Here is a 144179-nt window from a genome sequence, read left to right on the forward strand (position 1 = left end):
GCATATTAAAAATCTCAAACGTGTCTAAAATCGTCACGCCAAATTAATACATTTTACAATTTCTCCAACGCTAGAAATTCGCCGAGGTCAAAAGTCAAGTAGGTACTCCGATTAGTCTGTAGGCACTCAGAATCTAGAACACATAAAGGCCATTTGGCGTGACCAGGATGGGAACCAATTAATTAATTAATTGAAGTTTTGTGGTCAGAGGACGGTGCTAATGGAGAAAACGTACTTGCAACGAATTAAAGTGAAAAAAACTTACAAGTCTAGACAAAGATTAATTAAATGTTTAGCTACAATAAATTGATTGTAGTCTACAGCATTAATTTGAAACAATTTTTCAATAAGCCGATTTTAAGATTGAAAATTAAGTAACATATATTCTTCCTTCCCAGAATGTCCTTTCCTTTTTATCCCTTAAAAATATCCTCGACACAGCTCCCTAAAGATGAAATAGGCCTTGAGGGAAATTATTTTAATCAGGGCCTCCTATGTGGGTTAATGTTTTAAAAAAATAGCTTTAGGAAATATTTTAGAAATTTATTTTAGGGGTATTATGCCATTTACGCTTCGTTCTTCTTTAACCAACGTTTCAGACAGCATCACAGTCAGTGTCCATCATCAGGGCAGATGTGTAACATCATCAACGCTTTGTAATTTTATGAAAAAATAATTTTAATTTTTTTATACATATATAAAACGAAAAAAATTGACAAAAACTTTTTATAATATTTTTTTCTAAATAAATATGTATTTTGTAAAGTGATAATTACAGTTTGCACAATAACAAAACCGTCGATAAGAGACTTTATCTTTATCTATAAAATTTCTATTATTTTCAATTGAATTTATCGATTTATTATAGTAAAATCTCAAAGAGTATTCCATCCGTTTTGAAAAACAGTATTTTATTTTTAAATAAGTTCATAAACGGCGAAACTATTATAAAATGAATGATAATTCAAACATGATTACTGACAAGAAGTTCTACAAACTAAGCACAAAAACTACAGATAAATTAAATTCTGTGTTTCATATACAAAGTCTCATCATTGTATTAATTTCTCCATCAATGCAAACCATTATAAATTTTAGTCTATTAACGTTGAGTTTCTTTTAAATTCACTTTTTATACAAAACAAAAAATACACACTGGCTGCTGTTCTTAATACGTTCACGGATTGCAGATTCCGGTTAAATAGTTTCTCTAAAAACATATCGTAATTAGTTCGTAATAGTAATAAAGAACTAACTCTAATTTTGATATCATAAAAATAAATGGCTAATGGATCCATATCTAGTTTTATAAATGACTAGAAGCTAAAATTAATACAAGCAAATTAAAATTGTTATCTCACGGTAATAAAATTTAGTTAACAGCTATGGGATTATTACTTTTTAAAAATAAATGCATGCTTTCATATGATGTTAGCGTTCATGGTTGCTTTATGATTGGGTGTGGCACAAATTAATAACATATACCATTGCTTTCTATACAGCTCTATTGGAAGTTACCGGGACTAATTAATTTGTGAAATATGAATGCTCTGTTTTAATCTCACCTTTTGAGATGAAGAAAGTCATGATTTTAATGTGTATTTGATAATCAATTTATCTAACAACCTTTCTACAAGAAGTAATAACTACTGTTTGAGGAACGAATAAGGGTTGGGATAACCGTATTTTAAAGGGCTATTCCACACAGATAAAGCGTGGATAAAGCCTATGGCTTATGACAGGCAAATGCGATAACACAATTTGTAAGGTTAATTCACAGTCAGCTTACCGGGTGGTGAACGAAATCTGCATCTCGAGAATTATCTGTCAGCACTGGAACGGTGATCGTTGTACGGTAGCACTCGTTGTATTGAATTGGATTGCGATAGTTGCGATAAAATACGTTTAAGGGATTATTCCGATAAATAACCGGCGATAGTACACACATTGGTTTTGACAAGACGAACGTTTTGATGCGATAGTACGGCTCACGGCACTCCGTGATTATAGTTGACGTGTGTGAATTCAAACTGTACAGTTCAAAATATGACCATACTATTGGTCAGTACACGGCCTGTCAAAAGCAAATCGGCGCGACGGAACAACTACTTACCTATTATTTTATTTTATTTCCTATGTTCTGTAAAACACCAAATCCGGTGTAATAAATGTTTGTTAGTTACAAACGTGCAAGATTAACAAGCTGTTCATGTTGATTTTTATTGTTATGTTAACAAACTTACTTTTACTACGCTATTATATTACTATAGTTAACTTATGAAACTCCATTGTACAACTTTCGGTATATCGATGTATCTTTCATACTTATTCATATGCACATTTTATCGCTGTATTATCTCTAATCTCTAAATAGTGTAAAATAAAGTCGCTATCCGCGTCTGTCTGTTTATGCGCTTAGTTTTTCCAAACTACGCAACGGATTTTGATACGATTTTCACAATCATTTAGAAATTTTCTTCCGAAAGCTTAACATATATAATAGATGCATATTATATTTATAAAAAGTAGAGAAAAGTCGATGTTTTATAATCAAGTAGTAAAAATATTTTTTCGAGCACTACATTGCTAACGCTGTCTAAACCTTATGAGATACGTCAAAATAATGTATAACAGAATTGTATATCTTAAAAAGGCCCACAGAAAAGTCCGCAGTATGTATGTCTATCTCTTAAGGATAACCCTAAGCAACGCCGGGTACACGTCAGCTAGTTTAACTATGTTCTGCTCTTATTTATTTTTATCGGATAATATATTTACACTATCCATAGTACCTTAAGTATCTCCTTATTTCGTACTCTTGTTGTAGTGTTGGTAAAACTGAAGAAACGCTTGGGACTGCTCGGGATCGCCGAGCATTGCCGATCGGTTTTACATGAGGCAGCGAGCGCGGCTCGGGTCCGCGCTCGCCAGACGAGAAATCACCCTACTAGAGATCTGACGTTATCATATCCTCTATTGTACAAGCTTTGCTGTAGTTGTCACTATCGTAAATAAATACTGTAACGAACCAAGAGAGTTATCAATATTAATAAGTCCTAGCAGAATATCAAAGTGCCAATCAATAGAATATTACAGTGGCAAATAACAGTACATCACACTTGTTAATATGTACAATTATTGAACTCCTTTCTACAACAGAACTTAAATTGTACCTGCTTATATCGTTCATACTCAGTATATTATTTCATCTACTAATACACTTATTATTGCACTCCCAAACAACTTACCTTTTACATTGTATACATGTAAAAGCCTTCAAGGCGTGAATAAATAAATGAATTTAGAATGTGAAAAATGGATAATCCTTCTAACAGACTTCTTCATTTTATGAAAACTTTTATTATTTTTAATATGAAACTTATTCGTGATTTTCAATTTGAATTTTACGAGAGACTATACAAGTTATTCTGTCTTGATTTATGAAGCTTTAAAATCTGCGTTTAAGCATCAAAATGAAAAAAGAAGTCACATTGCTTATTTCATATTCCAAACCCCATGTAAAGACACTTATTAAAGCAATTTCATTCTGTGATGCATACCTGTTTTTATTTGATATGTTTATGTACGAGTATTTACGGCATAAGTTATCCAATTATTAGTGTTATTATTATACGTCTACTGGAAAGCATGTTTCCTGACCCAAGTTATTAGTTGGAATAGATCAGCTGCAGTATTTTTAGCCAACTCTTGTTTGTTGTAACACAAAATAAATTAAAAACCTCGTTTGCAAACTCAGTCATGTGTGAGATGGAAGTAGATAACTCGGTTCGATCATTAACACGCCTTTCCACGAAGAAACACACGACTCGAACCCGTGACCCCTTATTAAGTACCACAGAACACACGAGCTTTTTCTGCCAAAACATTATAAAAAATACATGATTTTATGTAACGTGTCTATATGTGAAAATAACGCATTCAATTTTTTTTCGAGCGGAAACATTGTATGCAGTGTTCGGTAGAATTAAAAGGCGAGAATAGCACGAATATTGGTTAAGATATCTCTTGATAGATTTTTTTTCGAACAGCAAATAAGTGCAAAAAAACATTTTTTTAATGTAGACGTATACTTTGCGTAAATAAATATAGTAAATCATTTAATATAATTGATTTTCATCTACCTGCTCCAAGTATTCATTATCCACAACTATTTTGCTTCCTAAAATAAACACACAAACTCGTCCACCTGATCCAAGTATTCATCATTCACAATTACATTGCTTCCGAAACACACAGACTCGTCCACCAGATCCAAGAATTCATCATTCACAACTATATTGATTTCCAAATACACAAACACGTCCACCAGATCCAAGAATTCATCATTCACAACTATATTGCTTCCTAAACACACAGACTCGTCCACCTGATCCAAGTATTCATCATTCACAACTATTTTGCTTCCTAAACACACCTGATCGAAGTATTCATCATTTACAGCTATATTTCTTTTCAAATACGCAAACTCGTCCACCTGATCTAAGTATTCATCATTCACAACTATATTGCTTTCTAAACACACAAACTCGTCCACCTGATCCAAGAATTCATCATTCACAACTATATTGCTTTTCAAATACACAAACTCGTTCACTTGATCCAAGTATTCATCATTCACAACCAGAGATGTGCAAAATGGGTATCCAAAACCATTTGAAATGCAAAATGGAAATGGGTCAAAACTTTTCCATTTGAAAATGCAAAATGCAAAATGGTTTTTAGAAAAGCATTTCAAATGCAAAATGCAAAATACCTATTTTCAAAATGCATTGAAAATGCAAAATGGTTTCTCAGGTCAAACAATTAAAATAATTATAGAATTTTTAAACAGTTTTGTCATTTAATAATGGACATCAATGTAGAACAAACATATTACATGATGGTAAATCAAAAAATGACACGACTACGGATTATGAACCACAAAAAATTTGCGCGGGACAAATATTGCCAACGTAAAAACATAGAAACTGCTATCTAACATTTAATATTACAGCGTCATGGCCCCATGTTCAGTATTTTTTGTAATGGTATCACTCAATTGCCAGGGCTCCTACTAGGGAGCAACATGACAAATGTAAATTATCTCTCATAGCGAGGTCGAGGACCAACTGATATTTGGGGCTTATGAAAAAAAGATGAGTTGAGATAGTAGGAAGAGTGTTGCAAAAAAGCATTTAAAATGGAAAATGCATTGAGAAAAGCATTTAAAATGCAAAATGGTTTTTAGAAAAGCATTTAAAATGCAAAATGGTTTTTAGAAAAGCATTTAAAATGCAAAATGGTTTTTAGAAAAGCATTTAAAATGCAAAATGGAGAATACCCATTTTGCATTTTGCATTTCCATTTGAAATGGATTTATTTGAAATAAAGTACATCTCTGTTCACAACTATATTGCTTTTCAAATACACAAACTTGTCCAGCTGATCCAAGTATTCATCATTCACAACTATATTGCTTTTCAAATACACAAACTCGTCCACCTGATCTAAGTATTCATCATTCACAACTATATTGCTTTCTAAACACACAAACTCGTCCACCTGATCTAAGTATTCATCATTCACAACTATATTGCTTTCTAAACACACAAACTCGTCCACCTGATCCAAGAATTCATCATTCACAACTATATTGCTTTTCAAATACACAAACTTGTCCAGCTGATCCAAGTATTCATCATTCACAATGTAACTTCAATATTGGCTAATATTACTTTATGACTCGTTGGTCGCCAGTGTAATGCAATTAACTCATGTACAACTCAACCACTCTAGGGCCACTGTAACATGATTAGTTTGAGACAAGGGGGATTGCTTTGTTATTGAATAAAAGAGGTTCGATGATTAATTTACATTTATTCAAAACAAATAGAACTAGAGACTCTCAAATTGACAAGTTAAGCATAATCTCAAGGGGTGAGCGACAATTCGAAGAATTGTTCGCACGGAAGGAATTTTAATGGTAGCAATAAATAGTTATAAATGTGACATTGTGTACAAGATTAATACCTGACCTGATTCACAGAAATGGGCGCCATACAGCTCTTAGGAAAGAACTGTAAAAATTATGACATTGACATGATGACCAGCGATTACACACAACTAGCTATGTCCGCCATCAGCGTCTCCCGTTAATTATGTCGACTGGAGCAGTTGCCCGAATTCCTTCTGTTGGCGTGACCTCACTCCAAGGCTGTCCGATTGGTACTCCCCTTTGGAAATCATAAGCTGCACTTCCTTCTTGACAACCCATAGAGTAAGAGTACCATAGATGAAGGCGGCCTTTGGATAGAGTTTGTTAAAACGGTAGCGGGGCAAAAGTAAACTGCTACAACAACTGTATTGCTTTTCAATACACAAACTCCACAAATTCGTCACTTACAAGTATTTTGTACCTGTTGTTTGTAATATTAATATATACCGAAAACTCGTCACGCACAGAATAAGGTATTTAAATTCTTCTGAAAAACATTGAAAAATGCCGAATTAAATTGCACGTTTCGAACCTAGCAGAATAGTTTCCTGATTGAAAAAAATACTACCTACTATTACAACGCGCAAAATAACGTTTTTTTCTCAGATGAATAACTTTAAAATACACTGAAAAAAATGTAATGGAGGACATTTTTGTACCATGATTCACAATGCCATTATAATACACCCAATAATATTGTTGTTATTTTTATAAATGTTTTATGACTAGAATATATTTTGTGCAACGGATATTTGGATAGTTGTATAATTTATTATTAAAACTAGCGCAGGCCCATGATAAATCACGGGATATTATAATTTTAGAAATCGTGAAGCTTACCTACTTTATTGCTTGTCTGATATAACAATTAGTTCCAATTTTGAAACTTACAAGTTCAACGAAATTTAATAGTTTTACCCATTTTTGATTCCCAACTGTCTGAAACCAGTGATACTATAGCATCTCCAATCGGAGTATGTTGCCGCTAATATTCTATGTATTATTTTAAAAGAGTAATTCGTGAAATAGCAAAAAATAACCAAAAAAAAAATGACTTGCGCACGCCAGGATTTAAACCCGCGACCTCCAGCTTGCTAGTCGAGAGCCTTATTACTCGACCACGGAGGCAGTCAACTACTCAGGAATATGCAAGAATTTATATCACTTCACGCATGCACTCATGCACAGACAGCAAAATTCATTATGTTTTATGAAATATATATTTATGTAGCACTTTTGTCTCCATGATTATTTATTAGATCGTAGATGCTCAAAGAGCGTGGTATTATATTGATTTAATTCACCGGTAGATGTATGTCTATTTTTATTGCAGTAAATTTAATAATTGATTTCCTGACTCGATCAATAATATGATCAGAAAAAACGAGTGACTCAAACGAAAAAACCAAAAACGTAAAAAAATTGGTACGAATAATAATTATTATTTATCGGTGGGACCAAAAAATCCCCAATATTGGAATGTGTTCCGTGAGTGGAATCTTGACATGGGACGGAGAACGGCTGGTAGAGGAAGGTTTTCGGAACCTGTCTTTTCAGATCTGGTCGCAAGATTAAGGTTTAATTACAGAAATGTGTGAAATTTTTAATTGCATTTAGTTGCAATCAGTTAAAACCAGCGGACACTTGTGAGAAATCGCAGGAAAACAATTATTAATTTTGTAAAATTGCAATCCGGTAGGAAAGTACCAACCCTTTGCACTTTTTATTTTTTTTAAATTTTTTAAAAATGTTCGAAATTAAAATTTATATTTTGATTACAGCATAGACCAGTTAAAAATCACGGGATAATCTTAATTCTTTACAAAACAGTTCCAATTCAGAAAATTGTAATTAAAAAATTATTTTGTTGAATAACTGTAATATAATAAGGTAGGTACTTTATTTTTTTATTGAATTCAAAACATATACATTAAGTTTAACTAGTAACAATATATTTTAGTTCAACATCGTACATTTGTGCAAAGTAACAGGAAAACCATTTTAAAGAGATCCTTGCTTACTTAGTGGTGTACTTGATTGAAAAAAAATCTTACCTTTTTAACGCTTGACGTTTGGATGCAAAATTGAATTAAAAAATCTTTGTTGTGCAAATAAAATATAAAGCATAAGGGTATTGCTTATAAAAATCTTAATACATAAAAATCACGTGCCACTGTATTCGTACACGCTAATTTCCGAATCCACCCAACCGATTTCAATTAAATTTTGTGAATGTGTATGGTTGGTTTCAGCTTAAAATATAGGACAGTGGATCCAAAACAATATATATAATATATATATATATATATATATATATTTCAATGATTTTTAGTAGTAGCTAGTTCCGAAAACGAATCCCGGTATGATCAAGGGAGTTTTATGGTATGGTAGCTCTCTATCCTCCATCCAAAAAGAAGGTTCCCATTTTTACCTGAATGGCGTGCTTTTAAAGATATAAGGGCTCTAAATTTCGCCCTCTAGATAATTCTAGAACATTCGAGAGTATTCAAGAGCATTCCACAACATTCCAGAACATCCCAGAACATTCTGGGGTGTTGTGGGACGTTCGGAAACATCCCGGATCATTTCACATCATAATGAACTAAAAACGGGATAACCAGCCGTTTCCTGATAAACTTTTAGTTAATTCGTAATCGTAATAAAACGTTGGTATTTCTAATCTCTAAATAGTATAAAACAAAGTCACTACCCGCGACTGTCTGTTTTTGTGCTTAGTTCTTCTAAACCAGAGGTTCCCAAACTTTTTTGCCCCGTAGACCACTTGCCAAATTATTTTTTTCCGTACACCCCCTGCCTGCCGAATATTGAATTTTCCTAAAACTATTAACGTCCCATGTGATAGTCATTTATTTTTTTAGTAAAAATATTCCCTTCCCTTGCCTGCCCAACAACCGGTGGCGGTATACAGGGGCACCCTTATGAGGTATTGTCACATGATATCCGATTCTTCAACGTTCCATTTCCATAGTCAAAATGTCCTCAAACTTAGTTTTGAAGTCTGTGTGAAGTGCATTTAAATGTTGAACGTCATTATTACCCTGGACATTTTTCAAAAACAAGTTGGAGAAGTAGGAAAATTCGCGGTTTCCAATGTGCAATGTTTTGCTTGAATATATTAATTCTGACTAGAAAAGGAACGTAGACTCTATTTATATACCTCAATTAACAACTTTACGAAACATAAAAATACAAATATCAAATAAGTAATTTATCAGTCTATTATATTTGTGTTGTTGTGTTAGGTCTATTGTGTCATTTACGGAACTCCTAAATGTTGACTTGAGGTAAATGGGGGTCCGCTCGTATGTACCCCCATTTGAATCGCGTGGACCCCCAAATATTTTTCTCGCTGACATAGACCCCCAGCACGCCTATATCGACCCCTGGGGGTCCATATAGACCACTTTGGGAACCTCTGTTCTAAACTATGCAACGGAGTTTGATAGGGTTTTCACTCTCATTTAGTGAATTTCTTCCGGAAGGTTTATATATATGGATATATATAATATAATATTTATATGGATATTATATTTATTAAAAGCAGAGAAAAGTCGAGCAACACCGGGAACACGTCAGTATTTCAATATGAGCCGATTTATCTGCACTGAAACAATTTCTGAAGAAGTAACTTAGATTAAAGCACGTACGTAAAATAAAAGCGTAAAGATCAAAACGTTTTACTTTACGCTATCTTTTAAGTGGACCCTAATGAAAAATATTTTTTTAATAAAGGGCTTTTCTCATTTAGGACGTGAATATTACAGTGCCGTTATAAAGTATGTAAGTAGGTACTGCATTTCTCTATTGCTGACTAAGTGAGGAATTACAATATCTAAGTACTGCGTGGGTTCATAATTATTGTGCATTCAATAGAGGAATTTGCCTATACATTGTATTAGTAAGGAGAAAGAATCGCAACTTGGATATCTTCACAAGCAACATTATCATCATGCTAAGGCACTACTTCATCACTGCTGGTTGAAGGCCCGCCCAAGAAGTTTAAATTTTTCTTATCTGAATACCGCACAACAGTCTAGAATCAGTGAGGTTGAATGGCTTATGGCATGTGAGATGAATGGCTTATGTTTTGCTTTTGTTATGTATTTATTCATATTAGGAAAATCGACAGCTTATATTTTATCAGTTTGTACATATATAGCTAAAATCTTACCAATTATGGTTTTCCTCCTTGTGACTTTACCTCTAATAAGACTTAAGAATTTGTAAGAAAATTACATAAATCGAAAAATCGCTCATGACAAGTAGTAAGAAACACATTTATTTTATTAAACTTTTTCTGGTGGTAATTAAAGATGCCATATTAAGATAAGATATAATATTATAAAATTAATTAATTTTATACAGAAATGTATAAAAAAGCAACAAAAAAATCCCTCAATAATAATTCAGATTTTTATTTTTACAACCGTACTAAAGTAAAACCACTTCACATTCGTTAAACGGTGTTTGTGTTACACATTTTTTAAAGACCAAAAGTTTATATTCATGTTGGTACTATTAACAAATATCTTTAACTGGGCTCTGAAAGAACTGGCAACATTGGATTTTCCGCAGACTGACACGTGAAATACCGTTCTTGAAAAAGTTAGTTCTTCGGACATATTATTCTTTAATTGACTGTTACCGCGTTAATTTAATAATGTTTTTATAACAGCATTTTTAATGTATGTGTAAGTAAATAAAAAATCAATTTATTGCGCCAAAAATGAATTCAAAATCCAATTTTTGTTGTTGTTATTCTCTGGGAATTGTTATATTTTATTTTATTTTATTTACTTAACAAAAACACTCTTGGACTTTTTATATTTCTTTACCTCGCAATTAAACATGTCCACTTTTGATAGACTTATTTTAATTATTACATGATCTGATCAATCACGAAATTTGTTTACGCTTTTCTTACATTGATCCACTTTGAACAGGACAGAAGAGCATGTTGAACGCGCAGGTACATTAAATTGAAACTTATTTAGCATCCCGGGCATTGAGTATAAAACTCGATTTTGTGCATAGATAAAAAAATATAAGTCGTTGAAGAAGAAGATGGTAGTAATAAATCTATACGGAACAAGACACAGAAAATAAAAAAGGTGACGATCGCAACTAGGAACCGAACCCAGGATCTATACAAATAAAAATCAGATATATAAATGAGAGACACTATCTAGGTTACAGATAAATTCGTTGGAACTTTGTATTCATTCAAAAATATAGCAGCCAAACGAATGTGAAAATTAGTTGAAGATATTTTAATGTTAACTCTGAATTTGAAATATGAAATCAACAAAAAAATATATTAATTAATCAAGTAAATAAAATATTGGATTGAGTCGTAGTCCCGGTTTTTTCCCGAAGACGGAGATTCTGGGTTCGATTCCCAGTTTCAACCGTTATTTTTTTTCCAGTGTCTTTTTCTGTTTCATATATCGTTTATTTTTTTTTAATTTTTTTTTTATTAAAAGTATGCAATACAGAATATAGTATATTATATAAAGCATTGTACTCCCAGGAGTTAATAAACTCATTGCGGGAATGATATGCATTACATGAAACATATAGTTGTATGTATTAAATGGACATATGATGGGACATACACAACATTATTATTTCAGATAGTCATTAATAAGTTGAAGTTTGAGCATGTTAGTTTGGGTCTTTTTACATTGACTTGCACATTTGATCTCGTTGGGTAGTTGATTATATTTTGTGTGAGCTTTGTATTCTAGGGATCTTAGTCCATATTTTGTTGATTTGATTTTTGGTATATGAAGTTTGTTGTGATTTCTTGTGTTGTGTTGGTGTACGTCGCAATTGTAATAGAGTGAAGTGTTGGATTAGATTAGGGTTAGATTTATTAATATTCAATAAATAAATAAATACATTATTTTTAATGATAATTTTAACAGACAAGGTTTTTATGCATAGGACAAAGGGTAAAAAAATATTATATACAATAATTATTAGTCTGAAACACCCGACAAAAAAAAAACAAATTTTAAAAAATGCCGCCGACCGGAATTAAACCCGCAAAAAAGCCAAAAATGGTAATTCTTTTATTAAAATACCTGTGCATGTTGAATTATTTGCTGACGTAGCGTAATGGTTATCGCAGCTGACTTGCAATCAGAAGGCTGCGCGTTCAATTCCCGTCATCGGCTTTATTTTTTTTCTGAAGATTTTTTCAACTTGTACGGGTTTTCCCGTTACTAATAATTATGATTATGATAATAAATAAATATAATGTGGTGACTAACTCCAGTTGGATATCGTCACACCTCTGTCACGACATTAAAAATATATATACGTAGGTTAAAAACATCCTCTAATTCTTACAAGCAGTCTGCATTATGGGGTCAGAGATCGATAGATCGTGTGATGTGTGATACGTGAATGCATCAAAGAAATCAATAGGTCAAAAGAAGAAAAAAACCACAACAGTCGCATGAAATCTATTATTAGAGTAGCGAAGTCCTGTTTCAACTCGACCGTTTAGCATTTCGCCATTTGTACGTTCTGTTTCCGGTTCAAGATGGTGGTCATTTTACTGGTTCAGTAAAGATTATTTTTTATTTTTTATTAAATCCTCGTAATTATTAGAAATTTCTTATTCGCTTTTTGTTTCAATATTTATAGAAAAATGAAAATTGCTAATTTATTAAGAACGTCTTCAGATTTTTAATAATCCGGTTAAAAAGGTATTGCAGGCCGTTGCCTGATAAACTTTTTGTGTTTCTAAATTTCGTGTTCATGAACCTTCTTGATAATATATAAAAACGAAATACGAAAATATTAGCATTTTTATGAATACATGGTCTGATATTGTGATAACATATTCGTATTTTACTAAAAGTTTGTAAGGAAACGAATTAATTAATTATAATATAATTTGAAGAGATTCTTAATAGGGTAAAGAAGTAAAGTTTTGTTTTAAATTCACGTAGCTTCATAAGCCAATTTATGCTATTCGACCATCAATTATTTTACAAAGATAGTTTGTTCCGGCTATTTTTTTAAATTTACCGTCAAATAATAATGTTTTCGATTCTCCGTTAGAATTTGCTCAACTCTTCAACCTATACAGAAATAATTGCTTGCGTTTCCACAAAAGGCCTTTATTATATTTAGCGGCACACACGTACAGAGAGAGTATCTACTTTCTAACATACATCCGTCGAAATAACGTGCTCAAGATTGGCCCACCGCAAGTTTACAGTTTTAAAAAATTAAACACTTTATTTTACATAAAGACAAACATTGCTGGACTATTAACAACTCGATAATATTTTAATAACACCTACTACCTTCATTATAAGTAGAAATTGCTTGTGAAATGATAGAGGTCTGCTCCTAACCAGACATTGATGTTACATCCTTAATTCCCCTATACAAAAACTGACTTAGGAATGGGCAATTTTCCATACGCTCTTCAGAGACCAAAGAGATAAACTAACAGGAGTGTGTTTTGTGCGTGAATTTATGCTCGAAATTAGGTCAATTTTACCTCACTTCATATGAAATTGGTGGAACATTTCATAATGTATCGAAATTTTCTGCACGAAGAAAACTAAGTATTGCTAATTTATTGCGAACCTCTTCAAATTATTTGTAATCTGGTTAAAAACAGGATTGCAGGCCCCCAACGAATGAATTAACAGGTTTTCTGATAAAATTTTTGTAAATTACGAATATGTTATGTTCATGAAAATCTAAACATTTTCTCATTTCTTATTAGTTCCACACATCTTTCGGTAGCTATGTAGAGGGTTTTTTTAAAGAAAGAAAGGAGAGGAAAATCTGGGAAAGAAAAAGGTACAAGAGATTGGTAGGAATCTGAGGGTTGGTGTGTTCAGGAGTGACAGACGTTTAATTCATCCTACCCACTGCGGTGGAAGGCGATGGGTCAGATGTGACAGAGTCCTACAGGAGATGTAAATGATCTCTCTCAACCAGTCTCTCCAAACTCTGCCCGCCGCACAATATGTGGACAGACGCATAGGGTGACCTATGGCAAAGATGTTGGGTATCTAATGAATGCTTCCTGGGGCGGCGGTACCCATAAACCCCTCCCAAAGATCCGTTGCCAGTACTCTGAGTCTCTTCAAGACCATGGTCCTCAAAAACATACACCTCACAGTATCCTCATATATGATATAGGTCGTTCTGGAAATGAATTCCCCTATGACTTCCTAAACAGAGTTTTTATTTTAATCATTAGGTATTTATAATGTGAATATCATTTTTATGCGTCTAGGGCCATTCTAATGTATTGATTATCACAGTATCCAATTCTCATTGCAGTATATTATTACTTACGACTCTATTCAATAAATGCCATACAATGTCAATTCAACTTACGAGTATGCAGTTAAATAAATTTATAGGGCACCCAAAATATATATCATTATTGCACGCCGTTGAATCGTTGATTGTTAAATTGCCTCGCATTCAACTCACGAGTCATAAGTTTCAAATGGCAACTGTTTAACGATGAGAATTCGATTTATGCTCAATTTAACTTAAATATAAATAATATTTGCTTATTTTATTACAACCATGAAAATGCAATAAAATATATTATGTTGAATACGTTAGGCTTAACCTTTTAGGGTTAGGTTTTATTATTTTATTTATTTTGATTTGGTGAGAGTTGTACCCGGAGAAAACTTACTAATATTAATAATAATATTTAGATGATTTGCATAGTGCCGTTTTTGTGCAAAATCACCTCAAGGGCGCTTCACAAATATATAATACATTTTCACAATGATCTATGTTATTACTTACTATATGGAGCTAATATACAGTACAATACTTACCTAGTAGGTCACTTGACATTAACACTTAATTAACATTAACACTTAATTAACATTAACTGATTGTTAATTCATATGAATATACTGTTAATTTATTAAAAATCTGTTCAAATATTTGTTTTCCTGTTAAAAATGGGACTACGGGCCTACAACGAATGAATTGAAAGAGTTCCTAACAAAGTGTCAGTCAAAAGCAAATAAGAGGAGAGCGGAACACGTGTTCATACAAATACTGATATTAATACTGACGTAAATATATTGTAGCATTCCGTCATAGTACATTAATACTACACAAGACAACAAAATAAACTATACACACATTCAGCAAAGACTAAAAGTGGGAAAAGAAACATAGGCCACGAGAGTGTACACATATACAATCTCCTTCCCAATAGCTTGACATCAGTAAATAGAATGAATATATTGAAGAAACAACTGTTTGCTCTTAAGATCAGCGAGAAAAATTAAAATGAGCTAAGGAAAGTTATGTAGTAAACAATAATGTTTAGATTTTTATGAGTTATTTATTTATTTATTCATTTTTGGAAATCGACAGCTTACATTTAATCAGTTTGTACATAAGTATTATATATTAAATAAAACCATTTATGGATTTCCTCCTTGTTACTTTAACTGAGACAGCATAATATGGAATAAGTTTTTTTAAATTTGTGAGGAAGGAATATGAATTAAAAAAATTATACAAAACAAAAGATTATATAAAACGAAAAATTTACAAAACAATACGTTTATAGTCATGGAGAGAGGTTGTAGATAAAAATGAAATCATAATAAAGATATAAACAATAGAGACATAAACATTATTCACAAACCATCAGAGAAATATTCTTTTATGGACCTCTTGTATTTGGTAAGTTTGCAACTGAAAATATCAACCTTGGATAATACACTATTGTAATTATTGCATAGTCTGTTCAGGTAAGAATTCTGCTTATTCTAACAACAGGTTTGATGTCACTTAGTGATTATATGTTTTTAGTGAGTAGTCAATTTAAAGTGACTGATAGAAGTGTCGTTTGAGCGGGATGAGGGCGTTGCTCAAATATATATATACCTTATTTGGAAAACGAATAACGGCAAATAATACAACTATATCTTGTTAAAAGTTTTATATATTTCTAAATCTTATAATAATTAATAACCACGTTAAATGAATATCGCAGACAACTAACACGAGTGTTTATTTACGTTTCATAAACAATTAATAGTAAATTTAAAAATTCTGAATGTAATAAACTAAAATAATGCTACTTGCAATTCAGCAAATTGAATTGTGTGCAGTAGATTTTTTCATACTGTGAGATAATGATTGTGTTTTTTTTAGTAACATAACTTAATGCCAGGAGGCGAGTTATGTTTTATTATTAATGTAACCTTTATTTGAAATACGTTCTTATATCACTACCGTGTCTTTTTTATTTGATTTTCTAGAGCAAAAAGTACAATGAGTGACTTTTTGAACATGAAAAAAGACATTGATACATACATAATAATTGAATTTGACGTCTAACGGATACCAGGAAAATTCAATGATAATAGTAACGTTTCAATTTAGTGTTTTTTTTAAATGATATCATTGATAAAAAATAATATTTCGTGATCTCTGATTATGATAAGAATGTATGTTTGTATATGACGCGAAAGCTAGTGGAAGAAGAAGTTAGGGACTCCCGAGTAAGACGTTCGTAAATGGAGAAAAATTAGTACAGCTTTTTTATCTCGATACTTTTACTGCATAACCATTTCCTAATAAAATATTAGTCTTTTTTTTATAATGATAAACTAACGTTTATACGACAAAGTTTTATGCATAGCATAAAGGATAATAAATAATTAGTCATCCGAAATATTAATACAAATTGAAAATATCTCCAGAGTAAAAATAAATGCCGCCAACGGGAATTGAACCCGTGCCTTCTGATGTCAGGTCAGGTGCTCTGTATCCACTGAGCTATGTCGGCTTATGCCAACCCGCCAAATGATTCAATATGTACTAGTACCTCAATCAACAATTACTGCTTATTATATTTTTTTACCTGTTAACAACCAACTTTATTTTTGTTAGAAAGGCTTTGTTAGTGCTAAATTTCTCACTAGATGGCGTCGAGACATATGATATCTTCATTTATTGGTGAAATATTTTCGACTTGTCAAATATTATTAATTTTTTTTTATAATGATAAACTAAAGTTTATAAGACAAGGTTTTATGCATAGCATAAAGCATAACAAATAATGATAAGCAATAATTAGTCATCCGAAATACTAATTCAAATTGAAAATACCTCCAATTCCCAAGGGTTCAATTCCCGTTGGCGGCATTTATTTTTACTCGGGAGAAATTTTCAATTTGTATTAGTATTTCGGATGACTAATTATTGCTTATAATTATTTGAATATTAGTCATTCGGAATAAATGTGAATAAGTGTTCACGCAGGTCCTTGACCGAATAAGTATAGTGGACGAGATGCGACAATATTATTATTCTTAAGAACACGTGTTCCTTCTTCCTCATAACATATTCTTGCTTTACTGATAGTTTGTTATGAAATTAGTCAAATCATTATTTTTATGCATCCAGTCCCAATTTTAACAGGAATACCTAAAATTAGACCAGATTTGTAATAAATTAACAATATATCAAATAAGTAAGTGTTCACTCTTCTGTTATTCTAATTCTTGACAAGATCCGACTCAAGTATTTGATTCTCTTGATCGTGCCATGTATCCCTCGAGCGTGCACGACTGTTATTGACTGTCAACTGATTAACATAAATGGAATCTGATTTCGCACCACTGACCTTTGTGGTCTATTTTAAACTATAAGGAAATTATTTTCGTACTTGGAAATAAATAACTAATTATTATGAGTTGTTTTTCTTTAAAAACCCAGTTGTGGTTTTAGCACGAAGTACAAAGCTAATTTTAAACTGTAAATGAAACATGTTTTACAAAAAAAATGGTATAATAAACAATACTAATTTCACCTTCTTTTTATTATTAATAAACTCTTTTTATAATAAGTAATCTTTCAGATTATATTAACTCTTCTAGTAATAAGTAATCCTTCACTCAATTTTTTATTATTAATAAACTCTTCTAGTAATTTTTATTTTTTATTTATTCAATAATATTGTTATTGGGTTTATAAAAACAGTTTATTTTAAAAAAAGTTTTGCTGTGTAATTATTATTACGCGTGACAGCTGTTTCGCCCTCTGAAGGCATTATCAAACTGTTCAGAGGGCGAAACAGCTGTCACGCGTAATAATAATTACACAGCAGAACTGTTTTAAAAAATAAACTGTTTTTATAAACCCAATAACAATATTATTGAATATATAAAAAAATAAAATTAAAATGGAGTTCTACAAATTAAACTTAATAACAATAAGTATCTTCTAGTAATAAGTAATATTTCAGTTTATTTTTTATTATTAATAAACTCTTATAGTTATAAGTAATCTTTCAGTTAATTTTTTATTATGAATAAACTCTTCTAGTAATAAGTAATCTTTCAATTCATTTTTTATTATTATTAAACTCTTCTAGTAATAAGTAATCGTTCAGTTAATTTTTTATTATTAATAAACTCTTCTAGTAATAAGTAATCTTTCAGTTCATTTTTTATTATTAATAAACTCTTCTAGTAATAAGTAATCTTTCAGTTCATTTTTTATTATTAATAAACTCTTCTAGTAATAAGTAATCTTTCAGTTCATTTTTTTTTTATTTATAATAAACTCTTCTATTAATAAGTAATCTTTCAGTTCATTTTTTATTATTAATAAACTCTTCTAGTAATAAGTAATCTTTCAGTTCATTTTTTATTATTATTAAACTCTTCTAGTAATAAGTAATCGTTCAGTTAATTTTTTATTATTAATAAACTCTTCTAGTAATAAGTAATCTTTCAGTTCATTTTTTATTATTATTAAACTCTTCTAGTAATAAGTAATCGTTCAGTTAATTTTTTATTATTAATAAACTCTTCTAGTAATAAGTAATCTTTCAGTTCATTTTTTATTATTAATAAACTCTTCTAGTAATAAGTAATTTTTCAGTTCATTTTTTATTATTATTAAACTCTTCTAGTAATAAGTAATCGTTCAGTTAATTTTTTATTATCTATAAACACTTCTAGTAATAAGTAATCTTTCAGTTCATTTTTTATTATTATTAAACTCTTCTAGTAATAAGTAATAGTTCAGTTCATTTTTTATTATTAATAAACTCTTCTAGTAATAAGTAATCTTTCAGTTCATTTTTCGTGTTAATCGCACAACAGTCCCAATTGATCTCAACTGTCTGGAGCCAGTGGATTTATGGAGCTGTAAGAAAAAGGAAATAGGAGAGAAAGAACGGTTGAGAAGTACCTGGCTATTCAGATCTGGTTACCAAATAACTTTTTGTTGTGTTCGTACAAAAAGCTCTCTAACTCGTCTTGGAAGGAGCTTTATAAATAATTGGTTCTTTTAGATTAATCAGGGATTTATTGTTACTCCGCGTATTATAATGGTGACTCGATAGTCGACCTAACTAGAAGCTGGCTGATTGGAATCTGAAACAGTAAGTTTCTATGAGAGCCTTACCACTGGCCCTGGCGACTACTAGTCACTGGCTCCATCGTGCGGACTTCCACGCAAGCTCTATGCACTGCCATCTGTGCGTCCATCTATGAAGCTCTTACTTCCCAACACGTTCAAATTGAAATTATATTTTAATACTACTGTGATATACAAGCATTTTCAATTTGCTTGTTCTCGATGCTTCATGGCTACTATCATAAGCTTTTCTAACTCATTTCCAATCATTCCTATTTCGGCTGTCTACAGGGATAAGTATATCATGTCGTGCGATTGTCAGTGGCTTAAATTTTGATCAGAGATTATTTCATAAATTTAAGAGGCGCTTGATTTTAAATGTGTAAAAAATAAGTAACCTAGTAACACGCAAAACACAGTTAGTCATATATCAGGTTACTTAACGCAACAGACTTACAGACTTCAAAATATTTTTACCTACAAGTCCCACTGTAAAATTTCATGAAATTTGTTAAATAAGGTTTTTTTAAATATGTTACATATTTCTTACTATGAAAGTTGTCGTAAAAAGAAATACTCGTTTAAAAACTAGATAAATTATATTTGCAATGTTTATATTCGAAATAATTATTGATTATTCAAATTAATATTATTTTACGAGTACCGCCATCTTTGCGTTGAGGTTGGAAACTTTTCAGACCACCCTCGTATAATCAAGCTTGCCGAAACATTTTGACTCGAAATTTTGAAAGAACTCTATATTCTATATTTGAAAACACTTTCCTTTTGTGAAGAGAATTAGTAATAAAACTGTCACTTAACTTTTTATGCCATTCATACAATTAAAAATAATATAAATGTTTTCTTAACTTTCAACTGTTAATGTGAGAATTCTATCAATTTTTAATCTTACACTTTGACGTTTTTTTTATTTTATCCATGAAGTTAAGAATAAAAATTTTAGACAAACTGAGAAGAATAATTATTTTTCTTTCTAACGACGAACAAATCACCTATCTCCGATTTATATAGAAAAAAACTTTAATAATGCATGGACGCCCCGGTCAAATCTGTCCTTCAGAGGTTCTATTTAAATATGATGTTTGTGGCTAGTAATGTCCTTTCCATGCTTGAGGGGTTAAAATTTCTCAATTTATGTGGTAAAAAAGGCACAAAAAACGCTTGTTTTGTATCAAATATCGAGTATAAGGTATCGGCTTGTTCTTCATATAAACCGCATTCTCTCAAGGGCAACAAATTCCTCATCGCCATCATAAACTGTACTTATCGCATTCTGTTTTAATGCTAAAAAACTGGTTGGAAATAGTATTTGGGTCAGCAAAAATAAAGCTTGAGAGTACGAGAGACGTATGTCCAAAAGTGACTTTTTCGAGAAATGCAATTTAATGTCAATACCTATTGAGTGCAATTATTTTAATAAAAGCATTATTCTAGCAACACACCAACTAGCAATGTTCAGATGAATCAGTGATTAGAGTTTTAAATTATTTATTTTATTCTTTGTAACTTATGATTTGTCAATTTATTGTTATACACTGAGATTGTGAGTTTTTAGATTCTCACGGACAAAAGCATTTTTGTTGTTTGTTTTTGGGGTGTTATGCCGTGTTGCGCTAACTCCTTCTTTAGCCGACGTTTCGGACAGCGTTGCAGTGTCCATCATCAGGGCAGATCCGGTAGATCACATCTTCGGATGCGCAACACGGCATAACACCCCAAAAACAAACAACAAAAATACACTGAGATTTGTTATTTTGTTTACCTTTATAATTTAAGCACTGTGAAGATGTAAGTGAGTTAAATAATTATTTTTATACTGATTGACTTGAATGAAACTTTGCTTTGAATGGCTTTAGCCGTATTTGGTGACTAGATCTGAATAGTCTTCCTTCCTTTTCTCCATCCAATTTCCTCCCACTACTTTCAGCCATACAACATACCCCGAATGGGGATGCCATAGTCTCACTGGCTCCAGATAATCAGCACCAATTAGGACTCTTGTGTGGTACTTGCACAACAAAAAATAATAATGTTACCTTGAATTCACAATAAATAATATCAACTAGTTCAATGTAAAATAGTGTATCAAGTTTAACATACAAATTAAGTATAATACATTGCTGAATAACGTCCATAGTTGTAAAAACGAAACAGAGGTCGCTCACATGAGATTGGCTGACGATATGATGAGAACAGTTACTGCTGGCGTATTTCAGCATGTTGTAAGTTTTGGTTTCAGTTACAAAAAAATGTTAAACCTTAGCGCCGATGCCTTTTTGCAGCGTCTTTCTCTAAAATACCATCAGAATATGAAACATTCCCTCCTCATGTTGTTGATTGTTTGGATTGTACATAGTGGAAACAAGGGAGATAGGCCTTAAACCATTATTTGTTTGAAGTGTCAACCTACTAGGGTAAATCGCATCTATGCATATATCTTTCTACCTACGCAAAAAAGCATAACTTTCACTTCATAGCCGCTTTGGTATTCAGTATTTTGTCGTTGTTTTGCGACAGCCGCCACACTTCTATACTACATATAACTAAATTTGTTTCTATTATCTATGGTTTTACGAGGAGACGGGGAAAGCAAATCATGAATGCAACTGCAAGATCGTAAAGTAAAGTGGTCCCCCTTAGCACGAATATAAAATGTTGATTAAAATATTCATATGATTTGTCAAAGGCTAATATGCACAGCTATGCATCTCATCTGAGATTGAGTCTTGAAAAGTAATCTCACTGGGCACTTTCCCGGTGTCAGGTTGCAATTATTCTCGTCGATCGCGCGTTGGTGTCACCTGACACCAGTCGATACTGACTTCACCATGCTACGTTCATTTAATATAATTATTATATCTTCCTACTTGACTTATTTTTTAACCGAGCACGTATTTACGAATTTTGAGTAATCTTTAAGTATGTTGCGTATTGTGTGCTGATGATGCGGTGCTGATTGCTAACAGGATGGAAGATCTACAGTCTATCGTGTCTAGGATGAACGAACTATGTATGAAGAATGAGTTAATGATGAATGTAAGTAAGTCTGAAGGCATGGTGTTTGAAAGAGAGAGTACTAAAACAGCGTGTAATATAGTTGTGAATGAGGAATATTTGGAGCAGGTGGATGAGTTTGTGTATTTAGGAAGTATGTTTACGAGAAATGGGAAGGTTGACAGAGATATTGAAAGAAGGGCAAATGCAGGTAACTCCATTAATGGAGGACTGAACGCAGTTGGCGCTAACAAAATATTGTCATAAGAAGCGAAGTTAGCAGTCCACAATGGAATGCCTGAACCCACCCTGATGTATGGAAGAGAGGCATGAAACTGGCAGAGAAAGGATGAAAGTAGACGGAATGCTGTAGAAATGTGATATCTGAGGCGTATGTGTGGTAAAACCATGTATTACCGTGTGAGAAATGTGGAGATCCACAAAGCGTGCAAGGCTGATGTAAGCGTAATGAGTAAGATCAGCAAAGGGACGCTTAGACGGTTTGGGCATGTAGAGCGAATGAGCGAAGTAAAAAATGTAAGGAGAATATATGATGCAAATTTGAATAGTAGCAGAAGTCGGGGACGCCCGAGGAAGACATGGCACGACCAAGTAAATAAGGTACTTGAGTCGGGCCATGTCAAGAGTCAGTGCAATGTGAATGAGGCAAGGAGTGTGTGCCGAAACCGAGTTGTTTGGCAGTCCGTCCTCTCTGCTTACCCCTTCGGGGAAACGGCGTGGTGTTTAGTTAGTTAGTTAAGTCTTGTATTTTTAAATCGTATGTAATTAATTTAACGATGAATGTAAATGTTGAATGTCTTAAAACTGTGTGTATTTTTTTCTTGAATGCATCTCATATATGTTGTCCTATTATTTATGTAATTTAACTTTTAGTATCAATCACACTTAGTGTATCTGTACAGAACTTTCGTAAGAGATTGTAAAATAAATCCTTTTTTTGTAATGTATCATTTATCTTTGTAACACATAGCAAATTGGTTTCAAATATTTCATTAAATTCGTTCCATTAAAACATGCACGGTTCAAACCTTGCAAATCGTGGGTTTAACTTTTAAAACTCAGTCTGTAATAGATGTATAAATATAATATATGAACATCACATTAAAAAGGCAGTTCAAATCTTAAAAATCCCGGGTTCAACTTGTAAAACTCAGACTGCTATACAAATACAATCATTGCATTCAAAAAGCAGTTTGTTTTACCTTTACGAACTTTTTAAATACAATCTGTTATTGAATGAATGAAATAGAATCTTAGGAGTGGAAATTAACGCACTTTCCAACATCAGATCAAGCTGAAATTTGACAAATGGACTCGTTATCGAAAACAATGCATTCCATCGACTTTTGATGGCACTCATGCACACACACGCGCGCGTGCACAAGATTTTATTCTGAAATCGGATAACATTATATTTAATAAATAAAAACTTACAGCAGTTAATGTACGAAATAAATGTCGGTACTTTCCAATTTGAATTTGGTTTAGGTGTTCAGCGTCGTTGACTCTAGTGTCTGGGAAGGAAGGTTCGATGCTCAGTCAAACCAAATACATAAACAAAAATAATAAGACATTTTAAAAGTTCACAGCAGTTAAGAACCAGTCTCTGGGGAGGATGGTTAAATCCTCATCCAAACCAAAAAAATAATTACATATTTTTAAATACATCTATTAAAAAAATAATGCAATATAGTAAAAAAACTTTCTTACTAGTTGATTCTTCTAAATTCATTAAATAGCTACTATACAATATGCAATCTGTCGATATCGATACTTGGTAGCAATATGTAAATGGTTAACTGTTAAAATTTCTATCTAACAATCTGTCAATTAGGCAAATTAATGTACTGTGATGTAATTTTACGTTCAGATTATTCATTTTATGTAAATTAAAAAATCCAAATAATCATTTTATGTTCATATTTGACAGCTAAAAAAGTGTTTATTTCAACAAACATAATATGCCAAATACTTGTTTTTAGTAAATGTGACCGGTGTTCACGATATTGAACTCTTTAATTAATTATCGTTTTATGTCAACACAAGAAAGATACATTTGTTAATAAAATTTTCATCAATTTTGTCACGATATTCTAATTATGAAGATTTATATTACAGAGGTTAGAATTACAAATAATTTATTTTATCACGAATTTTGTCAAAAATCAATCATTTTTGTTAGGAAGTTAAGTATTTTAAGAATGTATACAGCGTGTCCGGGAGTAAAGTGCAAATACTTCACTAGGTGATTCTACATACATGACGGTAGAAGTAAAAAAAAAATCGAAATTCTTTTAAAAAACTTTTTTTCCCATTCTCAAATATTTTTTCCATTTAAGAATAATTTTTTTCTCAAAAAAAACAATTTAACTTTTTTACCTAAAAATTTGCATAAAACATTGGAATTTAGAAAAGTTATTTTTTTTACTTTCTACTTCTGAAATCATGTAGACCCTCCGAAGTTAGTGAACTTTACCGTCTGAAATCTCGTCTGTATGTTTGTGTACTGTTTTTTATTGTAATGTTTTTAAATGAGTTTTTTTCTTTGATTCAACCGTGGCTTAGAAAAATATTAATTTTAAGAAGAAATCTGAAGTTTATAACATGGTCAAGATCACTTTCAAATGCGAGAAAGCCAAATTTATAATTATGAATGGTTTTTGTTTTTAATTCGTAGAACTGCTTTTAATTTTTATAAAAAAATTATGTAAATCAAATTTAAGAATGTTATTGTTTTCTGCAATTATATTAGTTATTTTTATTGTGAAAACTGTTTTGGCATTCAAGGCCATTTTCATAAACTAAGGTTAGATCACGTTGGGACGACTTATTTTTATATGATTCTATTTCAATTTCAATTTTTATGATGTCGAAAATATTTATTACCGGTTAAACCGATTTATTGAGAGAGTATTTGTGACAGTAAATGTTTCTATTCTGAATTATTGAAAATGGCTTTAACCGCTGAAACAGCTATCACAATTTTAAAAACTAAAATACTTGCAGAACTAAATAACAATAATGTATTTTTATAAAAACCAAATTGATAACTTTAAAAATTCACAATATTTTTAATCTTACTAATTTTAATATCAAGGGTTATGTCACGATGTCAGTCACAATTTTTTATCACAAATGAATTTTTTTTTAACTGAAATAATATTTTTACTGAAACATTGTGAACTTGAAAGAGTACACAAGGAACAATGTGTACAATTTTTATTTTATAAAAATCTTACACAGATTTTGTCCCAGGAAATTTGGGAAAACATCAATCAAAAGCGGATATGATTCAGTGAAGTCGAATTTCAATTACTTATTCAAATTAATCACTCGGTTTATCTTTATTTTTTACAGAATCGACTTTAAAATTTGAGTTTTTAAAAGAAACACAATAAGAATGGACCAGAGTTTTCACATGAGGCACACCTTTAGAAGAATCAAAAAGAAAAACATATGATACAGGTAAGAGATTTCAATTAAATTGTTGGAAGTTTGCAAGAAAATTATTTATAATAATATTCCTCTGTGTAGGTTGTTATGGAAATTTAAAATATCTCCATAAATGATTCAACATGCCGCAGATACGATTACACGGAGAAAACTTACCGATATAAAATATTGCTAATTTATTAAAAATCGGTTGAAGTATTCCAGTTAAAAATGGAACTCCAGGCCTTTAACATATGATTCGACAGATTTCTTAACAAACTGTCGGCAAAATACAAATATGTTGTGGGGATTTCAAACACGTTTTCAAAAAAAAATCAGATATTTTCGTATTTATATTTATTAAGATAAACGCGTTCTTAATAAATCAGCCATTTTTCTCCGTGTGGAAATGTAACTCGTTATCTAAAATTTAAAAAAAAACCAACGCATCGTTATTATTAACGATTTCCAACGATTAATCCAACAAGTTTGTATTCATTTTAATGTACATACGTTTTTAGTTAATATTGATTGAACGTCTTCAATAACTTCTATCTACTAACAGATTGACTACCCATAATAGGTCATAAAAACAGGCTCATTGCATTTAATTGGTATTTTACTTTAATTAAATAACTAAGTACGTGATATTTTGCAGTTATATCGAAGATTTAAGTAAAAATAAATATATTATTTCGACTTGGAATTGATGAATACAACATTAGTTACTAGTTCCTTCTTTATTCCGAATATTATTAGAATATTATCAACTTTTTGATTGAAAACCGCATGATATCTCAAAAGTTGCATCTTACAAAGAAAATGAAAACTGTATTTAAATTTATTTAAAGTAAGTATTTAAATGTTGCTCGCTAAAAATCTAAAAATAAACCAAAACAGGCATTTATAAATTATGATGATTAATATTTTCTTTGCAATAATTTTACATTTTAACGTTTGTTTACCAATCAAAGTGAAACTAGTTGTCAAAAACAAACCTTTTTTTCAAGTTTATGAATATAAGTTAGTCTGTTAGGATTTTGAAATTTACAAAAATAGGTAAGAACGGTTATAGTGATTTGTTTTTGGGGTATTATGCCGTGTTGCTCTACCTCCGTTTTTAGCCAACGTTTCGGACAGCATTGCAGTGTCCATCATTGACACTGCAATGCTGTCCGAAACGTTGGCTAAAGAAGGAGGTAGCGCAACACGGTATAATACCCCAAAAATAATAGCTAGTTCGGTTTATATGTAGCTAGAGTTACTAGCTTGCTAATTTATTAGTGATCTCCTTGCTTGAAATAATAGCCCCGTGTGCCTCGGGTATAACGGGTCTAAAACAAAATCACTTATCAGTCAAAATTAATATATATTAAAAAAAGTAAGTGTACAATGTGCGTTCTGCTAAAATTCAGAAACTCAGAGTCCCGGTACAATCAAGGGAGTTATATGGTGTGGCAGCCTTTGAGCCCCCATCCATGAAGAAAGCTCCTGTTTTTTACCTGAAGGGCGTGCTTTTGAAGATATAAGTTTCGCTCTCTAGAAATTTCTAGAACAGTCGAGAGTATCCCACAACATTCCTGCACATTCCGGAATATTCTGGAATGTTCGGGAATAATCTAGAACGTTCTGGAATATCCCGTACCATCCCAGATCATATTGAACTAAAAACGTGATTACATGCCGTTTCCTAATTTGCCGTTTTCCGTTTAAGTAAATTCGTAATTGTGACAATACATTGGTATCTATAAATAGTATAAAACAAAGTCACTATCCGCGTCAGTCTATTTGTGCGTTTAGTTCTTCTAAACTATGCAACGGAGTTATATCATATTTATTGAAAGGAGAGAAAAGTCGACAACACCGGGTACACGTCAGTTAGTTATTATTATAAGTTTGCAATATTTTTTGTCAGTTTGAAATAGTAAATAATGAATGGGATGTCAATAGAAAGCAAAGGTTGGGTTAGTCGTAGGTATTGTATTGTTATTGCCTGATGTCCGAGAAGTAAAAGTTTCCAAGTGGTACTTAAATAGATTGATGAGGAGAATGGGGACGATAAACCAAGTGTTAGTTGTTGTCTCAGAGAGAGGTCGCTCGTATGTCATTCACTATGGTCCTCTTCCGTCTCACACGTCTTGTATGAAAACGAGAAAGACAAAAGATACTAGAACGATGACGCCACGCACGACCTTTCTCTGAGACTGTTATGGGCGTCGATAGAACCAACAAAAAGTTTTAAGTCGTAGAAAATAATATACACCATTTTATCGCAACATAAATCTTTCAAAAATATATTAACATGCTTTCTAATCTTCTTCTTCTATTTTATATTGCAGCTGTATATCTTTTTTTTATTTTAGCTCTTTTTATTCAAATACTGCACTAACTAAAATACCGACCGTATATTGACATCTCAATTTGTGTGTGTTGTATTGGGGAAAGAATATGGGAAGGGGTGGGAAAGTACCTATGTGGTTTTTCAAATCTGGTCACCAAATACGGTAAAGTCATTTCAATGCAACGGTTTGTTCATTATTAGTGGTGGTCTTTCACCAAGGTGATACTGAGAGTATTTACCAATCGTAAACGTGCCGCAAATATATCTAGTATAATTTTTTTTTTTATTATGAACATCTATTTGAAGTTCACTTTTGTTTTCGTGAATGAACGAATGCAAATCTTGGAAATGACAATTAACCATTTTCCTGAAATCCGATGAAGCTGAAACTCAGCAGATATACTCGTTGTCGATGTATTCTATCAACAATTGTGTAAATCACGCATTGTACTGGATGATGTTTAAATCCATTAATGAAATGGCCCCAACCTACATCTCTCAACTATGTATGCGTCCCGAAAAACACTAGTCTGAGGCAGTCAACTCTTAGATCAGGAATATCATCAGCTACTGTTGGCAGACTGATGGAACCTAAGCGCAAGCCGAATACTTAGTTTGGTGATCGCGCTTTCGGAGCATCTGGGCCGAAGGCTTGGAATAAACTTCCGCTGGAACTAAGATCTATAACAAGTCCAACAGAATTCAGGTTTAAACTAAAAACTTACCTTTTTAAGCTGTCATACCCTTAAATTAAATTTACCATCCCCAAGTCCAATTATATACAATTTTCCAATTATGTCCCGAATCCTGTATCTAAATTTCGCTAATAAACAATTAGTTAATATTAATTATGTACGTATTAATCTCAAGTGACTTACCAGGTAAATTTGGTACTGTATTTTATCTCCATATATAGTTAGTAATAACATAGATCATTGTAGAAATGTATTATATATTTGTACATCGCTCTTGGGGTGATTTTGCACAAAAACGGCGCTACATAAATCATTGAACTCTTATTATTACCATACGCATGAAGTCAAATACACATTTCTCTGAAATTGGAAATTGGAGGCCATTACAGCAGTTAATACGAAATAAATGTCGGTCCTACCCAATCAGGATTTGACTCCATTTTATTTATTTAAGGAGAAAACACAGATACAGACAGTAATTAAAAGAAAATTTAAAAAAAAAACTTGAGAATTCGCCTGCATCCTAACTATTTCTCACAGATTGACTGGTAGATAATAATTTTAAATATTTTAATAAGGAAAAAGTATAAAAGAAAATTATTTTGTGTGTAGATAATGCTCAATGTCAAATAAAAATGTACAAATATTTTTTATACAAGTTTAGAGATAAATCATTAAAAAGTACTTAAGGCGATGCACTACGTCATGTAATATTTTAAATTGTGCCGCTATCAATAATAACCCTTACGTAGATGGCGATAAGGTTTAAATTCCCGCTTAACACCATCCGCCTGTTTTGATTTATGCAAGAATTTATTTTATTTTGTGGATGTTCAGCCATAAATTTTTTTTTTTCGATCATTTTATAAATAACTTAATTTGCCACATTATACAATAAAATCATAACCAAAAATGGGTTCGTAAGTAGGAGATTTTGAACTTTAAAGCAGTTTTCATAGGCCTTATACATTATTTTTTCTAGGCTTATAAAAAGATTTATCTAAAAAATACTCGATTATTTCAAAGGCCAAGAAGTATTCTATTCGCAGTATTTAATTGAAGCATCTGAAACATTTCTAGGTGACGAAATTTTCGAACCAAAAACACATGATTTTGCATTACTACGTATGGCATCGCCTTAAAGAGTATAGTGAATGAAGTCAGTACACATTTTTTTTTTATAGGAAAACAGACTTCAATTTTCTACCAAAAGTACTATATGTATCAAAAAATATGTCGGAATCCTTCAGGTTTTTGTTTTTATCGTCCAATTCGCACATTCTTCTGATTGGATCCCTGACACCAGCATTTGTACGCGTCCGGTTAATATGGAATAAGTCGTTAAGCCTCGTCATTCTGGGTAACATTTTAAAATATCACAAATTAATCAAATAAAATTTACTTGCGTATGATTCGAACCTCCAGTTTCGTAGCCAAAAAACCATTAATTAACAGTTTTTTTGATTTAAATAAAGAATTATTGTTAATTTCATCTGATCTAATGAGTGCTTTACACGTAGCCACTTGTGCATTACTAGTAGTTCTGTGAACAGTAAACCTTACATCAAAATGGCGACCAAACAGTTCTGTGTCACAACTTTTGTGACGGAACTGTGTCCAGTAAGAGATCTGATAGCTAACAGCACGCTCTACGCACGTGTTCCATGGACATGTAGCTGGTAACTTGAGCGACCTTGGTTGGCGACAATGTCGCGCGACCCTGGGACGTGAAAAAAGGTCGTAAATTAAACTGGAAAGATTTTATCAGTCTGCGGTCATTCAGGGCTGCCACTAATTAACTTACAACACAAAAATACGTGACTTTTTTGTGTGCAATAAATGTGTTTTATTGCGTATAAGATTTGGGGGACTTTAAAACAAATTTAGCTTACACAATTAAAACAAACCTTTATTTTGCAAGCGATAGCTTCAAAATCACTTTGCGCTTGAGCGCGCATCGCTTAAAACTCTACCAATCGGACAGAATACGTACAAACTTATATCGTTAGTAAATTGAAATTGTCGCAGAATAATTCAACAATCAAACCTAACTTATTTCTTCCAATACGAAACTCATTTAGCGGATAACTAAACTTGTAAAAAAATATTCCAAGTGAAATTATATCTATTATTTATTTAGGTAGTGTATTTTTTGGAAGTGTAATTATTTCATAATGTAACCTTCATACTCATGTTCGCCAAAAATTGGGGACAGATACAAATTAATTATTGGCTTTAAACAATCCACGGAGAAAAATTACTATTAATAATTTATTAAGAATCAGTTAAAATTATTGGTTACTCCTGTTAAAAACGGGATTGTAGAAAAATTAAGACAGAGTAAATTACGATTTTATTATCATGATTTCATGATGCCAGTCAATTTTCCTTGATAATATAAGTTTATAAAGAAACGTGTTAATTCATTTGTAAGGCCTGCGATCCAATTTTTAACTGAAATTTTATCATGTTTAAATAAACTATTTCAATATGAATCGAATTCAGTCGATGTTTAAAAAAATATCGATCGTAAAATCGGCTTATTTCCTGACACCACAATGATTTTTTTATTCCATGTCATCCTGTAAAATAGCTAATTCTCTTCGAATTGCCGTTACGGTTAGTCAAAAAACAGCAGGAGGCTAAAAACATCCTTCCCCGGATATATTTTCTAAACCACTAAACAATTCGAGGTCCTTTGTGGCAACCACAAATACACCATAATTCTAGGTTCGAACATGTTATTATTTCTTCTGTAAATTTCACGTTTGCAAAACACGTTTGCCAATATTATTATCCTGAACCATAAATTTGGCATTAAACCAAAATCAAGGTCGTGCGGATATTTTTCAAAATTTTACACACAAAGGAGGTATCAGTTTTATGAATTATAAATTATTTATACCATATAAACCCGATTTTATGGTAATTGCGATGCGTAGATTGAAGTCCAAAATTTTCGCAATGAAAAAGAAGCCTTGAGAATATAACATGTACCTCAACATGCCATAGATCAACATCATCCATATTCTCGAGAAGGCTAAACAAATATTTTAGAACCTACAGGTCGATTACAATATACCTATTATATTTAATTCGGCTATCAACTTTTAAAACGATTCAATGATGAAATTACAAAAGGAGTTAATTTCAAGTATCGTTATTATGCTACCTTTATAATGCACGGAAAGAATTACACCTTATATGAATTACGCGTTACACAAATTTCACGTAGGTATTTACCGTAGTTATACTACCTAAATAACAAACTGTTACATTTACATACATAAAATGTCAATTTTCCTTGTAAAAGCCCGATAGGGCTTTAAAGAATAATAAATAAAAATTAAATTAAAGGAATTGCACGTGGACTAATTTTCACGTACCGTAATAATATCACGCTGCCTAAATAACTGCCATATACGTAGAGAATTTCACAAGGACGAAATTTCACTATCGTTATAATCGCATTAGCTAAATAACACATCAAAGGAATTCTTCCGTCTATAAAATTTCACTTCATTAAATTACATAAGATTGAATTACACAGGGGAGGAATTTCATGTGAACGAGTTTTCACGTACCGTAATAATTACACTAGCAAAATAACACATGTAATGAACTTCATGTCCATTAAATTTCACTTACTTGAAGTTCATTAGATTGAATTACAAAGGTTGACTGTTGGGATTTTTAAGCTAGTTAGGTTAGTATTTTGCGTAAATTTTAAATTGAAAATATTAGTGTATTATTTTTTTGATTGAAAACAGACGTTTCTTACTGTCTGTGCATATTCTGCTGGATGCATATTCTTGTACTAACTTGATGAATTATTCTTGTTTCTTGTATTTTCATGCATTATCGTCGCAACTTCGCGGCCATGGAAGGTCAAATATTAGAGAAAGTGGCTTCCGGTAATTCAGATCTAGTCACGAAACAAGTCATGCTAATATTGTGATTACAGACCGAAGAAAATGATACGGCGAAGGTATTGGATTGACGTTTATTATGGAAAAGCTGTGGACATCACCAAACAATTGATTAACAAAACAACACATATTATGTTATTTTACCTTTTGAGATACTTTACCTTATTATGTGTAAATCTTTCATAACTCGCAAAGAAAATTGCAAGTTTTAAATTTATTTTTAAATACAACTATTTGAATCTTACTTTTGTTGTCGTGAATAAATGCAAAACTTGGAAGTAGAAATTGACCCACTTCCTAATATTCGATCGAGTTGAAACTTGGATATAGACTTGTTGTCAATGAGAATGCATTCTATTAAAATTGGTAGCAATCACGCATACACACGTAGACATATACGCATAAGCATTTCTCTGAATTTCGATGACATTATAGCAGTTAATATATGCAATAAATGTCGGTCTTATTCAATCGGGATTTGTCTCGATTGGTAGAGTTGTCGATTCCAGTTCCTAGGGAGGAAGGATCAATCCCCAGTCAAACGTTTAAAATTCAATATATTTCAAAATAGTTGGTTTGTAGTAAAAAAATATTTTTTTAAGTCAGTTAATTGATTTGAGCTAGAAATCCTAGGCAGATAAAACGTTGGAAATTTCATTGTGCTATATCTAACCAAATGCTTTTTGATACTTCAAAGCTTATCAAAAACAAAACCGTTTTTATTAACATTTTCAGGCATATACAGTAGTTGACAAAGAGTATACATTTATGGTTAACTATCTAAGATCTTTAAGATTTTCATAAATCGCTTTCTCAAAAGATTTTTACAAAATGTCTCATTTTTTAGTTATCTTTTTCTATGAAAAAAACTAAATTTTGAAAATCTGTATTACTTGTATTATCTACAAAACGATTCTATGAACTTTTCCACATTGCAACAGATAGTTATGCCTAGTTTACAATATTACGGGTGCTATTAAAGTTGACCTACTTGGATCGATTGAAGAACCCCAGCTCTGTTGGCAGTGGAATGTAAAAATTAAATTTTTGATTCTCAGCTTGATAAGTCTATAGAAACCAAGTATATCATTTTACTGCCGAATAATGAGAAGGTATATTTGGTATTTATGCTAAGTGGAAATAAACTGTCGTGGATTTTGCCATCAATCAAAATGTTGTTGCTTGAAATAGTAACCGGATCGCAAAAGCCAGGTACTCCCATATTCTGCACCTCCTCGCTTCCTTCAACCTCACATCTCTCAATATATAATAATATATAAATGACTGCGGCCAGTTTGACTCTGAGTGAGGTTACCAACAAAACAGAAATATTTTCCCTCATGCCCTATGTCATCTTTTGGGATGCTGTATGGAGGGTCTTTTTAGAGAAATAAAGTTGGGAAGAAAAAAATTTGTGTGGTAGGAATCTGGTGGTCGGTGTGTCAGGAGCAAAGGACGTATCCATTTCTTCCATTGCAGTGCAAGGCGATTGGTCGATAGAGTCCTGTTCGAGAGTTCAATGGTCTACTCAACCTGTATCTCCCGATCTGGCCGCGTAGTGAGTGGACAGACGCATCCCTTACCTTGATATGGACAAACCTAAACCCATGAACCCTTTGCACCCTGCTAAGTCACCAAACGTAGCGAACCACTTGGAGTGACCATGGCAGATGTGTTGGTTGTCCAACAAATGGTTATCGGGGCTGCGGTACCCGTGTCCGCCTCCCCAACTGTAATTTTATAGCATTTGGATTTAATTTGGAAGTCTTTATCAAATCAACAGCATTTATCAAACGGCAGAACTTTATACTGACATTATTACATTTGAATAATGTTTCTAATTTGGAGTTCCATGAACTAAATGCAAATACGATAAATAAAATATTAAAATTGATAACGTCAATTTTTTTGACAATTATAATAATTTGATAAGCGTTTGGCACGATAGCTACTTTACATCCGGTATCCGACAAGCAACACAAGCAACAAACATGTCTTAAGCAACGGTCAATAAATTACAACCTTTAATTGAGTTCTCAACGATTTATGATGGTCAACGTGTACGCAGTTAGAATATCCTGAGCAACATGTAATCTTGATTTTTTAAATGAAAAGTTACCAATATATTGTGACCTTTTCTATTCAAACATATTCCCAAAACATTTTAATCCCACACGGAAAAAAATAGGTAACGCTAATTTATTAAAAAACCCGCTTCAAATAATTGATAATCCGATTAAAAATGGGATTGCAGGCCGTTTTCTGATAAGCTTTTAGTCAATTTCGAATATATCTCCGAAATGCGAAAATATTAGGATGTTTATGAATACGTGTTCCGATATCGCGACAGTACATTCGTATTTTATTAAAGGTTTATTAGGAAGCCTATTAATTCATTCGTTATGAATAATTTGAAAAGATTCTTAATAAATTAGCAACATTCAACATTAGTAATTATTCTTCGTGCAACACTAACATTGCAGTTCACTGTCTGCATGGCTTCATTTCCCTAAACTGCTATTTTAGTGGGCTGCGGTTTAAGGGTTAAATATAAGCCATTTACTCAACTTATATTTATTTATTTTTTTACACATTTTTTTTAAATAGCGAAAAAATTAGAGGGAAAATAACTGTGCAGTTCTGACAAAGTTCGATGTTTAAAGCAATATAACATAGTAAAAGTTATATTGCTTTAAACATCGTTCAAAATAATTATGGTTTTTCTTCAGGGAAACCTCAGGGCCCAGAGTCGGTAATCTTAACGCTATGCTATGGAGGAATTATAATTAAAAAACAAAATTCGCACTCAAGCAATTTTATTCGTGGACTTGCAGTGACATTGTTCAATAATCGTAGCAATAATGTGGTATTTTTTCCATATTTTGTAAAAAATAAACAGTTAATTAAAACATATTTTATTGATCCTGTGGAAAATTTTCCCGATATTATAAATTAGCAACGGTTTTTTTGTAATAAGTGCGGTTAGCTGTTTGTTGGCAACAGGAAAAATAATATGATATATTTTAGAACTTTTTCTATGCTTTTATTTTCATATTTATTAGTATACCACGGCCAGGATCACGAATTAATAATATAAACCCGTATTTATGGCTAATAATTCCTGGGTAACTGGTAACTTCTAACTGTGGTAATGGTACAAAAAATTGTGCCAGTCAAGAATTTATAACGTTTGAGGCATTTCCTGGAGAATTGCCTTAACAATGTACTTAAAATTAATGCGTATTTTATCGGGTTATGTATGTAGCGATGTAAATATAAAAAACGTCAAACAAGGGTTTAAAACGAATTGTGAAATAACCTAAATAAATAAAATAAAATGGAGTTTAAACACTTAGCTGTTCCGAATGCTGTGAGGTTTATGTAGGCCAGACAGAACAGATGATTCAATTCAATACAATTTTATTTATTCATTTCAAAAAAATTACAAAATTGTTAATTTCAATGCGTTTTTAAAATATTTATGTAATAAAAATTCTTAGATTAATATTAACAGTGTGTATATCAATTATACCAGTAATAATAGAGCTTGCCTTTTAAAGGAAGCTTCATTGATGCTAAAAATGTCGATATCCGAATTGATTCTGTTCAACATCAAGATTGCTCTCCCCACCGGCATAACCATTGGTAAGTTAGTTCTGCAGGCCAGGAGATAAAATAGTCTATGTTGTCGGTGACGTAGATAACCATCGGGAACATAGAAATGAATGCTCTCCATGATGACCGAGTTTTCAAACCATCCACGAATCAGTCTAAAGAAATGTGTAGCAATGCGCACATCCCTCCTGATCCGTAGATAGTTCACGATTTCCAAAAGAATATCAGAACACTTTTGAGCATGTAAACTCGGCCATCCCGACAAATCGGCATTCGTGGAGCATTTAATTGAAACCGGTCATTACATTGGATTTTTCGCTTAAGTCCTGGGAAGACCCAAAACGCATAGAGCACGCATAATTACGGAGGCTATTGAACTTCATAAAATCTTTATTAATATTAATAAAGACGAATTGACGACTACACCAAAACTAAACCCAGAAAATCATTCTGTAATACCGGCTCTTAGAATCACTGTATCATTTACATATATTTTTTAAGAAAGACAAACATTCCCGGGTTACGAATAACCTGACAATATTTGAAAATTTCCAACTACCACCACAGTAAGCTGAAAATGTTGCTTGTGTTGTGATGGAGGACTTAGCTAGCCGAGGAATTGAACACACCACGCCCGAGTGGGACCCAAGCGCGATGTCAACTCGGCCACCGACCGGTCTATATACACACATAAGCCCACACTACACCACAATCTTCGATTACACATCTGACATGATGATGGAAGGAGGTAGCGCAACGCGGCATAATATCCCAAAAATAAATCACCGTAATACTCTCGGCTGTGAAAATCTCAAATCATATCTGTATTATACCTGTTTATGTCGTTCATCCTCACTTTATTATGTAATTTACTATACACTTATTATTGTACTCCTCTTACAACTTACCTTTAATAATGCAAACACGTAAAAAGCCTTCAAGGCGTGAATACATCTATAAATTTTTCACAAAATTGAATAAACTTATTCAATTAAACAGATTCTACAATTTTTTTACATTTCATGGGATCACAATCTCTACTTCATTATTATGTATTTCAGACGATTTATGTTATTATTTTTTATACCCGCAACAACCTTCATAGGAGTGCCACCATCGCTGAGTGCAGAAATAATTTCTCTCGAGTTTTTTGCGTCTCGAGTAATCGAACAAGTCCCAGAGCGTATTGGCCAATATTCGTTCCAAACAATGGCTAGGCGGTACTTTGCACGACTTATAGAGACGAGATCCGGTTAATCCACTGCACGGGTGACTCGAATTACTGTTTGTAATAGGGCTTCCAAAACGGTTTAATCGAAACGGTTAACCGATTAAATAAATAACTTTGTTAAGTAATAAGCAAAATGTAATAATAAGCCGTGGAAGAAGGTAATTAATTTGTTTAAAAAATAATAACATGATATTCTAAAAATGGTTCTATGATATCTCATCAACGTGACAATTAAACACACCTTTAAATAGTTTTTTTTGTTTTTTATTTCTTTCAATTATTTAAATTGTTACTTTTGTAACCTATTTAACCTAGTTTTTGTTTCATCACTTTTCATGGCTTTATATAACTTTTTGTAGGTGTGTTGAACTGACATTTTGATAAGATACCAGGTCACCGTAAATACAATAGCCAAAATATATATTTAAATTGAAGCAATAAAATGTCCGTGTTTGTACACTTGTGTACTAATCGGTAATATTACGAAGAACAAAAAATGTTCTGTTGATTGGCCCAATCGACAGACCAGAGGAATATTTATATAAGTTGCCACAATTCATGACTTTTTAATCTCCGTGACTGGTATGCGTGTAGTTTCAATGAGTTTTTTTTTCAACAGTTAAAACCTTTTAAACGGTTTCTTGTGAAACCGTAAAGTTAAATAAAGCGGTTATTTTGTGTAAACCCTAGTTGTGGAGTTAGAAGTTAGTTTGATGATTCGATGACTCGGGGCGGTAGAATCGTATTCGATTTTCTCCGCTCGACAAAAACCGATAAAACAAATCAGTGCGGTGAAACTCGTGTAATGATTTCGATTGTTTTTTTAAATGGTATTATTTTTTCGTGTTTAATTATTTTCGATGTTAATTTTGATGAAAGCGAAGGTGTGGCCATTATCATAACAAAAATCTAAATCTAAAATAATATAATATCTTCACAATTCTGACAATCATTTCATTGCCCGAGGAATGCATGGCATGATCAAGTGAATACATTTTGCTGACTTATGTATATTTTCTAACAATTTAATAAAACAATAAAAAAGAGTGACCTACGCATATATTATTATATTAAAAATTCATGGTCGTTTTAACTCAAATTATCTTTTGATCTATTCTTAGGAAAAAAAACAATACGGCAAGTTTTGCAGCATTGCAAAATTTACAAATATTAAAGATCAACAATTGCTAACCCTTTCACTGCCGCTATTATCATGGAAAATATTAAGTACATGTATTTAATAATAACTTAACATGCTAACAACAACAGTACTTGAATGTTTATTAGAAATGATCAATAAAATTTCAATAAATTATTTTATAACTATTTTTTTATTATTTTAGTATGGAATTTTGGAAGATTGGTGGGGACACACATCTCATTAAGTAAATTTGTACATTCAGATAAGAAAGTATAAACAAAACTGAAACTAAACAAGAAAATATATGAATATATATGTAACAAAAAAGACGTTAATAGTCTGCATTGTCGAGATTGATGGGGCCAATAACTTTCTCCAGTGTTCATCGATGCTTAAATCGTAAAGAGGACTTTAACGGAACTGTATATCTGTCCCTTGAGACACTGAATGCCCAATTTCTACCGATTTATAACAAGTTTCTTGTTATAAATCTCTATCATGGAAGTTTTTATGTTCCAAAAAAAATTATCTTATTATGTAAGATAATATCTATTCATTTGTTATGCCGAAACGTTAATTATTAATTTAATTTTATTTTATTTTATTAATACAAGGCTTAGAGGGTACATATGGTTTTTGTGATATTTCACCCTCCATGCTAGGAATGACTCTGTGTTGTGGCGGGTGAATTTTACAATTTGTACAGAATACTATAATATGAAAAAGAAAAATGATGTAAAGCTAGTTTGGATTGCAAGAACAGAATGGAGAAGTAAGAGAATTATAAGAAAATGAAAAATTTTAGAAATTATTATTAAATAGATCACACTAATTAATTATGTACACACTATACCGCTAAGTTAAGAAATAAGGATATATTATGTTTTGTCTGAAAGGTGATTAAATTGATAGAGTGTAGAATGAAGGCGTATTGTAGTTGTAATGTATTCCGTGTGTAAGGATCCATTTCGTAATTTGTTTTTTAAAGGAATGGGGTTGACTCACGGTTTTTAGGTTTTCTGGGATTTTCAGGAGCGTTAATGTTTATTAATTAATGTTAAATTACCTTGGTAGAAAAAAATCGCAAAATAAGATCCGAAAATTATTAAAAACACGTTTTGTTCTGTCATTTAATATGTTGTAGGCATGAAAAAAGTCACACTTTAAATACAACTAAAGCATTTGTCGAGAGATTTTTGCTCTATTTCATATGAATTTTATTAAATATTTTCACTGTTTTCGCTTATTTATTTTCGTTTTTTGATATAAACGTGCTCCCTCTAACATTCGTATTTACATATCTCCCTTTCAAAAAATCTTTGAACGCTTACTACGGGGCCTTAATCCTCTATCCGGGATCTTATGAGGGCTAATATCAATAGTAATAATAATAAACATAATATGAACGAAAGTAAAAATGACTTCTAATAAATAATGTGTTTTACAAGTGCCTACAAACTTTTGAAATCTTTTTGTCTAGAAAATAAAAATATTAATAATAATGTGATTCGTTACTTAATGATTATGAGAAATTGATTTATTTGTTTATCCGCTTATGGAACGAGACTCAGTCACTGAAAGGGTTTAAACATCCATTGGATCATTCTGTCGTCATCGATTATTACCCTTTAGAGTAGACGCCATAGACAAAAAACATTAATCAATAATACCGTAGACATTCAAAAAAATATTAGCTAGTACTGAAGTCTAGGTAACACCTATTTTTAGCACTTGTGATATTTTCACCCAAAGTTCATAGGTCAGAAAATTCGTGTTAATGTGATGGTATCGCAGTTTTTTTTTATTATTCCTATGTTTAATAGGTTGGGTTTTAGCATATTTTTACTATAATTTTATTTGCTGTTGTGAGATAATAATTGCCTCACTATGTCTATTTTACTATGCAATGAATTTTTGAAATTTAGAGAATCGGATGACATTATTTAATGCCAATTGAATTTCGCAATGTTTTTTTTCTATACGAGTACTTTACAGATAAATAGATGATAAGTGAAAGTATAAAAAAATGCCCATAATTTAAAATATGGCAGAGAATGTAAAATAATCAGTAGCTGTATGTAAATGGTTAAGTAGTAAAGTTTTTGGACACTTGGAGAACCTGTGCTATTCGTATGTTTCGTTAGATTTTTATATTAGGTTAGTGCCATTTGTATATTAGGTTAGTAGCCGTTAAAGTTGAGTATGTATGCATAGTGGCAAAGTAGTCACAAAAGTAACAATGTAATTACATTTGGGAGGCGGGTTTGGGTACCATTGCCCCGGTAACCATTTATTGGAAATATTTTACCTCTGTCATAGGTCACCAGAAGTGGTTCGCTACGTTTGTTGATTTAGCAGGGGTGCCCGGGTTCATCGGGTGAGGTGTGTTCAAGTTGCGCCTACTCACCCGCAGCGTGGCGTGCCAGATTGGGAGAGGCTGGTTTGGGGAGATCCTTTGACTTCTCCAATTGGTTTCTCTTGACTCGTCGCCTTACGCCGCAACGGGAGGGATATATCATTCGTCCGTCACTCCTGGACACACTGATCCTTAGATTCCTACCCAACCCTCATAACTTTTATCTTCCCAGAATATTCTATCCTTCCCCTCCTTAAAAAAGACTCTCCACACAGTATCCCGAAAAGATATCTCCCGTGCAGGGTTAATGTTAAAAAAAACACCCTACTGCAAAGAAAATGACTAATTTAAAGTGAACTTAAGACCAAAACACAACAAAACAAAAAATTGTTGAACATATTTTATGTAAATATTCGAAAAATATTATTAATTTATGTATACAATAATATTCTCTTTTTAAAATAGATCTAATTACATTGTGTTTCGGGTAAAGAGGTTTTTGAAAAAGTGTGTACCTAACTATATTTTTAATCTGTTAATAGTCTAAGATATGTTTGTTTTACTTCACAGTTTTATTTGTAAAATTGTTCACTAAATCATCATCTATCTAACACTTATTTTTTGGTTGGTCTTGGTACCACGATAACTCAACACACCTTTAAAAAGTGATTTAAAATAAACCTAACCTATTTAACCTAGTTTTTATTTCATCACTTTGCATGACTTTATATCACTTTTTAAAGGTGTTTTGAATTGTCATTTTGATAAGTTATCCGGTCACCTTTTTGAATTAGAAAATAAGTACAGATTTTATTTTTACAATATTTATAAAAGTTTGAGTGGTAAGTTCCAGAAAAATCAAAAACATGTTTTTTTTTTATGTTCTTGCTTGCGTTTTGAACACACAATACTTGAGCCCAGATAAAAAAACCATATTTTAAAATTATACCGTTTTATGAATACATTATTACTCAGTGATCTCAGAATAATAAAACAAACGTAATAATATTTCGACTGTGGCCGATTTATTCAAAACTCCCACGCATTGAAAATACCTATATAATATGCATAAGCAAATTAAAAGTTTCCCGTGACAAATAAAATTTCTCAAAATTTAAAGGGCGTTTATAATTTTCATGGAAAATAGCATCATCGTTTAAACATACACGAAACAAGCTGTACGAAATATGATACTTTAATAATTGGTCAATCCATTGTGCAACAAGACAAGCAAAATATTATTTTGTTCAACATAACCTAAAAAGTATTAGTTTGTGATCGCTGTTTTAGTGATCTCTGCTTCTTTTCCGTATGAGTATTGTAAAGTATGGGTGTACGTATATAAGAAACAAAGGAGGGGCGCCGCTGTGCGTTGGTGAGATTTGCATTAGTATTGATGGACGATTTACGTGCCTGTAAACTTGCCATATATACGGCAGAACAGATATTCTAGCACAACATAGCATGACGAGGAATGATGCTAATTAATGAAATTTCTTAAACAGAATATTGATTTAATCACTGTTTAAATAACCGTTTTTTGTGTACCGATCTTATACAAAAATCAATGTTTGCAACACGCGTTGTGCGCGCTTTCATACTTAAGTTTATGGCCCGTCTCTATTGCCTCTATTTTCTTCTGTTATTATAATGGCATTTTAAGACCAAATCATCGTTCTATAAAAAAGTCTTTATCGATGTCTGCCATTTTAACTTCGTAAAAATCTTTCATATTGTTTATCTCAAGGCATTCCTTGCGTTTGTTTTTTTTTAAACAAAAGCGAGTGAAGTGGCATAACGTAATTAGGCTTTCGCGTACATAATGAGGCCTTAAAGCTGTTTAATTTAGTGTTTTTGATTATCAAAAAGCTGCAGAACTGGTTTCAAGTATGACTAATCCTACAGCTCTTGGGTTAATGCGAAATATTCAACCTTGATGACTTAAACGCATTTATATTCTGTTGGTAGGTCGGTAATTAAAAAGAAACAGTTCCACGTGAAGGATACGAAAACTAAGATCACTTCCCCGGCAAGGAAGATGTCCTGGGTTCAATTCCTAGATGCTATTCAATCCTTTATGTTTCACATCTATCATTTGAGAGTCGTTAATATTGTTTACAGTGATTGAATATTACAGTTTGATCATGTTCTACTCATTTACTAATTCCACTACAATAATATCTTTTGCACGTGTTGTCGTCTATTTTCTCATTAAATTTGACTAATAATGAAACGAATTTAATGCAGCGTTCCTGTCGGCGAGGCTACACTCGCTCAACGAAGGTGATATCTTTACGACTCTGTTATTAGTCAGATTCGATATGCTCCAAAAATTACCTATCACAAGTCGAGAAAACGTGAAAATATTCATGCTCTAGAGTACTGAGCCAAATTAAATACGTGCACATACAAACGAGTATGTTAGGTGCAAATTTAAATGCCAAATTATTTTGTGTATCTAAAATCTAAGCATTTGGCGGTCTTGAAAAATTACTGAGACGGCAACAGCGTATTTAAAAAAAAATATATATATATTTTATTATTGCAATAACTTAATGACTAAAACCTCAAATTGGAATATTTAATCATCAAAGAGATATTAATAACGAAATTTGTAACAGAAAATCAGAAAAATATACGGTTGTAGAAATTGAATTGATCTTAGCCTTGCCGGGGCTCTGCTTTAACACTGAGCTAATTCGACCCTATTTCCTTCGGTCGTATTTCTGCATCGAACTTCGACTAAAAATTGTAAACATTTTCTTAACGGATATTTTTATTGGCTGCTATCTTATGGTTGGTCGAATTGATCAATTTGATCGTCGATCGAATTGTTCGTTGATCGAATTTATCGTTGATCGAATTGATTGTTGATTTAATTGATCGTTGATCGAATTGATCGTTGGTCGAATTGATCGTTGATCGAAATGATCGTTGATATAATTAATCGTTGATAGAATTGATCGTTGTTCGAATTGACCATTGATAGAATTGATCGTTGATCGTAAAGATCCTTATCCGAATTGATCATTGATTGAATTGATCGTTGTTCGAATTTATCGTTAATATAATTGAACGTTGATCGAATTAATTGTTGTTCGAATTGATCGTTGATCGAATTGATTGTTGATCGAATTGATCGATTTTCTGTTTCAAATTTCGTTTGAGAGTCGTTAATATTGTCTTCAATGATTATTTATTTAATCATTACTATTCTCTTACATAAAGCTTACATAATTAGTACCATAGTAGGGAATGCAATCCCGGTATACCGGGATCCCGAAATACCGAGATCCCGCAGACATTTCGCGGGACTAATCTCGGTCGAAAATTTTGCGGGATCCCGCTGGACTGGAGGGATTACAGAGAAGCGCAGCTCATACGTGTTACGTGTTACTCTCCAGCGTGGAAACTGAAAGAGCTTTTTCAGCCGCTGGCTACCTTGTGTCCAATATCAGAAGCCGTTTATCAGATGACACAATTAATACTTTAACTTTTTTACGAAGCTATTTCCAAAATAATTTTTAATTAAACTTATGATGCTCATTGTACAACAATATTGTTTATCGTGTGAGCGTTATAATTTAAATTTAAGTTTCAGTTCAGTTTCAGTTTCAGTGCCGGCAATCCTGGCATTTATTTTATTTTCATTTGTGTACATAGATTTCTTTTACCCACCTCACTAGACAAAGTCTGTTCCGAGGCGGGTATGTAATGTAAATGTATGTCTTATCTTATTCTTTGCCAATTTATGACTTAAACTTTACCTATGTCTAACTAAAGGTATACCTATTAATAAATCATTTAAAATGTCCCAAAGAACTCGTTTTATTATAAGTATAAATTTAAAACTCTAAAAACAAGGTTGGTAGATCGAGGTATTAGGTCTTTATTATACGATTGATTAGATATCTAAGTCCACTCTGCTGGATCCCGCAAATACCTGGATCCAGCGGGACTAAGATTGTTCAGTCCCGCAAATACCTGGATTGACATTTTCTTGCGGGATTGCATTCCCTAGTACCATAGTATACAAAATATTTATTTTGAAAGTGTTTTGTGAACATCTCATAAGGAAAACCTGTGCTGATCGCATGTTTTAGGAAAAATACTTCTTAGTTTTAGACTCTTGGGCCCAAGATGAGTTAGTGCAAGTTTATTTCATTGCTAGATAAAGTACTTATTTTCTGTTTTATATAAATATTACCGCACAAGAGTATTAAGTGCCTAGAGCAAGTGATACTATTGTGTTCTCAAATTGTAAGGAACTTGTACATCTATTTGAAATTTAGTAATGAATTAATGCTAATTTTTGAAGTGGAAATTAACCCATTTCCCGACATCCAATCGAGGTGAAACTTTTCAGATAGACTCGTTGTCGATGACAATGCATTCTCTTTACTTTTGGTGGCAATCACCAACACACACGTGGACATATACATTCATTTACTTGAAATCGTATAACATTACAGTTAATATTCGAAATAAATGTCAGTTCTACGCGATCGGCATTTTGGCAAAGTTGATAGGAAGGTTCAATTTTCAGTCAAGAGTGGTTGGGAAGTATGACGTTAAGACGCATGTAAATAACCCAAATTACATGAATTGCCCTTTGTAAATTTAATTTGAAGGCCGCTTGAATGACTACGGCCATGGCACTCGGTCCTCTAAGCCTACGTAATGTTATTAAAATCATATTTAACAATAATTAGTATCAAAATGATGAAAAATATTTTGCGGCCGATGAGTAATGAGAATTTCATCAATGTTTAATGTATCATTGAACGGCTTGGCATTTATCTCAAAAAACACAAATCACCTTAAATGGGTATCTTTAAATTATCTCATTAAGTTTATTGCTTCAGATAAAAGCAATAAATTGGCGCCCAATTACTTAAAAAACACTTTTTACAGTTTTTATTTCACCTACTTAGATAATTGCTTAATTTGTGACCTGCAGCTGGGGATATTCACTTTAAAATCATAAATAATGATCATTCATTTAGTGTTCTGAAGGATTTAAATTAAACCAAACCAAACATTTAAAAAAAGCAATTTTATTTTACTTTTTATTGGTAGACCGCTAACCCTAAACGAATCACAAGTACTCCCAACTGCCCTCTTGGCTGGAGACCCACATTACTTGATAAACCTACTTGATTCTATTGCGAAGGAGGGTGGTTTGTTTGATTGACAGTCCGTTGTTAACAGACCGATTACCATCTCTGAAGCACTGACACTATATAGGCATGCTGAGTCTGTTCTACACATAATTTAATGGAACCAGCTCTAAGGAGGTAGCAGCATTGATTCCGGTGCAATAGGTGATCCACGATCGGAACACCCGTTCACAGTTGCTATTGGCGTCATGAGAACGGGTTGTTTCTTCGACTGGATTTTGTGTTAGTTGACTCATATATGGAATAATCTGTTGGCATCAAGACCTGCATTATTAAATTCTTTTTTACAACCTCTATCTTAACCTGTCTCACAACGCTGCCCAAGCGGGTGGCAAAATGATTCCACTGTCTTTATACTGTACAGACAGGGGCGCTCTTGTGAGATGTCACATAAAAAAACATTTTTGTTAGTTTCAACTTATTACGGTCATCTTCAAGCTGGTACGTATAAACAGGGTTTTTATGAAAATAAACTTGGATATTTAGTAACTAACTACTTAAACTGCATTACAATAAAGTCTTCCACACACATACCATACAAGACAGAAAGAAAATATTGAACAAATCAAAAACACAAAATTGTTTACTGTGTAAATATATCCAAATGCATCACTTACTTCTCAGTGAAATCAAAAATGTACCTAATAAGCAAATTTAAAGAAAAATGTAATAATTTGCGTGTAATAAGGATTAAAAATAAGTGTCAAATCAAATTTTAAAATGTGTGTTTATATTAGACCACGCGCAAAATTTATTTTTAGTTAAATTAACTTACTAGCATATTTAAAACATCGTTGTAGAATTTTATGGAAAACCTCAACCAAAACATGAAGTCGAACGGAAACTGCCAAAACCTACTCCCCCTCAACACAGGATCTCCTAGTGAGGAGGACTACGAATATAACCAATATTTGTTGTACATATATAAATAAATATACATATTCTTGTAAAAATTAAAAAAATATAGATATATTTATTGAATAAAAAAAATTAAAATACTAACCATGTTAATCAGGTGCAAAATCAGTAAATTCTGACATTAAATGAACATTTTTTTTTATTTATGTTTGATATTATATTCGTATCTAAGTAATCAGACCACGACTAGACATAATTCAGGTGTTGAATGATAGCTGATATTAAAAACCAGGCATACTTTTTTTTATTTCTGGGAGATGGAAAGATTTAAATATTACTAAAACGTGTCATCATAAATAAAATTTGAGATTGGACTAAGAAGTGTTGAACACGATTTGTTAAGGTATTATGCATGTTTAAATAGAGCTGTATACGTCTCGGATCTGACATTTAATGTGCTGTAAAAATGTTAAATGGTTATATTGATGCATTGAGGTTGTATTTCAGATTCTTAATTGGTTATCTAAATGGTATAAATAATCCTAAAGGCATCATGGTTTGCTGTTGAACTTCTCAGGCAGAAACTCATTGATCGTGTATCTCTATGCAGAAACCTCACTTAATAAAATCATTTGTAAAGCTTAAAACAAAAAATTAAAAGATTGTATGGATGTGGGAAGATTTTTCAGGACATCAACACTGTATAGCCGTTAGTCAGGTGTACTTATCAATTTATATCATATATATTATCCACATTTGTTTGTGGACACTCATAAAAACTCCGTCTTAGATGGATTCAGCTTCAGCTTGTTTGAAGACATCCATCGAGTTACTGCTTCTAGTCATTCAGCTATTTTCAGGATCTTTTGTGCAGTAAAAATAAACTTTCTGATAGTTAGCGTAGCAGGGAGACAAGAGACCAAATGATGCGATTATTTTGGCGACATCATTTGTAAAAAGGATGAACAGAAGTGGACCCAAAACGGATCCCTGGGGCAGCTGACTAAATAATGAATTTTATTCAGGCTTCAACCTACCCCAAAATCTTTATGATCTACTGTTTCCCGTATCCCAAGATCTCAATAATATTGTGCAATAAACGGCATGCTGTCAATAAAAAAATGATATTCCCATGTTCGTTCATGGATTAAGACAAGCGCAGCACCGGGATTACGGTGCCGAAAAAATCCGGGATTCTCGGGGTCCTCGAGTTCTTCCTCTCCCAGTTCTCGAGATCCTGGAATTGAAAGCTGTTGTAAGTGATTAATGTGAAATATTCCTGCGTAATGCGTAACATTAATCAAGTTCAGTGAACTTGTAGTTTTCAAAATTATAACTACTTATCGTATAAGACAACCTATAAAGCAGGTACCAATGTTATTTTATGTTTTAATATTTTTTTATTAAATGTTCATCCATTTTGTTCAAATGCTTGACAGATGCTAAGATGAATTAATAGAGTGAAGATACGTTACTGAGACAACGCGCGTAGACTTTTGCAAAATATTTTTAGTACGTTAATTACAAGGTAAACTAACAAGAAACCATTCTCAGTGGCCTCAATTATGGACTAACATTAGAAAAGCGTTGCGAAACATGACTAGATCTGAAAAATCATTTAAATAGGAAACATCAGCGTGATTGTCGAACATCATGATCTTAACTTATCTAATCTCATCGTTCACAATTATTACGGGCTATTCATTATATTATTGGTAAATATAATGGTAATTGGTAAGCAACGGTAATTGGTGTACTTATGGAAATAATTTGAACATTCATAGGTCAACAGTGATTTTTTATTAAGGTGATTACTCAATGAAAAATAAAGTTTTATTTTATTTATTTGTTCATCTTTAGTTGGCTCACATGTTCGTGCGTGCTAATAAATGCACAATCCAAATATATAATAATTAATGTTTCTTTGTTTGTCCCATACGCGTTACTATACCGTTCATCTAATTGCGCTGAAAATTTCAAAGTTTGTTCTTATTAATGCCAAAAGTGTTTAGAAAGTGGTTTAAATGGTATTAGAAGAATTAGGGGACGCTCGAGAAAGACTCAACGCATTATGTCTGCATTAGAATGAGAAACGGAGTCTGCATAATGTATTTTTTTAACAGTAACGATGTGGATTTCATCATATTACATGAAGTGAACAGTATAACTAGTCGAGAATTCTCGAGGAAAACATTAATCAATTCATTATTTGCGGTAAAATGAGACGAAGTGGAAGGGTGTAAGGAGGATGTGTGACTTTAAAGTTGAAGGGTGTAAGGAGAATGTGTGACTTCGAAGTGGAAGGGTGTAAGGAGAATGTGTGACTTCGAAGTGGAAGGGTGTAAGGAGAATGTGTGACTTCGAAGTGGAAGGGTGTAAGGAGAATGTGTGACTTCGAAGTGGAAGGGTGTAAGGAGAATGTGTGACTTCGAAGTGGAAGGGTGTAAGGAGAATGTGTGACTTCGAAGTGGAAGGGTGTAAGGAGAATGTGTGACTTCGAAGTGGAAGGGTGTAAGGAGAATGTGTGACTTCGAAGTGGAAGGGTGTAAGGAGAATGTGTGACTTCGAAGTGGAAGGGTGTAAGGAGAATGTGTGACTTCGAAGTGGAAGGGTGTAAGGAGAATGTGTGACTTCAAATTGGAAGGGTTTAAGGAGAATGTGTGACTTCAAATTGGAAGGGTTTAAGGAGAATGTGTGACTTTAAAGTTGAAGGGTGTAAGGAGAATGTGTGACTTCGAAGTGGAAGGGTGTAAGGAGAATGTGTGACTTCGAAGTGGAAGGGTGTAAGGAGAATGTGTGACTTCGAAGTGGAAGGGTGTAAGGAGAATGTGTGACTTCGAAGTGGAAGGGTGTAAGGAGAATGTGTGACTTCAAATTGGAAGGGTTTAAGGAGAATGTGTGACTTCAAATTGGAAGGGTTTAAGGAGAATGTGTGACTTTAAAGTTGAAGGGTGTAAGGAGAATGTGTGACTTCGAAGTAGAAGGGTGTAAGGAGAATGTGTGACTTCGAAGTGGAAGGGTGTAAGGAGAATGTGTGACTTCGAAGTGGAAGGGTGTAAGGAGAATGTGTGACTTCGAAGTGGAAGGGTGTAAGGAGAATGTGTGACTTCGAAGTGGAAGGGTGTAAGGAGAATGTGTGACTTTGAAGTGGAAGGGTGTAAGGAGAATGTGTGACTTCAAATTGGAAGGGTTTAAGGAGAATGTGTGACTTCAAATTGGAAGGGTTTAAGGAGAATGTGTGACTTCAAAGTGGAAGGGTGTAAGGAGAATGTGTGACTACGAAGTGGAAGGGTGTAAGGAGAATGTGTGACTTCAAATTGGAAGGGTTTAAGGAGAATGTGTGACTTCAAAGTGGAAGGGTGTAAGGAGAATGTGTGACTTCAAATTGGAAGGGTTTAAGGAGAATGTGTGACTTCAAAGTGGAAGGGTGTAAGGAGAATGTGTGTCTTTGAAGTGGAAGGGTGTAAGGAGAATGTGTGACTACAAAGTGGAAAGGTGTAAGGAGAATGTGTGACTTCAAAGTGGAAGGGTGTAAGGAGAATGTGTGACTTCAAAGTAGAAGGGTGTAAGGAGAATGTGTGTCTTTGAAGTGGAAGGGTGTAAGGAGAATGTGTGACTACAAAGTGGAAAGGTGTAAGGAGAATGTGTGACTTCAAAGTGGAAGGGTGTAAGGAGAATGTGTGACTTCAAAGTGGAAGGGTGTAAGGAGAATGTGTGACTTCAAATTGGAAGGGTTTAAGGAGAATGTGTGATCAAATTGGAAGGGTTTAAGGAGAATGTGTGACTTTAAAGTTGAAGGGTGTAAGGAGAATGTGTGACTTCGAAGTGGAAGGGTGTAAGGAGAATGTGTGACTTCGAAGTGGAAGGGTGTAAGGAGAATGTGTGACTTCGAAGTGGAAGGGTGTAAGGAGAATGTGTGACTTCGAAGTGGAAGGGTGTAAGGAGAATGTGTGACTTCAAATTGGAAGGGTTTAAGGAGAATGTGTGACTTCAAATTGGAAGGGTTTAAGGAGAATGTGTGACTTTAAAGTTGAAGGGTGTAAGGAGAATGTGTGACTTCGAAGTAGAAGGGTGTAAGGAGAATGTGTGACTTCGAAGTGGAAGGGTGTAAGGAGAATGTGTGACTTCGAAGTGGAAGGGTGTAAGGAGAATGTGTGACTTCGAAGTGGAAGGGTGTAAGGAGAATGTGTGACTACGAAGTGGAAGGGTGTAAGGAGAATGTGTGACTTCAAATTGGAAGGGTTTAAGGAGAATGTGTGACTTCAAAGTGGAAGGGTGTAAGGAGAATGTGTGACTTCAAATTGGAAGGGTTTAAGGAGAATGTGTGACTTCAAAGTGGAAGGGTGTAAGGAGAATGTGTGTCTTTGAAGTGGAAGGGTGTAAGGAGAATGTGTGACTACAAAGTGGAAAGGTGTAAGGAGAATGTGTGACTTCAAAGTGGAAGGGTGTAAGGAGAATGTGTGACTTCAAAGTGGAAGGGTGTAAGGAGAATGTGTGACTTCGAAGTGGAAGGGTGTAAGGAGAATGTGTGACTTCAAAGTGGAAGGGTGTAAGGAGAATGTGTGACTTCAAAGTAGAAGGGTGTAAGGAGAATGTGTGTCTTTGAAGTGGAAGGGTGTAAGGAGAATGTGTGACTACAAAGTGGAAAGGTGTAAGGAGAATGTGTGACTTCAAAGTGGAAGGGTGTAAGGAGAATGTGTGACTTCAAAGTGGAAGGGTGTAAGGAGAATGTGTGACTTCAAAGTAGAAGGGTGTAAGGAGAATGTGAGACTTCGAAGTGGAAGGGTGTAAGGAGAATGCGTCACTTCGAAGTGGAAGGGTGTAGGGAGAATGTGTGACTTCGAAGTGGAAGGGTGTACGAACTCCTTTTAGGTTATGGTTTTATTGTTTAGTGTGGATTTTTTTTTTGTTTTAAGCCAATTTTTATTAGACAAGGTTTTTTATGCATGGCACAAAGGATAACAAATAAATACAAGCAATGAAAAATCCATACAAATTAAAAATATCACCCGAGTGAAAATAAATGCCGCCGTCGAGAATTAAAGTTGGCTGTTTACAGGTGAAAAGAATAATAAGCAATAATTGTTTATTGAAATACTAGTACATATTGAATTATTTGGCGGGTTGGGAATAAGCCGAAGTAGCTCAGTGGTTCAAAGCACCTGACCGGTTATTCAGAAGGTGTGGATTCAATTCCCGTGGTGATATAATTATTTTGTATTTTATCTGAAACGTTTCTTTATTTCTAATTCTATCTGCCAAGAAAATATGCATAGTCTGCATTTCAATGTATATATTTATACATACTTATAATGTACTTATTAACTGTAGTGATTTATTTTTGGGGTATTATGCCATGTTACCCCCTTTTTTAGCCAACGTTTCGGACAGCATCACTGTATCCATCATCAGGGCAGGTGTGTAAAAATTATGAACACTGATGTCGATGGACCCTGATTATAATAGAGACTGTAATGCTGTCCGAAACTTTGCCTAAAGAAGGCAGCGCAACACGGCATAATACCCCAAAAATAAATTTATAGAATTCTTTAGAAATCATATCGTCTTATCTTTTGATTCGAATATATTGGTATGAAATAAATTTTATTAAAACGACCCTCTACAAATATTTTTTATTACTTTTATTTATTTTCTATATTCTTCATTTATGTAGTTGTTACACCCCCAAAGAAACCACGTTTGGATCTGAAAGTATTTTGAGCAATAAAAAAAATGTTTCACCAGGGTGATACTAAAAGTATCTAGAGATCTAAATAGTGAGATTCAAAAGTTTATTTAGATTAATTTCACTGTGTAAATGTATTTGCCGCAGCTATTTACCTATTTTTGCCTGATATAACCACTTGTCCATGACATGACACTGTATCGATAAACAAAAAAAATTCACGCAGCGTTCTTAGTCATCAACGAACCAGGCATTATTATATTTCGGTTTCGTAATCGGGACCTTAGTTATATTTCACAGCAAATAATAATAATAATTTGCTAACTAAACCAGGGCCAACGTTGAATTTCATCGGTGCCCCCGGGCGGCAAAACGTGCCTCGGAATACATATACATTTGGGCCAACCCTGTTTCTGTATGTATTGTAAGTAGCCATTCACGCACACATGTTTAATACTACATATTTGCTTTTATTTGTGTTTTCGTGAATTTAGTTTCATTTTAATTGTGAAACGTTTATTAAGGCGTACTTTATTAACCAGTGATTTCTGAATTCATTAGAAGTGAAAAATTTAGATCGCAAACAACAATAACAGTAAATATTGGACAGTTAGGGTCGGAGTGGGGAGGGGGGTGTTTTTCGGCTGAGTGACCAGTGACGACATGTGATATTAAAAACCATAGTAACTATGTTTTAATGACATTTTTTAAAAATATTATTTGACCGGTTTCGGAACAACCGTTCCTTCTTCAGGGCAAATTATACTAACTTGACATTACAAAACAAAGGTGAAAATAATTTTATAGCAAGTGTTGAAGTGGGGGTGGAGGCGTGACTAGAGATTAGTGAAGAGTGGGGGGTATAGAACGAACGGTGAAAGGGAACACGTCTAAGATGGGACTGTATTATAGCTACAATAAAAAGTATGATAAACATTGCTATCAAAAAAATTATAAAGAATTAAAAATTATCTACATGTTTCAGGAGACAAAGTATACTGAAAATTAAGACACTTAATAATAGACAAATAAGCACATACATAAAATATAGCAATATGCGATGGTTAATTAAATTAAATTAATTTATTAAACAAGTTTTTGTCCCAGTGAATTTAAAATACAGTCAGACTATAAGTGATGATTCATCTCTTTTGTAATGAAATTTAACAGAATTAAGCCACAGATGGCAGATATTGTTTACAATTTTACAATGGTCTTTATTAAAAAAACATAATCTGATATTTCTTAAAAGCGTAAATAGTTCAGATGAAATCTCTTTGAATCATATATTTTTGACAATATTTGCAAATTTTATAAAGCCCACTCAAGTGTAAGTAAATTTGTTTTAATTTACACCATTCAAACAATAATGTTTTTTTTTCAGCATATTGTTTATCTCTTGTTTTCATTGCGCAATAAAAACGAGAGATAAGGGTCAAGGAAATATTTGTACCTATGTAATTTTATTTTTAAAGTGACTAATGAAATGACTCAATGGAGTGGAAACAATGGAACAACGACATTCCATTTAGGGTCAGTTGTGAAACTAAAGAGGGTGAGGAAGGGAGAGAGATGGGTAAGATGAAGGTTGGAAACTACCTGGTTATTCAAAACTGGTCACCATGCACATCCATTTCAAGCAATATTACAGAATCTGAATGGCGGTATTTCACCACCGCGATCTCAGTGTACCAGTTAAAAGGGAAATCTGGTAGACGAAGGTTAAAAGTAGGCACCTGGCTAATCAGATCTGGCCACCAAACATGGCTAAATCCATTTAAAGCAACGTTTCAATTCTGAATGGTGGTATTAAGATTATCTCCAATCTACATCATGCATACAGTCAGTTTAACTTTTAACGATAATAATTCTTCACGTTAATGCTGTTCTGTACATTATGTATCCCAAATTGCGTGATTTTTGAATACACAACACGTTGCCGTATGGAAACTCCATATTATGGGTGTGTATTGACAGCGTTGCGACCTACATTCCGCACCCGCCGGCGTGTCTGCCGCTGTAACCTAGTACCGACATCGAAGTAGCATAGGATTGCAGCAATGCCTCTAACCTCTACGCCGACTAAGCCATTGGATACTATTATTACAAGCGGATATTTTCAGTCTTGTCGCTGAGAGACAGAAATGTATTAAAGTTATGGATATTAGAAACAAGGGAGATGGGTCATGAACCATTATAAATATGAAACTGTCGCCAACATCGTTCACCAATACTACTGAAAAATCGCATACATGCGCAGCGGCGCCTCGTCATATTTTCTACCTACAAACCAAAGGCATAACTAACATCGGCTTATTTATGAGATCCTCACAAGAGTACGAGTCGAAAAAGGGACCCGTTCTCATGAAGCTATCAACTGTGAACGGGTATTCGGCCCGTGTACATCGAGTTTTACGGACATACACCGGTGCACCAGGGTTCAATGCTGCTCCATTAAAATACCTGTAGAACAGACTCAGCATTGCGTTTGTGCATTGATATGGAAATCGGTCTGTTAACAATGGATTGTCACGACAGACGGACCGCCCTCCTTTGAACAGATTCAATTAGGTTTATCAAGTATTGTGGGGCTCCAGCCCAGAGGTGGTTCCCAAATTAAACTAGCAGCTTTTCGTTATTGCCTTTTAAGGACCTATTAGTTGAAGTTTCTATGGATTATACTTCTTGGTATTATTGGGTCAGTGGTTGCAATAATCATTAAAAATACTAATTTCGGTTTTCTTTACGTGCTGCGTAAAATTTGATTCAATGATCTAAAATTTGCTTTGAATTTACGAGTCCTTTTAAAAATTGGAACTGATTTTATGAAAATATAGAGAAACGAAAAATTACCTACCTAAAATATAAAATTATAACAGAAAATAATTTCAAAAATGCAACTGATTTGTCAAGAATTCAGACTATCCCGTGATTTTTACGGGTCTGTGCTAATCTAATACAATCGTTGTGTTATATCGGAGCTTTCAGTCGTATTCCTTTGCGTAGCTTCGATTATTTATGATTTTGCAATTAACACAGTCGTGATATATCCTGAGGGGGTCATTATGTGGTTAGTTGACACCTTATAAGGCTTCTTAAAGTTGATAGTCTATAATAAGTCAGTTACGTATTATTGGACTAAATAATACAGCACCAGAGTGCAAAAAATCTGCCCTTTCAAACCAACGCCTTCAAGTGCTAAAAATCAACGATGTGTATAGTCATCAAAAAATAAAAGAATTTGGCATACCTCAAGGTACTGTCCTGGGACCTGTACTGTTTATCATCACATTTATAAAAAATCTAAACAGAAAAATAATATCTTACTCTGATGACACTGTCATAATATTTGAAGGTACTGTCTGGAATATTGTTTGAATAAAAATTTGACAATTATTCTAGTGGTTATAGTGAAAAAAGGCACAAGAGCCCCTAATTAACTAACTGCTCCTAACTAACCTTAGCTAATGGCATTCCCAATTAAGGAATGTTGTGAGGCTGTGGGAGTGGCGATGTGAAGGAGTAGACAATGTGAAGGTTGGGAAATACTTGGCCAGTCAGATCTTAACATCAGAAAAAAGTTTTTAAAAATATATTATAAGTAATCTTTAAATTCTTTGACCCGGACGTACTGTGAGTATCTACCACTCTGGAAGGTGCCTTTTACAATATTTACATTACAACAGTCGGGGAAGATAATAATGTAACGTTTCGTGAAAATTACTAAACATGACTAAATGGTTTGAATAATACAGAAAATAAATAAATAATCTCTCACTGTATTTATTTAACTCTTATATCCAAGGCTCTCTGCTTTTTAACATAAAGCAATTTGATTTATAAATCTATTAAATATTTTCTTTGTCACTTCTTATTGATTTTTCATTACGTTACTAAAACGCAAAGTCACTGAACAACAAAATCGGTTCTCTCTCAAATAATAATAACCCATTCGTCATTCGGTTACTGATTATTTTATTTAATTTGCAAATTGGAATATCTATAAATAATACGCAGTGTTGCGGGCATATTCATGAGATTAATTGATTCCGCTTATAATGTGTGACCGTCGATATTTGGAGAAACGCCTAGTGTAGTAATATTATTCATTCCTAATGCGGTTAAACCTTCGGAGATTCGAATTATTTCGTCCACAAAAAAATATGCTCAAACTTACATACGAAATTTAAAAAAAAGAATTATGTTTTTCGTTTTGTGGTTTTTTTATAAATTTCCTTCTTAGATTATTCGGCTACATTCTGAAATAATTATTCTGGATAGTGTGTCTTTTTCGGTTATCCGACTTTTCTCATTCCTGTCTAGTTCGGATAAACGAAATACAATGAGGTGTGCTGTTTTTTTTAATAAGAAAATGGTTCGTTAGGAAATTAAATATCAAAACTTACACTATTATTTTCCAACCTCATTATATTTTTTTATTTTTTTTATTTTTTTATTCATTTAACGCCCAGAGGGCTTTTACATGGTTGGTAGTATAATTTTAATTTGAAAAATACTTTCAAACATAAAAAATAAGAATAAAATTACATTTGATAAAAGCTATGTAACAAGTTATACAAACACAAGAAACAAAAACAGAAAATTACAGCTATTTGTTGGTTTACATGATGTGTTTAGGAGTATTGTTGAAATAAATGTTTTAAATGATCCACAAAACTTGCCAAGTTGGTATTGAATATGTCAACATCACCCAAGTAATGATTTCCCATGGTGTGAAGTCGTTGTATCGGAGAGTGGGCAATGTAGTTACGCTTATGTGTGCTGCTGTAGAATATTGTATTTTGTCGTGTTGTTATAAGTGTAATTTACGTTTTATTTGTTCATTTTCAAAGCTCTATAGCTCATGATGAAAATGACATGAACTGAACTGAAAATTATGTTGAATTTGAGTACGAAAATTGATGAGCGTTTCAATGTGCCATCAGACAAATCACTTTAGTAAATATAGCAACTTTTTCATCACACTAGGTAGGTACTGAAGTGATTGTGACAGTGTTTGATGCTCTTAAATGCGAAATTCAACCTAAAAATAGTCCAGAGTCAGTTAAAGTTCCTCTAAACCACAAGCTATCAGGAAAGTTGAGTGACCTACCAATATTTTTTACTTTCTTCTCAATCCGAGTTTAAGAAAGTAATCAGAACTCTATCCCGGAGTACTAGGTTAGAGAACAGACCTTTGAAAGAAAATATTGATTAATAGGATCGGTCTTGTCACCTGGGAAAATGGTCGGTGGTCAAATGTCAAACGAACATAACTTGTATTGTTAGGTATTATTAATTTATAGCACAACGAACGCAAACTTTTTAAAGTGCTGCTTTAATATTTTAATATTAAGTTTGGTTATAAAGTTGTAGAGGTTTTGTCTTTCAGGCGATGCCATACGTAATAATGCAAAATCATGTGTTTTTGGTTTGAAAATGTGGTAACCTAGAAATTTTTTAGATCCTTTAATTAAATACTGCGAGTAGAATACATCTTGGCTTTTTATAAGCCCAGAAAAAAATAATGTATAAGGCCTATGAAAAATGCTTTAAAGTTCAAAATCTCTTACTTACGAACCCATTTTCGGTTGTGATTTTATTGTATAATGTGGAAAATTAAGTTATTTATAAAATGATCGAAAAAAAATTAAATATTTATGCCTGAACATCCCCAAAATAAAAGAAAAGGCAGTTTTTGGCCATGTTTTTTCCTTGCATAAATCAAAACAGGCGGATGGTGTTAAGCGGGAATTTAAACCTTATCGCCATCTACGTATTATTTATTATGGTAATTATTGATAGCGGCTCAATTTAAAATTTTATACGACGTAGTGCATCGCCTTAAAAATAACGCATATCACAAATTTTCTGTATAAAGTATATATAACTACTTACACTTTTATCACATCTACCAAACGCATAATGTAACTTTTTTTACTTGTTCACTATAATGTACTTATTAAAACATGTAATACTTATTATATTATTAATTACTTATAAATAACTACAACGATGTACTGTGCACTTCTCTTCCAAACACAAGTATTATTCAGATCTCTTAATTTGTAATAACCCAATGTAAATACAATTTTATATGGAATTAATTGATTTCTTTAATAAAAATAAATATTTAGCACCGTAACGGATTTTATTCATTTTTTCATCACATGTGTAAAATATTGTAGAAGTGAACCGAGAGGTAAAATGTTAACACATCCTTTTACGAAATCAATGTATTCATTTATCAAATGTATCAGAAATTCTATCGTAATTGATTTATACTTGTAATGTAAGTAAAATTACAGTGTAAGGTCATTTTTCATACCGACATGATATAATTAATTTCTTTCGATTTAAATCAAATTACATTGCATTTAAATGGTTCATGTTCTCGTGTTCTTGTTGAATCAAAATACTGATCAATCGTGTTCGGATAGATTGGTTCAGGCATTGCAGTTATTATTTCGTATACTGAATGTTATAGTAGTATATAGTACAGAGTCTGCTTGGCATTCAATAAAACCTTCAAACTAAATTCCAACATTATTTTAATATCTTCCATCTAAATAGACGAGAAGTATTTTCACTAAATTACGCTATATATAAATATATTTTGTTTCAAGTATCCGTTACTCTTATAGCATTACCTCTAAATAATAATTTGATTGATTCAATTCAGGGGTGGATTCCTTACTTAAAACTACTACGTTCTAGGTTCACAAAGAATGAAGGCATGCTTGTTCCAAAATATCACAATAAATACGTACAGCTAACGCTAGAATATAACGTGCCCAAAATGTTCAACATGTTGCCAAGTGACAAAACAAAATTGTAAATTCCCAAATAGATTCAGATGTATGTTGAAAACATGGCTCGTAAGTAGAAATACCACATAAAAATCTGATTTTATTAGATTACATATAGAAAATCTTATATATCTCATTTTAATAGTTAATCATTGAAAAATATTACATCAACAACTCTCGATGTAAAGATGAAACAGACAGAAAAAATAAGAAAAATAATAACGTTTTTTTAAACTTTAATACATCTATTTTACAGCTTAAAATATTTATAATTTTTTAAATGTTTGACTGTAGATTGTACCTTCCTTCTCAGGAACTGGAGTCAACAACTCTACCAGCCTTGCCAAATGCCGATCGGGTAGGAACGAGAATTATTTATTATGAATGCGCAAATGTCCACGTGTGTATATTCTACTAGTTGATAGAATTCATTATCATCAACAACGAGTATATCTGCCGAGTTTCAGCTTGATCGGATGTCGGGAAGTGGGTCAATTTCCGCTTCCAACATATACATTTACATTCGTCAATAATATATACTCGCATTAATGCGCATAACTTCAATGAGATATTTTTGAATAAAATAAAAATAAAACAAGATAACTTCGTTTTTTTCCAATTTAAAAACAAGCGCATGCTCAACTAATCTGACAAAACTTGACTGCTAATCGTCTTTAAAGCTTGCAAAAAAACGTAGAAGCACTTTGGGTGACCTATTTCCAAATAAAAATATTCCAAATAATATGTTATTAGAATACATCATCCGTTTTACTGTCCGCAACTTTGCATAATTTTCTAAGATTCTCATTCAGAATTCCCACAAGACTTTTATCGTGTTTTTTTTTGTTTCACTGACAGAATTTTTTCTACTGTACATAATTAAATGTATAAACTGCGTTAGATTTACTGATAAAACACAACGTTTATCATTGTATTGCCTTTCAACATAATACGTTATATAAATTAGATTAGTTTTTTTTTAACTTATTTAAAAAAACTTCTCTCTTGTGATTTGCCGACGAAACTAACCATTTTTGGCAAATTTGGAGAAAAAACAAACATTTTGAAGATAAATTATTGTTCATCTTTTTTTATAAAGATAAACTAATGTTTTTTAGACAAGGTTTTATGCATAGCACAAAGGATAACAAATTATTATATTCCCGTTGGCGGCATTTATTTTTACTCTGGAGATATTTTCAATTTGTATTGATATTACAGGCGATTAATTATTGGTTATAATAATTTGTTATTATTAATCTTCACTACTTTTGAATTGCGATCTCTAGCGTTATGAAATTTACGCAGATTTTTCTTTCCGGAAATAATTGCTTAACGCAACGTAATATGTACAACTAGCGACTTCATTTTCATCACGAGTCATCATCATCTAATCACTGTCGATTAAAGCAAATCTTTTGAGATAAGAACTTCGTTTCCATCTTTAGCTATGCAATTTCGAAATAACATATCTCTCAAATAATCTCTCTGACTCTCTACAATTCACATGTTCGTCCTCACCTGGAGTACTGTTCACCGGTTTATAACCCGCGCTATATTGTTTATGTTAACAGGTTAGAAAGAGTTCAGGAACGATTTCTCAAATTCCTCAATTTTAAATCATTTAACATAATATATACAACTCTTACGACGAAATCGAGAAACATTTTCGAATCACAAAACTACTCAACAGGAGGATTGTCGCTGATCGGATGCTCTTGTATAAAATTATTAACTCTAAAGTTGACTGCCCGGAGTTGCTGAACAAAATAAATTTCCATGCGCCAATTCGATACAGCAAACTACAGACAAAATACCCTTTTCTACATTGATAGATGCAATACCAATTCCAACCAAAATGAATTTATGCAAAGGACATATAACTACTATAATTATAAATTTGCAAATATAGACACTCGTGCTGACATATTCACTGCTAGTTACTATCACCACAGAATTTCATTGTATCACATTCTAACTCATATTAACCACTGTTAAATTGATTGTACCTAATATTTTAATATTACTTGCGTGACAACTTTTCCTTATCCCTCTCCTCCCCTTCCCCGTTCCAACCCAAGTCTATTTAAGTATAGTTATAATCACTTTTATTTATTGCTGTTTATGGTAGGCATATTATAGGTTTATCGTTTACAGGTTAGTTTTATGTTTCTGAATATATATCTGTGAACATTAATAATTGGTCTGTTTTTTTGTTATTCTCTTATGTATATTGTATTACTAAGACTGTTTATGTTGCTCAAATAAATAAATAAACCAAAAACCTATTTTTAAAATTTTTCTCAATGTATCATACACATTTCAACAATCAATTCTGGTTTCGTGAATGTGCTCTTATAGATCTGTTATTATATCGTTTTAGATCAGTTACTTGACAGAACCTGAAAAAAACTTACAAACTTATTTAAAAGTCCATCAGAACATTGATAATTTGAATAAAAATAAACTTTTAATTAGACATTGGTTTGCTTAGCTTAAAGCTTCAATATAATAGTCTACAAACTTTTCTCATTAAAGCAAAGTTTAGTGTTTTTTGGATTGTTTTTTAAATTTTACACTCGAAGCTTAATATTTCACACTTTGCTTAGACAGCTTTTATTTGTTACTTTTTTATATCTTACGTATTTTTAAAGGTAATTTCAAGGTAGGTATAATAACAGGTTACCTTTTCAGTTGACCTATTACTCGTATATCGATTTAATAAAATAATGTGTAGATATTTTCTAGGTTTTTTCGCCAGGAAATTGACTCCGTTACAACAACGGCCCAATATAATTATTTATAAACGTTTTTTACGCCGAATAGATTTCTGCACAGTGCACGTTTGCGAACCAATGGCCTTCGTACCGATTTTTTATACATTTAATTAATTATATCTTGTTTGCATCTGTTATAGTCCTGCGATTTTAAAATGTGATTTATGATCTCTTTATTAAATGAGACAGGACAATTAATAAACATTTTTAGATATTTTGAAACGTATCCTGACAGTCTCGGCGCTGAGGTGAGAAACAAGAGTTTTTAAAGCTCTGCTCTTTTTAGGCGTGACATCTGTTACCCTTTCCGAAGGCTTTGTCACTGTGAAGCTGTAGAAACTGTGGTAAAGCCACTGACAGATAATACATTTGTATATTGTAACGAATTTGCAACTACAATATTGTAAGTGAGAAACGAAAGCGATATAGGTTGCATAGTTGCCTAGTCACTCTTCAATATCAGCTTCCATCCTAGGATATCTAGATAATACATTATTTTAATTACAGTATGATTACTATTTAGACACCATCCCAATATCACACTAAAATATTTACGTAAAGGGTCAAAAGGCAAAGACCAATGACATTACAAATGTTTACAGTTAATGTATAATTATTTCCTTAAGAAAATATAGGTAATATATACTAAGGTCGGAATGTTTTACAGAATTTAACAAATTCATATAATTTCAGTGTTAATATTCAAGTTATGTGAAAGATAACAAAAAATATACTGATTACAGATAAGTGCGTACGTACTTAATTGCTTGTCTCAATTCAAACAATAATTTCTAATTTTTCAAATGTAAAATTAAATTTGATTTCATTGAACGTGAATAATTCACTTCACGCACTGACAACCTAAATGAGTATTTTTAATGATATTTTAAAATACTAATCGATTTCAATGTATATGCACCCATCTATTTCGTAGAACTGTTTCATTTGATGCTCAACTTTAAACAATAATGATAGGTATATATCAGATAAATAAGTTGCGAAATTCAGTTTGAGGGGCGTGGCAAAACCTGTACAAATGTTCAACAATAACGTAACTTGTTTTATATCGGCGTCTTTAGAATCTCAGAATGACATCACCGGTCTATCCGTAGCCGCAACTAAATGCCAAAAGATCACAAATCGCCACGTGAAGTTCAATGATACGGTGTTGGTAATGTCAGAATGGTTATCACGCAGCTAAAACACGAAAAAATAATCAAAATAATGTGCCACGTTCTATGCTATAGCATAGGACATATCAAATGATTCATTGATAGAGACTGCGCAAGGTTTACCTCAAGCAATATAAAAAATAAATAATTATTGTACCATGTTCTGTTTTAAACCATAAGACAGATCAAATGACTCATTGATAGATATTGTACAAGGTTACCTCAAGCGATATGATATGATAGAGATTGTGCAAGCTTACCTCAAGGGATCTGATATGATAGATATTGTGCAAAGTTACCTCAAGCGATATTATATGATAGAGATTGTGCAAGGTTACATAAAGCCATATGATATGATAGATATTGATATGAGGTTATCTCAAGCGATATGAATAATAACTAAATAATGTACCATGTTCTGTTTTATACCATAAGAGAGACCAAATGATTCATTGATAGATATTTTCCAAGGTTAACTCAAGGGATATGATATGATATATATTGTGCAAGGTTACCTCAAGCGATATGGTATGATAGAGATGGTGCAAGGTTACCTCAAGGGATATGATATGATAGAGATTTTGCAAGGTCACCTCAAGCGATTTTATATGATAGATATCAAGGTTACCTCAAGTGATATGAAAAATAACTAAACTATAAATTTGTATATTTGAAGATAATTTTTATGCGATTTAATTTGATTAATAATACAGTATTCATTTATACAAAACTGCTGAACCACGCAATTCTTCGCTAATGTTTTTTCTCGGGTGTGTACGACTTTTTTCATCAATCACTACTGTTCCGTCACGCCGATTTAATTTTGACAGGCCGTGTGCTGACCAATAGTATGGTCAGATTTGATATGGTCAGAATTGGGAAAAATAAAGGAATTAAAAAAAAAAAAAAAATTGAACTGTACAGTTTGAAATCACACACGTCGACTATAATCATGGAGTGCCGTGAGCCGTACAATCGCATCGAAACGTTCGTCTTGTCAAAACCAATGTGTGTACTATCGCCGGTTATTTATCGGAATAATCCCTTAAACGTATTTGAGAGCAATTATCGCAATCCAATTCAACATAACGAGTGCTACCGTACAACGATCACCGTTCCAGTGCTGACAGATGATTCTCGAGATGCAGATTTCGTTCGCCACCCGGTAAGCTGACTGTGAATTAACCTTACAAATTGTGTTATCGCATTCGCCTGTCATAAGCCATAGGCGTTATCTATGCTTTATCTGTGTGGAATAGCCCTTTAAAATACGGCTATCCCAACCCTTATTCGTTCCTCGAACAACTACTATATATCACAATATTACTGTTAAAAAACTACATAACATCGACTCTAAATCAGAACAAGTAGAACTTCGGTCAACTACATTTCGAGTTTTGGGACCAATTGGCAGGCTGTTTTTTTTTATATATAAAGAATGAATATAAGAACGAATATGTATTTATATTTTTTACAATAAAACTAATGATGAAAAGTGTACTTATGACACTTTATATTATTTCAATTAAGTTTCAATTTAGTATCGATTACGATTACGATATCTCTAACTGTGTCGTTTTAGACAAATGTCATGTTTCTACCAACCCCTGTAGGTCGATTCCGGTGGTTCTGCTTAAGGATAAAGAATTGTTTTTAACCTTAAAATTAACGACTCTTTCGATGTGATCTGACAGAACTGGAATCGCATTTAACGAAAAGGTAATTCATTAAAGGGTTAATGACAATTTCTTGTCCTAAATAAAACTGGAATCGCCCCTAGTTAACGAAAAAGTCGCTTATTTGAAGGTTAATGACAATTCCTTATCCTAAGTATAACAACAAAAGCTGTTCATTTTAAGATTGTGGACAATTCCTTATATTTAAGAAGTTCCGAAATCACCCCGAATACTTTAATGAAAAATTATTCTCCCATTGAACTGGACTTTCTTTAAAACGAAATGACTAAATCAATTAATTCACCTAGCACCTAGCCTAAAAACAAGAGAGATAAACCATAAACCGTTATTAGCATGAAACCATGGGCTAAAAGTGTCTACAACATCGTTCACCCATAAAACTACAAATTGTCTATGTTTCTATCTATATACCATGAAAAATCATAACTTTCATTGCTTGCTCCGTGCAATTTGTTTGTATCTCGGCGACAGGCACGCTTTTACACAATTTTCCTCTTTGTTTCTATTATCTATGATATTTTTTTAGCCGGGAAAGCCATTCTTTTGTAAAATATATCAATGGTTATCTTTCTATAGGTCACAAGACATAGATCATAGCGGAAAATATTTTACAAGGTTATCTCAGTAGGAAAAAAATGTGTTTAATGAACAGTAAATGTACCGGAGTAATTTTATTTTATATCTTGAACATTGACTGGTTTAAACGTAAAATGTCTATGCGGCATTCCTATCCGGCATTTGTACCTACAGATAAAAGATTTTTATTACAATATTAGTCATTATTTCAGAACGTGCTGGCAAAATAATGCAAGGACTTTAAGGAACTTAAATGAGATTATTTTTAATTTCTTTTTCGATCAGTTTTAGTCATTTTATTGAGATATATTTTTGTTATCTGTTATTTATTTGCATTATTTTATGGTACTATAAACACAGCTTTATAAAATTTAATTCTGTTTTTTTTAATAATAATCTGAATCGGCTTGGTGAAGGACCACCATTCAGAGCCTTTGAATTTGGTTTTGGTGCGTTCAGTGACTAGCTGTGAATAACCATCCCCTCTCCAATTCTTTCAGCCTCACAACGAACACATGAACGATGTCATTGCACCACTGGTTCCGATTAATTTTGGAATCCGAAAAAATCCTCTTTTTTTAAGACAAACATTCACGGGTTACGAATAACCTGACAATATTTGAAAAATCTCCTACTACCACCACAGTAAGCGGAAAATGTTGCTTGTGTTCTTATGGAGGACTTAGCCAGCTAAGGAATTGAAAAAACTACTCCTAAGTGGGACCCAAACGCAATGCCAATTCAGCCACTAACTTGGAATCGTGTTAGATTGAAATAAATACCTAATTGAAACATTAATTTTTGTGACAATGCGTAATTTATTCTTATTTAAATAAATTTTGGATATGATTTGAGATTTTCACGGACAAATTTACTTTGGGGTATTATGCCGTGTTGCGTTACCTCCTTCTTGATCCTACGTTTCGGACAGCATTATAGTGTCCATCATCATGGCAGATGTGATGATGGATGCTGTCCGAAACATTGGCTAAAGAATGAGGTAGCGCAACACGGCATAATAGCCCAAAACTGAATCACTTTAAAATGGTGTTTGTTTTATTCGCACTACCGAGTAAACATCAACGGCTAAATAATCGAAAATCACACCATCGATAAACATCCATTCACAATAGAAAATGGATTTTAGAGTGCTTTCATCGTATAAAATTTTGTTTATTTTCACAATACTAAATAAATTAACCAACTTTAATAATAATTTCGAGCAATTAAAGTTTAGTACAGGGTTTTCCAACTTGAGGTGTTATTTTGATATTCAATCGTAAAAGATCAATGGTTACGTTGCTCGTGTGGCACGTATTGCCGTCTTGTTGAAAATAAACGTTGTCCAGATCAATACCATCCAATTTCAGCCATAAAAATTCATTAATCATCTCTCAATAGCGCAATCCATTCACCGTAACTGTTGCTCTAGCCTCATTTTCAAAAAATTAAGTTCCAATAACTCCGCCGGACCATAAACCGCACCAAAAAATCACACGGTGAGAATAAAGAGGCTTTTCGACAATAACTCTTAGGTTTTCCGAGCCCCAGATGCGACAATTTTGCTTGTTGACGAAGCCACTGAGGTGGAAATGGGCCTCATCACTCAAGATGATTTGCATTTGATTCACTCAAATGAATTTCAATAATTTCAACGCGTTGTTGAAGCGTGTATTGTTCCATTTTTATTAATGGCGTAGTTTCTACTTGTCAAATGTGAAAAAATTACAGCTTCAAAAGTAACATCTACCGAAATAGCGGGCTATTCAAAATAACACCTCTTATCGGAAAACCTTCTTTTATAATTAAAAAAAAACATCAAAATTGAAATATTTCTACGATTAAAATAATTGATCGATTCTCAGAAGACGTCTAGACCAAGCGCATCGAATGCAAAATATTAAAAACAGCATTATCTAAATAGGTCAAAAAGACTCTTAATCGCCATTTATGTTATCATTTTTTTCTTCACCAAAATGTAAAACACGTTATTTTATTTTCTCCAATATTTATTAAGATTTATATATTTCATTAGCCAATAAATATTATAATAAATAACTTGGTTCTAGGCGTTTCCCTATAACTAATGCCAACTACCGGCCAATTATTTTGGATGTTCGACAAGAGCGTTTTCTCTAAGCATTAACCAGATGATCGTTCAAATTAATTAGCTCGAGACGTTTTTATATTCGGCAGTGAATGAGTACGAGTTAGTTGAAAACATGAACCAACAAACTTAAGAGGATGATGAAAATATTTATTTGAGTATTTTTGAGACGCACAATATGTATTGGACTTGGTAGAAAATAGGCCTACCCAAATGTTTTTGAATAAACATCTTATCTTATACAATCCCCAAATCTTTGTGCTGAAGTTATGAAAACAACCTCCATTATTTTTTATCTTGCCAGGGCAATCTCGGTGAGTTCAAAACTCATTGTAGGACGAGAGGAACTTACAATACATCGGTGGTAGTTTATAGGTACATTTTTAAATTGGTATTTACATATCAAAATTATATGTTTCACATACGAAATAGTACAAAAATAGAAAAATTTCATAATTATAAGTGTCACATATAAAACAGTACACAAATAGAAAAAGGAAGTTTAAGTAGAAGAAACAAAAAAGAAAACAGACAGGGATATACACACAAGCACAGAGCCAAGGAATTTAGGAAAAGGTACTTTTACCACTAAATACATTGGTAAAAATAGATTATGCACGATTACAAATACAGGGATAGAAAATGAGAGAGAAAAAAACAAAACAAAATACAACACGACAGGAATTACGTATTTTCGTTTTTATTTGTTTTTAAAAAGTATTCTTCTAAAGCCTTACTTTATATTTTTGGATTATGCTAGCTGTGTTTATACATATCTGGAAGTGAGTTATAGAGTGTGTAGGCAATATAGTTGAGATATTTTATTCCATATTTCGTAGTGTGTGTTAGATAAATGCGGATTTTATTGTTACAGCAGAGATTGGATAGGTGAGAATCTACCATGGCATAATACACCGAAGCTAGTATATGAATGGGTAGTAATCCTTGAAGCCTATATAGTTCAGCAGTTGTAAGGGTAATTTGTAAAAAAATAGTAAGTATATTTGATTGAATCGCTGTCAAAAACCGTAATAATGATGAACAAGTATTTTTCTTTACCAATTTGTCCGTAGAAACCTTGGTAAGCAATCAAAGAATTTTGGGTATTAAATAGTGAAAGATGCTGTAATTCAGAATAAACACTTTGCTTCGAATGCCTTTTAATATTTGTTTAGTGATAACTCCCTCTATTGGTGATACCAATATCCCACAGAAACGAAGGAGTTTAATCGACAAGAACCCGAAAAACTGTTTTACAGTCCACTTTACCAAAATTTATATTCATTGAAGCTGTTAAGATATGATTGTTTTCCTATTACTATTCTTATATTTGTATGGTACATTTTTAATTAATTTTAGTAATTTTTAGTTTTTTGAAAGGGTAGCACATTTGCAGGCGTTGTGGTGTCGAAATAACAGTCAGCGAACAGTAAAGGACAATAATCAAACCTTTTAAAAAATCACGAGGGGAACCGTAAGGATCACCAGCGGGACCAGTATATTTATACTTATATATTATGTGTCAAATCAAACAAAATTTTAGACAATCCCCATTTACCAATTTAAATGTCGTATTTTTCTTGACAGCAGTACTTAAATAAATGTTATATAATCGAAATATTCATAAAAAGTCAAATAATTCAACAGTCTGAAATTGTTAGTCCTCTTCATGTGTGTAATCTTATCTTACCATTGACTTAGATGCCCATTATTAATTTATGACCCAAACACATTAAAGCTGTTCTAGTGTATTGTGAGAGTGCCCGTAATACCCGAGGCGATTTTTTTGTTGATGTCACGCGGTTCAGTAAAAACTAACGACGGCAAAAGTGAATCTATGTAGCGGTCTTCTGATAATCAATTATTTTATCGTGCTATTTGTTTACGGACGCGGTATGGTGAGTGTAGAGGTAATATTTATTTATATTTCTGTTCCAGTTTGTCTTATTGTGAGTATTCACTAGTAGTAAATTGATGATTATCATCATTATTGAATTAGCTACATTAAGATATGAGATATAAGTTATGTAGTCTACACACGAACGTTTGCCACAATAGATGGTTCGAGAAATAGGTGTGAATAGAATTAATGTAACTTTATTTATTTAAATAGATTTACATTTGTGGCGGGGAGTTATGTCCCAATTCTGCAACACTATCCAAACGAACTTATTAGTTGGAGTTCTAATATTATTTTTATTAATGTACCTGTATAATTTTTTTCCTGTTATTTTATTCTGAAACTGAAGTAAGCTTTTTTTTGTTTCAGGTAAGATACATCTTCAGATAAGTTATAAACCAATAATACAATCAACAATCAAGGTAAGTATTTTTTTTATAAAAAATATTATTATTGTACAATAAAATATACTGCTTAATATATTAACTATATGTTTTCATTAAGTATCTTCGTTTTGAAAATGTAGTAGGTACAACAGACAATAGGAATTCTCAAATTCTCGAATTGGATCACGAGTCTAAATTTAAACTCAATTTATAAACATCGCTACGTATCTTTGGGCATTTACGGGGTATGAGTGAAATTTCAAACTAATTTGCGAACTAATTTAAAAACGTGCCCGCTTCAAAATTATTTGCCTGTTTGTTAAAAAATAACAGACAGCAAAAAACAAAACCAAAAATACTGTGATATCCAATTGTAAGTGCACTGGGGGTAACGCAGGGATCACGTTTGGGGTCAATTTTGTTTTACAATTATTTATATAAATAAAACGGTAAAATGCGTTTTCAACAATCAAGTTCCATACATCCGGTAGCCAGTCTAATGAAATTATCTCTACGCTATTGACCACTTCTATGAAATTGCTGATAATTTGGAAAGATAATTCAATTGATTTAGTGGATGTCCGTGATAAAATCCCTGCTCTATAAAACATATAATAAGAAGGTATATATTGACGCTTAAATTGACGGAAATTGATACATCTATGATTTACAAACACGTGTAGTAGTTAGTCACCTTGACTATAAAACTCAAATACCTCGCTTCTTTGTATGATCTTGCGTAGGTGATGAAAATTATTACTGCTCGTATTGAGAAAAAATAAAAAATGACCACAGCGAGTTTAGTAAGTGAATCGACCTACTTTTTGTAGACATGCCGGAATTCACAGTCGTACTCTGGTCCATTTTCTAATTTTAATTGAAAAAATTTAAGTGGTACCGTATAGAGTTTTATTAAACAGATTTCCTTCAATGCGTTTCCGTAAGATATATCATTTTTAATAACGTAAAAATATTCACCACGGACTTAAAAGTTTTTTTCTTCTATAACCGAGATCCAATTATAATACCACCTATAAAAATATGATATTTACTTTTTAGTTATTTAAAAAAGGAACCTAATTTAAATAATAATGGCCACGGTGATCGTGGGTTAAGGTATTCGACTACGAATTCAAAGGTCGCAGGTTCAAATTCCAATTCCGTCAAATTTAATTTATTAAATTCAACGATCTCTTTGTTTTAAACTACTATCTTATCTCAATTTACCAACCGGTTTCGCTAAGTTAGGCCAAACGAAACCGGTTTGTAAATATCAATAAATGATGAGTATAAAATAAAGTGTTTCATTTAAAAATATGTCAAGCCACAAAGGGATTATTTTCTATGAAACATTACATTTTAGTTAATTAATTCTCTTACTTTACAATTAACAATTCATGTTAATAATTCCTATCTCAGTGTCAAAACATACCTCAATTGGAGATATCTTAAACCCACTGTCTCCATATAGTCAGGAGCAGTTGGGACTCTTGTCCAGAGTAAAAAAATAAAATTAGCCTGCGCATACAAATATTATCTTGCGATTTTGGGTCAACGTCGCTTATTAATCACACCAATGTCGAAACTCTTTCTGACAAAACCTAATGATTTTTTTGCCTGCACATTTTTGATGACTCCGTAAATGATTAGTTAAGTGGGCCCAAGTGATTACTTATAGACCGCTACCAGGATTTTATTAATGGAGGATGCAGCCTAGCTTTCAAATTAACAAGATATTATTTCAAAATGGCGCCATCACTTACAAGTGTCATTTTAATGAAATCACTGCATAAGTTAAGACACACTTGTTTCACAGAAATTAAAATTTAATGTTGAGCTGAAAATGTAATTATATGAAATTCATTCGATGGAGAAAAATCACACAAATACACATTTTTTATATTAATCTCACATCTAGGAAGGAAATGAAGTTCTGGGAAGATAAATGGTAGGAGGGTTGGGTAAGAATCTAGGGATCTTTATGTTCAGGAGTGACAAATATATGAATATATTCCTCCCCCTGCGGCACAAGGCGATGGGTCGAGAGACTAGTTGGAGAGGTGAAAGGGTCTCCCCAAAACAGCCTCTCCCGATCTGATACGTCAGTTCACAGTTGGTGAAAAGGCGCATCCTGAACACACCTCCCCCAATGAACCCGGGCACTCCTGCTAAATCTCCAATCGTAGCGAACCACTTGGCGTGACCTATAGCAGAGAGGTTTGTTATCCGCTTAGAAAAATTGAAAAAAAAACACATCTGATTCTATTATTTAACATTGTTATAGGTGAGAAAAAATTCACTGTTTCTTTAAAAATATTTGTCGAGAGATTCTTACTTATTATTATCTTAAGCTGGGTCCAGACATGTTCTTTTGTCCGTACCGTACCTCCGTTTCGTATCAGCGTCGCGATCAAGAACGCTAGTTTGGACGCCCGTTCGGTACGGTACGGTGGTACGGCGTCTCGATACGGATAGAGGTACGCTCCGATCCATCGCGAGTCGGTTTTTCGACCCGTTCAAAGGCGATACGGTACGGGTCTGCGCCAGTCTGGACGTGTTCGCGGCGTACATTGGTCGTGTTCTCTGTCACTACCCGAATCAGCGTGAAAAATGCAGTGGGATAACTATAATATTGTGAAGCTTATCGATGGATATAGGGCCAGGGAAGTTCTGTAGGATCCCGGAAACAGGAATTATTACAATAAAAATATAAAGCAAGATGCATGGGAGGAACTGTCTTTCGAAATGGAGTGCGGTGTCGACGATATGAAGAAGAAGATGGATTCTCTTGATCGCGACGCGGATACGAAACGGAGGTACGGTACGGACAAAAGATGATGCGTCCAGAGTTTTTGGATCGCGACGCTGGTACGAAACGGAGGTACGGTACGGACAAAAGAACATGTCTGGACCCAGCTTTAAAAAAGTCACAAGCTCCCTCTAACATTTTTATTTACATATTATCTCCCTTTCAAACCATCCTCTTCTTTTTTTTGAACGTTTACTACGGATCCTTAAAATATGAGAATTCTACCATTGCAGTTTCTCCATTATATCTTTATTCAGTAATGAAGGCAAAATATTTTATTCCTTTTTTTACTTTAAAGCAATCAGACTTATATTAGTGCTGTCTTTATAAATCTCATTTAGAATTTCATTAGTAATTCAAGTCATACAAAACGTATGATGAGTTATGCGTTGAGAATTAATGACGTTTCACAAGGTGAAATTTTGAAGACGTGTTTATTTTTTATAAACGTTTTTTATTCAATTTCGGTTTATTTTCAATGCGTTACATGCAAACACGGAGTATTATCAATTTACTTTTATAATGGAGAGTAGATTTAAAATTATTCGTTTAATACTGATTATAAGAGAGATTTCGTTATAGAATCAAGATTGAAAGTGAAGTAATTCTGTTCGGTAAGCATTTATGCGGAACCTGATTTTTTTAATATTTAAAAATATACAGAATGTGTGACTCAAGAATACCAGTGGAATTACTACCGAAGTTACTACCAAGGATGTATTTTCTATCGGCAATTTCAAAGAAAGGCTTCAAACATAAGACAAATCTTTTGGAAAAATTCGAAGAGGCATTGTGGCGAGAGGACTATGCCTGAAATTGATCAAGTCACCGATCTAGGGTAACTTAGGGAAACGCATTGTCAAACCAATAGGTCCTTAGAAAAGTGGATAAAAATTATGTTAATTAAAAAAATATGTATTTGATGCCAAGCGAGATAAAATGTTTTCAAGACGGTGACGGTACGGATGTCTATTCTCACGGCTTATTAACATGTAAATATGACAGAATTTCAAATTATTATAAGAAATAATAAGTCGCCTGATATATCCATATCACTAATTGATAATATCTCCCGAGTAAAAACAAATGCCGCGGACGGGATTTGAACCCGCTCCTTCTGATGTCCGGTCAGGTGCTCTACCACTTAGCTACGTCAGTTTATTCCCAACCCAAACTAATTCTAATAAAATAATTCAAAATGTAACTAGTACTTCTCATTACTGCTATTTCAGGCGACTAATTATTGCTTATAATAATTTGTTATCCTATGCGCTATGCATAAAAAATCCTGTCTTAAAAACATTAGTTCATCATTAAAACAATAATGACAGAATGTGTTTTTCTGTGAGATGCCTCAAAAAAATTCCAACCGTCCATAACCAGTAAGAATTGTAGCGTCCCCGTGAAGGGAAATGGCTATTAAAATACTGTTAAATGTAAGAACTAACTAACTAACTAACCATCACGCCGTTTCCCCGCAGGGGTAGGCAGAGAGGACGGACCGCCAAACAACTCGGTCTTGGCACACACTCCTTGCCTCATTCACATTCATACATCGTCTCATACATACTCTTCTATTATTCTGACTCTTGACATGGCCCGACTCGAGTATCTGATTCACTTGATCGTGCCATGTCTTCCTCGGGCGTCCCCGACTTCTGCTACCATTCACATTTGCATCATATATCCTCCTTACACTCCTATCTTCGCTCATTCGCTCTACATGCCCAAACCATCTAAGCGTCCCTTTCTTAATCTTACTCATTACGCTAAATAAGCGTTAAATTAAATTAAATGTAAGCGTTGTAAAAAATAACGAGAAAGGGCTTAAAACGAAAATTATTCAGATCTGATCATTATATATAACTAAATTTTCAACCCATATTTGGATACTAAATACAAAATATTCGCCAGGCGACCGAGAGTATCTTCAATTTTGTTATCATAATCCTTAATTTTTATCTATCAACTGCTTTATGGTGATTAAATACTCCTTCAATCTAAAACACTAACAGCTCTCTTACAGGCGAGACAGTTATTTATTTCAGAAATCATTTACTAAAACAATTTACGTAAGTATGTTTTATCTCTACTAGGTTTAAACCTCATTCTTCTGCCGTTCTGGTATTACAAAATACTTACTCAACATTTTTCGTAAAATTCCACATTTATCTTCCACAGATCTCTGATCAAAACACCAATAAATCAGACATGTCCGATAGCCGATAGCGCATTAATTTATTAAAACTGTCAGAAAATTAAACAATTTATAACTTAATTAGTTAATTACCGGAATAGATGATATATCTTTCATGCGAGAGTAAATTTAGGACACAACAATTCATGCTTCAATAATAAAAGTAAAATTAAAGAAAGTTATACGATTTTTACTTCTAGAAGATAATTTATAGGGCTGACAAATATAACGGTATAAGTGCGTTTAAATTTTAATGTTGGCGTTCAAATTTAATTGTCCGACCGTTAAAAAAAACACTTCAAGTCATTCTGAAATAAATTGATTGCTCCTGCCTATAAGATGCAAGTGAAAAATTCTCGTGAAAGTTTTCAATCATTTTTTTTATCATTGACTCTTTACGTGATGAGTTGTCTGCTATAAGTTGTTTAAATAATAGCAAATAGGCTTCCGGAATAATGAGATGTAATTTGAAGTTTAATTTAAATCAATGAATGTGAATTTTAGAGGTCTCAAACTTTAAAAAAATCTTTAGAGCTTTGAATAACTTATTTCCTCCTTTTCTATGGGATAGTAGAAAAAATAACTTGTCAATTCGTTAAAATAAGGTAAACAGCTATTAAGACGATGTCATACGTAGTAATGGAAAATCATGTGTTTTTGGTTTGAAAATTTGGTCGCCTAGAAATGTTTCAGACGCTTTAATTAAATACTGCGAGTGGAATACATTTTGGCCTTTGAAATAATCGAGTATTTTTTAGATAAATCTTTTTATAAGCCCAGAAAAAAAATAATGTAAAGGCCTATGAAAACTGCTTTAAAGTTCAAATTCTCCTACTTACGATCCCATTTTCGGTTTTGATTTTATTGTATAATGTGGAAAATTAAGTTATTTATAAAATGATGGAAAAAAAATAAATATTTATGCCAGAACATCCACAAAATAAAATAAAAGGTACTTTTTGGCATATTTTTTTCATATTTTTTTCTTGCATAAATCAAAACAGGCGGATGGTGTTAAGCGGGAATTTAAACATTATCGCCATCTACGAAGGGTTGTTATTGATAGCGGCTCAATTTAAAATATTACACGACGTAGTGCATCGCCTTAAAATAATATGTCTAAAAAAACAAATAAAATATTATGCTGTTTATCTATTTTTGGTCAACTGATACTTAAAATCTTTCCGCCTTACTGATAAACGTGTTTTAAATTTTACACAACCATATACCATTCATTGACGGTTGTTTGTCAGTTGCTTAAAATATAAAACACTTTTCTTTTTAATGTTCGTTATAATCTATGGGTCCATTCAAAAATTTCAAAAAGTTCATCAAAATACACTTTTTGCAACATATGGTTTAAAATATTAAGAGGAATTAATTGTTTGCGCCCGTACGTCATATGCAATATGAATTTGAACAAACAGTTTTGTCCGCATGAAAACTCAATTCTTTCAAGAAAGGCATACAAATATAATATTGGGTTGAATCACCAATACAATATTGTATGTGTATCTATAAAGGTTTAGACACATTATGCTATACACATGAACGCTTATTTGGGAGTGGCCTATGCAGATTATATGTTAAGGTGTTACACTTCTCTATAATCTTCCTCAGGAGAGGGGGTCAAATCACCTGTGGAAATGCCGCGGAATATCAGTTTTTTGTATGGGATTTGTCACCTCGACAGATGACAGCCGCTTGATCACGGCGCTCCGTAAATTGAATTGACCCCATCATTTTCTAATTACGCCTGGCTAGCAGATCACGGCGCGTCATTGTCGCCACGCCCACTCTTATAGCACATCATCTGTCAGGTGTGACAGGTCTGTATGGGATTGTATAGCGTATAGCGTAATGTGTCTCCCCTTTAACGCGTAGATGTACGTTACTTTTACCCTTCAATCGTAAATCTAAAATAATACTTATCCGATAATTAGCGCTAATCAATAAGATGGTGAAGTATCCTCCCCTTGGTCTTAAAAAACATTCATGTTTCATTCTAGTGGTTAATAAATACCAAGTGCTGAATTCGGTTCGCCTAACTCTAGGAATCCAATCCAACAATTAATATTTGACTTTGTAAGCATGCGGACTACAGTTTCGGGGGTAAAACCAGTCATTAGCGAGTGGCAAGTAGTGTGGAGTGTGGAGACGGCCAATGACCAGATCCGAAGTAATGATTTACGAACAAAAACTACAAATTCCTCGTTCCTCAGTGACCTAGAATTCACACCGCGTTAACAAACACAGTAAATGGAAGAAATTTAGCACTTCTTATATCTCACTCTTATTCATCATACTATTGACTTAAGTACAGCTATAACCATTGATAATAAAGACAAGGGGATATATATGGCATGCCGGGTGCGTTTTGAAGTAGGTAGTATGTGTGAATGACGTTGGCGGTGTTAACCCTGAGTAAAATAATTTCCTTTAGGGCCTATTTCATCTTTCGGAATGCTGTTTACAGGAAACGCAGGTGTTTTTAAGAAACCAAGAAGAGGAAGTTCTGGTAAGGTAAAAGGTATGAAAATTGGATTGGACTCTGCGGATCAGTGTGTCCAGGGACCCAATTTTCATTTCAGTAGACAATTGCTCCCTTGCGAGGATCGCGCACGATAAATTATCTACTGTTTCGATAAATGCGTATTTTCAACCGTCGTAGATAATGTAAAACAACCGATATTAATACCAACATAAAAATGTACCAATTTTATTTTTTTATATGGTAACCTGTGTATTTAACTCCATAGATTTGATACATTTTTCTATATACATCTGTTTACGACTGTCAATTTTCAATTCACTTTGTTGTTCGTTGAAGAAGTAGGCGACAATAGATAAATTAATTTGAGCACCAATTGTTTAGTAGTCGAAAAATTTTTATGAACAGATCATTACCCGGACTAAATGCATCATTTCTTGAAAAAAAATTTCTTGGTTGCCTTTCAGTTAAATATTCGGCCTGTTCCATGTCTTCGATCGCTTGTATGTGCGTCAAATCTTCAAAACTCACCATTTTTATAATAATTAACAAAAATACGACACACGCAACCGTACAAGTAACACTTTTTGACAGTTGAACTACTACTAAAACCAATAGTCCAATTATCTACTGCTTTGTAATAGATAATTATCTATTAGAAATTCCAAAATACGCTTTCTATCGAAAATTAATAGATAATTACTCGATGATAGAAAAACCATAGACAACGTAGATAATTACCGCATGCGAACAGTTGTCTACTGAAATGAAAATTGGGTCCCAGGACTGAAGGAGATATGAATATAGCCCTCCCACTACGGCGCAAGGCGATTGGTTGAGAGACAAGTTGGAGAAGACAAAAGGGTCGACCCAAACCAGCCTCTCCCGATCTGGCACACCACTTAGCTGATGGGCAGGCGTATCCTGAACATACCTCACCCGATGAACCCGGGCACCCCTGCTAAATAACCAAACCTAGCGAACCACTTGGTGTGATCTATGGCAGAGGTGTTGATTATCCAATAACGGTTTCCAAACCCGCCTCAAAAATTGCGCTTGAAACTTATAAAGGTTGTTTTATTATCTCCCTTTGTCATTATAATGGCTATAAGAAATTAAGCGAATCATAATACCTACCATCTGATTAGAGTGAAAAAAAATGGTTTTAGGTAAACATAAATTTATTTAAGAAAAACAGTTTTCGCAATCGGGGACATTTTGTAGTACAGTACCTAAATATTTCAAAACTTTTGTCAAAAAACAATGCTTAATTGATCTTCTCTTGTGTTGTTTTTCTCGATTTTTAAAAGTGACATTTTAACAATTAACAATTTTTTTGAGTAAAAAAGTAGTATTTCCAAATGTTTAGTTTAAATAAGGACTTTAAAAATGGGTTGTTTCGGAGAATTTTAACAATTCTTTAAATTTCGAAGTTAATTGTCAAGTTCTGTGAAAGATTTTTTCAAGTTCTATTATTATTTTATTTTTATCAAGCAACTAGCCGATAATGATATAATAACAGAACTTGAATAGGTCTTTCACAGTACCCGAAAATGATCGTTGAAATTTGATTAAATTTTCAAATTTTACGAAACAACCCATCCAAACGTGTATTTTTTTAGCATTTTTGCCCTTGTGAGTTGGGATGTTTTTCTTGGAATCTCAAAATATGTTTTTTTCCAGATTTTTTTTATTAAATTTCATTATTTACAAGACAGTGACAATTTTTTGCGTTAAAAAGTAATATTTCTAGAAGTGTCGGCTTAGATTAAAACAAAACTTTATATTTTTAGCATTGTTGCCCATTATAAGTTGGGATGTTCTTCTTGGACATCTCGTACCAGCAAAATATTGAAAATGTTAATTTGTTTGTACTTGACACTCCATATTATGATGACAACTTTTATTTTGGTTTTTTCTGGGAACATTAACATTTTAAGGTCATGTAACGGAAACGAGTTGAGCAATGATTTTATATTTATAGGTCTTATATTGACATATCAACGCTCTTTACAACACTAATGATAAATCTAATGTGCATCGTTTTGAATTTTAATTACGAAGCCAAAAAAATAAATACTTTAAACTTCTTTTTCTATCAACTCGTTTGATATTTAGAAAAATGATTAATGTAATGAACAAGATGGTACCTGAGAAGTAGTTCTCTGACATTTTAAAGACATTAGTTTTTCAATTTACTACAGGTACGTTGATTTTTATATTTACAAAATAAATTCCTTAAAGTGTGTGCCGAATGATTAAGAATTTAGAAATTATCATTTACACACATTCGGTTAACCGTTTAAATTATCATTTACATACATTCAGTTGACTGTTGAAATTATTATTTGAATACATTCAGTTAACCGTTGAAATTATCATTTGCATACATTCAGTTAACCGTTGAAATTATCATTTACATACATTCAGTTAACTGTTGAATTTATTATTTACATACATTCACTTAACCGTTGAAATTATCATTTGCATACATTCAGTTTACTGTTGAAATTATCAATTACATACATTCAGTTAACCGTTGAATTTATCATTTACATACATTCAGTTAACTGTTGAAATTATCATTTACATATATTCAGTTAACCGTTTAAATTATCATGTATATACATTCAGTTAACCGTTGAAATTATCATTTACATTTTTTTTTTTTTTTTTATAGTGAATACCTCACAAGAGTCCCAACTGCTCCCGTCTGGAGCCAGTGAGACTATGGCATCCCCAATTGGGGGATGTTGTGAGGCTGAAGGTAAGTGGGGAAGGGATAGAGGAAGGTGGGGAAGTACCTGGCTATTCAGATCTAGTCACTAAACACGGCTAAAGCCATTTGGAGCAACGTTTCAATTCTGAAAGGTGGTCTTACACCAGGGCGATACTGGTAGTATCTTCCACTCTGGAACGTGCCGCAAATATACTATATATTATTTTAATTAATTAATTGTGAAATAACACAAATTAATCAAATAAAATTTTATTTGCGCACGCCGGGTTCGAACCCGCGACCTTCGGAATGGCAGTCCAATGCGTTACCACTGGACTATGCCGGCCGTCAAATTACATACATTCAGTTAACCGTTAAAATTATCATGTATATACATTCAGTTAACCGTTGAAATTATCATTTACATACATTCAGTTAACTGTTGAAATTATCATTTACATATATTCAGTTAACCGTTTAAATTATCATGTATATACATTCAGTTAACCGTTGAAATTATCATTTACATACATTCAGTTAACCGTTGAAATTATAATTTGCATACATTCAGTTAACCGTTGAAATAACTCTTTTCAACGTTTTCGTGCCGTGTCACAAAAAATCACAAATAGTATAATAGTCATAATAATGAGACGAAGTATTGAATGTGAATAAAGCAAGGAGCATGTACCAAAAATTAAACAATATTATGTACAATTTTAAATTAAACAAAATAATTAACTAACGATTTGGTTCGTCATATATAATCTAAACATATATATGTGCATTATATTGTAATCCTAAAATCATAATCTGTCTTACCAGTTTTATGTTGATATACACCTATTCTCGGAGCTACCTGTTTTGATAAATAATTAAGTATTTTGCATAACTTATGAGGCAATAAATAAGGTGAAAAAAAATCATCATTTATCACCGGTGTCATGTGAGGAAAAATTGATATTCTCGTTCTAAGGCTTGCTGAATAGGTAGTTGGAAAGGTCAATGAAAATAATCAAAAGTATAATTGATTCCGCACGCATAGTAAATTAGAAAATATTGTAGTTCGTCTAAACTACCTCCCGTAATGAGTGGAGACTTTATTTATGTTTAGACATAAATGACGCTATTAAAAATGTTGATGTGAAAAATAATTTGATATTCTGGGCTTATAATATGCTGCAAAGTGTGATTAGTAGTACTTAGTGCGATAATATGTAGAAGGACTTGTAAGATACTCTCAGTATTGCCCTCGTGACAAACCATCATTCGGAATCGAAATGTTGCTTAAAATGGCCTAAGCACGACTGCCTCCGTGATCAAGGAGTAAGGTTCTCGACTATCAATCCGGAGGTCGCGGGTTCATATACCGGCGTGCGCAAGTCATTTTTGTTTCACTGTTATGCATACGTTATTTCGAAATGTAATTATTGAAAATAAAATAAGGTGTTTTTGCTGCTGTGGAAGATACTTTCAGTATCAACCTAGTTAAGACCACTGGCGTGACCGCGACTTTTGGGCGTACTAGAGTACTAATTTTACAAAAAATGGCATTCTTGATGTTGTTGTATCCGAAACCGATTTTTAAGATTTTTCGTAAATTCGGTTTTTGTATGAAGATTTTCAGGAAATCCGTCCGGCGCACGGCCAAACTGAAATTTCCTGAAAACATTCATATAAAAAATCGAATTTTGGAAAAAAAATAAAAAATCGTTTTGGACAACAACAACAACAATAACAACAACAACAACAACAACAACAACAACAACAACAACAACAATAACAACAACAACAACAACAACAATAACAACAACAACAACAACATTAATAATGTCGAATTTGTCAAACCTACCACCCTATCACACTCAAAATCACGAGCCGACACTGGTTAGGACCACTGTTGAAACTTTACTTAAAATGGCTTTAGCCGTGTTTAGTGTCCAGGTTTAAATAGCTAGGTATCTCTCCAGCTCTTCCTCATCGACATCCCATCCCTACCCGAAGCCTCACAACTTACTCCAAATTTGGGATGCCATAGTCTCACTGGCTCCAGGCGGATGGCAGCAGTTGGGACTCTTGTGCGGTATTCTGATTAGTAAGGTTCGTCTCCACCTTCTTCTACCTCATCTCCTTCCTTTTCCCACTACCATCATCGTAACATTGAAGATGCCGCAGTCCCAACACAACGTAGTGCAACTCGTGTGCGGTATTATTTAATGCATCATGTTTTTTAAGCTCGTCACAACAAACAAAAAAATACACATCGACAAAGTATCATGTTAAAATCTTTGACTTATATTTACAAATTTTAAATAAAGTTTATTTTTAGTCTTGTGCCAACACACTTAAATAAATTTTAACTGTTTTTTTTTCAATAAAATCACAAGACAAATTTTGTTTGTCGCCATCGTTAATACGTCACACTCCCATGTTTGTACGCTGACTACAAAATAAACAGTAATGCCCAGAAGTCGGGCGGTGTTTTTGAGATTCTCTGCCAAGCAATATTTACACGCTCATTGTGTGCAAATTGACTGAGCAAGTGTCATACACTTGTATTATTTACTGATGCAAATCATTTTCTGGGTTCCGTTTATATTTAAGGCAAGACAACACAAGTAGGTACTTAATTCTTAATCCAAATATAACGAGTGTCGCGTTTGGCACTTTCGTTTTTGTTTTACGAGCGTTCATGGCAACACAGAAGCTAGTGTTTTTGTGTTGTTATTGAGTGTGGAAGATTGTGTGGGATGTGTGCAATGACTAATAAAATTGTTCTCTATTCAATGTATGTTTACTTGTGGATGGCTCAAATTATATATTTTTTTCATGTGGGACTGATGTAGTGTAAATGAAATCAATCAGGTTTTTGTTATGTGAATACCGCGCGAGAATCCCCATTGCTTCCAACGTTTCAACATAATACACATTTTCATAAAAAATAAGAAACTTATTTAAGCTATAATAATATATTATGCACTTTATCAATAAAGAATGCAGGATCATTGCTTCGGGAGGAGCAACAAACTCAGTTATCGGTAATATGGAAATTACACAAAAAACTATCATAAGAATCAAAGAATGACTGCCACTGGCATAATATTCAACATTATTACTAGATATACGCTAAATATACATAAAAAACACTATTAAAGAACATTTTTGAATAAAAACTAACATAAAACTTCCGTAGATAAGCACAAGCTTTTGACAAAGACACCACGAATACCAGGCAATAAACAATTGACTCGACTCAAAAAATAAGGGAAATTAAAACATTTCACAAATAAAAAAGAAGATATTACAAAAAATATCTTCAAAGAATAAAAATATATATAGTTTACATATTATACACAACCGTACCAACAGTTACCAATTCTGTAATTACTCCATTTATTATTTAATTTTTATTACTTTATTTCCTAATATTTCATTCGTTTAATTAAACTTTTTATAGTCATTTTTTACGTACATTTTTTGTCTTATCAAATTGTAAAATGTTGACCTCAGCACGAATAAGCACCCAGTAAGGCTCACAGGCCAAATAATGGTTTTTTAAATACTGCTAATGAATCAATAAAAAATATATATTACAATCAAAAATTATTGTTATATATATTGTGAAGCTGAAGGGAGTGCGAAAGGATGAGGTAGATGAAGGTTATTCAGATCTAGTCCCCAAACAATGGTTAAGTAACATGTCGAATCTGAATCTTTCATGATTAAGAGATGAAACATTTCATTGTTATTATTTTTCGGAATAACTTATTGAGTAAAACCTCAAATTATAATATTTAAATATTGAAGACAATATTAGTGATTTTTAAACGCAAATCTGAAACAGAAAAATCAGAAAAGGAAACGGTCACATCTGGTGATCTGGTCCCAGATGTGACCGTTTCCTTTTCTGATTTTTCTGTTTCAGATTTGCGTTTAAAAATCACTAACATTTCATTGTTGTATCGAAACCTTAATATCTTACCCACTGTAGTGTTTTGTGTTTTACTACACTTTTTACCGAACCGCAAGGCTCGTTGTGTGATTAAAACTATGATGGTTCGTATTCAGATTTATTACGATATAATGTTATAACAACCGAGCTGTACAATCTTAGTTTGGTAAAGTGTGCTCGGTAGCAGGGTAAATTTCCGTCCGGCCGCTGGCTCCGCGCAGCTCGCTGTTTACGCGACTGGATCGGAAGCGCTCGGCCTTTCCGAACGTTTCCGATCCGCCTGTTCAGTGTTGCTCGACACTGCACCCATGAAGGCTTAACTATGGGACAAAATATTGATTCAGCATATATCTGACTCTTGAGTACAAGAGGAAAGGGGAACATAAGCACAACACTAGGTTCACAAAGAAAGAAGGTGTGCTTGTTCCAAAACATGATAATAAATATGGACAGCAAACCCTAGAGTATAACGTGCCCACAAGGTTAAGCATGTTACTAAAAAATATAAAAAAATTCTAATTCCTAAATAGATTCAGATACGTGCTGAAAACATGGCTTCTAAGTAGAGATGTTTTATAATAATAGTCATCACTATCAATCAATAGTTGTTATTCACTAGCGTGTAGATTTAGTGTTATTTTTAATTATATGTGTTAATAATGAAAATCTTTATAATTATACTTTAAGTTATTGTATATATAATAAGTAGTTATATAACGTTTATATATTATAATTGAACATTGTTATGAAACCGTTAAAATTCATAACAAGATAGTGCTGCCCCACGACATCGGCGTCTTGCGGTCACTATCGAAACCAAACCAACACGGGGATACTCGCCCGCTGGTACATCCCGTTAACAAACTGCTAAATTGTAGTTTAATGAGGTAATATAGGGTTTTTCAATAAGAGGTGTTATTTTTATTTTCAAAGAAAAATGCCATTTTTTTATATAAATGATCGAATGTTTTTTTCATTATTAAGAGGAAGGTATGCCGTTAATAGTGAGAAATAACATCGGTCAAATGACCACCACGACCACGCCTACAGGACCATATCCTTTTCATGAAATTTTCCATAACCAAATCGCAAAGTGGCTGCCTTATGTCCTCGATAGCCTCACGAATTCCATCTTTGAGGTCTTGAATCGACGCTGGGCTGTTGGCGTAGACCTTCTCTTTCACGTGGCCCCAAAGGAAGAAGTCGCAAGGTGTTAAATCACAACATCTCGGTGGCCAATTGTGATCACCTCTTCGAGAGATAACACGGTCCGGAAACTTTTCCCGTAAAAGATCAATGGTTTCGTTGCTTGTGTGGCACGTAGCACCGTCTTGTTGAAAGTAAACGTTGTCCAGATCAATACCATCCAATTAAATACACATAACACCTCTTTTGGAGAACACTTTACTTTGAAGAATAATAAATAAATAAAAATACTTATATATATTTTAAGGTAAATCCGTTAATTCGACAAGAAACGACAATATTGACGTGTCCTATAATGCAATTTTTTTTTCAACAGTAAATTTTAGCGGAAGGAAAGCGCTTAGTTAACATGTATTTTATTGATCATTAAAGGTGATAACTATGCATTACACACTCGTTAAAATATCTACATTGTATAGAAGTGTGTCAATTTTCACATTAATGAGTAATTTACTCTTTCACTTCATGGGGATATTAAACATCGCACCTACTATTTTCTTTCATTTTAGTCTATAAACAGTGAAAATCCCTTTAAACCACCAATTACTGTTACTTGATATTTAATAGTGATAATATGACCTTTATCACTATTAAATAATTATACTATTTAAGCTGTAGGAATTATCGTTGTTAATGTCCTGAAGACTGTTAATATGATAATAGCATAATGTTTTATTAGGTTCTTAAACGATTGTGTTAGGTTGTGCAGGGCAAATATTAACTGTGGGGATGGGAAAGTTACATTGGTCACAAAACTCAATAACTTTGCTCTAGAATTAATTATCCAACAAACTGAACGATCCTTATTTTTAAAACTATTACGGTCTTACTAAAATCCGTTGTGAAAATTTTATTCTATTGATAAACGACCGTGTGCGAAAACCTAACTAATTGAAACATAAAATTAAAACTGACATAAAATACTTAATGGAAAGATACATAAGATGTATACACTGCTTATTCAGTCAAATGGGGTAGTTTATCTTTTGTATAAACTACACATTTTAATAATTTCTTATCCAATTTCGAAAATTTTCTAAATTATTTTAAATGTTATATTTTTCTTTATTTTGAAGATGTGGTAAAAAAATACTAATTTAAAAACTAGTTAAACTTGCCTTTTAATTTTTTGTTTTTGAATTATACTTTAATATTTTATAATTGCAATATTTTAATTTGAAACTTTGAAACATGAAAAATAACCTTAACACAAACATTTTGAATGAAAATGTTGAAAAATATCAGAGAAATAAAAAATCTAAAAACACAGAACTTTTATTTAAAAAAATTGTAAGATAACTGTCGCTTCGCTTTTAATCTCATTTCTGCAATAAATAATTATTAAATAATATAATAACATTATAATATTAAAATTGCCAGAGAATAACCAAAAAATCAGACGCTTTTGAACCATTTTGTCATCAATATAAACCGTTGATTTTTTAAACTCTGTACCACCTACATATGTATAAGGCGTTTATATTATCAAAAACATTATTTTCACGGAAGTTTCATTAAATTCACGCGGTAAAATTCAATTAAAGAATAATAAGTAGGATATAATCTCACTTTTTCCGATAATTTTATAATATGACAAAAACACGTATAAATTTATTTTAATTTATTAAACGAATGAGTAGATTTATCAAATAGACCTATTTTAAACATGTTCCCCTTCCCTACACCCACTTTTACCCTCTCTGTCTTACCTACCTCTCCCCCCCCCCCACTCCCTCTTCTATGTTTCCAATACACTGTAACTCTGTAATTAATTTGTTATATTTTTTATGAAACCTGAATCAAACCGGATTGATTTATATATTGAACTAACTAACTAACTAACTAACTAACCATCACGCCGTTTCCCCGCAGGGGTAGGCAGAGAGGACGGACCGCCAAACAACTCGGTCTTGGCACACACTCCTTGCCTCATTCACATTCATACATCGTCTCATACATACTCTTCTATTATTCTGACTCTTGACATGGCCCGACTCGAGTATCTGATTCACTTGATCGTGCCATGTCTTCCTCGGGCGTCCCCGACTTCTGCTACCATTCACATTTGCTTCATATATCCATCATTATATATTGAATATATGTATATTAAACAAAGTTATTTTATTCTGAAAATAAATCAAATTTACTTGCGCGCAGGGAATTGAACCCGCAACTTTTAAATTCGTTCAACCACGGAGGTCACTCTTGGATCACGGCAAGTGTGTATGACAGGAACAAAATATATATATACAAAACATACGTACTTAATTACACTTGGGAAATACTTTTCACGCTGGTTAAATAATAGTTATAAAACCAAAACGTCAATTTCATGGGCAATAATCTTCACTAGAATGTTTTCATAGTCAGCTAACTATATGTACAATAAAAAAAAACAAATCATTAAAAAACGTAAAAAAATTTCGAAAGACATCTCGAATTAATTATTCCGATTTGAAATATTGCCACACAGTGAATTGACACAATTCCCAGATGACCATCATCAAATATTTCTACTTGATATGAACTTTTAAATATACTTCGATATCTTCTTTTTTTTTAAAGCCACTTGTAAATATATCTGTGAGTATTTAATTCAAATCGATTAATCATTGACAGAATATAGAAACGCAATATGCATAATAATAATTATTAATCAGAACAAGTCATTTTTTTTAATGAATTAGTTTGATAAGCGTTTAGACTTGAGTTTTCTAGATTAATTCTTCAGAAGTTTTGAGAGTAAAGTATTACCTAAGGACGGGTTGTTTCATAAAATTTGAACAATTCACCAAATTTCATAGTTAATTTTAAAGTTCTCTGAAGGTTCTGTCCAACTTGTGTTATTATTTCAGTTTTGTGAAACAACTGGCCAATAATGATATCATTCCAGAACTTCAAAATAACCTTAACAGAAAAAACCCATCCTTAGACGGCGTGTTTCACAGAATTTGAACAATTCGTCAAATTTGAGAGTCAATTTTGAAATACAAAGTTTTTTTTCATATTCTGTTATTATATCATTACTGGCCAGTTGTGCCACAAAACTGAAATGCTCACAGAACTTAAACAGATCTTTCGTAAAACTTGATTTTAATTTTGAAATTTGAACAATTGAACTGAACAATGAATAGTCTATTGAAAATAATTCTCTGACATTTTCAGAATATTTTTTGCGCATGAACAAACTGGTTTCTCATTTTGAAAGGGTGAAAGATTACAGTCCTTTTAATTAGTTTTGATTTAAAATAAACGTAGGTACAAAACTGTAACTCATTTGCACTACTACTAGTAGGTACAAAGTTCAGTTGCCGGTGCATGCGGGATGTGAAATATTTATGCGTAGTACGTAAAATTATTCAAGTTCATTGAATATTTTTAATTAATATTTGTATCTGATTGGTACCAAAATGATCTTATTTTAATCAATTATAATAATAATTATAAATTCGAAATGTGTTATTCTACTAAATATATACAGGGTGTCAAGTGACTTATATCTTACTAACCAGTGATTCTTGATATTATTCGAAGTAAGAAATGTAAATGAAATTTTTTTTTTTAATTTAAATTATAATTTCGATGGAGAAAAAATAATTAATTTACGGATTTACATTGATTCTTAATGATGTCAGAAATCACTGTCAAAGTAAGTCAAGCACGTACCTTAACACACTTTACACTGTTTGTTATTATGTTAACAAAATAATATGCGCTTTTCAATTTATTACTTAATTTCCATCATGAGCTATGGAGTTTTGAAATTTTCCTTTCGACCGGCTTTAATATTTAAAAAGCGCTTAATATTCTTTCAGTCAAAATTATCTATATGTATTTTTTAAGAGATAACTAACAATTTGATTATATATGAGATTGTCTTAAAAAACGAGGTCACGTTTTAAAAATATTATAAAATGATCTTTCCCGTTTTCTGCAATATACCAATTTTCTGTCCTCTTTCTGACGGAAGACGAACGAAATTAAATACATTTCTTATAGCATGTTCCATTATTTCGTTCCCCCAATAATTCCACAATAATTACAAATCTCAGCGAAAACCACCTCAATTTTTCCTCTGTAATTCCGAAAAAAATGGCTAAAATTATCTCGCGTTAAAAAATAATTGGTTAAAGAGAAAAATAAATAGAGTACCGTACAATAACGAGAAGAGATCCGCGGTCACTGAAATTTTAATGGCGTACATTAATAGCATTCTAATTACTGGCGTCTTAATTTCTCGGACTTGTATTTTTCGTTTTTGCATACTCAATAGGCAGTTCTGTACGTCAACTTTCTCTCGTTTGGCAGGTGTATCTTTGTATGGAGGTACGCCGAATTGCAGGGGCGTGCATTGTGCAAGGCCTGTTATTAAATAGGTTGTTTTATGGTCAAAGATAAATATGTCTCGTTAGCAGTAAAGTGTACATTATTTTATGGACATATAAATAGGTCGATATTTAAAAATACCTGAAAAATATTCGTAGATTCCGCCTGCGTTGTTTGATACGAACATCAAAATCTTTTTTTTTTACGAAGGAAAAAACCTAAATTACTCCCAACCATCTGGAGCCAGTTATTCCATGGCATCCCTAGCTGGGGTATGTTGTTAGGCTGAACGTAGTGGGGAGGAGAGAGATCGGTAGAGGAAGTTCGGAAAGGACTTCAAACAATATTTCAATTCCGATTGATTGATTTTTTTTATATATTCTGTGTCTGTGGCGGACGGGCCGGCGACGTGGAAGTTGGGTGGTCGGCTTTGTTTATAATACAAATATACAGTTTTATTCCGATATTGATGAAATTTTTCAAACTTAATCTTCAAAACAAGAGAAAAGTCAACATTTTCGTTTGATTTTGAAAAATTCTTTTTAAAGTCCGAGGTAATCAATTTTACACCAGCTTTACAAATAAAAATTCTGTACAAATCATCCTTGAGAGTTTTCGCTGTTCCATAAACCTGGAGTTACGTTGGTTCCTATTTTTTTTGCTTGTTTTTTTATTACTGCACGCCGGTGTAAAACTAAGTGAAGATGCCCCTTGTGCCCCATATTATACCCGGTGTATAAACCTTGCTTACAACATGTATACTACAACAAAGTAAGCAACCACAACGCGTTGTGAAGAAACCAACAACTTGATCTAATGAGGTAATGCCTTAAACCTATCATTTATCACTCACAAACACTCTCACGTGACACATAGACCGCAAAAATTCAGAATAAATATATATCAAATAGTTAGACAGGATTCGCAAAGTGCAATATATGAATACAAAAAACATCGCTAATTTTATTTTTATATCTACTTCAAGAAATCTTCCTGGTTAGAAATGTTACTTATTAACTCTTCTAGTATTTTGAAATTGTCAATTTATTTTTAAATATTTCTGGATTACATTAATTTGCAAATAGATTCGCTGTTTTTTTATTGAATACCAAAAATAATTACCATCTTTAAAATCTAATGAAAAATCTTTTAGATTTTAATATTACAAATCGACATACGCAATTAAAAATACTAAACGCAAATATAGATCAAGTTTTAAAAGTCGCTAACCTATGGTTTTTATCGTGTAAACTGTAATTACATAGTCACCTGTTTGTACGAAACTAAAAATATACTTAATTAAACAGTATTATAAACGATATAGTCACTTTTTTTCTTTTGGTTTTAAATAAACATTTTAATTTTTTTTAATTGCAAGTTTGAACGACTTTTATGAATTAATCTCAGTTTATAAGTCATAGAAAAAAGAGTATTCTTCTTAATTCTATGACTAAAGTACACAATAATATCTGAGGGGTTAAAAACACTAGTCGATTTGCAGTAGACAATACAGCAGACATTTTTATTATCCACAAGCTTTATCCCGCCACGCGTTGCTGTAGCTCAGTCTGTCCGTGCAGATAGAAATACTGTTGTTGCTTTTAAGTTCAATAGATGGCGCTGTTTTTTTATTTGTTCACCAGTTTACGCTACTTTTCAAAAAAGCATGTTTTTACCTGTCACAGTTGACATCTATATAATATAGGTATATAAAAACACACGCGTATTCAAAATTTCAAAGCAATCGATAAAGAACGGATATTTACATTTTTATTTATATATAGTCCATAAATAGATTATATTTATTTAAACAACTTTTTATTAGGCATAATTAGATCAGACGTGTGAAAATGAATGCAGTCATAATTATTATTATGAACACATAACTTGTTTTAAACAACATTTAAATGGTACCAGAAACAACCAATTAATTATTAATAAATTATCACAAAAAGTCAGTTGCTCACCTTGTTCCTCGAAATAGAATTCATAACTCCTACGTTTTTGTAAGTTCGTATAAAAGTGCATAATTTAAAAGCGATAAGTGAACATAAATTCACTATACACGGTGTTTGGAAACTCTTAGTACAAGCGGGAGACTTAACTACTTACTAAATCTACATCACATTTATAGTCGATTTTGTGGTATAACTTTTTTGGTCAAATTTGAAGAAAAAAATTCATTCGCCACAAGGTTAAGGTCAGCTGTTTAGTAACTTGAAATGCGTTAAAGAGTAGACCCAACTCCAAAATAAAAATTAACAGTTTTAGTTGCCAAAAAATTAAAAGAAAATAAGTTTCTATGTGTGGTGTTTGTGTTAATGTTTGTAAGTGAAAGCGAGACGCTATAAAAGGCGATGCATGCTGGTATAGTGTCTATTTTGTTACAAATAGCTCCCCAATAAATACCAGTACTAGATCACGTATTACTTTACTGAGTAACTACCTTTAATCGCCACAATAAAGGCATGACTACTCCATACATTACACTATTGTGTAGATTCATTCATTTCCCGCTTGTATTACGAGTTTCTGAACACCGTGTACTAAGTCTGACAAGATCTCGAAAGCGTGATGGGATCGCACTGATAGGTAAATTATTTCACGATATTCAGAAATAATCTAAGACCTGTTTTTAACTGTAAATATTTCGGCATTTTTCAGATGGTCCCGTCGGTGACGAAATGATAAAATTAGAAGCCAGTAAGATTGATAAACCATTTTAATAATTATTTCTTTGTAATTGCAAAACTTTACTTAAAAATAAGAATTACGTCGTTATTATACATGGTAACTGTAAAACAGATATCTGTCTGAAGAAGTCATCAATTTTCATCCTTCGCCAACCATTTTCAATTAATAATCTTTGTAGCTTTAATATCTCCATTAACTATCCCACAGCCAAGTGGGGGAGTAGGTAGTACCCAAAATGACTATCCTCCTTATATTAGCTTAAATACTTGACATATCATTTTAGTATTTTACGTATTTCTGCGCAAATACATAAGTTAACATTGATAAATAATTGACTGAATAATTGCGATTTCTATAGTTTAAAAGCCCATAAGCCAGAAAAATGCATGGGGTTCGGAAGACCAACTTGGTTACATCTTGGCCTGTCAAGAGTTAACTGTACAAAAATAACATTTCGTTTCATACTTTGCCATGTATGCATTTCTGACACTGAGCTGGTACTAACCTAGATTAATGATGTCATTTTTCAACTCGGCAAATGTATGGATGAATCCTACAAATTAGAGTCGGGTTTTTAATGTAGTTTTATTGATTTGTCTTATATGTAGTATTGTTCTAGTTTCTAAAAATTATTCCTACTTTCCGATTTTATGTCCGGGTTAAATCTTCCCACACGAAAAACTAAACCCTTCCACACACTTATCCACAAATGATCATCTAGTCAATCAACATTATGCAAGTGCATTATATACGCAAAATAAATACAAAACGTCAACTCACCAGATATCAAATGGGAAAATAATTCACCGACTCCAGATATTTTCATATCAGAGGGTTCGGCTCGGTAGTACTCCTAACTGGACCTATTAATCCTACTGATCCCTCAACATAAATATTTTAAAAATCTTTCGTTAATTCTTTTCGTTAATTCAAAATGACAGACTTTTGCATCTTTATATATAAATTTTTTGGTCGGTCTAATACGCCTAAAATGAAAGAGCTAGGTATAATGCCAGTAGCCGAAATAACGAATGGTAATATTTTTATAGTCTGAGAATGCCAAACTCTTTTTATCTCATTTCCCAAATCTGTGTATTTTTTCACTAACAGATTTTTGAATATTACAGGAATTTGGAATAGCGACATCAATGATATAAGTTATTTTTTTTAATTTTGTCATGTAAAACTATATCTGGTCTATTATGACTAATCGTTCGGTCTGTTAGTATAGTTTTATCATAATATATTTTATAAAATTTATTTAAAATTAATTTATTTTATGTTACTATTACATCTTTTACTAATATTTTTTTTATATTCAGTTTATCAGTTTACTGTTTTATCATGCTTTAATGTTTTGTGTAATTTTCGACAACTCACTTGGTATATTTTGTTTTTAAAAACCATGTAAAAGCCCGGCTGGGCGTAAAACGTAATAAAATAAAAATATAATAGATATTTTTATTTCAAATTGCATTTTTTTAAACTTCAAACTTGAGTGTATAAGAGGAAATGTGTTATAAATCGGTAGTAATTCGGATTTCAGCGTCTTTACCTCAATTGGGTATGCCATTGTGTTGTATTTCGGCGTCTTTACCTCAATTGGGTATGCCATTATGTGGTATTTTGACGTCTTTACTTCAATTGGGTTTGCCATTGTGTGGTATTTTGACGTCTTTACCTCAATTGGGTATGCCATTGTGTTGTATTTCGGCGTCTTTACCTCAATTGGGTATGCCATTGTGTGGTATTTTGACGTCTTTACCTCAATTGGGTATGCCATTGTGTTGTATTTCGGCGTCTTTACCTCAATTGGGTATGCCATTGTGTGGTATTTTGACGTCTTTACCTCAATTGGGTATGCCATTGTGTGGTATTTTGACGTCTTTACCTCAATTGGGTACGCCATTGTGTGGTATTTTGACGTCTTTACCTCAATTGGGTATGCCATTGTGTTGTATTTCGGCGTCTTTACCTCAATTGGGTATGCCATTGTGTGGTATTTTGACGTCTTTACCTCAATTGGGTATGCCATTGTGTGGTATTTTGACGTCTTTACCTCAATTGGGTATGCCATTGTGTTATATTTACATATAAAAAATTATATACAAAGACAATACATTTTTTTAAATAAAGAATATTCCCGGGTTACGAATAACCTGACAATATGTGATGAACACCCAGGTAATAAAATCTCATTATACACAGAAAATGTCGCTTGATGTGCTATGATGAAGAGCTAAGCTGGCAGATGAATTGTACCCACGAGGTCTGGGCGAGAACTTGACGCATTTAGCCATTCAGCTTAACCGGTCAAGGGCTTAAACAACTTTTAAATATATCTTCATATCAGCGTATTCAGGCTAGTCTAGTTTTTTTTTGATAATTTACATATTTCTAACTCCAGGTACCTTAAAGTCTGGTTGCGGTCACCAACATTCTTCATTGATTTTAAATCCATCGGTTTTTTCATCTAAATGCTCACTTAAAACTAATTTATAATGATTTAAATAAAGATTTGAAAAAAATATGTATGCAAGCTTATTAATAAATTCCGACTATGTTTTCACCGTATTGGTGACCTAGTGGGCCTAATTAGACACACAAATAAAATAAAAATAAAAAAAAACAGTAATTAATTTTTTTACGTGCTTGCAAGCTGTATGAATAACACTTCCTGTCGGAATCTAAGAAACGTCTCTTCTCTCACTTTCCACACTAGGTCTCCAAGCACTCCTGTCCACAATATTGAGGAGCCCTTTGGGTGGTCAGCTAACTTCTATCTTTGCCATATGATAAATGTCGATCGCATCGGAACCATTTATCGTATTCCACCGATCGTATTTCTTAAGTCTTAAAATAGAACACTTTATACAGAGAATCGTTAATAAATAGAAAAAATTCTTTAAAATTGAAACTCTTCTTATGGTGGGTTAAAAATTTGGAATCGGAGACTGAAGAGGTACTTTAAAAATAGAAAAAAATTCTTTAAAATTGAAACCCTTCGTAAAGTGGATTAAAAATATGGAATGGGAGATTAAAGAGATACTTTAAAAATATAAAAAATTCTTTAAAATTGAAACTCTTTGTATAATTGATTAAATATTTGGAATCGAAGATTGAAGACATACTTTAAAAATAGAAAAAAAAATATTTAAAATTGAAACCCATCGTATAGTGGATTAAAAATTTGGAATCGGAGATTGAAAAGGTACTTTAAAAATAGAATACTTTAAGGCTGGCCGCATACATACGTTTTTCGTATTCGATTTCCGAATTCGTTTTCCGTATTCGGACATCCGAATGCACGGAATCAGTAGAAAATACATTAACTGCCGCACACGTTCGTTTTAGTTCCGAACGGAACAAATTCCTTACGCACGTTCCGAATGCGAGCCGGCGCGTTCGGAGAAACCGAATGGAAAAAACCTAATGACGTCATGTGGAATGCAGCTATTGCATACAGTTTGTTTGTGCCGACGCAAACGTACGGAAATTTCCGTTCGTAATTCAGTTTTGCCAACGGATCTTGACCTAATATCGCCGTTTCTCATACATAAGGTAGCGTAAAGTAGCCGAATTTGCTGTTAGGTGGGACATGTTTAAAATTGATGTTTTTACGTGAAAATAAAAATTTCGTGGGGGGGGGGGTGGCTAGAGAATTTCAAAAAATAAAATTTGTCCCCAGAAAATAAAAAAAAATTCATGGGGAGGGTGGCTAGAGAATTTCAAGAAAATATTGATGTTTTGTAGCTTAATTGGCGACCAGTCGCCTTTTAGATTTTTTCGGCGCCGATTCTCGCTCTGAGTAGCCTAAATGGCGATATATCGCCCTTGTTGGCAACACTGGTACTGACGTTTTTACATTCCGAATGAAGAAAAACGAACGTTTGCGCTAGTCTCACGAAATTCCGAATACGGAAAACGAATTCGGAAATCGAATACGGAAAACGTATGTATGCGGCCAGCCTGAGACAGATAGTATAAGTCAAGAAATAGAACACTTTAAAAATGGAACAATTTAACAAGAGAATCTATACATAAAGTGTTTGTAGTGGACTATGGACGGCGTGGATTTGTTTTTTTATACAAATCTGCAGTTTTTTTTGAGGTTGATGATATTTTGAACACTTGACCTTTAAAACAAAGAGAAGGTAAAATTTAATTAAATAATATTATAAAATTAAGAATTTAACTACACAAGTATTAATCTAATAAATTGAATAAAACTATATTTATATGTTAAACAGTTCTTTAAAACATAAAGCAAAAACCTTTAACCAAGTACCAACTCCAATTTCTTCTCAAAATAAGATGATGTTTTTTATACATCTCACTCAACTCTGCACTAAAATTATTCCATTATTGGTAGATTTATATTTGATTGGCTCTCGAACAGAAACAGTAACCTTTTACCGCTGTACATCGGTCCACTTTGAGCCAATATTCGCGGTGAAACGATCAATAAAAAGCTTACTTATTGCCGGGGAAATATAAGGCATAATGACGCGTTCGATCACAAGGCCTGCAAAGCCAATTTATGTAATCATCGGTTGCCGTCGATGTGAATTTTAAAGTATTTTGCAAAGTAAACATGGAGGTAATGTACGTGTTTCAATTTAACATCAGAGAACAATATTTAAACATGTCGGTGAGGATTTAAAAATTATCTCTGGAGTTGATGTAGGTAGATTGGTTTCTTAGCGACGAATCTTATGTTAGTTCGTATTATGCAAGTGGAAATGATGTTGAAATTGTGGAACAATGAAAACGTGGGTGGCAAACGTAAAATATGTCGCAAACGTAAATTATTTTTTGGAAAATCTGAGCTGAACATGCGTGTGATCTCTGTCTTTTGTGGATTATACATTTGGATCTTCCGCTACCTGCGTGCGAAACTGCTCTAAGCTCTAACCGCAAAGCTTTCTCAACAATTTTAAGTACTGCCATATTCTTCCAATACATAAATAGAAATTGGAATAATATTTTTTTTTAAATTTCAAAACTAAGCAACGTTTTCAACTACTGTAAAATGTTTTGGAAGTAAGCAGGCGGCGTCAAGGTGGTTTCGATAGCTCAGTGGTTAGACTATTCGCGCAAATAGCGACAAATCTCGGTGTTCAAATCCCACTCCCGACATTCGCTAAGCGTATTTTTAGTCACATATTTCAACGATTATTTAAAATGTTTTATATAATTTAAAGATACCTAGATAACTTTATTTATTTTCACAAATGAGACTCTCAATATTGTCCTACTATTAGAATTATTATCAAATTGGCTTATTCTATGTTTAATAACAAACTATATATTACTTACAATTATTATGCAGCTGCCAAATACAGGGTTTTCCAATAAGAGGTGTTATTTTGATTTTCAATCGTAAAAGATCAGTGGTTTCGTTGCTTGTGTGCCAAGTAAATGTTATCCAGATCAATACCATTCAATTTCGGCCATAAAAAATCATTAATCATCTCTCGATAGCGATCCATTCATCGTAACTGTTGCTCCAGCCTCATTTTCGAAAAAGTAAGGTCCATTGACTCCGCCGGACCATAAAACGCACCAAACAGTCACATGTTGAGAATATGAAGGCTTTTCAACAATAACTCTTGGGTTTTCCGAGCCCCAGATGCGACAATTTTGTTGTTGACGAAGCCACCGAGGTGGAAATAGGCCTCATCACTCAAGATGATATGCATTTGATTCACTCAAGTGAATTTTAATAGCGTGTATCGTTCCATTTTTATTAATGGTGTAGTTTCTACTTGTCAAATGTCAAAAAATGACAGCTTCAAATGTAACATCTACCGAAATAGTGGGCTATTCAAAATAACACCTCTTATTGATTATGATAACAAAAAATAAAATTGCAGATCTCTATTTCAAGTTCATTTGTGCTTTGAAACAGTTATTAGACGTAATAAACCACCACGCAAATCAATTTGACCCATAATCGACCTCGCAACCTGCGGATTCTTATTGCACCTGGTCTGAATATCTTTATCTTTATTACCTTTCTGTCCTTAAATAGAGTTCTTTCAACCCAATAAATAACAGCTTGTTTCCGATTATTAAAATTATTCTCCAGATTCCAATCTTATAAACATCACAAATCACAAATGATTCAATCTAAAAAAAGCTCTAAATACTCTTGAATTTTTCGACTTTGCCGTTATTTTCAGATCTATGTTTTGGATAACGAATCAATTCATAGTTTCTATCTCTTGAATCAATTGCAGACTTGAATTTATCTACGAATCTATTTTCGGTAGAGAAAGTAATATGAGTTATGGACATAACAAAAACACTGTGATTTAATGTATCATTAAATTAATGTACCAGATTAAGGCAGCAGCATTTCGAAATTGTATCGATGGTTTTTACATTAACGGATATTCGTTGTATTACCTACTTACAACTTTCTAGTGTATTATGTATATATTGTGGTTAGTCAAACAATGGTGATGATTTAGTCAAAATTTTTAGTTTTGTGTTATTATTTATTTGGTAAGTGCAGCGTTAAAGCTTTCAGGTTTTTGCGTTTTTGGTGGATATCGAACAATCGATGTAATGTTTCGATTATTCAATCTGCAGAGGATGCTATGTATTCTTATTCTTGTATTTAAGACTCTGTTAAAAGCGTTCAAAAAAAAGAAGATTTTTGAAAGGGTGATGTGTAAATACGAATGTTAGTTATTTAATAATTCATTACTTATTTAAAATAGAGCAAAAAATCTCTCGGAAAATATCTTAAGGATATTCTAAAGTAGAAAGTAGCATTTAAAGAAACGCTGTGATTTTTTTCATGAACATAGAATTTATTTAGAACGAGGCTCTATTTTGGAATGGCATTAGGGAAATGTAGTTATTATGATGCCTTATCTGCCCGTAAAATGGTAAATATAGGTCCTATTTAAATATTATCCTTTAAATTATATTTAAATACTTTACAGAAGTTTTCACCCCAAAATCGGAAATCGGTAAATAGATAAAGAGAAATTGTCTTTGCAAACTTTTACATTTCGTATCTCAGATCTTTGTAAAGTGAAATTAGAATCCTATCCAAACCAAAGTGACGTATTACAAAAATAATATTTTTATTCCTTATCTACTATTTTTTTATAGTATTTGTTTTTATGTTTTATGTTATATTTAGAATTTCTTACCTTTAAAAAAACATTAAAGCCCAGCTAGGCATGAAAACCATATAAATCATCTCTAAATAGTATAAAACAAAGTCACTGTCGGCGTGTCTGTCTGTTTGTGCGCTTAGTTCTTCTAAACTATGCAACGGAGTTTGATAGACACTATCATATAAAAAAAATTCTTCTTGAAGATTTACATATATGATACATACATATTTATTTAAAGAAAGTATTAAAAAGTTGATGTTTTATAATTAAGTCGTAAAAATATATTTTCGGGCAATAAATTGCTAACGCTGGCTAAACCTTATGAGATACATCAAAATCATGTTCTACGGAATTGTATATCTTGAAAAGGCCTACAGCATAGACATATGAATATTAGTAGACCTGCCCTAAGTGATTAAAAGCGTATTATCCCCACTCCCCATACCGGTTCCATTGGAGCCGGCTGGGCTCGCGTATGGCCTCAAGTGAAATTTGAAAACGTGACGTCATCATTCTTGTGCGAACTATGGTCGAGGCATCATCGGTTCATTTTACGAAATAACACGGCAAAATGTTGACTTGTGATATGAAAACTTGTAAAAATAGATGTGAAAAAGAGAATAAACCCAATTGTCGTATTACATTCCATATACAAGCATTATTTTACTTTATTTTAAGCATATTCACATCGTATAATATGAATCAGTTGTTACTATCACATCGAGAAACGTCCGGACGCGAAACACAAAGCTGGTTGGTTGCTGGGAAGTAAATTATGAACATTTATAAAAGTGTCTTAACTAAATACTTAAACGAAATATTCGACTCTGAAAATAGAACCGAATTTTTTTGCCGAATTTGGACTTCGCAAATTTGTTCATAACGTGGCGAGTAATTTGCGCTCCCATGTAAAAATGTCTATTCATTCAAAAGCAGATTTTACTTTTAAGAAGTAAATGGTGATATTATAATGCGAGATGCCTATTTACTGTCAGATTGATTTATTGACGAATCACAGTCAGCTTCACTCCCTTCGTTCTTCAACAGTTGATTTTACCACTCGCCATTATCTTCTCGTCTATTAATTCCTATGTCTGTGGCCTACAGAAAAGTTGGCAGTGTTTATCTCCTAAGGATAATCCCCATCATCGCCGGGTACACTTCAGTTAGTAATATATAAAAAAAAATCAGCCTTCGTATGTTTGTGCTCGCAAAACTCGAAAAGTAGTCAACCGATATCGCTGAAAATTTCAGAATTTGTTTTTATTAGTATCCGGAGTGTTTAGAGACAGTTTGAATGATAGCAAAAGTCGGGGATGCCCGATGAATACTTAACGCAATATCTCTGCACTAGAATGAGATACGGAGTCGAATTAAATTCAATGTAATATAGTTTTTTAACAGTAACATTGTGGTATACAGTAGTGAATGGTGGAAGAAGTCAGAGACGTCCGAGAAAGACATTATCAATAGCGACGCATTTTGGGGACCACTAGCAAATGATAAATGTTCAAAATATATATATAATTATAAAGAGATAGATGTTAATTCCCAATTACAATGATTAATCAAATGTCTATTTTGAATGCTTTGAAATTAAAACCTTGTGAAAAATAATAACTTAAACACTCGAAAGGTGAACTCAAATGATTGCCTTTTGACATTTCCGAATTTATCGATGAACAAATTGAAAGTCAATCACGTGTTAAATACCGCGATTACATTATATTATATTAAAATATTAGAAAAACAACTAGTCCAACATGACTACAAGATGATTGGAAAATCTTTACACCTTCGCAGTAAAATATTAATATTAATCCATGTCTCTCATATCTATCCCAAACTAACATCAATACTACATCATAACATTTTATCCCAAATTAACATCAATATTCCATCAAGAAAATCAACAAGGAGGATGAAAGACATTTTCTTTATTAAAACCTACCACACAAATACAGGATATTTTTCTCCTGTACCACGAACATTAAGAAATTATAACATTATACATAACTCTAATAATGGAATAGACATTTTTAATGACCAATTTAAACACTTCAAAAAAAATGTATTACCTTTAATCATATTAAGCTAATATTGTGATGAAACCCTTTATTTAATGAAAGTTCATTTATGTAAATTATGAAAAGAACGGGCCCTAGTATGCTTCCTTGTGGAACTCCGTGTGTAATCGGCAGTGGTTTGCTAGTATAGTTATTATTTTTGACTTGTTGTGTTCTGTCGCTCATGTAGCTTTTTAATAGTTGTAGTTCTTTGTCTTTGATACCCATATTTTCTAATTTTTTAGAATTTCGAATTAATAACTATACTAGCAAACCACTGCCGATTACACACGGAGTTCCACAAGGAAGCATACTAGGGCCCGTTCTTTTCATAATTTACATAAATGAACTTTGCAGCATGGAAATAGATGGAGAAATAATTAGTTACGCAGACGACACAGTTTTATTATTTAAATCTAAGGATTGGAATAAGGTTTATAACATAGCAAATCTAGGAATCACGCAAGTGAAAAAATGGTTGGACTCAAATACACTCACACTAAACATATCGAAAACAAAATTCACAACGTACAGCATAACCAACACAGGACAGCCAAAAAACAATACAAACACCATAAAAATACACGAATGCATAAACATCAACATCTGCGATTGCCCCCCTCTAGAAAAAACAGAACAAATAAAGTATCTAGGAATCCTAATTGACCATAATCTTAGATGGACACATCACATCAAACAAATCACAAATAGACTCCTCAGAACAATACACATTTTCCTAAACATAAGAAACATATATAAAATAAAACAATTGAAAACAATATATTATGCACTATGCCAATCAATAATAGAATATGGAATAATTGCTTGGGGAGGAGCAACAAACGCAGCTATCGCTCAAACAGAAATCGCACAGAAAACGATATTAAAGGTAATACTCAAAAAACATAAACTAACCGACACAGTCCAAATATTTAAAAGCTGTGACGTACTTGATATACGCCAATTATATGTTAAAACACTACTAAACTACATTTTCGACCAAAAAAACAAACCCCAACAAACACAAAATATCACTAATAGACCGGTCAGACAAGCGTACAAAGAAAACATAAAAACTCCGACGGTAAACACTACCTTTGGACAAAGACACCATAAATACCACGCTATTAAAGCATTCAACAGTCTTCCACTTGAAACAAAAATTGAGGAAAATAAAAATAAATTCAAACACAAAATAAATAAATGGATTAAAGAACAAAAAGACAATATTACCAAAATACTATAACATAAAAGAATAAAACATATACACGCAACACAAAAAAAAAATATAAAACACGCAACACGCACAAACACATATATCATTATAAATGCCGATTTACATTCTCTTTAGATATTTTTCTTTTAGTGTTATAATTATATTTTAATTTTTAATCTTTATTTTTTATTTTAAATTTATCTTTATTTTAATGTTGTTTTTCTTTTATTTTTTTTAAAATGTATAAATTCTTAAATTATAAAATGGGGGCCTCAGCACGGGTAAACAACCCAGTGAGGCCAACATTACTAAATTGAAATATGAAATATTGTTAAAAAAAATGTATCAACAATAAAAAATAAAAAATAAAATAAAAAAATGAGAAGCAACATTGTACCTATCTAATCAGTGTCTCACCAGTACAGGTGTGACAATAACAAATCGTTTATGAACATATTTGTATTTACCTTTTATACATTCTTATTTGTTATTTACTTCTGCATATTTAGCTTATTCATTTTGTTACTATTTTTGTTATTATCTTTTTTTTAAATTTTTTTTTATTTATTTATTTAACGCCCAGAGGGCTTTTACATGGTTGGTAGTATAATTTTAATTTGACAGATATTTTGAAACATAAAAAATAAGAATAAAATTACATTTGATAGAAGCTATGCAACAAGTCATACAAACACAAGAAACAAAAACAGAAAATTACAGCTATTTGTAGGTTTACATGATGTGTTTATGAGTATTGTTGAAATAAATGTTTTAAATGATCCACAAAACTTGCCAAGTTGGTATTGAATATGTCAACATCACCCAAGTAATGATTTCCCATGGTATGAAGTCGTTGTATCAGAGAGTGGGCAATGTAGTTACGCTTATGTGTCCTGCTGTAGAATATTGTATTTGGTCGTGTTGTTACTGTGGATGTGTGTATGTTTATAAGTTGCAGGAGTTCACAACAGTCGAATTTAGAGTTAAGTATTTTGAATAAGAACGTTAAATCGTTTATTTTACGTCTATCTTCTAATGTATGTATTTTTAGAGTATTTAATAAAAAATTGTATTTTAAGTCTTCGACAGGGATATTTAATTTAAAATTTATAAAACGTAGAAATTTTTTTGTGTTCGCTCAATGTTGTTAATGTGAATTTTGTAAGATGGAGACTTTAAGATTTTGTTATTATTATGTATTTAAACATCCATGTATGTAAATTCTTGGGCACCATGCCTGTTTTATGTACTTAAATAAAAATAAAATATCTACGGTAAAATTAGGGCTTCTAAATCTGTTTAAACCGAACCTGGTTAACTCCACATAGGAGGCCCTGGGGATAGTATTTTTCTCAGAGCCTACGGCATCAGGGATGGTGTGTGTAGGGTATTTTAAGGAAATTAAGGGGAGGCTGTTCTGGGAAGGAAAAGGGTATGAGGGTTGGGTAGGAATATCGGGATCAGCGTATCCAGGAGTGCTGGACGAATGATTTATCTCTCCCGCTGTGGCGGATGGATCAAGAGAGACCGGTTGGAGTGGTCAAAGAGTATTCCCAAACCAGCCTCTCCCGATCTGGCATTCCACGTAGCTGGTCATCCTGAACAAACCTCATCATATGAACCCGGGCACCCTTGCTAAATCACCAAACCTATGACAGAAGTGTTGGTTTTCCAATAAATGTTTCCCGTACGGCGGTACCGAAACCCGCCTCACTAAATGTAGTTCATGATTAAAATAATTATCAAATCTTTGAAGCGTGAATTGCTAATTTTGCTGTAATGGTGCATTAGGAAAAACGCAGTAATTGTTCGGACAGGCAGAATAGATTGAAGGAAGAAGAATATATGAGGATAAATGACGTGTAAGTAGATATAAAAAGAAGTCAGGAATGTTCCAGAGACACGAAGCATGATTAAGTCAATGAAATAATTACTTCAGATTATGTCAGTCATCGATTATTGACCGGTTAGATGTAAAAATTTGAAACCGCTCAATCTTTAAGGCCCCGTCAGTAAGCGGTAAAAGATGGCTTTGAAAGAGAGATTTTATGTAAATACTAATGTTAGAGGGAGCGCGTTTATATTAAAAAAAACGATACTAATTCATCTAAAATGGTGAAAATATTTAATAAAATACGACTCGTTTGAAATAGAGCAAAAATCTCTCGACAAATGCTTTAGTTACTTTTAATGATACCTTGTGAATTTTATATTTTTTTAATTTTTTTTAATTTTTTTTTAATTTTTTTTTTTTAAACATACAATAAACGATGTTGCACTCCCATGAGTTATCAAACTCATTAAGGGATCGCCAATTGGTAGTTTTGAAATAGAAGAGTAAAAAAAAAACAAAAAAGAGTTTTGTACAGAAAAATTAAACCCAACCACAGACATAGGAATTAATAGACAAGAAGATAATGGCGAGGGGTAAAATCAACTGTTGAAGAACGAAAGGGGTGAAGCTGACTGTGATTCGTCAATAAATCAATCTGACAGTAAATAGGCATCTCGCATTATAATATCACCATTTACTTCTTAAAAGTAAAATCTGCTTTTGAATGAATAGACATTTTTACATGGGAGCGCAAATTACTCGCCACGTTATGAACTAATTTGCGAAGTCCAAATTTGGCAAAGTAAATTTCTTCTGTTTGCAGAGTCGTAGTTAGTTTCAGAGTATTTAGTTAAGACACTTTTACAAATGTTTCATAATTTACTTACCCCAGTAAACAACGATGAGCACACTTGAGAATCGCTACGTTGTGATGTGATAGTATATGTTTCTAAAACTGATCCATATAATACGGTGTGAATAAGCTTAAAATAGAGTAAAATAATGCTTACTTATGGAATGTAATACGACAATTGGGTTTATTCTCTTTTTCACATCTATTTTTACAAGTTTTCATATCACAAGTCAACATTTTGACGTGTTATTTCGTAAAATGAACCGATGATGCCTCGACCATAGTTCGCACAAGAATGATGACGTCACGTTTTCAAATTTCACTTGAGGCCATACGCGAGCCCAGCCGGCTCCAATGGAACCGGTATGGGGAGTGGGGATAATACGCTTTTAATCACTTAGGGCAGGTCTACTAACATTCATATGTCTATGGACCCAACCCAACCCAATGTGCAGACACAATCTATGAGGAAAACATTTCACAGAAGCAACATACAGACACAACATATGAAGAATCACTTTACAGATATGTCACAAAAAAAATTGTCTTATAAGACTTCATGAATTATTATAATCACTCATTTGATTTATGTACTGTTGGTGTCAAAAGTTAAAAAAAGTATCCTCAATTTATTTAAATAACAGAACAAAACGTGTTTTTAAAAATTTTTAGAGCTTACTTTGCGATTTTTTTCTATGTAGGGAATATCATTATCTTCAAAAATAAATTATTTTTTTTAATTTAAAAATTTAAGGAGTTAACGAGAAACTTGTTATAAATCGGTAGAAATTGGGTACACGGATGCTTAAAGACGTCCCTAATTGTAAAACCTGGCTACAGTCAGTACATTGCCTTCTAATAAGCCGAACATTCCCGTTTAGATAGCCATGTCGACTTAGTGGTACTGTGCCGCAGTCATTTCCATATTATTAATCTTAAATAATGTCTCGTCTTGTATTGGAAATGAAGCCTATTAAAATATCTGTGCCATCTTGTTGGTGCAAAATAAAGGAAAACGCCAGTTAGGCTTGCTAAATCTCAGTCTGATGGGGATTTACGACTTGAGATAGGATGCAGCAGAGATCCTCAAAGAGTCATGTTATATCTAATGTCGTACTCCAAATATTTTACGAAATTCAGTCCTTGGAGACGGATCTGAGAAGCTGTTTAAAACAAAAGCTCTTCAATCAGAGGTTGTACACAGCAGCCAGTATCAACTCACGAAATTGCAGCACATTCATTTTTTACTGAAAGTTTATTAGGAAACCTATCAATTCATTATTTAAAGGCCTACAATCCTGTTTTTAACTGGATTACGAGTTATTTGAAGATATTCTTAACAAATTTGCAATATTTTATATCAGTAAGTTTTCTTATGATATTTTTCCCCAGTAATGTAAATAATTGAAGAAACAGTTATTTTATTTATCAAAGCCTGGGCTTTGTAAACGCCACACAGGAGTCCCAACGGTCCGAGCCAGTGGGATTACGGCATCTCCAGTTGGGATATGTTGTGAGGCTTGTATGTTGTAGCGCTATCTTGTAAACATCTTTAGTAAGTACACGGCGAAAACTTATAACGATATTAAATTAAAAGAGTTCGTAACAAAGCATCAGTCAAAAGCAAATGTTTATGCGGACGATAGAACACCTGTCTAATCAAATACTGATATTGATACTGACACACTTATATTGTAGCGTGGCGTCATGATCTATTCGGAAAAGAACACATTTTCTCGATATATTTTGAATTACTAATATTTTATCAGGAAGTTAGCAAGCTGCAGCTTTTTTAACATGGCCATTGTTCTCCGTGTATTAGGATTATGTATGTCTGTACATATTTATGTGCATGTATGTGTATGTGTATTTAGATGTGTGCATTTATGCGTATAAATATATATATACATATATAATATATTTGTAAGTATTTATGCATCTTTCTTCCTTATAATTGATTTCGATCCTCCTTCTTTTTATGTACATTCTTGTAATAAAATTTATTGTTATTGTAACTAACCAATTACTATTACACATAGAATATTGAGATGAATGTTGTGCTCATCTATAATTAGAAACATCATTTTAACCATGTATAAATGTAAATTACTTTAAAAATTATGTGATGTATTCTGTTAGCGAGCCAATAAAAAAATTAAATAAAATTACACGTCTTGGGTTAATATACTTTTGTGTGAATATACTAAAAGAACATACAATTTCAATTTTGTTTTTATTTTTTGTTTTGTTTGACACAAGAATTTCCACGTCTGTACAGTTCAAATACAATGAATCTATGTTATCACCTGGTTGGACAGCTTTTTGAGGCGTGTTGAGTTAATGCCTATAGGAAGCGATGTAAAATTGAGGGTCTGGATTATATGAAGGAGAAAAAACAGATGCCGGTAGCTCGTTCCAAAAACGAGCCGACTTACACAAAAACTAGTCGAAGAAACGACCCGTTCTCTTGAAGCCAGCCTGGGAAAAGAGGAATGTGGGGGAAGTAGTACCTGCCTATTTAGATCTGGTCACCAATCACGGCTAATGTCATTTCAAGCAACTTTTTGGTTTTGAATAGTGGTCTTTCACCTGGGCGATAATGAGTGTATTTTTACAAATACATTGTAAAAGTTTGAGAATCGCTCAGAATCTTAGACCTATAGAGGTGAACTGGTGTTATAAATCCAATAAAACTCGTTCGTATAATTCTCAACATGTTTTCATCTCATATAATATCATAAGAACCAATAAAGTTTTAACTATCGACTCTGCCTCTCCAATGGATAGCCAACTACAAGTACAACAAACCCATCATTCTTCCCGAGCAAGTATTTATAGACATTGTCATGATTTTCTTATAAGAGAAGAGAGGAAATGAGAGAAAATGATGAATGGATAGAAGCTGTATGACTCTAGGTGTGCTACGTATGAGATCATACTGTGTCTATTGATCAGAGGTTTTTTTATAGAAATAAGAAATGGAAAGAACGTCGTAAAATTTGATTGCTCACTGGAGTTTTTTTCAATAAATAAAACGATAGCGAGCTTCGGTGTTAGTACCAAATCTTAGCACCCTTTATTTATTTTCGTAAAATTAAATTGACGCCACAAGGCGAATTTGCGATTGTTGAAGAAATATGTAATAATAAACATTTACTCAGAATGATATCATTTTCCTTCTGCCAATCAATAATAAAAATATGTCATTAAAGGATGGGATGGAACTTATAAAAAACACCCAAAACCGCATTATATAGCACAAAAATTAGTAATAAAAACATTCATTTCGCAAAATTACTGCCTTATTAACGAACTAACGAAGCTCTTGGAAATAAAAAAAAATCGCATACGCGGCAAGTTTAATTCGTTCGGGCCAATGACGTTACATTGACCGGTCGGTAAAAGAGTTGACATCGCGTTTGGGTCCCACCCAGGCGTAGTGTGTTCTATATTCATCAGAACTTCTGTTAAAAGATTTTAAAATCAGAAAACTAAATACTTTATACTTCTGTCATAGTATATAGATAATATTCTTAATAAAACTACCATTTTAAAATAACAGATAACTCAGACAAACGTCAACTCTCCCAACTCCAAAGTGTTCAAAAAACAATGGGGCAATTTAACAATGAATATCTTGGAGTATAATTTTTAATTCATTACCAGTAAATTCATTACCATTTTAATCTGTCGAAAAACACTGAACATATAAACTGAATGCTTTGACATATGAATTTTAAAAAATAACGAATATTTTTTTTTATAAACATTTTTAAAAAAATTATTTAATTTTCAAGAATTTTGGTACCGGCCATGCCAAGATTTAACATAAAATTGCCGGTGTCCCTTTTGACTATCGGATCATGTTTCAATTAATGATTGCTTTGAGTCGCACCTCTAAAATTGTCGCATTCCCCTGACCATACAAATTTATACAAATTCACACTAATTAGCTCCTCTAGTGATATTTCTACTTATTTGGTAACATGCTGCATTACGTCGGGTCTTAGTAAGATCAGGCATATAAATAATTGCTTCCCAAACGAGTACCAGGACATCATATCAGAAAGGAGGACACCACATTAAACTTATTATATCGGAATGTATCAATACTTAGTTTGGAATAACCAACTAGTACTTTACTACTCGAACATAGATTCACACGCTAATCAAAAGTGTACAAACCTGTGTAGTATACGTGTTTATAGTTGTAGGTTGTACTACGTCTCGTGTAGTTTGTATTTTGTATAGTGTAGTGGTGGGGTATTGTATACAAACTGGATTTGCAACAAACTGCGTCAGGTGCGTTTCATAATTAGCTATTTCTAGTTAATATAATCCCAGGTTTTAGAGTCAGATCTATTAATTATATGTCGCGTGTTCTGAGATGAGCCAAATGTATAAGTAATGGCCAGAGGTGTAGTAGAAAATAGAAGGTATTAAATAATACTGTTTTAAGTAATAGGTTTTTTTATGTGAATATCGTACAAAAGTTTCCTACTGCTCGCGTATCTATTAACCGAAGGAGCGAGACTATAGTATCCCCAATTGGGGTATATTGTGAGGGTAAAGAAGTGGGGGGGCGAAGGATGTGATAGAGAAGGTGTGGCAGAATCTATCTGTTGAAATCTGCTCAGATCGAAGAAAATTATTTTTTTTACCTGTTTGTATGTTTCCCACTTGTAATGTGAGTTTCCTGACACCGTGTATAATAAAACACATACGACATGTGATGTTGCTAAGTATAAAAATGTTTAAAAAATCACAGTTTGATTACATTTGGTAGAAAAATTAACAATTTATAATATTTTCGTTTTGTTTTCTTAATCATTTTCATTGGCAGCTGTGCTGAGGTGGTTGAGTTATTTAATTTTATTTGATCAAGTGCGTTTTAAATGTCGTTTTTAAGCTGATTTTAGGGTTCTTTCACTGACCTCTTTCGGACAGACTTTTGGCTTGTGCTCATTAAACTTTTTTATTTGTTTTATATTGCAAGCAACTTTTAGATGCTGGTGGTCTTTCACCAAGGTGATTCTGAGAGTGTCTACTACACTATATAGTACCTGCATGTGCCTTACTACGTTTTTGGACATGCACAAATGTTGTAGAAGAAAGATTTAGTGATTTATATATGTTGCAAATTTGTAATTAAAATAAAATGATTTGTTAGACAATTTTTTTATTACGAAACTTCTCGTTTTGACACTAACTTTTTGATTGTTAATTTATTTATTGGTTACAATTTTGGTGGCCTCCATAGATACATTTTGTAAATCTCTACACGTACCTGCAATCTATATACTCACTGTCAAATTAAATGTATGTTTTCAATTTTCGGCAAGTTTAACAATTTTTAAATCTTTTTGAATCTTTTTATTGTTTTTACGGGAAACTTCTAAGTTCATTTTTTGGCAAAGAAACGACAATGTGAGCGAAAAATTGTGTGCGAAACATCGGAAGAAAAAGCTGTGTATTTTTAATGACACACTGAGAAAAATGATTATTTCTAATTTTTAAAAAATCTCTTAATATTATTGGTAATCCGGGTAAAAGCGGGATTGCAGGTCGTTTTCTGATAAACTTTCACTAAATTCCTCATATTTCGGAACACGTGCTTATGCACCTGCTTTTGTCTTTATAATATACAGGGTTTTCCAATAAGAGGTGTTATTTTGATATTCTAAGAAAAATGCCATTTTTAATATAAATGATCGAATTTTTATTTATTTATTAAGAGGAAGGTATGCCGATAATAGTGAAAAATAACATCAGTCAAATGACTACCACGACCACGCCTACAGGACCATATCCTTTTCATGAAATTTTACATAACCAAATCGCAAAGTGGCTGCCTTATGTCCTCGATAGCTTCACGAATGCCATCTTCGAGGTCTTGAATCGACGCTGGGCTATTGACGTAGACCTTCTCTTTCACGTGGCTCCAAAGGAAGAAGTCGCAAGGTGTTAAATTACAAGATCTCGGTGGCCAATTGTGATCACCTCTTCGAGAGATAACACGGTCCGGAAACTTTTCCCGTAAAAGATCAATGGTTTCGTTGCTTGTGTGGCATGCAGCGCCGTCTTGTTGAAAGTAAACGTTGTCCAGATCAATATAACCCAATTCCGGCCATAAAAAATCATTAATTCCTTAATTAATATTCAAAATAACACCTTTTATTGGAAAACCCTTTATAAAATATATAACATAAAAGAATAAAACATATACACGCAACACAAAAAAAAATATAAAACACGCAACACGCACAAACACATATATCATTATAAATGCCGATTTACATTCTCTTTTGATATTTTTCTTTTAGTGTTATAATTATATTTTAATTTTTAATCTTTATTTTTTATTTTAAATTTATCTTTATTTTAATGTTGTTTTTCTTTTCTTTTATTTTTTTCTAAATGTATAAATTCATAAATTATAAAATGGGGGCCTCAGCACGGGTAAACAACCCAGTGAGGCCAACATTACTAAATTGAAATATTGTAAAAAAAATGTATCAACAATAAAAATAAAAAAAAATAACGAAATGCTCAAATAATCGGATTTTTATTTAATTTAAAGTTTATCAGGAAACCTGTCAATCCATTCGTTAAGAGCCTGCAATCTCGTTATTAACTAGATTAGACATTAGACAAATCGATACTCAGGTATTTCTGAAGATGTTCCAAAAAACTTATATTTTTATTAATGTTGATTTTACCTTAGAGTTCGGCTAGCAAAACTACGTTGTAACTTAACCCGCTCCTGGGAACAAGACACGGCTAATTACTCGATTTCCCCTTCAAGCATAATGCCAATCGTTTTCAGATGTCTTATAAAATAATTGATGGCAATTAGAGATGTAAAACTGCGTCTAATTGCGAGTTCAAACAACTAGTCACTGTATACATAAAGTGGCTACAAGACTTTTTCCAACAAACAAGGAACGAAGATGATTAGAATGTGGCAACCAGATTGAACACATCTTGCGTTTGATAAAAGTGGATTATGTCAGATATATGTACAACCTTAACAGATTACCTCCTCCTTCTGAAAACACTGGTATTAAAGTCTTCGGTGATTTTAAGAGGGGCATTTAATTGTGACCTAACATTTCATTAGTTCTTCTTTTGGAGTTGGTTTATTTTAGTTATGATGTTATATTGTGTGTCGTGTGTCCAATATTTCCATAAAATTTGTTTATGAATTTGTAAAAAAGCATCCACTTTGTGGTTCACCTTAACTACAGTTTAAATACCAGAGTTGCAAATATTCTCAGTATCTCCCTGATGTAAGACCACCATTCAGAATTGAAACGTTACTTGAAATGGCTTTGGCCGTGTTTGGTGACCAGGTCTTCCTCTTTTCCATCTTCTTCTCCTTCCCATTACCTACAGCCTCACAACATACCTTGATTGGGGATGCCATAGTCCCACTGGCCCCAAACTCGGGTCTAAAATAAATGTATGTATTTGTAATTATAAGCAATAATTAGTCGCCTGATATATCAGTACAAATTGAAAATATCTCCCAAATAAAAATAAATGCTGCCATCGGGAATTGAACCCGCACCTTCTGATGTCCAGTCAGGTGCTCTGAAACCACTGAGCTATGTCGGCTTATTTCCAACAATCTCAGAGCACCTCACCTGACATCAGAAGGCACGGGTTTAATTCCCGTTGGCAGGATTTATTTTTACTCGGGAGATATTTTCTATTTGTATTGATATTTCAGGCGACTAATTATTGCTTATAATTATTAGTTATCCTTTATGCTATGCATAAAACCTTGTCTTATAATTGTATTGGTATTTCAGGCGACAAATTATTGCTTATAATTATTAGTTATCCTTTATGCTATGCATAAAACCTTGTCTTACAAACATTAGTTTATCATTAAAAAATAATAAGTATGTATTCTATTGTAATATCCAGGAATTTTTCTATGTTTGTTGTTTACGTTATTATACTGATACTATTTTTTCTTCCTTTTCAGGTAAAACAACGCTCCATCTCTTCTTCCATGAATTCACAGAATTAATAAAAAAAGCTCTCAGGTAAGTGATCGAATACTTAAATTGAGAAAATTACCTGCAATTCGAAAATGATCTAAGTACAACCTGTCCGAAATCGTCTATGCGATAGAACCTGTAGCTTCGCCAAATGGGTAACCTCTCTCAGCGCCCACATCAAAAAGAAATAATGGCTAACTACTTCCCATTGAGCATAGTCAAAACGAACGAAAAACCTTACAAAAAACACCCTGAAATATGGGAAAAAACTGATGTGTTCACTTAATTAATTCAGCAAAAACTGCAAGAAGTTTTAAAGCACAGACGCAAAAAACTTTTAGATTGGTACCTACTCGTACACTTCGATGCCGGCGGTCCGATGACCCACTGAGGGCACACTTACACAGAACTGAAATCGTAAAGCTTTTTTGTACTTTCTTGAAGAAAAGTGCCATTAACCCAACAGGCCACATGACTTGACACTTTGCACGGAAGATATTATTTCTCACTGGCACATACAATTACAGGGCTGATTGAAACTATTTTTGACTTACGTATATTGATATATTTTACACTGATTTTATAAAATTCGTCTGTTATAACGGTTCCAGATTGTTCGATTATTCAATACCTTTTTTTTATTTTATTGAACACGTCTCATTTTTGGTATATGGCAAATTACTTCATCTTATCTTTAGAGGATGACTTCCGTTCAAACGAAAAAATATATCATCGCACTTATGTAATGTACCTACATGGTTGTCTCATCTCATTGTATCGTTGTGTACACAATTTCACATTAATTTCGGTATTTATATAAATATATTTTTTAAATTATGAGTGGCCACTTTATCTCAACATGGGATTACTTTTGATTCCCGACAACGTATTCATTAAATGTTGTTCGGTCAATGATTGGAAATCAAATATTTCGACCGACTATAGACAAATTTTAGCGCGGTCTCCATAATATCAGATAAGCTTCGGTTATCTGTCAATTTACACATCTTTTTTTAATAATGTCATTTATTACGCTAAATTACTATATTATTAACGAACTAACGAAGCTTTTAGAAATGAAAAAAATTGTAAAGGCGGCAAGTTTAATTCGTTCGCGCCAATGACGCTACACTGACCGGTCCGTAGCTGAGTTGAAATCGCGTTTGGGTCCCATTTCCTCGGCTGGATAAGTGCTCCATCACAACACAAGCAACATTTTCCGCTTACTGTGGTGGAAGTAGGAGATTTTCAAATATTGTCAGGTTATTCGTAACCCGGAAATTTTCGCCTTTATTTAAAAAAAAACTGTTTGGTTATAGAAACGACTTCGAAGTTTTAAATTACATCACTTTAATAATACACAAATAACTTTGTTTACATCACTTTAATAATTAAAGTGATGTAATTAACTGATGAACTTCCATTTTAGTGTCAAAAAGTAAATGTGTACTGTTAATGCATATTTAGGTTAGTATTTCAATTCAAAGTTCCGAATTTATTAATATCTTTACATAACTGCAGGATGTTTCTGTAACTTCGTTTGATATTTCGGAATGTCAATTCATAGATGTAGTCCTCCAATTTTGCCCGCATATGTCGACTTTTTTTTTTATTGCGTTACCAATATCGGTTTGTGTATCAACAGCGCGACCGTGCTCGGGAAATCGGAATAAAATCATCGGTAGTTACGCCTATCGAACCGTTATTTTTAAGTTATCGATATCCAGATATCTGACAGCTATGATGTGGTGACAAATTGCTTTATTCATAAGTTATACATGTATTGGATACTAAAATGGGAGAAGATAGTTATCTGTGACTTCTTTTGGTGTGTCCGCACATATAAACAACTTCCATTATCGGCTCGGAACATTTTATGGGCGTAATATACAGCTTTGAACTCTGTCTCTATGTCGATAAAAACCAAATCTGCAGTTTGCCGACAGATTCGATATATCGAGTTTATATTCAACTTTGACATGTAAAAGTGTGGTTTACAATGTTGAATATATTATTATCGGCAGGATAATATATGTATTTATTATGCTAGCTATCTGCTAACTCATTTGCAGTCCTTTGATGGGTAATGTTGGGGACTGTATGTAAGAACTTGGTGCCTTATTAAGTTAAACCAAAACCTCCTAGATCATAAGGCCGGGAAACTCAGCAGCCTCTTAACTTGTATGGGATTTTACAAAAATTTTCGTATTCATTTTTTTTCAATTTATTCTTATTTATAAAACATCTGTTTAAAATAATAACAATGTTAAAATAGTAATTAATTACGTTTCCCCACCTTTTTAACACGAGCGTTTGCTCAAAGAAAAGGTGTGTTACTTTACTCTTTCTGATATTTAAAAAAAACAACTTTGTAATATGTATACATTATAACTGTACCTATTTAAACCAATAAAGAAATTAACAAAAAAAATCTGATAATTTTTTAAAGAATTAAAAAAAAAAAATTGTAGGTTCCCATACAACTTAGGATGCTGATTTGATTTGGTGTCCCGGCCTTGTGATCTAGGAGGTTTTGGTCAAACAAGCTGATTGTTACTATTTAGTAGGAAATCTTTGTAAAGTAGAAGCAACAAAACCGTGAGCTCTAGCTTAGTGAAATTTTGTACAACTTTTTCTGTCTGGAGTCAACGCAACTATTTTTAACTCACCACGATAGATACGATATGGTATATATGAAAATAAAATGGCAACTCGAGCAAAACCGGGTAGTAACTTTAACCTATAATAATTTCTCGGAGAAGAATATAGGTACTATCAATTTGTGGCATCAACATCACAAGTCAGGGAATTATGCAATGAAAGCGAAACAGCTATTACGCATAAAAAAAATCATTAGGCGCTCCAAAAATGCACACGAAAATTCTTTTCGTTTAATTTGCCAAAACATTACAATTTATCTAATAAACTAAAAATAATTACTCAATCAAATTTCCATATCAAATTGGATAAAATAATGTGGTGTAACACAGTGTCCCCACATGGGAACGCATGTTTGCTAGCCATTTAAAGGCGTGTTAAAAGTAAACAAGCAAGTCAATGAACGTCGAACAAATAATCAATATTGACGTATTTACAGAAGGCGCTAAAGATAAATATTGTTCGCGCACACACTTGTCGTTTTCCCTTGGACAAACCGAAGTTTGCAAAGTAATACTTGGATGTATGGTCATGTACTTGGAGTAAATGTACATTATTCCTCCAAGGTCATGTATATTAAATACTTATTTCCAATTTGAATAATTGATTGTGTAATAGGGACGCCTTTTTAAAATGATCACATTTTAATTATTGAAGACAATATTAGCGATTTCTGAACGAAAATCTGAAACAGAAAAATCAGAAAAGGTTACGGTCACATCTAGGACTCAAACCTAGGACCCTTGTCTTTCCGGGACACCGCTCTACCAGTTGTTGGTAGTTCTTATTCGAAGTATGATACAGTTAAAAATGACCGAGGGGGATAGGGTCCAATTAGCTCAGTTGGTAGAGCGGTGTCCCGGAAAGACAAGGGTCCTGGCTTTGAGTCCTAGATGTGACCGTATCCTTTTCTGATTTTTCTGTTTCTGATTTTCGTTTAGAAATCGCTAATATTGTCTTCAATAATTAAATATTACAATTTGAGGTTTTAATCTATAAAGTTATTCCGAAAAATAAAAATGATCACATTTTGTTAAACTTTGACATAACAGTATTTTTTTATAATAATTTTTCATCAAAGTGATAATTTATCTCTGTCTAAATCAAAAGGTTACAGAACTCAGTAAAAGAGTGGAAGATACTTTCAATATTGCTCTTGTAAAGACCACCGTTCAAAATCAAAACCTCGCTTGAAGTGGCTTTAGCCGTGTTTGGTAACCTTTTGGTGGCTGAGTTGGGAACGCGTGGGGCTCCCAACACAGGCGTTGCAGCTTCTTGAGTTCAATGCGATATTGTCTAGTTATTCGGAATTCGGGAATGTTTATCTTTCTTTTTAAAAAAATTGAATAGATAGGTACATTCCAAACTTCATCTTCCCCATCTCCTTCTCTTCCCTGCTCTTTTAAGCCTTGCAAAGTAGCCCAATTCGGGATACTTTAGTCCTACTGACCTCGAAGTAGGTTAGAATCTTATGTGATGTTCACATTGTATTTACATGAAATAAATACCTGCTTTAATAATCCACACTGCCAAATTTTTTTGGAGTATAACGCTGTAGATTAAAACTGTCTTAATCTTACTATCCACTGCACTTGAAGTTCATAAGCTGTTAAACTAACACTGGACTACTATTGCAGTTGGTCGAAGATAAAGGGTTAAAAAGAAATGGTCCATTTTTTGTTTGTGAATCAACTATACAGACCTATAGAATAAACCCTCTAAATTAAGAAAATAACATTATTGCAATGAAATTTCGTTCCGTTGAATTGTGCATGTTTATAGTTGTTGCCATTTTGTGTTGAATTTTTAGGTATTCTAGCATACAGTCTGAATTCTTCACAAATCAGTTCCAGTTTTCAAAGGTCAATTAAAATAATTTTCTGTTAAAAATATTACATTATGGGTAGGTACTTAATCGCTTGTCGGAATTGTCTAAATAAACTATTCCATTTCTGAAAATGATGACATTTAAATTAAAAGTAAATCCGAGTTGTAGAGTTCATTGAACCAGAGTTACTGACACGCAACTAATAAAAATTCTATTTAATCAACTTTGATTTACGTTAATATTGATTGATTAGAGATTTTTTTTAATTAAAAAAATATTATGTATGTTCTGCAAGTATTTTACTTTTCGTTATCGTGATAGCTGTTTCGGCTTTCAACGCCATTATCAAACTGTGGTTATACCGCATTACTACATTTGATTTACTTTCAATTTTTTTTAAATGGAGTTCTACAAATTAAACACTATTAACAATATAATAAGTTTTTTTTTATTTATTGTATTTTTATCTGGTATTGAAGCCCATTAAACACAATTAATAAACAAATTCATTTTATTTGACTGCTCAATCTTTAAAAAAACAACAGTTTTATTAATCTCATTGATAATCATAAAAAACAGAATTTAATTCGAATATCGTGTTTTTTTCCCTTTCTTAATGCATTGCAAAAAATATGGGCGTATTAAATTTCAAGAACAAAAAAGTAATAATATTTACACTATCAAGATGCGATGACAGACTATAATAAAATTGATCGATTATACATAATTTCTCAATGCTAAAACAATGTATCTAATGATCTTATAGTGTAATTCATTGTTTTCTTCGTTCCCAAATCCACACTTCGTAAAGTATTATTTTTTGCCAAATACATTGGCATGGATTGCATTAGACAGTTTTAGTTTTAAAAATATGTTTGTGAATGATTTACAGATCATTATTTCCTTTCTAAACTACGTGGTCTTTGTCTAGCTTATTTTTTTTCTCTTCCCTTCAGGCCTCTGGCATATTTGCCGTTATATATCTTAAAGATGCTGTCAATAATTCAGAGAATTTGTGTGTATTTCATCTTCTCAATAAAATCCAAATAAATTCTTTCTTTCTAAATCTATACGAAAACTAATAAATGTATTTAAAAGGTGATAAAAAATTCATTTAAATTTTGTTATTATAAATAATTATTGAAATTTTTTTTTTTTTAAATCAAACAAACGAAGTTATCCTTGCGTTTTATATTTCAAACGCTGAACTAAAATTACTGATACAATAACAAAACACGTATTTTATCAGATTAATGGGCTATAAATATTATGGCTACCTCATTTTTGTCGTTACATATCAAAATAATTATTTAAAAATTAACAAAATTTCATAAATTTTTCTCAAATTGCGGTCGGAAGCTTTGGTTTCATAGAAGTGTATATTTTAATTATTTTGTGGTTATCTTCTATATTTGAATATAAAGCTTGATGTTTTCTCTTTCTAACACCGTTTTGACGGCCGGCATAGTCCAGCGGTAACGCATTGGACTGCCATTCCGAAGGTCGCGGGTTCGAACCCGGCGTGCGCAAATAAATTTTATTTGATTAATTTGTGTTATTTCACAATTAATTAATTAAAATAATATGTAGTATATTTGCGGCACGTTCCAGAGTGGAAGATACTACCAGTATCGCCCTGGTGTAAGACCACCATTCAGAATTGAAACGTTGCTCCAAATGGCTTTAGCCGTGTTTAGTGACTAGATCTGAATAGCCAGGTACTTCCCCACCTTCCTCTTTCCCTTCCCCCACTTACCTTCAGCCTCACAACATCCCCCAATTGGGGATGCCATAGTCTCACTGGCTCCAGACGGGAGCAGTTGGGACTCTTGTGAGGTATTCACTATAAAAATAAAAAAAAGTTAATATTTCTAAGGGAGACACAACGATTTTTATGCGACCATTTTAGCTGTTCCAGAAAGCGACCAAATTGAATCCACAGGTAATAACAAATTTTGTTTGTTGTTTCCTTCTAAACAACTTTAACGTATATTTATGTGAAATCTCTGTCAACCGTGTTTAGTGACCACATCTAAATAGCCAGGGACCTCCTAACCTTCTTCTTTTTCATATTTTTTCGTACCCTATTGCCTTCAATATTACAACAACCCCGAGTTGAAAATATCATATTCCCTCTGGCGTTATTCGGGTAGTTAGGACTCTAATTGTTAAGGACGTGAAGAAGTTTTCCACTAGAACGATTTTTGGAGTATTTTGACAAGTTTGCCAAACGATTCATTGACTTTAAATCTCAGTAAGCAGTTAATATGTTTCTATGGTAGAATGAAGAATTTAATGGTTGGTTAGTTCTGAATTTTGTGATAAAAAAAATCATTTGCCTGTATGCTCTGTCGGGAACATATAACTCTTTTTTTTAAATTATAACTCTTATAATTCTTGAACTCTTGAACAAGAGTCGAAAGGCTGTGCCTTCCTGCCTTATGTGCACAATGTGACAGACAGAATTGCCAGGCTATTGAGAAAGGAAAGTATCAAGACTGTCTTTGGAACAACAACAAAGATACAGGACTTACTGAGGTCTGCAAAGAATAAGTTTCCTCTGGAAACAGATGGAGTGTATAAACTCAGCTGTTCCGGATGTGACAAGGTTTATGTAGGCCAGACAGAACGGACTATCTCCAAAAGGATTTCAGAACACTTCAGAGCTTGTAAACTCGGCCACCCTGACAAATCGACAATTGCTGAGCATTTGATTGACACCGGGCATTACTTTGGATTTGTTCCTGGGGAGACCCAAAACTTATAGAGCACGGCTGATTACGGAGGCCATTGAAATTCATAAAAATCCCCTAAACATTAATAGAGACGATGGAGCTAAGCTCAATAGTTCTTGGTATCCGGTAATTGACGGCTAAACCAGAGATAAACGAAGAAAACCACTTTAAATAAAAAAAATTATGTCGTTAATGTTAGCTCAGAGGGTTGGAGCTGGCAACACGGTATCACAACCCTATACATAAGCTCACATTTAATAACACATCTGCCCTGATGATGGACACTGCAATGCTGTCCGAAACGTTGGCTAAAGAAGAAGTTAGCGCAACACGGCATAACACCCCAAAAACAAATAACAAAAAAAACTTATAACTCTTTTTTTTTTAATCATGTGCCTGTGTGCTCTGTCGGGAACATGTAACTCTGTCGGGAACATATAACTCTTTTTTTTTAAATTATATCAGGAATAAGGCTATGGCTGTTACGAACGTTACGAGCTGTTATCAACAAATCAGATATATTATATTATAACTTGACTAGGGGTCCCATCTAGTATACTCTAAAACTATGGTCGAAATCGTTTAACCTTTTGCTTCAGACTGTAATTAAGTTATTGGCATGATCAAAGTGATAGTTCTTATCGTTATTTATTACGACATGTCGGTGTTCACTTCCTCGAGGGATCCGAACACAACTTCACTTCATATATCACTAGAATATTGTGCAGTTATGGGTTATGAGTTATGACTGTTTGAGTCATAGCTTCGTGGGCAGGTCATTACTGATAGCATCGCACGGTGAATCGCTTCCTTGAAGGAAATATTGCGGTGATAGACGGATTGTGTTTTTTTGGAAATATAACTAATGGATGCACTAGAATGATTAACTTTTTTTCGTACAATCTGCCTATGATTTCCCAATTTCTTACTGAATATTTATTTATATATTTATTGCATCTCACTCTATATAAATTATGTTTTTTCTTTAAAAATCAAGCTCACCAAGACTAAGGACGGGTTGCTTCGGAGAATTTGAACAATTCATCAAATTTCAACGTTCATTTTCGGGTTCTGTGAAAGTCCTATTCAAGTTCTGTTACTATATCATTGTAGGCTAGTTGCTTGAAAAAACTGAAATAAAAACAGAACTTGAAAAAATCTTTCACAGAACTTGAAAATGAACGTTGAATATACATTTGAGTGAAGCAAACATAAAGTAATCACAAATATAAAGTAACCACAAACATAATATAAACATGATATGAACTAAACTTGTCAATTTGACTGGCCTAAAACAGGTTCCATTCCTAGTTGGCTAGTCAAAGTTTCCGCATGTTTTATTGTATGATTTTTTATGTGAAATAAATTTATTATTATAAAGTTACGAAAAACATAAAGTAACCACAAACACAAAGTATCCATAAACATAAAGTAATTTATAGTAGAGTCACGTGGGGTAACCGTACGCGGAGTGTAAGTGTTCGCAGTGATGTTTCCGACAAGATTGTGCCTGTTAAGCGCCTGCGCGTTCCTTAATTCAGTAGCCTTCTGGATCGCGCCGAAGCAGGACATGTGTACAGTGGATGCTGATTTGTCAATAAAAACTGGTAGGTAAATTACTTTTTTTCGTGCTTTTCTTAAATTTTTCATCTCTGTTACCGATGTGTGCTATTGTGTAACCAGCTGTGTTAGAGCGACGTGGTCTACGATAATTTTTAGTGAAATATTGTTAGTTAGACGGGTGCAAAGTGATAATTCTAATAAAGATAACCACTAATCTGATTTTTAAAGATTATTGAATTTTGGTGTGATGGGGTAAGTGTGCTGGGGTAAGCGTTCGCAGTTGGACGAGTGCGAACACTTACCCCGATAGATTAAATTGATTTAATAGAATAATATTTCAACTCTCGTTATTTTTTTCCAGTGAAATATGCCACGTGTGTACGTGAGAAAGCACCAGGAGAGGTCAGTTTGAACTAAATAGCAAAAAGAAACTGCAAAAAGGCTTATGAAAGAGGGGAAGAGTCAGCGGGCTGGTGCAGATATTGTTGGGATCAGTGAAGCCACTCTGCGTAAACGCCTAAAACTAAAATTAATAGCAACTTCAATGGGGAGATATCGTCCCACATTTACACCAGATAAAGAGGTAGATTTTTAGATAAATAGATACTCAATTTATCGTGCAGATATCATTTTTTTTGTGAAACTATTGATCTAATAATTATTCATTTATTTTCAGGCCGAAATCGTAGATTATTGTAAAAAAACTGACGAAATGTTCTACGGCCTGACTATGCAGATAATGAGAAAAATTGTTTACGAGTATGCTGAAATCAACAAGATCGAGAACAGATTTGACAACATTATAAAAATGGCTGGCAAGGATTGGGTGTATGGATTTCTAAAACATAACCCTGTTTTAGCTTTAAGACAGACTACTCCCACAAGTATTGCGAGAGCTATTGGGTTTAACGTTGTTCAAGTTCGGCGGTTTTACGCAAACTGAAAAATACTTGCAAGTCTGAAATAATTATCTTAAGTCCCTATAAAAAGAAACTTCAGCATAATTAGACAGATGCAGATGCAAAAATTGTCCGAAAACCAATATTTAAAACCATAGAAATCAGACGACCACCTCTTTTCAAGAAATTCACACCACAAAGCGTAAGGCGGGAGATTCCAGCGTGCATAAATATATAAGCGCCCCTGAGGTGATATCTCACAAAAGCGGCGCTATACAAATCATCCAATAAATAAATAAATAAAGAGCGCACAAAACAGGCTTCTAAGGACTATTTTTGCCCACAACGCAAGGAGAAATATCGAGATCCACCAACAGAAGATTGGATAGAATGTATTGTGTGTAAAGCATGGTGGCATGAGAACTGCGCAGACTACGATAAGGGGCAATTTAAGTTTGATAATTGCAATGGGGGGTAACTCTTTGCGGTGCGAACACTTACCCTACGGTATGCGTATACTTACCCCGCACACGGGGTAAGTGTACGCAATCGACATGCATGTAAACTTTTTTATATAACTGTTTGATTTATGAACCACATGAGGTTTTCATGGTTGTTTGAGATGCCTTAATAATCGATCATATTAATAAACAAAAAAAATGAGTAAAGTACCTAAGGCTTTTTAATACAAAAATCCCAATGTAAAAATTGCGCACGGTTACCCCACGTGACTCTAAAGTAATAACATGATCAAGTAACTTATCGATGGTTTAGAATTAAAATATTGTAATTGAAATAAAACAATAACTTTTGAAATTTGAAATATGATATCGACAAATATGACGTTTGATAATTATGTCCCGGTGGTTGAGTAGGTAAGGCGCTGACCCTGTAAGACAGAGATCTTGAGTTTGATTCCTAGTTGAGACCGTTATCTTTTTATTTTCCGAGTCTTATCTTCTTTTTTAATGATAAAAGAAAGATCGTCTAAATTTGTATGGGTTCAAATATCTCCTAATCCAATCAACCCAAAGATAGAAACATATTAAAAAATTTTTAAGTCCTTCAGGCAATGTTTTTATGAGCACAGATTTTTCATCTCCTTAACAATTATATTTAAATAAGACACGGAGACTGTAATATGTAACTGAAAACTTGCTTTATAACAGGAAATCTAATGTTTGTTTGCAAATCTTCAAATTCAGTTTTCTTAATATTATGTTTTATGGAGGTACGATATTAAAACTAACTCTAAGCCATCGTTATTACCTTTTCTCTTTGAATTTGTTATGCCCAATTATTTACGCTTCTTCCATTCGCTATCCATCCAATTAAACTTTGGGAACAAGTTTGGATTTCAATCACTCCTGATTTTTTTAAACTTGCCTTGTCTTGTGCAATCACTCGTCTTTCCCATTTGAAAACTTAGTAAACTCCAGGAAGAGACAAAAAGGAAAGTGGTCCAGCGAGTGTGTCTGTTTCCCTATCTTTCTTGGTTTGTTATATTAATAATAATATTTACAATGGCGCATCTTCTGGCGTGGGGGCAGTGGGTACTGATTTGAGGCTTATCTCTGGCTGCACTTACCGGCAGAATGCGGACAACACGAGGTCGAGAAGTAACATTGCTTTACCGACTGCCTTTGATGGGTTGAGTGGCCGTGTGGGACTTTCTTAGACTGAAATTGATTATATATATTGCTAAGTGTCTCACACCTTATTAGTCTTTTGTTAGCGGCCTTGATCTTGGACAATACCCTCAAGTTAAGGGCCAAGGCTCAAGCTGTTCGAAGTCATATCTTAACACTTCATTGGTTACTCCACAGCCTTGAGTTGAAGTTCAATTGGTTCTTTATCACACATGAATGGGCGATACATTATTCTCAGTGTTTACAGGGAAAGTCAGAGATCGAACATTTGAACTTGGCAACGAAGATTGGCTTCTCATCTACGAGTACATATGCAGGTTTTCCGGGGATAAAGTGCGCTAACTTCGGGAGGCGATTATACATGATGGTAGAAGTAAAAATTTTTTTTTTTTCAAAATTTCAATGTTTATTTACCCATACAAACAATTCAACTTTTTTTATCTAAAACTAACTTAAAACGTTGAAATTTCGATAAAAGTAATTTATCTTTTTTATTTGTACTATTGTGTGAAATCGAACTTTATCTCCGGACACCCTGTATAGTAATCAAATAATGTAAATCGGTAGCAGAAATCGGGGACGCATGAGGAAGACATGGCACAACCAAGTGAATCAAATACTTGAGTCGGGCCATTTCAAGAGTCAGTCACAATATTAGAAGAACATGTATGAGAAGATCTATGAAAGTGAATGAGACAAGGATTGTTTCGAGATCGAGTTGTTTGGCGGTCCGTCCTCTCTGCCTACCCCTGTGGAGAAACGGCGTGATGGTTAGTTAGTTATTAGTTGAATGCCTATATTGAATATATCCATAGTTTAGATTCCGACCGCTTGCACTCAAACGTCTTAAGTATAGGGCCTGATATTAATAAAAAAACTTATTTTAGTAGAAATTTATATCGTTGTATTATGACGGTCTTCGTAGTTGAGTAGTTACGGTCCTTCTCTACGAATCCGGAGGTCGCGGGTTCATATCCCGGCATGCGGAAGAACATTTTACAAAATTATTTTTTGTTGTTTATAATTTACTCTTTTGAAATAATATGTAGTAGGTATATTTGCGGCACGTTCCAGAGTATTAATATTACCTTGGAGTAAGACTATCGAATCTAAAAGTTGCTTGAAATGGCTTTAACAGTGTTTGGTGAACAGATCTGAATACCTAAGTACTTCCCCACATACCTCCTCTCAATCACCTTCCCCTCGCACATGGAAAAAAATGATTATGACTGATTTATTGAAATACTGTTAAAAACGCGATTGCAATCATTTTCCTGATAAAATATTAGTTCGTTCAGAATAAATTGAAACACGTGTTCATGCAGGTGTCCTTTTCCTGATAAATATAATGACGAAATTTTATATCATTAGAATTTTTATGAACACGTGATCCGATATCCAAATATTCATATTTTACCGACAATTTGTTAGGAAACCTGTCAATTCATTCCTTTACGGTCTGCAGTCCCGTTTTTTTTAACAGTAATACGAATAATTTTACCAGATTTTTCATTAATTTCCAATATTTTATATGAGTTGGTTTTCTTTCCTTCAACCTTACAACATATCCCAATTGGGATGTCATCGTCTTACTGGCCCTAGACAGTTGAGAGCAGTTGGGACTTTTGTGCGGTGTCACATAAAAAATATATATAATATAGTAGTTGGGCTTAAGGCGATGCCATACGTAGTAATGCAAAATCATGTGTTTTTGGTTTGAAAATTTGGTCGCCTAGAAATGTTTCAGATGCTTTAATTAAATACTGCGAGTAGAATACATCTTGGCCTTTGAAATAATCGTATATTTTAGATAAGTCTTTTTATAAGCCCAGAAAAATATAATGTATAGGCCTATGAAAACTGCTTTAAAGTTCAAAATCTCCTACTTACGAAACCATTTTCGGTTATGATTTTATTGTATAATGTGGCAAATTAAATTATTTATAAAATGATCGAAAAAAAAATATTTATGCCTGAACATCCACAAAATAAAATAAAAGGCACTTTTTGGCCATGTTTTTTTCTTGCATAAATCAAAACAGGCGGATGGTGTTAAGCGGGAATTAAAACCTTATTGCCATCTACGTAAGGGTTGTTATTGATAGCGGCTCAATTTAAAATATTACACGACGTAGTGCATCGCCTTAAGCTCAGTTTGTTTTTACTTAAAGTCACACCAACTAGAGTCAAAAAATATATTAATAAGGAACAACTCGTATATTTCTCCCTTTTCACTGATTTTTTTACAATGAAGTATACACTTACGCATATATGTATAGTAATATACAAGTATATATATATATATATATATATACTCGTATATATTATGACGAGTGCCGAGCGGAGAGCGTGTATACCGCGTGTTAGACGGCGAAGGTAATTACAGGCAAGTACGCCCATTACTCGGTATTGGTTCTTTAAATTTGGCAAAAGTACGCTCATTACAGTGCCAATTACCATTACCATTGCAGTTTTACCATTACTGAGTCGGTCATTTCGCCTGTACCCTGGAACATGTACGCACGCAATATTTGATGGATTTCGTTTCAATTTTCAACAAGTTTTTAATATTTAAATTACTCCTTGTGTGCAGGGTGACTGGTATTTGATGCGAAATGTTTAAAATCCTAATTGAGAAGACGTTTACTAGAAAACAAAAATATATTTTGAGGGCGTCTAAGCGGGTTCTTTCGTTGGCTCTAAGGGTCCATGTTTTCTCACGCGTATATTCTTTTCCGTGTTCAACAGGGGGCAATACGAGAGGCTGCCTCCCATTGAACACAATTTACTAGAACATGCTTACAACTATTTTATCAGTCTTATATTTTATATATTTTATCAACTAAATGTACTAAAATGTTGAATGTATATTATCAAAATGTGACTGGACTGCGTTCTAAGACTGATAGATTTTATTTTAATGTTACCAATAACAACTATGATATTATTATGATAACTGAAACTTGGCTTGTAGACAGTATTGCTAGTGAAGAGCTATTTGACAACCGTTACCTGGTATTTAGGCGCGATCGCAATGAGCAAAAAAGAGGAGGTGGAGTAATGATTGCGTTGAAGAAGCACCTCATAGCTCATGAACGTAAGGATTTTAACACGAATGCTGAAGACATCTGGGTGACTGTTACGATTAATAATTTCATAAAAATTCATTTATGCTGTGTTTACATTCCTCCAGGAGTCCATCACTCACAAAATATAAATGAATTCATGGATAAATTATGTGAACTTCGAGGACTACATCACGATGATCATTTTGTCATATCGGGTGATTTCAACTTACCTCAAATTAACTGGTCTTTAAGTAATGGTAATAGTATGCAAATTACGAATGGCTCTAAATCTGAAATTATTTCCAAACTATCTGACACCCTTTCATTTACTGATCTATCACAGTACTGCACCTTTCCAAATAATAATCATACATACCTAGACCTTGTTTTTAGCTCGATCCCTGTAATTGTATCAAATACTGACCAGTATCTCATCCCTGAATGTAAACATCATAAAAGCATTCTTGTTGACATTAACATATCTCTGGAAACTCCTATGGTGGACAACAAACGAACAATCAATCTTTTTAGGAAAGCTAACTATGAAACAATAAATAACGTCCTTAGTAGTATTGATTGGGATGCAGAATTTTTAAACCTATCAACCAATACTGCTATTGACCGCTTTTATACAATTTTATATGAAATCATTCGATTAAACGTCCCGTCAAAGGAAGTTCATATTAATAATTCTTATCCCTATTGGTTTAGTCCAGCCCTAATAAAACTGACTAAGGAAAAATATAAAGTGTTTAAAATGTGGAAAAGGTGGTCCAATCCTTTAGACTACCATGAATTCTGTATCCTTCGATCAAGGCAAAAGAAATTGTCTAGAGAATGTCTTAAACAATTTATAACAAACGCTGAACTTAATATATCTCGTGACCCTAAAAACTTTTGGTCTTATGTTAAAGGAAAAAGAAATAATTCTGGTTTGCCTCATGTTATGAAACTGGGCGAAGTGACTGCTGAAAATCCTTTCGCAATATGTAACCTGTTCTCACAGCATTTCGTCTCCACCTTTAATTACAACACTATTTCCGATGTACACTCTACCAACTATCATTTTGACAATCAAGTTAATATCTCCTCGGTATCAGTTTCAAAACAAAAAATAGAAAAAATAATCGATACTATTTCTAGCTCACTGGGTGCGGGTAGTGATAAAATTCCGGCTTTCTTTATCAAAATGTGTAGCAAGGTAATCTCGAAGCCCCTATTATTGCTCTTTCAATCCTCATTGAAAGAAGGTATCTTTCCTGATCGTTGGAAGAGTGCTCTCATCACACCTGTTTTTAAGTCTGGGGCTAAAAATGATGTCCAGAACTATCGACCGATATCTAAATTACCAATCTTTAGTAAAATTTTTGAAAAAATTGTTCATGAACAACTATATAACTGCATCGAGTCTGTAATACTCGTGAACCAACATGGCTTTATGAAAAAAAGATCGGTTGTATCTAATCTTGCCATTTTCATTGAAAATATTACTAAATCAATGGATGATCAAATCCAAGTTGACGTAATCTATACAGACTTCTCAAAAGCGTTTGATAAAATTGACCACAGTCTTCTTTTGTCCAAATTACTAGCTTTAGGAATTCATGGGGATTTATATAGATGGTTAGTCTCCTATCTTAATGGGCGCACTCAGGGAGTAACAATAAATGGCTTCATCTCTGAGATTGTAAATATACCCTCAGGTGTGCCCCAAGGATCTCACCTGGGACCGTTACTGTTTACAATTTTCATCAACGACATTATAAAATGCTTTAATTATGCAAATGTTCTACTTTTCGCTGATGATATGAAAATATTCCTGCCTATTAATTCTATAATTGACTGCTTTAAACTACAAGAAGATCTGTATAAGCTTAATGATTATTGTATCCGCAATCGTCTCAACATGAACACTTCTAAATGTTATGTAATTACCTTCACTAGAAATAAAATTAAGTTTGACCATAATTATCATATAGCTGGCCAACTACTCAAAAAAGTTACACAAATTCGTGATCTAGGTGTTATACTTGACAGTAAACTTACATTTGAGGCTCATATTGATGTGATTGTTAAGAAAGCCCTTAGAATGCTAGGATTCTTATTCCGTATTGGAAAAGAATTTAATAATATCATAACACTTAAAATATTGTATTTTTCTTATGTTCGCAGTCATCTTGAATTCGCTTCTCCCATATGGAATCCTCAATATAATATTTACATAAATCGCATTGAAGCCATCCAAAGAAAATTTGTCCATCATTTAAATTTCAAACTAAATTCAAACCTTGACGTAAACAGCTCGATAGACCTTTATGGACTTAAGCCATTAAAAACTAGAAGAGACTCCGCAGATATAATATATCTCCATAAAATTATCAATGGCTTTATTGACTGTTCTCCCCTTCTGTCTGAAATTAATTTTAGAGTCCCGAGCGTTAGAACTAGAGAAAAATCACTTTTTCATCTCCATAAATGTTCTACTAATATAAGACAAAATGCGTTTATATTCAGAGCCTGTAGTATATTTAATAAGAATTTTAATGATATGGACATATTCTCAAGTAATTTAGGAACCTTTAAAAGATATGTATTAACTAACATTAAATAATTTTAAATATTCTACTTGAAGTTATCATGTTATTGCTTTGAATCCTTTCCAGTTACTTACCTTCCAATTTATACTCATGTGTTCAATTTAGTTGTAGGTATACATTTATTATATTGTTATTATTGCTATTGTGTAGTGCTTTTATTGATTGCTGCTGTGTTGAAATTTTACAATACATTTTGTTTTGAATTTTAGTTGGTTATTAGTATATCAGTTAAATTTAAATTTTTGAAATTTAGCTGGTTATTAGTATATTAGTATATCAGTTAACTTTAAATTTTAATTTATTTGTGTTCCTAGATCTGTTATTATTTTTTATTTATTATTTACAATTTTGTATTTTTTGTAAATTTCTCAGGCCACGGGTACAGAACCCTTAGTTTCTTGTTTTAATATTTTTTATTATTATTATAATTTTAAGTGAAAATCTGTTATTGGATTTTATCTTTATTATTTAGTTTATTCTTATATATGTAAATAATCTGTTGATTTTCCCAAATAAATAAAATAAAATAAAACACGGGAAAGGAAATACGCTTTCCTCACCGTATAGAAATATGGGGAATATCAGCGCCCGGACGAGTCTCATCTTGGTGGTATCTCTCTTCTTTATACCTTAATTCCCTGTCCTTAAATATTCCGCTTCAAATACCAGTCACCCTTCATACTTCTCTCTGAAAACTGGGTTATTGTCTCATTCCATATTAAAATTAATGTAGAAACTCAAAATATACTTCCTTCACGCGAGGAATTTTGCTCCAAGGCTGAAAATAAGCTAAATCTGTTTTAAAGGTCTCAGCTTCGGAAATTAAAGGCAATAAAAATAAGATTGGTCATAAAATAAAATTGTTTTTATTGTGGGACGCCGTGACTCGTCTCGAAATCAAAATTGAGCTAAGGGGGCAGAGGAATTATTAAATAGGTCAGCGAAATAAAACCAAATTATCATCCGAAACGAAACTGACGTGTTCGCAGAGCCAAAACTCAATAAAATATTTATTTTTTAATGCACTTGTAAATATTTGGGTGTTTTTTTTTCATTTTGACCATTTTCTGTAATTATTTACTTTTTTTTACACGATGTTTACATTTACAAATTTGCTACACGGCCACCGTGATCGAATGACAAGACTCTTGACTAGCAATCCGTATGTTGTGGGTTCAAATCCCATGTAAATTTGATTTGATTAATTCATTAGTTTTTTTAAATTTTAATAATTTAAAATAATATATTGTATATCTTCGGCACGTTCTAGAGTTGAAGATATTGTGAGAAATGGCTCTAATCGTGTTTAGTGACAAGATCTGAAAAGCTGGGTATTCTCTTCTTTCCTCTTTCACATCTACTTCTCCTCCCCATTACCTTAAGCCTCGAAACATATCCCAATTGGTATGTATTGCTTATATATTGCTTCTTTTTTTTACATTAGCTCCACACAGGAGACCCTGAGAAAAATGATTTCCCTCAGGGCCTATGTCATCTTTTTGGATGCTGTGTGGAGGGTATTTTTAAGAAAAGGAAAGAAAATAAGTTCTGGATAGGAAAAAGTTATTAGGGGTGGTTAGGAATCTTATCTCAGTGTGTCCAGTAGTGACAGACGTATGAATCAAAGGCCGCGACATCTCTGGAAAATTCCAATATTGACTGCACAAATTCATAAATTATCATGAAGTGGCTTAGTGTATGTTAGTACCTAGAATTTTTAAATAACTTTCTTACCTACCAAATAATCTTTTAATTCCTACCTCCCGACGACTACAACGTGTGTGTAGTTCGGTTGAATTCACAATTCATCCCATCAACAACTAATCAACTAATCAACTAATCAACTAATCAACTGTGTTTGATTGTAGAGCCTTCTTGTCGACCGTGTTGAAAAGCCATTGAGCTCACGATTGTACTCTGATGAACAAGCACAATTAAGAAAAGCCGAAGAAGAAAAAACGATAAGTCGGCATTCCACATTTCCTCTATTTCCGTCCCTCTTCGTCCCCAACAGCTATGACATCTCTTCCCGGGATCACATTTGTATGCCAGAGCGGAGGGGTGAAAACACGAACCAATAGCATCCCTCGCCCTAATTAGCAAGAGACGAAGCGATGCGGGAATGAGAAAGAATTCGATCAAAGAACATATCAATATATACGTTCGGGAATTAACATAATAACTTAGATGGTTTGCTACAGAGTCCTTTGGTAATTCGTTTAACTATACAATAGAAATGGTTCACTGGTCAGCGCCAGGAATCTAAGTGCGCCCTCTGTCTGCGTATTATCATTATTATTCACACAGAATTACGGTGTGCCAGTTAGAATGAGTGTATTCATTTGTATAATGTTAACGTTTTGTCTGGTGACCTACATTTTTTAAGCAAAAAAGATAATGGTCTACCTTAAGTGCTCAAATCTAAATTTGGAAGTTATACAAACCGTATTTACGATTGCATTCGTTTTAGAGTGCTAGATATTCTCAGTATCGTCCTGGTGAAAAACCACCATTTAGAATCGAAAGATTGTTTAAAATCGCTTTAGATGTGTTTTCTGAATAGGCAGGTGCTTTGCAAATTTTCTCTCACCTATCACTTACTCTTTCACACTCTCTTCACTCGCTTCACAACGGTAATCGGGCAATTCGGGACAGTGGCAATTCAACAAAATTCAACACACTCTTCAAAATGTGATATAAAGTTATGAAAAGTGATTAAAAAACTAGGTTATACAGGTTACGTTAGTTTAAGTTGTTTTTTTAAATATTTTTAATGATTATTTTTAATTATTTATGATTAATTTGGGAGACGGGGACCGCCGCTCCGAGAACCATTTATTCGATAACCAACACCCCTTAGTGATAGATAGATCATCCCAAGTGGTTTGCTACATTTGGTGATTCAGCAGGGGTGCCCAGGTATGTGAGATGAGGTTTGTAAGTGCTGGCGGTGGATGCGTTTACATACCTACTGCGTGGCGGGCCGTATCGGGAGAGGAAGACCTTATGACCTCTCCAGCCGGATACACTCGACCCATCGCCTTGCACCGCAGTGGTTGCAGTCATACTTCTGTCACTCCTGGATACATTGATTCCTAGAACTTCTTCTCCTTCCTTTTATTAAAAAGACCTTCCCCAAAGATGACACAGGCTCTGAGAGATTTATTTTTCCTCAGGGCCTCCTGTATGGAGCTAATGTTAAAAAATATCGATATTACTTTTCAAAAGTTTGTTGAGTTTCTACTTTCTTGAGTTACCATAAGACCTTCACAATATACCCCAATTAAGGATGCCATATTCTCACTGACTGAAGATGTTTGTCACCAGTTGGGATTCTTGGATTGGGTTTATTTATACCATGTATTTGCTTACCTACTTTACAAATAATAATACAGCAAAATACGCAGTTATAAGCAAATAGTAGAATGGTTATTATAATATTGAATATTCTGCTGTAATCGCACCTATATCCATTTCGCGATTAGTTTTCGTTCGGTCACGATTTGGTATTTAGACCTGCAAAATGCTATGTCGTTATTTCAGTAGTTGAAGCAAAGTACCCGCAAATGCAGACTTGACTACAGCAGACTGTACGAGCTACGGACTGCAGACTGCAGACGATGTCGTAATCAATGTTAGAACAAGAATAGATTCGTAATATTGACATATTGGGCAGGAGATGAATTGTTGGTGGACTTCATCTCCTCGGCAGGTAAACAATTTATAATTTTATCGAAGGAAACAAACACTTTGTGATGTGACATTATATTATATTAAATGAAAAAATACACTTTGTAAAACACCACTTCTTATTCATCCTTTCTCGTTCTACCACCAATAAGGTGTCTGCTCTTTTATTTCTATCTCCTTCACTCATTGTTTTAATTTCTTCTATATATATGTGTGTCTGTATGAAAATAACTTAAGTTGATATAATAAGCCCTGACGAAGCTTGAGCTAAGCGAAACCTGGTTGGCTGTTAATATTAATTCATAATAAAAATGGTGTTTTACAAAGTGTATTTTTTCATTTAATATAAACAATTTATAATCTGATTTGTTCTGAATGCTCGATTTTTAATGTAATTTTATTTGGTTTTACGCCCAGCAAATTATCAAAAATCATACACAAAGTTTTTTAAACATGAAATAACGTTAAACTGATAAACTATATATGAAATAATATTATAAAAACATGTAACAGTAACAAAAAATAAAATAAAAACTTTAAAAATATTACGTATAAGATAAATCAATAAAAGTACATTACAAACGCTACTATAATTTGTAGGATTCAATAAAGTGCTGCCATAGATTACGCTTAAGGTGATGCACTACATCGTGTAATATTTTAAATTGAGCCGCTATCAATAACAACCCTTACGTAGATCGCGATAAGGTTTAAATTCCCGCTTAACACCATCCGCCTGTTTTGATTTATGCAAGAAAAAAACATGGCCAAAAAGTGCCTTTTATTTTATTTTGTGGATGTTCAGGCATAAATATTTAAAATTTTTTCGATCAATTTATAAATAACTTAATTTGCCACATTATACAATAAAATTAAAACCGAAAATGGGTTCGTAAGTAGGAGGTTTTGAACTTTAAAGAAGTTTTCATAGGCCATATACATTATTTTTTTCTGGGCTCATAAAAAGACTTATCTAAAAAATACTCAATTATTTCAAAGGCGAAGATGTATTCTACTCGCAGTATTTAATTAAAGCATCTGAAACATTTCTAGGCGACCAAATTTTCAAACCAAAAACACATGATTTTGCATTACTACGTATGGCATCGCCTTAATTTAGAAATGGATTTAATAATTTGATAATTTAGTTCGATCATCTCCAGAAAAGTTCCCACAAAAAAATCAACGCATAAACACGCTACAAGGTTCACAGAAAACTTATTAATCCCCAAAGCAAACAAAACTATTTTTCAAAAAGGACGACACTACATAGCTATTAAAGTATATAACAACCTTCCACGTAGCATCAAACAAATAATCGACATACTTAAATTTAAATCATCACTAAAAACATTTCTTTTAAACAAATGTCTCCAAACCTTAAATGAATACCTTACATTTTTTTATATTAACTCCACACAGGAGGCCCTGAAGAAAATAATTTCCCTCAGGGCCTATGTCATCTTAATATATTTGTTGGGATAAACTAAATATATATATAAATTTATTACATATATTTGTTAGCATGTAATTATTGGGTTATGTACTATAATGTGTTTTTGTTGGGTTAGCTAGAAGAAATAGGATGTAACCTATAAGCCATATACCCTTTGCACTCTGTATTTTTGTGCAATAAATATTTTTTTGATTTTTGAGTCAGTAAATATATCAATAGTACCTACCCCCAAACTCGTTGCCCAGATCATTGTTTTGTGAGTGTGTCTGATAGTTGGTTGTGCATGTATTGCAGAAAAATATTGCATTTTGCCTTGCGTTACTAGTCGGTTCATACAATTTAATAGTGGCGACGATGGCAGGGCTTTCAATTAAGTTGTTAATGACTATATATAATGCATCAAATTATGTTGGCTCTAATAAAAAAAAATGTTCAAAGAAGCGAAGTTAGCGATCAACAATGCTGTACTAATCCCTATGGTATACACGTGTGATATGACACTGGTAGAGAAAGGATGAAAACAAACATTAGAAATGAGATCTCTGAGGGGTATGTGTTTGATTGTGGTACAAAAGTGAATAATGCGAAGCTAAATAAAGCATTGGTATGAACATGCACAAATGAGTGTAAAAAAATATCTGTATGACGTGAAAGTGTCTGTTTGAAGATGTTGGAGATGCCGGAGGAAGACACGGCACGATCAAGTGAATCTAATACTTGAGTCGGGCCATGTCAATAGTCCGCATTATTGATGAAATTACATGATTTACACTAAACAACTTTATTATCTAAAACTAATCTTTGGACACGAAAAAATAACTGCTAAGTACTGAAACTCAGGTGAAACCGGTTTGTAATTATTATAGTGCATAATTGACTGAGCGTAGCTAAGTCTATTATGCACTATAATAACTCGACCGTTTTGCATTTCGCTTGTCTGTAAATTTGTTTGTGTGTTCCGTTTCCGTTTCAAAATATTTTTTTAATGTGAAATTGTCGTCTTTATTTGGACTTGAGGGTTATACAAATATTACGATTTCAGAGCAAATTTTAATTTTAGGTTACGAGTTCTAACTGTTCACAGAACTACTAGTAAATACTTTTTTACAAGTCAACAATTTCATCGCTAACTTATGGCAAGAATGTCAAATCCAATCTACTTTCCCATTCCTTACAATAAAATGGTTCCATCGAACGCAGCGTTGTTAAGCTATAATGAACTCTAAACTAGCTTTGTCTAGCGTCCATTACCGCATGACATATCCATCTCAGATGGTACCTTGTCAATCAAAGGGGTCGATTTGTCTATTTTAAAATATACAATCATTTTCCTTAAGAGCATGCTCATTCATTTGTTTTTTTAATGATATGCGTCCGTCCTTATCTGATCAACGCATTTTATCTGTATCCATCTTTTTCCCACGATTTGTTGTACTACGTACGAATAATTTCCAATTAAAACCCTGCCGTCTCCCTCTACTTCACTGATAGGTGCGTAAGTGTGTCCCGCTTACACAGTCTCAAATTGCATGGACCAAATTATTATTTGAACCTCAACAAGGACGGTTTGTTTTTGCGAAATTTCGTAGAATGGGGTGACCATAAACAGAACTATTATTAATTATTATTTAAAAATAAAATAATGCACATTCGTTATTATATTCATTATTGTTAAAATTATTAATCTACATAACTACCATAACTACTAGATAATTAGTTATATGTATAGGTACACTATCTTAATTGAATACGTATTTTTATGAGAATACCGCGTAAGAATATTAACTCTGTAGTCTAGTAGGACTATATGTGTATGTTGTGAGGCTTGACAGGGGTGTGGAAAAGAAGACGAAGAAATAGAAGGTTGCAAAGAACCTGGATATTTAGATCTTGTGACCAAACACGCCAAAATCCGTTTCTTGCAATTGGTGGTCTTTCACCAGGGTGATACTGAGGGTATTTGAATTCTCGTCTAGAAATCAGTTTAAATTTTAACACTTAAATGGAACTTTTATTAGCATTGTTTTTTTCGTAATATCAGTTATTACTGAACAAATGAAAAATATATCGTCATGTTTTGTTTTTGAGAGTACAATGGATATTTCAAACCTCCATTGCCCATGGCGTTAAATATGTTGGTAGTTCAGCTTTCCCTTCGTATTTCCATCACAACTTTGTTAAACCTTAATATTCGAGCATTTCAAGGTACTGTAGTCTGAATGACTCCGAACATTTAGGTCTATTGTAACATTGAAAAATAATATGCACTCATCGCTGTGATATTATTTATTTATTAATTTGAATCATTTGATAGGCTTTTTCACGATTTACTGCATAATACAGTGCCAACGGAACGTTTTTATTTTTAAAACAGCAAAAAAAATATCAATATATATTTATCAAGTATGTTCGTACATGCATAAAGTTATTAATATGTGTGTTAAAAACTAAATAAAACTAAAAAGGAGTATGCGATTTACTCGTAGGAAGGTATAAAGACAAGATTTAATAAAATTAAAATATGACAAGAAATTATAAAAGTTAATAACGAGCAAATAGGTCTGAAATTAGTTGCCTTTTGAAACCCATACAATTATTAACACCAAACATATCAATAAGTTAACAGCGTTTGTTTGCAATGTGAAGAATTCTTGGAATTGATGAATAAATAGAGTAGTTAGTGATGGTATATGGCAGAGATCTCTAGTTTGTACATAGATATATTATATTCAGAAGAGCATGTATGTGAATGAAGCAAAAGCCTTTGCCGATATAGAGTTGTGTAGAGGTCTATCATCGGCATGATGTCATTTAGTCATTGAATTAAAGACAGCTATTTCATAATAAGGGAGAAGAATTACGTACGTACGTCATTTAAATATTAAATAAAAATTATTAACTCCCCGACTGGTCACCCTACCTTTCCACTCTTGTTAGCGATGAAAAGCGATAAACGTGTAATTGTATCTCTCTCGCACTCATGAAACTCAGCATACAGCCGTCCCGCACTCCTGTCGTGAGAAACTTCGGTAGCCATGGCAACGCTGAGCGGAATGTAGGTTAGATTCACCCTAACAAAAATGACCACGTGAACAAGCAAAAATATAACTACTTTATAAAAAGGAACAAACCAAATGTATTGATGAAAATTTGTGGTTGATTGTTTTAGTACATTTAATATTGCCCTTTTTAAAACAAAATTGTATCTCTCTTACGTTTTGACATATTCAACTTCGTTCTATAGTATCGTCCAAAATGTGTCTAAAATTTCGTTAAGTTTTTCATTCGTTGTAAAAAGGAACAAAGCATTTAATATCTTAATTTACGTTCACATTTATTTTTTTCACTTTTTACGTAGTACATTCAAATTGATTGCACAAATTGAGGAAACGAGTTTAATGCATATTTTTTATGGCGGTTTTATTGCTGCGTATTTGCGAATATTATTTGAGTTTAATTCTGTGTAATAATACATTTGGTGTATACTAAAGCGTAATAAACGTATTTTTGTAAGGATACAGCGCCGTAGTATTATCTTGGATTGCACTTAACAGGCATCGATCCCGTGACCTTTGCTTTATTGTTATGACATTGCAATTACGCCGAATGCAAGAGAATAAGTACATTTAATACTATTATGGTGCAGTGGCGTGTATTTCACAAAGGCCGAAAAGCCGTACCTATCTGTGGTGTACTGTTTTTTTCCTTTGATTAACAACACACTTGGATGATCGAAAGATTTCAATAACACTTCGGATCGTTCTGAAATTACAGGTCTGTTTATTATCCTGCCATTATTTATAGTCCCACTATAAAATTCCGTGTACCGACTAGGAACAAAAGACAAAATGTAACATTCTTCTGCAATACATATACAACCAACATTAATAATGTCAGTTTGATTAATAAATTGCATCTAATAACGCTGTCTGGCAGTGTAATTATGTCAGAATAGGTTGTATTACACAGAGTCACTAATAACTTAATTCACAGCTCTGCCATCGTCGCTACTATAAAATTTCATGTATTGACTAGGAACAAAAGACAATATATAACATTTTTCTGTAATACATACACAACCAACTATCAGACACCCTCTACCCAACCTAACCAATGATCTGGGAAACAAGTTTGGGGGTACTATTAATATATTTACTGACTCCATGTGTAGAATTAAGCATAATCGTTAAATTTTACCATTAATGTTTCACGTTTAGTTTTTATTTTTTTATTATTTTCCATTATATTCTCGTTATACTTGTAGTCGCAGTTTTATATTTGTGTATTCATAGATTTATTTTATGTCTATTACATTGGATTACATCTACTTACTGTTATTATTTCCTATATAATTCAGATTTTCTCTTATGCACACTGCATCATGTATCACTTTTATGTAAAAGCCTTTTTGGGGTATAAATAAATAAATTATCGTGTCGTATATATCCGTATGGATGCTTTAAGTTATTCTAAAGCGGGAGAATCGCTCACTGAAGATGTTCGCCTGTAGTCCGACAGTTGTTTATCATGTACTACTACTGTCACCTATGGAGACACCTTCAACCTGCACAATATCCTAACGACTGTTGAGAGACATTGAAACTATTTGATAATAAAATGGCCGTTCAATACACGTCACTACCATGGCAAATACCTACACTTATACTCTCAAAATAATTCCTGTTTTAATTCGACCATTTGACAATTAATCTGTCTATAAATTTGTTTGTGTGATCCGTTTCCTTTTTAGAAAATCTGCTGCATCCACTTACTTTGCCTTACTTTGGCTACATGGCTGACTTGAAATTTTTTATTTACTTTTTTCAATATTATGGTTTTTACTTGCGTGAAAATAGTTTATAAAAATAATTGTCATCAAGATATTGACGTTTCTTTGGAAGAATTGTATAATATTTCCTTATTTAATTTTTTTGATGTTTAATAACATATATGGTTTATAATTAGTAGGTATCTAAGTACTTAAGTACCTACTTACAAATCTTATGATTTCAAAAATTTTGTTTTGATTTATTAAATTTGAAAAAATTAGAAAGCAACTTTTTTGGAATCGAGGTCTACCGTCTTACTCCTATAGTTACCAATTGTCATAAAAAATATGGTATTTAACTTCACTTGCCAATGTGTAAATAGAGTTTTTTTTCTACAGAAAACAAAAATAATTCACATTTCAAAAATTGATTGAAAATAATCGTCCAGAATAAGAAAAAAAATTAAACAATATTAATAACGTATAAAATAATATTTCAGCTAGATTTACAGTCATTGTCAAGGCTAATCGCATATTGTTCATCAATAAATAACTTTTATGAAAATAATAAATCACTTTTTTATGATTTGTATGATAATGCAATAACGGGATCGAACTGTCAAAATCTCGCCGGTTGACAGCTCATTTCAAAGGATCATAAATTAACGAAGATATCAGCGATTCTCAAATGTTTCAAGGGTACAATAAAATAATGGTAGTTATCAGAGACGTGGTGTGCTTCTTATCGATTTGCATGATTTTCCATAAAATATGTAAATGCATTAATTTTATAACCGTGCGAAAATATGTACCCAGAGAAAAATTAGTATTGCTGATTCATTAACAATCTTGTCAAATTATTGGTGATCCGGTTAAAAACGCGACTGCAGGCCGCTACCTGATACTCTTCTAGTAAATTCGTAGTAATATCGAAACGGGTGTTCAAACACCTGCGTTTTTCTTAATAATATGTATTGACGAAATGCGAAAATGAAAGGATTTTTATGAACACATGTTCCTATATTGTGACAATTCATTGGCATTTTACTAATAGTTTATCAGGATACCTATCAACTCATTTACTAAAGGCCTGCAATCCTGAATTTTTAAGCGGAAAACGAATAATTTAAAGATATTCTTAATAAATTAGCATTATTCAATATTAGTAAATTTTCGACGCATATTAAGTTTGTGTTAAGTATGGTATTTTGACTAATATTTCGCCACCCCAATTAATATAATTAATATAATACTATATAGACTTGGTGTTAGAATAACCTTCATACACTAGTTGTTTCCATGCATCAAACTTTGTAATGAAAAATGCAGTCGGTAGGTAGGACCTTTTGTGAAAAACTTACTTGACTAGTATTTTATAGTACCGCCCACCCCTGATAGCAATTAATGTGCAATCATGTGATATAATTAAGATTGTCAAAAATAATGATTTATGGCATATAAATATAAAAAAAGAGAAATAATGAAAATTAAATGAATTGCATTTTCAGATTATAAACTTTCGGACCGGTATGAAAAACATCAATGCACGGTTAAAATACAAACCTGAAGTTATTTTGAAAAAGACAATTAAAATATGTTTTTGTTAAAGTATTATAGGTAAGTATTATATCGCTTGTCTGAATTCTTGTCACAATCAGTTCCAATTTTTAAGTGTAAATTAAAATTCTTTTTTATCTGAATATTTTTTTGTTAAAACATTTTTTGTACAATATTAAAAATTTTCGAGTATGTAGGTAGGTACTGTATCGCTTTTCTGAATTCTTGACACAACTGTTCCAATTTTGAAAACGACAACTAAAATATGTTTTTGTTAAAGTATTCTAGGTATTTATATGCAAGTACTATATCGCTTGTCTGAATCATTGCCACAATCAGTTCCAATTTTTAATTGACAATTAAAATTATCTTGAATCAAAATATTTTTTGGTTAAAATATTTTTTTGCTAAAATATTAAACTGTTACAAGTATGTAGGTAGGTAGGTACTATATCGCTTGTATGAATTATTGACACATCTGTTCCAATTTCGAAACTGACACTTTATTTCAAAAACAGATCCGAGTTAATTAAACCCCAGCCGAAATAAGTATGTTTTTAATTCAACACGATTTTTGTATATTTTTAATTATTCTGTAGGTTGGGATTTAAAACGATTTCTGTGTGTTTGAAGATTTTTGACAATTTGGCAAACTGAGGGGAATTATTTTTCTTTTGGCCTCTTATGCGGGGCTAATGTTAAAAAATATATATTTTTATAAAATCATTAATTAAAAAGAAATCTTTTAGATTTATGAATATTGTCTTCTTAAATGGCTACAAATACATTAGTTTGAAACAACGATTCTGAGCCCTGAGCGATGCCATTTTCTTCTCGGCAATATTTCTGTTTAGTTTAGTGAAAACTTTTATTTTTTTTAGCTAAAGGTCAATCTAACGGCAAATTGATTAAAGAACCTTTATCAGAGTTTATTGGTCTTTGTTAGCGGAAGGTCGCACGTCTTACAAGGGTCAGTGATTTAAAACAAAAGGCTAACATATCAAGTAAAAACATGTCTTTATAATTACCTTTAACCCTAGTATCGGCGTTTTTTTGCTGGAAAAAATGTAATATATTTTTCTTAAATATATCCCAACACAACGGAATTAACAATAGTACAAACATGAATCTGTCAAATCTTTTTATAACGTAGGTACCTACCTACCATTTAAAGACCATAAATTATAATTCGACTTCGGTACCTACCTGAAAGGCGTTTTTTTTCAAAGATATTATCACTTTGAAATGTAATATATTTAACGTTTTTATTATTTAGTCGAATTCTAATTTCAAAGATCTATTTCAGTGTCAATAGTGTTTTGTAACTTTTTTTCAAAAGTTGCAAATTTATTAAAAATCTCCTCAAATTATTCGTAATCCTGTTTAAAACGGGACTGCAGGCACTAAACGAATGATTTGATAAGTTTCATGTTAAACTTTTATTAAAAAAATTAATGTATTTACGCAACGTCGGAACACGTGTACATAAAAATCATGTTTTCACATTTCGTCATTATATATTAACAGGGCAAACGTAGGTGCATGAACGCGTGTTCCAATATATATTCATTACAAAAGGTATATAACCTAATAGTTACATGTTCATATATATATATAAGAAGGGTGTAACTAATTCGAATATATATCCATCTCCCTTCATCATCCCTTTGAAAAAAAAATCGAACGCTGTTAAATTTTCTCATCACTCCCGACTAACCGGTTGCGATGTGTTTCTGCGCATCCACACCTGCGCAGTGAGTACATCTTAGTGGAAGTTGATGGATGAAGTTGTCACGGTCGGTTTCATCCCATATCCATCAAACTGACGCGTTCCACATAAATATTTTAAATCTACATAACTTTAT

General features: G+C 32.8%; 1 non-coding gene across 1 annotated transcript; it reads right to left on the reverse strand.

Annotated features, from left to right (window-relative positions):
- Window positions 1-16758: 16758 nt before the first annotated feature.
- TRNAS-UGA (transfer RNA serine (anticodon UGA)) lies at window positions 16759-16832 on the reverse strand. Its single transcript has one exon. It is a non-coding gene; the product is annotated as a tRNA-Ser (tRNA).
- Window positions 16833-144179: the final 127347 nt, after the last annotated feature.

This window comes from Hesperophylax consimilis, chromosome 26, assembly GCF_061612785.1.
Source record: "Hesperophylax consimilis isolate HC1 chromosome 26, BYU_Hcon_1.0, whole genome shotgun sequence".
NCBI lineage: Eukaryota > Metazoa > Arthropoda > Insecta > Trichoptera > Limnephilidae > Hesperophylax > Hesperophylax consimilis.